The following is a 124942-nucleotide window of genomic DNA, read 5'->3' as shown; positions in this document are numbered from 1 at the left end:
TGGGGGGCGAGGGAGGAGAGAGCGGGGGGGGGCGAGGGAGGAGAGAGCGGGGGGGGGCGAGGGAGGAGAGAGCGGGGGGGGCGAGGGAGGAGAGAGCGGGGGGGGCGAGGGAGGAGAGAGCGGGGGGGGCGAGGGAGGAGAGAGCGGGGGGGGGCGAGGGAGGAGAGAGCGGGGGGGGGCGAGGGAGGAGAGAGCGGGGGGGGGGCGAGATCAGAGTGTGAGGACAGGACAGTCCAGTCCAGGAAGGGGCTGGAATCATCCAAATGCTCTGTGTTGGGCCTTGTCTGTGCCGACAACAAACCTTTAAACTGGGAGGGGGGGAAAGGGGAAGATGTGGTGAGGGGGGAAATCAAGGAAAATTAAAAGGAAACCAGCTCACCCTGAACTGGAACACAGAACGAGCACTCAGAGAGCGAGGGAACTTTTCGGGACCTGTCAAAATCCAGCCCCAGGCCCGAGGCCTACAGCTGATTCATTTGATCTTTGCTGATCGGGAAGATGAAGATCGCACCGTGTCGGACTCCCGGCCCGACATACTTACAGGCAGTTCAACCAGCAAAACTTCAATTTTACTCTTTTATTTCTGTTCATTCTCGGAATGTGGGCATCGCTGGCACGACCGGCATTCACTGTCTGTCCCTGGTTGCCCCGAGAAGGTGGTTGAGGAAGGCTGGTCCGGCCTTCCTCAACCACTGGTCGCAATTTGAAAAAAGACTTGCATTTATATAGCGCCAATGAAGTACTTTTCGAGGTGTAGTCACTGTTGGAATGCAGGAAACGCAGCAGCCAATTTGAGTACAGCAAGATCCCACAAACAGCAACGTGATAATCGTCAGATAATCTGTTTTTAGTGATGTTGGTTGAGGGATAAATATTGGCCCAGGACACCGGGGAGAACTCACCCTGCTCTTCTTCGAATAGTGGCCATGGGATCGTCAACATCCACCTGAGAGGGCAGACTGGGCCTGGGTTTAAAGTCCCATCCGAAAGACGGCACCTCCAACAGTGCAGCACTCCCTCAGTACTGACCCTCCGACAGTGCGGCGCTCCCTCAGTACTGACCCTCCGACAGTGCAGCGCTCCCTCAGTACTGACCCTCCGACAGTGCGGCGCTCCCTCAGTACTGACCCTCCGACAGTGCGGCACTCCCTCAGTACTGACCCTCCAACAGTGCAGCGCTCCCTCAGTACTGACCCTCCAACAGTGCAGCGCTCCCTCAGTACTGACCCTCCGACAGTGCGGCGCTCCCTCAGTACCGCCCCTCCGACAGTGCGGCGCTCCCTCAGTACTGACCCTCCAACAGTGCAGCGCTCCCTCAGTACTGACCCTCCCACAGTGCGGCGCTCCCTCAGTACCGACCCTCCGACAGTGCGGCGCTCCCTCAGTACTGCCCCTCCGACAGTGCGGCACTCCCTCAGTACTGACCCTCCGACAGTGCGGCGCTCCCTCAGTACTGACCCTCCGACAGTGCAGCGCTCCCTCAGTACTGACCCTCCGACAGTGCGGCGCTCCCTCAGTACCGCCCCTCCGACAGTGCGGCACTCCCTCAGTACTGACCCTCCCACAGTGCGCCGCTCCCTCAGTACTGACCCTCCAACAGTGCGGCGCTCCCTCAGTACTGACCCTCCAACAGTGCGGCACTCCCTCAGTACTGACCCTCCCACAGTGCGGCGCTCCCTCAGTACTGACCCTCCGACAGTGCGGCGCTCCCTCAGTACCGACCCTCCGACAGTGCGGCGCTCCCTCAGTACTGACCCTCCGACAGTGCGGCACTCCCTCAGTACTGACCCTCCCACAGTGCGGCGCTCCCTCAGTACCGACCCTCCGACAGTGCGGGCTCCCTCAGTACCGACCCTCCGACAGTGCGGCACTCCCTCAGTACTGACCCTCCGACAGTGCGGCGCTCCCTCAGTACTGACCCTCCGACAGTGCGGCGCTCCCTCAGTACTGACCCTCCGACAGTGCGGCGCTCCCTCAGTACTGACCCTCCGACAGTGCGGCGCTCCCTCAGTACCGACCCTCCAACAGTGCAGTCCTCCCTCAGTACCGACCCTCCGACAGTGCGGCGCTCCCTCAGTACTGACCCTCCAACAGTGCGGCGCTCCCTCAGTACTGACCCTCCGACAGTGCGGCGCTCCCTCAGTACTGACCCTCCGACAGTGCGGCGCTCCCTCAGTACTGACCCTCCGACAGTGCGGCGCTCCCTCAGTACTGACCCTCCGACAGTGCGGCGCTCCCTCAGTACTGACCCTCCGACAGTGCGGCGCTCCCTCAGTACTGACCCTCCGACAGCGCGGCGCTCCCTCAGTACCGACCCTCCGACAGTGCGGCGCTCCCTCAGTACCGACCCTCCGACAGTGCGGCGCTCCCTCAGTACTGACCCTCCGACAGTGCAGCGCTCCCTCAGTACTGACCCTCCGACAGTGCGGCGCTCCCTCAGTACCGACCCTCCGACAGTGCGGCGCTCCCTCAGTACTGGCAGCGGGAGTATCGGCCTGGATTTTGTGCTCGAGCACTCTGGAGTGGGATTCGAACCCACAACCTTCTAACTCAGAAGTGAGAGTGCTGCCCACTGAGCCACAGCTACGTGACTGCCCTACCTCCCCATGGCCATTGACAGACCCCACCCCACATCAACAGCGTCCCCTCCTCTAATCAAAATGAGGGACTTCAGTTATGTGGAGAGACTGGAGAAGCTGGGATTGTTCTCCTTAGAACAGAGAAGGTTAAGAGGAGATTTGATCGAGGTGTTCAAAATCATGAAGGGTTTTGATAGAGTAAATAAGGAGAAACTGTTTCCAGTGGCAGAAGGGTCAGTAACCAGAGGACACAGATTTAAGGTGATCGGCAAAAGAACCAGAGGGGGAGATGAGGAGAAATTTTTTACGCAGCGAGTTGTGATGATCTGGAATGCGCTGCCTGAAAGGGCGGTGGAAGCAGATTCAATAATAACTTTCAAAAGGGAATTGGATAAATATTTGAAGGGGAAAAATATGCAGGGCTACGGGGAAAGAGCAGGGGGAGTGGGACTAATTGGACAGCTCTTTCAAAGAGCCGGCACAGGCACGATGGGCCGATTGGCCTCCTCCTGCGCTGTATGATTGTGTGACATGACATAGGTTATTAAAGTCAGTGAGAGCCCTGGGGAACGAGCTGCAGCTGTGACTGGGGCTTTGGTTCAGTTTGTTGGAACAGTGTCGAAGGATAATATTATTCCTCGGTCTGTTTCTTTCTCTCCCTTTCTCCTCTATTTAAATAACTGCTCATCTTACATTTTTCTAAACTGACCAAGGGCACAGTACGATTCAGTGAGCTGCCAGTGCTCTCCGCAGACACTTACTGACCTGCTGTGCCTCTGCTTTTTCTGCTTTTGTTGCCGATTTCATTCGCCTTCAGCAAAAGCTGGCAGAGGACATCCAATCCACTGCCAGTCAGCCCGAGCTCTCTCCATCTCCAGCCCGCTGACCATTTATATCCTTTGGGTTGTGGGGGGGGGGGTCAGGAGACTGGACTCACGACCTGAACAAATGACTTTCACTCCTCAATCCCGAGCCAAAAACTACCCAGGAAACATTTCCTCTTTGTATTTCGGACTCAGCTCGATTCTTCCTAGATACAGAGTAAAGCTCCCTCTACACTGCCCCATCAAACACTCCCAGGGTCAGGTACAGCACGGGTTAGATACAGAGTAAAGCTCCCTCTACACTGTCCCATCAAACACTCCCAGGGCAGGTACAGCACGGGTTAGATACAGAGTAAAGCTCCCTCTACACTGTCCCATCAAACACTCCCAGGGCAGGTACAGCACGGGTTAGATACAGAGTAAAGCTCCCTCTACACTGTCCCATCAAACACTCCCAGGGCAGGTACAGCACGGGTTAGATACAGAGTAAAGCTCCCTCTACACTGTCCCATCAAACACTCCCAGGGCAGGTACAGCATGGGTTAGATACAGAGTAAAGCTCCCTCTACACTGTCCCATCAAACACTCCCAGGGCAGGTACAGCACGGGTCAGATACAGAGTAAAGCTCCCTCTACACTGTCCCATCAAACATTCCCAGGGCAGGTACAGCACGGGTTAGATACAGAGTAAAGCTCCCTCTACACTGTCCCATCAAACACTCCCAGGGTCAGGTACAGCACGGGTTAGATACAGAGTAAAGCTCCCTCTACACTGTCCCATCAAACACTCCCAGGGCAGGTACAGCACGGGTTAGATACAGAGTAAAGCTCCCTCTACACTGTCCCATCAAACACTCCCAGGGCAGGTACAGCACGGGTTAGATACAGAGTAAAGCTCCTTCTACACTGTCCCATCAAACACTCCCAGGGTCAGGTGCAGCACGGGTTAGATACAGAGTAAAGCTCCCTCTACACTGTCCCATCAAACACTCCCAGGGTCAGGTACAGCACGGATTAGATACAGAGTAAAGCTCCCTCTACACTGTCCCATCAAACACTCCCAGGGTCAGGTGCAGCACGGGTTAGATACAGAGTAAAGCTCCCTCTACACTGTCCCATCAAACACTCCCAGGGTCAGGTACAGCACGGATTAGATACAGAGTAAAGCTCCCTCTACACTGTCCCATCAAACACTCCCAGGGCAGGTACAGCACGGGTTAGATACAGAGTAAAGCTCCCTCTACACTGTCCCATCAAACACTCCCAGGGTCAGGTACAGCACGGATTAGATACAGAGTAAAGCTCCCTCTACACTGTCCCATCAAACACTCCCAGGGTCAGGTACAGCACGGATTAGATACAGAGTAAAGCTCCCTCTACACTGTTCCATCAAACACTCCCAGGGCAGGTACAGCACGGATTAGATACAGAGTAAAGCTCCCTCTACACTGTCCCATCAAACACTCCCAGGGCAGGTACAGCACGGGGTTAGATACAGAGTAAAGCTCCCTCTACACTGTCCCATCAAACACTCCCAGGGCAGGTACAGCACGGGTTAGATACAGAGTAAAGCTCCCTCTACACTGTTCCATCAAACACTCCCAGGGTCAGGTACAGCACGGATTAGATACAGAGTAAAGCTCCCTCTACACTGTTCCATCAAACACTCCCAGGGCAGGTACAGCACGGGTTAGATACAGAGTAAAGCTCCCTCTACACTGTCCCATCAAACACTCCCAGGGTCAGGTACAGCACGGATTAGATACAGAGTAAAGCTCCCTCTACACTGTCCCATCAAACACTCCAGGGTCAGGTACAGCACGGGGTTAGATACAGCGTAAAGCTCCCTCTACACTGTCCCATCAAACACTCCCAGGGCAGGTACAGCACGGGTTAGATACAGAGTAAAGCTCCCGCTACACTGTCCCATCAAACACTCCCAGGGCAGGTACAGCACGGGTTAGATACAGAGTAAAGCTCCCTCTACACTGTCCCATCAAACACTCCCAGGGCAGGTACAGCACGGGTTAGATACAGAGTAAAGCTCCCTCTACACTGTCCCATCAAACACTCCCAGGGCAGGTACAGCACGGGTTAGATACAGAGTAAAGCTCCCTCTACACTGTCCCATCAAACACTCCCAGGGCAGGTACAGCACGGGTTAGATACAGAGTAAAGCTCCCTCTACACTGTCCCATCAAACACTCCCAGGGCAGGTACAGCACAGGTTAGATACAGAGTAAAGCTCCCTCTACACTGTCCCATCAAACACTCCCAGGGTCAGGTACAGCATGGGTTAGATACAGAGTAAAGCTCCCTCTACACTGTCCCATCAAACACTCCCAGGACAGGTACAGCACGGGTTAGATACAGAGTAAAGCTCCCTCTACACTGTCCCATCAAACACTCCCTCTCTCCCTCGCACAGAGAGTTCATTTAATCCTTAATGAACCTCCAAGTGTTTGACTCTGTTTCCAACTCACTATTTTCATAGACAGGCCTGCAGCCTGTGTCTAAATCTTATACCAATAATACATTGCTGACGGTGATAGTGGTACAGTGCCTGCAGAACCAGAACCCCAGCAAGAGGCAGCTCCGTGGAGAGAGGAATGGTGGGGGGGGGGGGGGGGGAAAGAGGGAAGAGAATGGGGAGGGCAGGATGTCCCACGTGGGGGGGCTGAGGAGAGTTGGGGGGGGGGGATGGCGGAGACTGCCGCGTCTCCACTCACAGCCCACTTGCAAGTTGCGTCAACTGATCTGTACTTATGAACACGGCCTGGTGTCCTTCACCCTGAGCTGTGAAGCGCAGTGTGGCAGCGCCCATGGCCCTCGATACACGAGCTCGTGCCTCGGCAGCTCCCCCGGCACCGAGCCCGACACCCCGAGGTGAGCAGGCCGCCTGCTCCTCCCGGCCCCCTGGGCCATGTCCCATCGAAAGCTGGTGCCTCCGAGCCCAGCCCAGCTCCACACCGTTCACCTGAGGAAGGGGGAAGCCTCCGAAAGCTTGTGGAATTTAAAATAAAATTGTTGGACTATAACTTGGTGTTGTAAAATTGTTTACAATTGTCAACCCCGGTCCATCACCGGCATCTCCACATCATCTCTCCCTCATGTGTTTATCGAGCTTCCCCTTAAATGTATCTATACTATTCACCTCAACTACTCCTTGTGGTAGTGAGTTCCACATTCTCGGAGTAAGGAAGTTTCTACTAGAATCATAGAAAGGTCACAGCATGGAAGGAGGCCATTTGGCCCGTCGAGTCTGTGCCGGCTCTCTGCAAGAGCAATCCAGTTAGTTCCACTTCCCTGCCCTTTCCCTGCACATTTTTTCCTTTCAAGTACCTGAATTCCCTATTGGATTTATTAGTGACTATCTTATATTTATGACCCCTAGTTCTGTTCAAGTGGAAACATTTTCTCTACATCTACCCTATTAAACCCTTTCATTATCTGAAAGACCTCGATCAGGTCACCCCTCAGTCTTCTCTTTTCTAGAGAAAAGAGCCCCAGCCTGTTCAGCCTTTCCTGATAGGTATAACCTCTCAGTTCTGGTATCATCCCAGTAAATCTTCAGCTCCCCATAGACACCGGCTCAGCGAGGACCCTCTTTCGGCCGCGCTGTTCCTGATCTGAGCAGAGGCACCATCGCTCCTGGTTTTCTCTGTGCTTAACCTTATGATTGTGTTACCACAGATGTTGATTGAGCAAACCAGTGTTAGTAGACTGATCATTGCGTCCGGCTTCAGCTGGCATGCCTCAACTCTGTACCTCATGCCGGTTGTGATCGGTTTAGGCTTGTGTAACATGGCCGTCGCTGGCGAGGCCGGCATTTATTGCCCATCCCTAATTGCCCTCGAGAAGGTGGTGGTGAGCCGCCTTCTTGAACCGCTGCAGTCCGTGTGGTGAAGGTTCTCCCACAGTGCTGTTAGGAAGGGAGTTCCAGGATTTTGACCCAGCGACGATGAAGGAACGGCGATATATTTCCAAGTCGGGATGGTGTGTGACTTGGAGGGGAACGTGCAGGTGGTGTTGTTCCCATGTGCCTGCTGCTCTTGTCCTTCTAGGTGGTAGAGGTCGTGGGTTTGGGAGGTGCTGTCGAAGAAGCCTTGGCGAGTTGCTGCAGTGCATCCTGTGGATGGTACACACTGCAGCCACAGTGCGCCGGTGGTGAAGGGAGTGAACGTTTAGGGTGGTGGATGGGGTGCCAATCAAGCGGGCTGCTTTATCTTGGATGGTGTCGAGCTTCTTGAGTGTTGTTGGAGCTGCACTCATCCAGGCAAGTGGAGAGTATTCCATCACACTCCTGACTTGTGCCTTGTAGATGGTGGAAAGGCTTTGGGGAGTCAGGAGGTGAGTCACTCGCTGCAGAATACCCAGCCTCTGACCTGCTCTTGTAGCCACAGTATTTATATGGCTGGTCAAGTTAAGTTTCTGGTCAATGGTGACCCCCAGGATGTTGATGGTGGGGGATTCGGTGATGGTGGGGGACTCGGTGACGGTCGTACCGCTGAAGGTCAGGGGGAGGTGGCTCGACTTTCTCTTCTTTGAGACGGTCATTGCCTGGCACTTGTGCGGCGTGGATGTTACCTGCCACTGGTCAGCCCAAGCCTGGGTGTTATCCAGACCTTGCTGTCGGCTGGCACGGACTGCTTCATGAGGTGAGAAGTTGACTGGAGCTGAACACCGTAGGAATCGTCAGTGAACAGCCTGACCTTATGATGAAGGGAAGGTCGTTGGTGAAGCAGCTGAAGGTGTTTGGGCCGAGGACTCTGCCCTGCAGCGATGTCCTGGAGCTGAGCTGCTTGGACGATATATCGTCCAATTATTTCTCTTATCTTTGAATTACTTTTCAATTCTTTGGGTGGTTTGCTCTTCTTGTTCGGTGACAAGAGTGACAGACAGTGCGGGCCTGGACTAGACTGGCGAAGGGCAGCAGCTTCCCTTCCCTCAAGGGCAGTGGGCACCAGTTGGGTTTCGATGACAATCCGGCAGCTTTCAATGGTTATTTTTTGTCTGGTGCCAGCTCACAAACGTCCCGATTTACTGAATCCCACAACTAGCCGCGTTAGTGTTTGATTTCCTCCCCTCTGGGTCACTGCTCCAGAACCAATAGCCAACCGTAGCTGCAGGCCAGATAATACCAGAGGGCTCCGACCCAAGCTTTGCTCAGGGACAGACAATACTCAGTGAAACGGGGGGAAAAGATTCAGTAAAACCCTCAGTAAATATCCAACACATTTAAACTCAGTCCCTAGAGCCTGTGTCCCAACATTAATCTCCATTCCATTCTTATCTATCCAGTCGTAGCCAGGGAATCTCCTGCAATGGCTTCTCTTCCCGCTCCCGCACCGTAATCTCTGGAGTTCCCCGAGGATCTATCCTTGTCCCCCTCCTATTTCTCATCTACAGGCTGCCCCTCGGTGACATCATCCGAAAACACACCGTCAGATTCCACATGTACACTGACGACACCCAGCTCTACCTCACCACCACCTCCCTCGCCCCCTCCACTGTCTCTCATTTGTCACACTGCTTGTTCGACATCCAGTACTGGATGAGCGAAATTTCCTCCAACTAAATATTGGGAAGACCGATGCCATTGTCTTTGGTCCCCGCCACAAACTCCGTTTCCTCACCACCGACTCCATCCCTCTCCCTCTCACTGTCTGAGGCTGAACCAGACCATTCGCAACCTTGGCCTCCTATTTGACCCTGAGATGAGCTTCTGACCCCATATCCGCTCCATCACCAAGACCGCCTACTTCCACCTCCGTAACATCGCCCGTCTCCGCCCCTACCTCAGCTCATCTGCTGCCGAAACCCTCATCCCCATGCCTTTATTACCTCTAGACTGGACTATTCCAATGCTCTCCTGGCCGGTCTCCCATCTTCCACCCTCCATAAACTTGAGCTCATCCAAAACTCTGCTGCCCGTATCTAACTCGCACCAAGTCCCGTTCACCCATCACCCCCCTGTGCTCAGTGACCCACATTGGCTCAATTTTAAAATTCTCATCCTTGTTTTCAAATCCCTCCGTGGCCTCACCCCTCCCTATCTCTGTAACCTCCTCCAGCCCTACAACCCTCCGAGATCTCTGCGCTCCTCCAATTCTGGCCTCTTATGCATCCCCGATTTTAATCGCTCCACCATTGGCGGCCGTGCCTTCAGCTGCCTGGACGCTAAGCTCTGGAATTCCCTCCCTAAACCTCTCCGCCTCTCCCCTCCTCCTTTAAGACGCTCCTTAAAACCGACATCTTTGAGCAAACTTTTGATCCTGTCCTAATATCTCCTTTATGTGGCCCAGCGTCAAATTTTGTTTGATAATCGTTCCTGTGAAGCGCCTTGGGGTGTTTTACTACATTAAAGGTGCTATATAAATGCAGGTTGTCCCTGTTGTTCAACCATATTCCAGTGCTGCCGCTCTCCGTCGCGGCGCTGTCTCTGGAGACTCGGTGCCGCTCTCCGCCTCTCCACGGGCGGCGCTGTCTCTGGAGGACTCGGCGCCGCTCTCCGCCTCTCCACGGGCGGCGCCTGTCTCTGGAGGACTCGGTGCCGCTCTCCGCCTCTCCACGGGCGGCGCTGTCTCTGGAGGACTCGGTGCCGCTCTCCGCCTCTCCACGGGCGGCGCTGTCTCTGGAGGACTCGGCGCCGCTCTCCGCCTCTCCACGGGCGGCGCTGTCTCTGGAGGTCTCGGCCTCCGGCTCTCAGTTCCCTCCCCGCTGTCCCAGGCCGGCTGTCGGTGCTTATTCCTGCCCAGAGCCTGGCCCTGGGCCCCGGGCGGCAGGATGTGGTTCCTCTACCTCCTCAGCTGGCTCTCGCTGCTGCTGCAGGTTGCTTTCGTCACGCTGGGAATCGGTGAGTACCGGGCCGGGCGATCGAGGCGGGACCGACTAACTCCCACCCCCAGGCTCGGGGCCGGGGCCTCGGCGTCTCGCAGGCCCGGCTCCGGTTCAGTATGCACGGCGGGCCGGCGGGCGGAGCTCCCCTCCCCGGGGGGTCATTTTACCCCCGATTGGGGCAACTGGGGGGAGGGGGTTTCGGTAACGTTAGCAGCGGGAACCGAGCCAATCACAGAGCTGGATACTTCGGGTAGGGGGCATCCCAGCCAATCAGCATCGTCTATGCATCAGGCAGGATTCAGAGCCAATCAGGAGTCCAACAGGACCTTAGGGATAGGCCAATTGGACAGGACTATGGGGGGGGGGAATAGAGCAGCTCAGCCAATCAGACAGGCTGTGACAGGGCGCTAACTTTGGAATGCTCCCCCCTCCCCCACCCCCATCCCATCTCTACCCCTCACTCCCTCTTCCTTCATCCTCCACCCCCCCTCACCTCCTCCCCCCCCTCACTCCCCCCCTCACTCACTCCCCCCCTCACTCACTCACTCCCCCCTCCCCCCCCCTCACTCACTCCCCCTCCCCCCCCCCTCACTCACTCCCCCTCCCCCCCCCTCACTCACTCCCCCTCCCCCCCCCTCACTCACTCCCCCTCCCCCCCCCTCACTCACTCCCCCTCCCCCCCTCACTCACTCCCCCTCCCCCCCCCTCACTCACTCCCCCTCCCCCCCCCTCACTCACTCCCCCCTCCCCCCCCCTCACTCACTTCCCCATCCCCCCCCCTCACTCACTCCCCCATCCCCTCACCCCCCCTCACTCCCCCCTCCCCACCCCCCCTCACTCCCCCCTCCCCACCCCCCCTCACTCCCCCCTCCCCACCCCCCCCTCACTCCCCCCTCCTCACTCCCCCTCCCCATCCCTCCCCCCCCCATCAACACAAGGGAGGGGGGGGGAAATACTTAAACTACTTGCATTACATTGTGAAGAGTTTTACTAGAGTGAATGGGGACAGACTGTTTCCTCTGGTTGGGGAGTCAGTGATGAGGAGTCACTGATTTTAAATTAGCAAGCAAGGAGAGAGGATCGGAGGCATTTCTTTACACAGAGGTTTGTTGGAGCATGAAATGGTTTTCCATAGGTTGAGGCAGAGACCATTGCACCTTTCAGAAAAAAATTTATAAATATTTGAAGCAGAGAGAAAGATATGTAGAGAGAGCGGGGCAGTGGGATTAGTTTTGGATTGATACTGGGCTATGGGGAGAGAGTGGGGGCAGTGGGATTAGTTTGGGATTGATACAGGGCTATGGGGAGAGAGTGGGGCAGTGGGATTAGTTTGGGATTGATGCAGGGCTATGGAGAGAGAGCGGGCAGTGGGATTAGTTTTGGATTGATACAGGGCGATGGGGAGAGAGTGGGGCAGTGGGATTAGTTTGGGATTGATACAGGGCTATGGGGAGAGAGTGGGGCAGTGGGATTAGTTTGGGATTGATACAGGGCTATGGGAGAGAGTGGGGGCAGTGGGATTAGTTTGGGATTGATACAGGGCTATGGGGGCAGAGTGGGGCAGTGGGATTAGTTTGGGATTGATACAGGGCTATGGGGGCAGAGTGGGGCAGTGGGATTAGTTTGGGATTGATACAGGGCTATGGGGAGAGAGTGGGGCAGTGGGATTAGTTTGGGATTGATACAGGGCTATGGGGAGAGAGTGGGGCAGTGGGATTAATTTGGGATTGATACAGGGCTATGGGGAGAGAGCGGGCAGTGGGATTAGTTTTGGATTGATACAGGGCTATGGGGAGAGAGTGGGGCAGTGGGATTAGTTTGGGATTGATACAGGGCTATGGGAGAGAGTGGGGCAGTGGGATTAGTTTGGGATTGATACTGGGCTATGGGAGAGAGTGGGGCAGTGGGATTAGTTTGGGATTGATACAGGCTATGGGGAGAGAGTGGGGCAGTGGGATTAGTTTGGGATTGATACAGGGCTATGGGGAGAGAGTGGGGCAGTGGGATTAATTTGGGATTGATACAGGGCTATGGGGAGAGAGCGGGGCAGTGGGATTAGTTTTGGATTGATACAGGGCTATGGGGAGAGAGTGGGGCAGTGGGATTAGTTTGGGATTGATACAGGGCTATGGGGAGAGAGTGGGGCAGTGGGATTAGTTTGGATTTGATACAGGGCTATGGGGAGAGAGTGGGGCAGTGGGATTAGTTTGGGATTGGTACAGGGCTATGGGGAGAGAGTGGGGCAGTGGGATTAGTTTGCGATTGATACAGGGCTAGAAAGAAAGAAATGAAAGTACCTTTTGACGTCTCTGACACAGTTTCCCAGAATGCTTCAGCCAAATTACAGGCAATAAAAACATAGAAAATAGGAGCAGGAGTAGGCCATTCGGCCCTTTGAGCCTGCTCCCCCATTCAGTATGATCATGGCTGATCCTCTATCTCAATACCATATTCCCGCTCTCTCCCCATACCCCTTGATGCCTTTTGTGTCCAGAAATCTGTCTCGCTCCTTCTTAATATCTTCAGTGACAATAGATGCAATCAGCTTAATTTAAAAAAATAATTAATCTGGGTTTTAGTTTGCTACGCGCACTTAATCAGCTGGTCTTATTATTAACTCCTAATCTGCTGGGTGCAGTGATAGTTACGGGATTAATGCTCCGGTATTCAAGGGAAACCACCGGCCAGCACTCTTCACCATTGGAAAAGAGCTCGAGGCTCGGGCCATCTCGCTGTGGTTAGTGGGACCTGGCTGCTCCCCTGGCCCGGGAGACTGCAGTCGTTCAGGGAGCAGGCCCCCCCACCTCCGTCTCAGGGTGACTGGGAATGGGGCATTCGATGGCAGCGTCACCCCACAGCCCCAGAATTAATTATTTTAGGAAGTCATTCAAAATGGATTCACTGTATGTAAAGCACCTCGAGAAATTTCTGAGACGCAAGGCATTGGATCAATGAAAATCTTTTAATTTTATTAAGACCACTGCCTTTGGCGTTCCACAAGCACGTGTCAGGAGCTGAGCTGCCTGCCAGCCCCATTTATTTGAACTTCTCTCTCCTTTTGCCCCTTACTCTGTCCCCCTTTCTCCCCCCTTTCAGAGGACAGCATTCCCAGTATGTAATTGTGTGTGTCTCCTTTATTGACAGCTGCTGGCTTGTACTATTTGGCGGAACTAATAGAAGAATACACAGTGGTTACCAGTCGAATAATCAAGTATATGATCTGGGTGAGTTGCTCTGATGTGACGGGGGGGGCGGGGGTGGAGCAGTGTGCAGGAAGAGGGCCCTGGTCATCTTTAAACTGGGACTGTGGACCCAGAGCAGACAGGGTAACTGGGGTTCCCACTCCTGACCACTGTCCGGGGATTCCTTGACAGGTGGGCACGGTAGTGCAGTGACTATGATACCAGAGGCCTGGACTAATAACCCGGACAGTGTGAGACTAATAAACCATGGCAGCTTGAGAATTCAAACAAAATCTGGTCTCAGTAATAGTGACCATGAAGATGTCGGATTGCAGTAAAAACCCAACTGGTTCACTATAAGAACATAAGAAATAGGAGCAGGAGTAGGCAATCGGCCCCTCGAGCCTGCTCCGCCATTCAATAAGATCATGGCTGATCTGGTCCTAACCTCAAATCTAAAATCATGTCCAATTTCCTGCCCACTCCCCGTAACCCCTAATTCCCTTTACTTCTAGGAAACTGTCTATTTCTGTTTTAAATTTATTTAATGATGTAGCTTCCACAGCTTCTGGGGCAGCAAATTCCACAGACCTACTACCCTCTGAGTGAAGAAGTTTCTCCTCATCTCAGTTTTGAAAGAGCAGCCCCTTATTCTAAGATTATGCCCCCTCGTTCTAGTTTCACCCATCCTTGGAACATCCTTACCGCATCCACCCGATCAAGCCCCTTCACAATCTTATATGTTTCAATAAGATCGCCTCTCATTCTTCTGAACTCCAATGAGTAGAGTCCCAATCTACTCAACCTCTCCTCATATGTCCGCCCCCCTCATCCCCGGGATTAACCGAGTGAACCTTCTTTGTACTGCCTCGAGAGCAAGAATGTCTTTTCTAAGTATGGACACCAAAACTGTATGCAGTATTCCAGGTGCGGTCTCACCAATACCTTATATAACTGCAGCAATACCTCCCTGTTTTTATATTCTATCCCCCTAGCAATAAAAGCCAACATTCCGTTGGCCTTCTTGATCACCTGCTGCACCTGCATACTAACCTTTTGATTTTCTTGCACTAGGACCCCCAGATCCCTTTGTACTGCAGTACTTTCCAGTTTCTCGCCATTGAGATAATAACTTGCTCTCCGATTTTTCCTGCCAAAGTGCATAACCCTCACATTTTCCAATATTGTATTGCATCTGCCAAATCTCCGCCCACTCACCCAGCCTGTCTATATCCCCTTGTAGGTTTTTTATGTCCTCCTCACTCTCTACTTTCCCTCCCATCTTTGTATCATCTGCAAACTTTGATATATTACACTTGGTCCCCTCCTCCAAATCGTTAATATAGATTGTAAAGAGTTGGGGACCCAGCACCGACCCCTGCGGAACACCACTGGCTACTGGTTGCCAGTCCGAGAATGTACCATTTATCCCAACTCTCTGCTTCCTGTTAGATAACCAATCCTCCACCCATGCCAGAATATTACCCCCAATCCAGTGATTCTTTATCTTGAGCAATAATCTTTTATGTGGCACCTTGTCGAATGCCTTCTGGAAGTCTAAATACACTACGTCCACTGGTTCCCCTTTATCCACTCTGTATGTTATATCCTCAAAGAACTCAAGCAAATTTGTCAGACATGACTTCCCCTTCGTAAAGCCATGCTGACTTTGTCCTATTAAATTATGTTTATCCAAATGTTCTTCTACTGTCTCCTTAATAATAGACTCCAAAATTTTACCCACCACAGATGTTAAGCTAACTGGTCTATAATTTCCAGCTTTCTGCCTACTACCCTTTTTAAATAACGGTGTTACATTAGCCGTTTTCCAATCTGCCGGGACCTTTGCTGAGTCCAGAGAATTTTGGAAAATTATTACCAAAGCATCCACAATCCCTACTGCCACTTCCCTCAAGACCCTAGGATGGAAGCCATCAGGTCCAGGGGATTTATCCGCCTTGAGTCCCATTAATTTACTGAGTACCATCTCCTGAGTGATTTTAATCGTATTTAGCTCCTCCCCCCCGAGAGTCCCCTGTTTGTCCAGTGTTGGGATATTCTTAGTGTCCTCTACCGTAAAGACTGAAACAAAATATTTGTTCAGCATTTTTGCCATCTCCATGTTTCCCACCATTAATTTCCCGGTCTCATCCTCTAAGGGACCTACGTTTGCCTTAGCCACCCTTTTTCTTTTTATATAACTGTAGAAACTCTTGCTATCTGTTTTTATATTTTTTGCTAATTTATTTTCATAATCTAACTTCCCTTTCTTAATCAATCCTTTTGTTACTTTTTGCTGTCTTTTGAAGACTTCCCAATCTTCTATCCTCCCACTAAGTTTGGCTACCTTATATGTCCTTGTTTTTAGTCGGATACTATCCTTAATTTCTTTACTTAGCCACGGATGGCTGTCATTTCTTTTACACCCTTTTTTCCTCAGTGGAATATATTTTTTTTGAAAGTTGTAGAATAACTCCTTAAATGAACACCACTGTTCATGTACCGTCTTACCCTTGAATCTATTTTCCCAGTCCACTTTAATCAATTCCGCTCTCATACCATCATAGTCTCCTTTATTCAAGCTCAGTACGCTTGTTTGAGAACCAACCTTCTCACCCTCTAATTGGATATGGAATGTAACCATGTTATGGTCACTCATTCCAAGGGGATCCTGGCTCATTACACAGGACCAGGTCCAAGGTTACTTGCCCCCTTGTAGGATCAGTTACATACTGCTCAAGAAATCCATCCCTCATTCACTCAATAAACTCTTCCTCAAGGCTGCCCTGCCCAATTTGATTTGTCCAGTTAATATGATAGTTAAAATCCCCCATAATTATAGCTGTTCCCTTATTACATGCCCCGACTATCTCCTGATTAATACTTCTTCCAGCAGGTTTCCTTCCCTTACCCACTCTGTGACTCCAGTCCCACACCAACGTGATTGCCTCTTAACTGCTCTCTGAAGTGGTCTTGCAAGATACCCAGTCGTATGAAACTCACGACCAGCGGTTCAAGAAGAAGGCCCACCACCACCTTCTCAGGGCAACTCGGGATGGGCAGTAAATGCTGGCCTCGCCAGCAGTTCATGTTTGATGGGACAGTGTAGAGGGAGCTTTACTCTGTATCTAACCTGTGCTGTACCTGCCCTGGGAGTGTTTGATGGGACAGTGTAGAGGGAGCTTTACTCTGTATCTAACCCGTGCTGTACCTGACCCTGGGAGTGTTTGATGGGACAGTGTAGAGGGAGCTTTACTCTGTATCTAACCTGTGCTGTACCTGACCCTGGGAGTGTTTGATGGGACAGTGTAGAGGGAGCTTTACTCTGTATCTAACCCGTGCTGTACCTGCCCTGGGAGTGTTTGATGGGACAGTGTAGAGGGAGCTTTACTCTGTATCTAACCCGTGCTGGACCTGACCCTGGGAGTGTTTGATGGGACAGTGTAGAGGGAGCTTTACTCTGTATCTAACCCGTGCTGTACCTGCCCTGGGAGTGTTTGTGCGCATGAGGAAGAAAGGAAAAGAAGGATATGCTGATGGGGTTAGTAAACACTGGCATAAAACTGTTGGGCCGAATGGCTTACTTCTGTGCTGTAAATTTGATGAGTTTCTATGTTAAAGGTGCTTTATAAATGCAAGTTGTTGATCTTCAAATCTCTTTTTTGACTCCTCAGTTCTCCACGGGAGTGCTGGTCGGTCTCTACCTCTTCGAGAATTTCCCCGGATTCATGATTGGAGTGGGACTTTTCACAAACCTTGTCTACTTTGGACTCTTGCAGACGTTTCCATACATACTGCTCACCTCACCCAATTTTATACTGTCGTGCGGTATGTAGCTGTCCCATTGGGAGTGGGACCGTCTGTTCTTCATTGCCAATTATCACATCAAGGGGTGACTCTGGCTGGGGTATGGGCACCATCTCCGGGTCCCGCTCCCTTCACCGCGCGCCCCCACCCCCCCCCCCGGGGCACCCTCCTCTTCCTCGCCGCCCCCCGGGGCACCCTCCTCTTCCTCCCCCGCCCCCCGGGGCACCCTTCTCTTCCTCCCCCCGCCCCCCGAGGCACCCTCCTCTTCCTCCCCCCCCCCCCCCCCCGCCTCCCCCAGGGCATGCCCTCTCCACTCCTCCCCTTCTCTTTCCCCCCCCCCCCCCCACCCTGGCATGCCCTCATCCCCCCCACCCTGGCATGCCCTCATCCCCACCTGTGTGCCCTTCTCCCACCCCCGACCCCCCCCCAGCGTGCCCTGCTTCCCTCCCCTCCCCCCGCCCCCCCCCCAAACAACCCGGTGACGGCACTGCACCCCCGCGCTGTCCAGTGAACGACTGACTTTGGGCGATGTGTGTTTATTAATCTATGGCGTGTGCTGCAAGTGGTGATTGATGATGGTTTTACTTGTTTCCCACAGCACTAGTTGTCTATAACCATTACCTGGCATTTCAACACTTTGCAGAAGAGTACTACCCCTTCACTGAGGTAAGGGTGGCGGCCACTGTACTGTGGGTGGCAGTGTCTGTCTGAGCTGTGTTTAGCCGGTCTGAGTGAAGAGGCTGAAATGAGTGACCATAGTTTCCCCTGGGGGGTCCCTCCGTTCGAATGGGGACCGTCGAATGAGTTGGGTGGTGGGGAAGAGGACACTGCTTCTCTGGCAGTTTGTTGAGGGGGGGAGTGCTGGGGCTCACAGACACCCCACTTCTCTCAGCAACTCACTGCGGTCAGTGGCTTTCTTTAACTGTGTCCAGACGACAAGACCTAATTTTTTTAAAATTATTCGTTCATGGGATGTAGGCGTCGCTGGCGAGGCCGGCATTTATTGCCCATCCCTAATTGCCCTCGAGAAGGTGGTGGTGAGCCGCCTTCTTGAACCGCTGCAGTCCGTGTGGTGAAGGTTCTCCCACAGTGCTGTTAGGAAGGGAGTTCCAGGATTTTGACCCAGCGACGATGAAGGAACGGCGATATATTTCCAAGTCGGGATGGTGTGTGACTTGGAGGGGAACGTGCAGGTGGTGTTGTTCCCATGTGCCTGCTGCTCTTGTCCTTCTAGGTGGTAGAGGTCGCGGGTTTGGGAGGTGCTGTTGAAGAAGCCTTGGCGAGTTGCTGCAGTGCATCCTGTGGATGGTACACACTGCAGCCACAGTGCACCGGTGGTGAAGGGAGTGAATGTTTAGGGTGGTGGATGGGGTGCCAATCAAGCGGGCTGCTTTGACCTGGATGATGTCGAGCTTCTTGAGTATTGTTGGAGCTGCACTCATCCAGGCAAGTGGAGAGTATTCCATCGCACTCCTGACTTGTGCCTTGTCGATGGTGGAAAGGCTTTGGGGAGTCAGGAGGTGAGTCACTCGCTGCAGAATACCCAGCCTCTGACCTGCTCTTGTAGCCACAGTATTTATATGGCTGGTCAAGTTAAGTTTCTGGTCAATGGTGACCCCCAGGATGTTGATGGTGGGGGATTCGGCGATGGTAATGCCGTTGAATGTCAAGGGGAGGTGGTTGGACTCTCTCTTGTTGGAGATGGTCATTGCCTGGCACTTGTCTGGCGCGAATGTTACTTGCTACTTATGAGCCCAAGCTTGGATGTTGTCCAGGTCTTGCTGCATGCAGGCTTGGACTGCTTCATTATTTGAGGGGTTGCGAATGGAACTGAACACTGCAATCATCAGCAAACATCCCCATTTCTGACCTAATGATGGAGGGAAGGTCATTGATGAAGCAGCTGAAGATGGTTGGGCCTAGGACACTGCCCTGAGGAACTCCTACAGCAATATCCTGGGGCTGAGATGATTGGCCTCCAACAACCACTACCATCTTCCTTTGTGCTAAGTATGACTCCAGCCACTGGAGAGTTTTCCCCCTGATTCCCATTGACTTCAATTTTACTAGGGCTCCTTGGTGCCACACTCGGTCAAATGCTGCCTTGATGTCAAAGGCAGTCACTCTCCCCTCACCTCTGGAATTCAGCTCTTTTGTCCATGTTTGGACCAAGGCTGTAATGAGGTCTGGAGCCGAGTGGTCCTGGCGGAACCCAAACTGAGCATTGGTGAGTAAGTGCCGCTTGATAGCATTGTCGACGACACCTTCCATCACTTTGCTGATGATTGAGAGTAGACTGATGGGGTGGTAATTGGCCGGATTGGATTTGTCCTGCTTTTTCTGGACAGGACGTACCTGGGCAATTTTCCACATTGTTGGGTAGATGCCAGTGTTGTAGCTGTACTGGAACAGCTTGGCTGGAGGCGCGGCTAGTTCTGGAGCACAAGTCTTCAGCACTACAGCTGGGATGTTGTCGGGGCCCATAGCCTTTGCTGTATCCAGTGCACTCAGCCGTTTCTTGATATCATGTGGAGTGAATCGAATTGGCTTAAGACTGGCTTCTGTGATGTTGGGGATATTGGGAGGAGGCCGAGATGGATCATCCACTCGGCATTTCTGGCTGAAGATGGTTGCAAACGCTTCAGCCTTGTCTTTTGCACTCACGTGCTGGACTCCACCATCATTGAGGATGGGGATGTTTGCAGAGCCTCCTCCTCCCATTAGTTGTTTAATTGTCCACCACCATTCACGACTGGATGTGGCAGGACTGCAGAGCTTTGATCTGATCCGTTGGTTGTGGAATCGCTTAGCTCTGTCTATAGCATGTTGCTTCCGATGTTTAGCATGCATGTAGTCCTGAGTTGTAGCTTCACCAGGTTGGCACCTCATTTTTAGGTACGCCTGGTGCTGCTCCTGGCATGCTCTTCTACACTCCTCATTGAACCAGGGCTGATCCCCTGGCTTGTTGGTAATGGTGGAGTGAGGAATATGCCGGGCCATGAGGTTACAGATTGTGCTGGAATACAATTCTGCTGCTGCTGATGGCCCACAGCGCCTCATGGGTGCCCAGTTTTGAGCTGCTAGATCTGTTCTGAATCTATCCCATTTAGCACGGTGGTAGTGCCACACAACACGTTGGATGGTGTCCTCAGTGCGAAGACGGGACTTCGTCTCCACGAGGACTGTGTGGTGGTCACTCCTACCAATACTGTCATGGACAGATGCATTTGCGACAGCTAGATTGGAGAGGACGAGGTCAAGTAAGTTTTTCCCTCATGTTGGTTCGCTCACCACCTGCTGCAGGTCCAGTCTGGCAGCTATGTCCTTCAGGACTCGGCCAGCTCGGTCAGTGGTGGTGCTACCGAGCCACTCTTGGTGATGGACATTGAAGTCCCCCACCCAGAGGACATTCTGTGCCCTTGCTACCCTCAGTGCTTCCTCCAAGTGGTGCTCAACATGGAGGAGGACTGATTCATCAGCTGAGGGAGGACGATAGGTGGTAATCAGCAGGAGGTTTCCTTGCCCATGTTTGACCTGATGCCATGAGATTTCATGGGGTCCAGAGTCAATGTTGAGGACTCCCAGGGCACTCCCTCCTGACTGTATATCACTGTACCGCCACCTCTGGTGGGTCTGTCCTGCCGGTGGGACAGGACATACCCAGGGATGGTGATGGAAGAGTCTGGGACGTTGGCTGAACATAAGAACATAAGAACATAAGAAATTGGAGCAGGAGTAGGCCAATCGGCCCCTCGAGCCTGCTCCGCCATTCAATAAGATCATGGCTGATCTGATCCCAACCACAAATCTAAAGAACACAAGAAGTCGGAGCAGGACCCGGCCACATCGCCCCTGGGCTATGTGAGTATGGCTATGTCAGGCTGTTGCTTGACTAGTTTGTGGGACAGCTCTCCCAATTTTGGCACAAGTCCCCAGATGTTAGTGAGGAGGACTTTGCAGGGTCGACTGGGCTTGGTTTGGTTTGCCTTTGTCGTGTCCGGTGCCTAGTGGTCCGATGCCGGGTGGTCCGTCCGGTTTTATTGTTATTGTGACTTTTTTTGGCGAGATTTTACAACTGAGTGACTTGCTCGGCCATTTCAGAGGGCAATTAAGAATCAACCACATTGCTGTGGGTCTGGAATTACATATAGGCCAGACCGGGTAAGGACGGCAGGTTTCCTTCCCTAAAGGAAGGACATTAGTGAACCAGATGGGTTTTTACGACAATCTGGTAGTTTCATGGCCATCATTACTGATACTAGTATTTTAATTCCAGATTTTATTTAATTAATTGAATTTAAATTCGCCAGCTGCCGTGGTGGGATTTGAACTCATGACTCCGGATTATTAGTCCAGGCCTCTGGATTACTGGTCCAGTAATACTAATTGAAGCTTCTCAGAGCTGAAGGGAATCGAGAAAAGTTTCCCTGGGTAAATAGGGTTCAAATGCCACAAGTTAAAAATGAGGAATTTGGGGGTAAGTTGAGGGGAAATATTTCGCCCAACAAGTAATCAAGAGGATTAAAAAATAATCCTCGAGGTGCGGGCGTCGCTGGCGAGGCCGGCATTTATTGCCCATTCCTAGTTGCCCTTGAGAAGGTGGTGGTGAGCCGCCTTCTTGAACCGCTGCAGTCCGTGTGGTGAAGGTTCTCCCACAGTGCTGTTAGGAAGGGAGTTCCAGGATTTGGACTCAGCGACGATGTATGTATGTTTTGTCCAATGCCAGTTGGTGTTGGGGCAGTTTCCGGAGGTCCATCTGTTGTCGTTTGCCTCTGTCAGGAGGTTGGACGATTGAGGGAAGTCCATGCCAAGGGATTGCCGTACGAGTATGTGGAGCGAATGGGCCGGGGGCTTTTTTCTGGCTCCAGTTTGCTTCCGATCATCCTGGCGTTGGAAAGGCTACGACAAGGTGCTTATACATTGATACCTTGGATTGGGAACCTCTCTCTCGTTTGGTTATTCAGTCACTCATTTGGTTACTGGGTCAGTTGTTTGTTTACTCGGTCACTTGCTTGGTTATTCAGTGCCTCGTTCTCCTGTCTTCTGTCCAGGTATTGGCTTACTTCACACTGTGCCTTTGGATAACCCCTTTCTCCTTCTTTGTGTCACTGTCTGCCGGAGAGAATGTCCTTCCGTCCACGGTTCAGCACGGAGGTGAGTGGCCAGGACCCACGTCAGTAAATACTCTCACACCACTTATAGGATGATGGCAGGATTTGTTTGGACTGTGGTCTGATGGATTGGTTGGTCGGTTTATGGTTCGGTGGATTGGTTCGCGGGGCCGAGCGGGGGGGGGCTCGCGGGGCTGAGCGGGGGAGCTCAAGGGGGCGAACGGGGGGCTCGCGGGGGCTGAGCGGGGGGGGGGGGGGGGGGGCTCGCAGCGCCGAGCGGGGGAGCTCGAGGGGGCGAACGGGGGGCGAGCGGGGGGGCCGAGCGGGGGGGGGGGGGGGGGGGGCTGAGCGGGGGAGCTCAAGGGGGCTCGCGGGGCTGAGCGGGGGGGGGGGGCTCGCGGGGGCCGAGCGGCGGGTTTATGATTTCTTTGATCTTCCACAGATGATGTCGTGTCAAACTACTTCACGAAGGGTAAGAGGAGTAAGAGATCGGGAATCCTGGTGATCTTCACCTTTATCAAAGAGGCAATCTTGCCCAGTCGACAGAAAATGTACTGACACGCACCATGTGTACACATTCACTAGCAGTAAATGTACTGACACGCACCATGTGTACACATTCGCTCGCAGTAACAGAACTATTGGAGAGGGAGGAGGAGGAGGGGAGCAGAGAGAACAAGAAACGGAATAAAATGGAGGATGAAGAGCTCCTGCCTTGGACTTTAATTTGGAATTAATTTTTAATTTTTTTCTTTAAATGCTGCCTCCTCCCTGCAGGGATTTCGGTTGAAGGTGATTTAAAACGCATTATTTTTGCACAGAGTTTGGAATTTAGAAGGACTTCAAACCAACAACAAATCTTGTTCCATTTGGAGGGGTCTCGATCGGGGTTCCCCACACGATGTATTAAATGTAAACGTTGCCATTTTCTAATGGAGTGGATGATTGCTGTACATGGTCATTGATGCTTCCAGTAAACTGCTCAGTTTAATGCAAGTTTCACTTCAGTTCTATTTAAAAGGCAGTGTCACTCCACCTCAGCTCCTGTCAAAAAACTTCTGCACTTCCCTTCTGTTTAATTTTTGTTTTCCACTCGGCGGAACTTGCTTTGTGTTGTGCTGAGGCTGACACCAGAGGAGTGGGATTAACATCAGTAGAGATACAGTCAGTAACACGGGGCACTGGGGGAGAGGGGTTACTGAGTGACAGTGTGAGGGAGAGGGATTAACATCAGTAGAGATACAGTCAGTAACACAGGGCACTGGGGGAGAGGGGTTACTGAGTGACAGTGTGAGGGAGAGGGATTAACATCAGTAGAGATACAGTCAGTAACACAGGGCACTGGGGGGAGAGGGGTTACTGAGTGACAGTGTGAGGGAGCTGGATTAACATCAGTAGAGATACAGTCAGTAACACAGGGCACTGGGGGGAGAGGGGTTACTGAGTGACAGTGTGAGGGAGAGGGATTAACATCAGTAGAGATACAGTCAGTAACACGGCACTGGGGGGAGAGGGGTTACTGAGTGACAGTGTGAGGGAGAGGGATTAACATCAGTAGAGATACAGTCAGTAACACAGGGCACTGGGGGGAGGGGTTACTGAGTGACAGTGTGAGGGAGAGGGATTAACATCAGTAGAGATACAGTCAGTAACACAGGGCACTGGGGGGAGAGGGGTTACTGAGTGACAGTGTGAGGGAGCTGGATTAACATCAGTAGAGATACAGTCAGTAACACAGGGCACTGGGGGGAGAGGGGTTACTGAGTGACAGTGTGAGGGAGAGGGATTAACATCAGTAGAGATACAGTCAGTAACACGGCACTGGGGGGAGAGGGGTTACTGAGTGACAGTGTGAGGGAGAGGGATTAACATCAGTTGAGATACAGTCAGTAACACAGGGCACTGGGGGGAGAGGGGTTACTGAGTGACAGTGTGAGGGAGAGGGATTAACATCAGTAGAGATACAGTCAGTAACACAGGGCGCTGGGGGGAGAGGGGTTACTGAGTGACAGTGTGAGGGAGAGGGATTAACATCAGTAGAGATACAGTCAGTAACACGGGCAGAGTTACTGAAACTGCCTGTATTTAGACTGTTAAACTCTCAGTTGGATTGAGACTCTCACAAACACCTAACATGATTACTTGTGTAAGGAGTCGTACAACACCAGGTTATAGTCCAACAGCTTTATTTGGAATCTCAAGCTTTCGGAGCTTTGCTCCTTCGTCAGGTGACGAAGGAGGAAAGGTGCAAAGCTTGTGATTTCAAATAAAGCTGTTGGACTATAACCTGGAGTTGTACGACTCCTTACATTTGTCCACCCCAGTCCATCACCGGCATCTCCACATCATGATTACTTGTGGATTTAATGTTTGTGCTGATACTGCGGGCTCGATTTCCTTCGGTGTTTCAGGGCTGACACCTCTGGAGAACTTTCTCCCACTGCTCTCCTGCAGTGCCCGACTTTCTCCCTCTCCCCTGCTCTCCTGCAGTGCCCGACTCTCTCTCTCTCTCCTCTCCTGCAGTGCCCGACTCTCTCCCTCTCCCCTGCTCTCCTGCAGTGCCCGACTCTCTCCCCCTCTCTCTCTCTCCTCTCCTGCAGTGCCCGACTCTCTCCCTCTCCTCTGCTCTCCTGCAGTGCCCGACTCTCTCCCCCTCTCCTCTGCTCTCCTGCAGTGCCCGACTCTCTCCATCCTCTGCTCTCCTGCAGTGCCCGACTCTCTCCCTCTCCTCTCCTGCAGTGCCCGACTCTCTCCCTCTCCCCTGCTCTCCTGCAGTGCCTGACTCTCTCCCTCTCCTGCAGTGCCCGACTCTCTCCCTCTCCCCTGCTCTCCTGCAGTGCCTGACTCTCTCCCTCTCCTGCAGTGCCCGACTCTCTTTTTTTAATATTCGTTCACGGGATGTGGGCGTCGCTGGCAAAGCCGGCATTTATTGCCCATCCCTAATTGCCCTTGAGAAGGTGGTGGTGAGCCGCCTTCTTGAACCGCTGCAGTCTGTGTGGTGAAGGTTCTCCCACAGTGCTGTTAGGAAGGGAGTTCCAGGATTTTGACCCAGCGACGATGAAGGAACGGCCGATATATTTCCAAGTCGGGATGGTGTGTGACTTGGAGGGGAACGTGCAGGTGGTGTTGTTCCCATGCGCCTGCTGCCCTTGTCCTTCTAGGTGGTAGAGGTCGCGGGTTTGGGAGGTGCTGTTGAAGAAACCTTGGCGAGTTGCTGCAGTGCATCCTGTGGATGGTACACACTGCAGCCACTGTGCGCCGGTGGTGAAGGGAGTGAATGTTTAGGGTGGTGGGTGGGGTGCCAATCAAGCGGGCTGCTTTATCTTGGATGGTGTCGAGCTTCTTGAGTGTTGTTGGAGCTGCACTCATCCAGGCAAGTGGAGAGTATTCCATCACACTCCTGACTTGTGCCTTGTGGATGGTGGAAAGGCTTTGGGGAGTCAGGAGGTGAGTCACTCACCGCAGAATACCCAGCCTCTGACCTGCTCTCGTAGCCACAGTATTTATATGGCTGGTCCAGTTAAGTTTCTGGTCAATGGTGACCCCCAGGATGTTGATGGTGGGGGATTCGGTGATGGTAATGCCATTGAATGTCAAGGGGAGGTGGTTAGACACTCTCTTGTTGGAGATGGTCATTGCCTGGCACTTATCTGGCAGTGATCTCCTGCAGTGCCCGACTCTCTCCCTCTCCCCTGCTCTCCTGCAGTGCCTGACTCTCTCTTTCCCTCTCATGCAGTGCCCGACTCTCTCTCCCTCTTCTGCTCTCCTGCAGTGCCCGACTCTGTCTCTCTCTCTCTCCCCTGCTCTCCTGCAGTGCCTGACTCTCTCTCCCTTTCCCCTGCTCTCCTGCAGTGCCTGACTCTCTCTCCCTTTCCCCTGCTCTCCTGCAGTGCCCGACTCTCTCTCTCCCTTTCCCCTGCTCTCCTGCAGTGCCCGACTCTCTCCCTTTCCCCTGCTCTCCTGCAGTGCCCGACTCTCTCTCTCTCTCTCCCCTGCAGTGCCCGTCTCTCTCTCTCTCCTCTGCTCTCCTGCAGTGCCCGACTCTCTCTCTCTCTCTCCCCTGCTCTCCTGCAGTGCCCGACTCTCTCTCTCCCTCTCCCCTGCTCTCCTGCAGTGCCCGACTCTCTCTCCCTTTCCCCTGCTCTCCTGCAGTGCCCGACTCTCTCTCTCCCTTTCCCCTGCTCTCCTGCAGTGCCCGACTCTCTCTCTCCCTTTCCCCTGCTCTCCTGCAGTGCCCGTCTCTCTCTCTCTCTCCCCTGCAGTGCCCGACTCTCTCTCTCCCCTGCTCTCCTGCAGTGCCCGTCTCTCTCTCTCTCCCCTGCAGTGCCCGACTCTCTCTCTCCCTCTCCCCTGCTCTCCTGCAGTGCCCGACTCTCTCTCCCTCTCTCCTCTGCTCTCCTGCAGTGCCCGACTCTCTCTCTCCCTCTCTCCTCTGCTCTCCTGCAGTGCCCGACTCTCTCTCTCCCTCTCTCCTCTGCTCTCCTGCAGTGCCCGACTCTCTCCCTCTCTCCTCTGCTCTCCTGCAGTGCCCGACTCTCTCTCTCCCTCTCCTCTGCTCTCCTGCAGTGCCCGACTCTCTCTCTCCCTCTCCTCTGCTCTCCTGCAGTGCCCGACTCTCTCTCTCTCCCTCTGCTCTCCTGCAGTGCCCGAATCTCTCTCTCTCTCTATCCCTCTCTCCTGCAGTGCCCGACTCTCTCTCTCTCTCTCTCTCTCTCTCCCCTGCAGTGCCCGACTCTCTCTCTCTCTCTCTCCCCTGCTCTCCTGCAGTGCCCGGCGCGCTCTCTCTCTCTCCCCTGCAGTGCCCGATTCTCTCTCTCTCTCCCCTGCAGTGCCCGACTCTCTCTCTCTCTCTCTCTCCCCTGCTCTCCTGCAGTGCCCGGCGCGCTCTCTCTCTCTCCCCTGCAGTGCCCGACTCTCTCTCTCTCTCTCCCCTGCAGTGCCCGACTCTCTCTCTCTCTCTCCCCTGCTCTCCTGCAGTGCCCAGCGCTCTCCCTCAGGTTTCCCAGGGCGGCCCATTCTTCATTTGTTATCCCGGAAAGTGAGTGTTGGAAGACTGTTCCACTGTGGGATGCATCACCAGGTGGCATTCTGAGAAGCGCTCTCATTCCCTCATGAAAGTTTACTGGGCAGTGATCAGGAACAAGAACCCTGACACTGACTTTGTCTTCCTTCTACTGAGTACATGGGCTGTGGGAGGGGGTTCAATGGGTGGGGAGAGTCCATGATAGGGGAGAGTGTACATGGGCTGTGGGAGGGGGTTCAATGGGTGGGGAGAGTCCATGATAGGGGAGAGTGTACATGGGCTGTGGGAGGGGGTTCAATGGGTGGGGAGAGTCTATGATAGGGGAGAGTGTACATGGGCTGTGGGAGGAGATTAAATGGGTGGGGAGAGTCCATGATAGGGGAGAGTGTCCATGGGCTGTGGGAGGAGATTCAATGGGTGGGGAGAGTCTATGATAGGGGAGAGTGTCCATGGGCTGTGGGAGGAGATTCAATAGGCAGAAATCCACAGCAACGTCCCACAAACAGCAATGATATAAATGACCAGATAATCTGTTTAATGATGTTGGTTGAGGGATTAGTATTGGCCATGACACCGGGGAGAACTCCCCTGCTCTTCTTCGAATAGTGGCCGTGGGATCTTTTACGTCCACCTGAGAGGACAGACGGGGCCTCGGTTTAACGCCTCATTCGAAAGACGGCACCTCCGGCAGTGCGGCGCTCCCTCAGTACTGCACTGGGAGTGTCGGACTGGATTATGTGCTCTCTGGAGTGGGGCTTGAACCCACGACCTCCTGAACCCAGCCTGACACTTTGATTCCTTGTTCTACTTGGAAATAAATACTTGTCATGCAGAGGCTGGAGTCTGGTGTCGATACTCGAAGTGCCGGTGGTCGATGCCTCCATGCGTGAGGACCATGAGCTGGAAGGGGTGAGGCTGGCCTTAGGTAGCTCCACCCACTCACTCAAGTGGCCCTCGACCTCGGGCTTGGCTTTGTCCTGGCGTCGCTTCCTGGGGAGGTCGAACACATGCACTGCCTTGAACTCCTGAGGCATCCTGATTCTGTGGAAGCCAGAATCCGGGAACAATTCCTTCCTGATGACGTCCAGGGGCAGCCTGGGCAGGGGGCCTGCGCTGGACCCCAGCTTGGCCCGCAGTTCAGGATGGCCTGCCCGGTCCAGCCCCAGCTCATAGAACGGCCCGAAGTTGTGATACTTGACCATTGTCTCCAGGTCGATGTCCGGTTCAGCCAGTACCGGGGTGGAGATATCAGTCACCGGGAAGGAGGCTGGGTTGGTGCTGACGTTCCAGATTGGCTTCACCGCGCAGGTGGAGGCCATGCCCGCACGAGGCGCGGCACAGGTCGCGGTTACTGAACCCGGGACGGCGGGCCCCCGTCCCTCCATCCGACTGCCGCCCCCCCCGATCCCAGCCGTTACGTCTCCCGGACCCCACCTCGGTCTGCAGGGCCCCTTGGCCTTTCTGAACTGCTCGACTTCCAGCGTCCTGCGCCCGCTGCTCTCGTCGACCCTCACCGAGTCCCTCAGTTCCTCCAGCATCAGCTCCCACGCGATGCGGCGCGGCTGGTACAAGGTGGAGGAGGTATTCAGTATATTGGGCAGGTACTTCTTTTCCAGCCACAGTGAATAGGACTCATTGGCTAAGTGGTCCTCCTCCTTCTGGATTAACACAAAGCACAGGACACTTTAATACATTGAAAGCTGCAGTTTGAAGATTTCCAGCATTTTAGTGGATTGTTGTTGTTTTCGTATCTACTCCCTCTTCCCTTGGACAGCAGTGTGAAGTAGTGGAAGGATCCGCAGGCTGATTAACAGTCTGACAGGCCGTGAAGTGAATGCTCCTTCCATTGGCCATAACCAACTCTACACCAGCCTATAGGGGGGTTACTCTTATGCGGCAGGAGGGTTTTATGGGCTCCCACAACCCATATGATGACGGGGGGGGGCGCCCACACCCACCGGACTCGAGTATCCCGCGGGATATCAACCCAGAATTCAGAGCCGGAGCTCCGGTCTCCGCTCCCCGGGACCGTCCGGAGTGGGGATTGAATCTTGCACCTTATGAAAAGTCAACCATGTTGGTGTGGGGACTGGAGCCACCTGGAGCCCAGACCGGGTAAGGACGGCAGGTTTCCTTCCCTAAAGGACATTAGTGAACCAGTTGGGTTTTTACGACAATCTGACAGCTTCAGGGTCACTTTTACTGAGACCAGTCTTTTCCCACACTACGTCCTACTCTCCCATGACCCTGTCCTCACTGCCCTCCAAATGTATTACATTTAATCCCCTAAATATATATATTCGAATTCCTTTATGGCCTCGCCCTCACCTCTGCCGTCTCCTCCAGCCTTTCAGCCCCTCTTGTACCCCTCAGTGTTACACCTCTGGCCTTTTGTTCACCCCCCCCCCCTCATTTAGCTCCGACCATTGGTACCAGCACCATCAACTATCTCCATCCCATTTTCTAAATGATGAGAGACTAGGAATCGTGGATGAGCAGAGAGGTTTCTGGGTCCACGTACAGAAATCAATAAAAGCTAATGGACTATTAACCTCTATCTCGAGGGGGCTGGAATATAAAGGGGTGGAAGTTATATTCCAGCTGTACGGAGCTCTGGTCAGGCCACATCTGGAGATACTGAGTTCAGTTCTGGGCACCGCCCCTCAGGAAAGACACATTGACCTTGGAGGGGGTGCAGGGCAGATTCACCAGAATGATACCGGGGCTTAAAGGGTTAAATTATGAGGACAGTTTGCAAAGACTAAGCTTATAGAATCATAGAAAATAGGAGGAAGAGTAGGCCATTCGGCCCTTCGGGCCTGCTCCGCCATTCAATATGATCATGGCTGATCGTCCAACTCAGTACCCTGCTCCTGCTTTTTCCCCATATCCCTTGATCCCTTTAGCATTAAGAAATATATCTATCTCCTTCTTGAATACATCTAATGACTTGGCCTCCACTGCCTTCTGTGGTAGAGAATTCCACAGGTTCACCACCCTCTGAGTGAAGAAATTTCTCCTCATCTCGGTTCTAAATGGCATACCCCGTATCCTGAGACTGTGACCCCTGGTTCTGGACTCCCCATCCATCGGGAACATCCTCCCTGCATCTAATCTGTCTAGTCCTGTTAGAATTTTATATGTTTCGATGAGATCACCTCTCATTCTTCTAAACTCTAGTGAATATAGGCCTAGTCGACCCAATCTCTCCTCATACGTCAGTCCTGCCATCTCAGGATTAAACTGCATTTATTTCAATGCAAGAAGTCTGATGGGCAAGGCAGATGAACTCAGGGCACGGATGGGTACATGGGACTGGGATGTTATAGCTATTACTGAAACATGGCTAAGGGAGGGGCAGGACTGGCAGCTCAATGTTCCAGGGTACAGATGCTATAGGAAAGATAGAGCAGGAGGTAAGAGAGGAGGGGGAGTTGCATTCTTGATTAGGGAGAACATCACGGCAGTAGTGAGAGGGGATATATCCGAGGGTTCGCCCACTGAGTCTATATGGGTGGAACTGAAAAATAAGAAGGGAGAGATCACTTTGATAGGATTGTACTACAGACCCCCAAATAGTCAACGGGAAATTGAGGAGCAAATATGTAAGGAGATTACAGACAGCTGCAAGAAAAATAGGGTGGTAATAGTAGGGGACTTTAACTTTCCCAACATTGACTGGGACAGCCATAGCATTAGGGGCTTGGATGGAGAGAAATTTGTTGAGTGTATTCAGGAGGAATTTCTCATTCAGTATGTGGATGGCCCGACTGGAGAGGGGGCAAAACTTGACCTCCTCTTGGGAAATAAGGAAGGGCAGGTGACAGAAGTGTTAGTGAGGGATCACTTTGGGACCAGTGATCATAATTCCATTAGTTTTAAGATAGCTATGGAGAGGGATAGGTCTGGCCCAAAAGTTAAAATTCTAAATTGGGGAAAGGCCAATTTTGATGGTATTAGACAGGAACTTTCAGAAGTTGATTGGGAGAGTCTGTTGGCAGGCAAAGGGACGTCTGGTAAGTGGGAGGCTTTCAAAAGTGTGTTAACCAGGGTTCAGGGTAAGCACATTCCTTATAAAGTGAAGGGCAAGGCTGGTAGAAGTAGGGAACCTTGGATGACTCGGGAGATTGAGGCCCTAGTCAAAAAGAAGAAGGAGGCATATGACATGCATAGGCAGCTGGGATCAAGTGGATCCCTTGAAGAGTATAGAGATTGCCGGAGTAGAGTTAAGAGAGAAATCAGGAGGGCAAAAAGGGGACATGAGATTGCTTTGGCAGATAAGGCAAAGGAGAATCCAAAGAGCTTCTACAAGTACATAAAGGGCAAAAGAGTAACTAGGGAGAGAGTAGGGCCTCTTAAGGATCAACAAGGTCATCTATGTGCAGAACCACAAGAGATGGGTGAGATCCTGAATGAATATTTCACATCGGTATTTACGGTTGAGAAAGGCATGGATGTTAGGGAACTTGGGGAAATAAATAGTGATGTCTTGAGGAGTGTACATATTATAGAGAGGGAGGTGCTGGAAGTCTTAACGCGCATCAAGGTAGATAAATCTCCGGGACCTGATGAAATGTATCCCAGGACGTTATGGGAAGTTAGGGAGGAAATTGCGGGTCCCCTAGCAGAGATATTTGAATCATCGACAGCTACAGGTGAGGTGCCTGAAGATTGGAGGGTAGCAAATGTTGTGCCTTTGTTTAAGAAGGGCGGCAGGGAAAAGCCTGGGAACTACAGACCGGTGAGCCTGACATCTGTAGTGGGTAAGTTGTTAGAGGGTATTCTGAGAGACAGGATCTACAGGCATTTGGAGAGGCAGGGACTGATTAGGAACAGTCAGCATGGTTTTGTGAGAGGAAAATCATGTCTCACAAATTTGATTGAGTTTTTTGAAGGGGCAACCTAGAAGATAGATGAGGGCTGTGCAGTAGACGTGGTCTACATGGACTTTAGCAAAGCCTTTGACAAGGTACCGCATGGTAGGCTGTTACGTAAGGTTAAATCTCACGGGATCCAAGGTGAGGTAGCCAATTGGATACAAAATTGGCTTGACGACAGAAGACAGAGGGTGGTTGTAGAGGGTTGTTTTTCAGACTGGAGGCCTGTGACCAGCGGTGTGCCTCAGGGATCGGTGCTGGGTCCGCTGTTATTTGTTATTTATATTAATGATTTGGATGAGAATTTAGGAGGAATGCTTTTTAAAAGACAAATTAGTAGGTTTGCAGATGACACCAAGATTGGTGGCATTGTGGACAGTGAAGAAGGTTATCTAGGATTGCAACGGGATCTTGATAAATTGGGCCAGTGGGCCGATGAATGGCAGATGGAGTTTAATTTAGATAAATGTGAGGTGATGCATTTTGGTAGATCGAATCAGACCAGGACCTACTCCGTTAATGGTAGGGCGTTGGGGAGAGTTATAGAACAAAGAGATCTAGGAGTACAGGTTCATAGCTCCTTGAAAGTGGAGTCACAGGTGGATAGGGTGGTGAAGAAGGCATTCGGCATGCTTGGTTTCATTGGTCAGAACATTGAATACAGGAGTTGGGATGTCTTGTTGAAGTTGTACAAGACATTAGTAAGGCCACACTTGGAATACTGTGTACAGTTCTGGTCACCCTACTATAGAAAGGATATTATTAAACTAGAAAGAGTGCAGAAAAGATTTACTAGGATGCTACCGGGACTTGATGGTTTGACTTATAGGGAGAGGTTGGATAGACTGGGACTTTTTTCCCTGGAGAGTAGGAGGTTAAGGGGTGATCTTATAGAAGTCTATAAAACAATGAGGGGCATAGATAAGGTAGATAGTCAAAATCTTTTCCCAAAGGTAGGGGAGTCTATAACGAGGGGGCATAGATTTAAGATGAGAGGGGAGAGATACAAAAGGGTCCAGAGGGGCAATTTTTTCCCTCAAAGGGTGGTGAGTGTCTGGAACGAGCTGCCAGAGGCAGTAGTAGAGGCGGGTACAATTTTGTCTTTTTAAAAGCATTTGGACAGTTACATGGGTAAGATGGGTATAGAGGGATATGGGCCAAGTGCAGGCAATTGGGACTAGCTTAGTGGTATAAACTGGGCGACATGGACATGTTGGGCCAAAGGGCCTGTTTCCATGTTGTAAACTTCTATGATTCTATGAATCAGTCTGGTAAACCTTCGTTGCACTCCCTCCATGGCAAGGACATCCTTCCTCAGATAAGGAGACCAAAACTGCACACAATACTCCAGATGTGGTCTCACCAAGGCCCTGTACAACTGCAGTAAGACATTCCTGCTCTTGTGCTCAAATCCTCCAATCTGTAGGAACTGTTCCAGAGTCTATAGAATTTTGGAAGATGATCACCAATGCATCCACTATTTCCAGGGCCACTTCCTTTAGTACTCTGGGATGTAGATTATCAGGCCCTGGGGATTTGTCAGCCTTTAGCCCCATTAATTTCCCTGGCACTATTTTTTTACTAATACTGGTTTCCTTCAGTTCCTCCCTCTCACTGGACCCTTGGTTCCCTAACATTTCTGGCAGGTTATTTGTGTCCTCCTTTGTGAAGACAGAACCAAAGTATGTGTTTAATATTTCTGCATTTCTTTGTTCCCCATTATAATTTCCCCCATTTCTGACTGTAAGGGACCTACATTTGTCTTCACTAATCTTTTTCTCTTGACATATTTATAGAAGCTTTTACAGTCAGTTTTTATGTTCCCTACTTGGGACCTTTTACTACATTAAAGGTGCTTTATAAATGCAAGTTGTTGTTATTGTATCCCCTCGAGTGTAGAAGATTAAGGGGTGATCTAATTGAGGTGTTTAAGATGATTAAAGGATTTGATAGGGTCGATAGAGAGAAACTATTTCCTCTGGTGGGGGGAGTCCAGAACAAGGGGGCAGAACCTTAAAATTAGAGCTCGGCCGTTCAGGGGTGATGTCAGGAAACACTTATTCACACAGAGGGGAGTGGGAATCTGGAACTCTCTCCCCCAAAAAAGCTGTTGAGGCTGGGGGTCAATTGAAAATTTAAAAACTGAGACTGATCGATTTCTGTTGGGAAGGGTATTAAGGGTTACAGAACCAAGGAGGGTAAATGGAGTTAGATCAGCCATGATCAGATTGAATGGTGGAAGAGGCTCGAGGGGCTGAATGGCCTCCTGTTCCTTTGTTCCATAATCCTCTCCTTCCTCTCTCCACCTGTGAATACCTCAGAACCCATCTTTCTGGCCAAGGTTTCGTTCAACCCTTCTAATCTCTCCCTCCTCCACCCACCCACCCACCCCACAAAGTCTCGGCTCTCCCTTTTATCTATTTCTATCATCTTTCCCCACTCCCCTTGGGATGTTTTTCTCCACTAAAGATGCTTTATAAAATGCAAGTTGTGTTGCGTTGTTACATTCAATGCCGTTCTGTGAAATCTTGATCCAGGAGGAGACTCCACTCTGACTAACAATGCTGCTATATCTTTGTCACTCTAAGGATATTGCCCGGTCGTTACTTTACCAGTTGGATTTCGGACAGATACTTTTCACCCTCCAGTAATGCCAGCTTCAGTTTCTGTAGCTTCTCCACCTCCTTGGAAAATTCTTTCCTGTTCGCCTCCCACGTGACATTGGCCAAATATCTGGGAACACAAAAACTGTTTCTAGGCCGTGTAGCAGAGACAATCCAGTGTTAAACAACGAGGACCGAACCACATAGCGTCCTTGTACAAGACCCTGGTTAGGCCTCATCAAGAGTCCAGTCTCGGTCCCCTCACACACCCTGGAAAAGGATCAAAGGGCCAATGACAATGACCACTAGTTTAAAGGCCCTTTTGGTCACAGTTTGTCTGATAATCGCTCCTGTGAAACGCCTTGGGGATGTTTTACTATGTTAAAGGCGAGATATAAATGCAAGTTGTTATCACAGTAGGCTTAGAGAGCCAACTCGCCAAGGCTTCTTCGACAGCACCTCCCAAACCCGCGACCTCTACCACCTAGAAGGACAAGAGCAGCAGGCACATGGGAACAACACCACCTGCAAGTTCCCCTCCAAATCACACACCATCCCGACTTGGAAATATATCGCCGTTCCTTCGTTGTCACTGGGTCAAAATCCTGGAACTCCCTTCCTAACAGCACTGTGGGAGAACCTTCACCACACGGACTGCAGCGGTTCAAGAAGACGGCTCACTTTTGATCTTTTACCAATCACCTTAAATCTGTGTCCTCTGGTTCTTGACCCTTCCGCCAATGGGAACAGTTTCTCTCTATCTACTCTGTCTAGACCCTTCATGACTTTGAACACCTCTATCAAATCTCCTCTCAACCGTCTCTGTTCCAAGGAGAACAATCCCAGCTTCTCCAGTCTATCCACGTAACTAAAGTCCCTCATCCCTGGAACCATTCTAGTAAATCTCTTCTGCACCCTCTCTAAGGCCTTCACATCTTTCCTAAAGTGCGGTGCCCAGAACTGGACACAATACTCCAGTTGTGGCCGAACCAGAGTTTTATAAAGGTTCATCATGACTTCCTTGCTTTTGTACTAGAATAGAATCATAGAAGTTTACAACATGGAAACAGGCCCTTCGGCCCAACATGTCCATGTCGCCCAGTTTATACCACTAAGCTAGTCCCAAATAGAATCATACACCTCTATTTATAAAACCCAGGATCCCGTATGCTTTTTTAACCACTTTCTCAACCAGACCTGCCACCTTCAATGATTTGTGCACATATACCCCCAGATCTCTCTGTTCCTGTACCCCTTTTAGAGTTGTGCCCTCTAGTTTATTTTGCCTCTCCTCATTCTTCCTACAGAAATGTACCACTTCACATTTTTCTGCATTAAATTTCATCTGCCACGTGTCCGCCCATGCCACCAGCCTGTCTATATCCTCTTGAAGTCTATCACTATCCTCCTCATTGTTTACTACACTTCCAAGTTTCGTGCCATCTGCAAATTTTGAAAATTGAATAAGTCCAAGTCATTAATATATATCAAGAAAAGCAGTGGTCCCAGCACTGACCCCTGGGGAACACCCTGTACACCTCCCTCCAGTCCAAAAAAAATCGTTCACCACTACTCTCTGTTTCCTGTCACTTAGCCAATTTTGTATCTATGCTGCCATGCCTCTTTTATTCCAAGTACAGCTAGCCTTTCTACTACCTCTTCTTTATCAATTTTTTACCCATCCAGTATCTCAGCTACATCTTCCTTTACTGAGGCTCTGGAAGCATCATCTTTCTTGGTAAAGACAGATGCAAAGTAATCATTTAGTACCTCGGCAATGCCCTCTGCCTTCATGAGTAGATCTCTTTTATGGTCCCTAATCAGCCCCACCCCTCCTCTTACTACCCGTTTACTGTTTACATGCCGATAGAAGACTTTTGGATTCCCTTTTATGTTGGTCGCCAGTCTATTCTCAGACTCTCTCTTTGCCCCTCTTATTTCCTTTTTCACTTCCCCTCTGAACTTTCTATATTCTGCCTGGTTCTCACTTGTATTATCAACCTGACATCTGTCATACGCCCCTTTTTTCCATTTCATCTTACTCACTATCTCTTTTGTCATCCAAGAAACTCTGGCTTTAGTTGCCCTACTTTTCCCCCGCGTGGGAATGTACCTAGACTGTACCCGAACCATCTCCTCTTTAAAGGCCGCCCACTGTTCAATTATAGTTTTGCCTGCCAATCTTTGATTCCAATTTACCCGGGCCAGATCAGTTCTCGTCCCATTGAAATTGGCCCTCCTCCAATTGAGTATTTTTACTTTAGAGTGGTCTGTTCCCTAAATGCTCCCCCACTGACACTTGCTCCACTTGGCCCACCTCATTCCCTAGAACCAAGTCCAGCAATGCCTCCTTCCTCATTGGGCCAGAAACGCACTGGTCAAGAGAGTTCTCCTGAACGCCCTTCAAAAATTCCTCCCCCTCTTTGCCCCTTATATTATTACTATTCCAGTCTGGCAATATCCTATATTACCTCCATATAGGGACAATAGGGATACATGGCAATATCGTATATGTAAACCTGACAAGTCGGTGAAGCTCTTTTCTCCGCAGAGGAATAGGTCACCAGTGCTGTACTAACCGTGCACATGAACGGTGACCCCAGATTTTGGCCAGGTCAATCGGTCTATGTCCTCTTATGTCTTTGACATTCACATCAGCTCTCGCTTCTACTAAAGTGGTGAGGCAGTCCAGTAAACCCACTTCAGCTGCCTGATGAAGCGGGGACATGCCTTCCATAGTCTTGCTGAAAAATAAGAAAGGGCCGTCAATATTTGAGCTCGGAAAGAGTTTACAAAAAGAACACGAGAAACCAGGAATTAGAAGAGGCCAATTCATCCCTCGAACCCTCTCCTACATGTGCACCCTCCCCGATCATGGACTCGACCCACCCATTTAATCTCATCCCACAGCCCAAGCAGCACTCTCCCCTCTGAGGCTAAAGGTTGTGGGTTTAAGTACTGAGGGAGTGTCAGGGGAGATTTTGTGCTCAAGTCTCTGGAGTTGGACTTGAACCCATGACCTTCTGACATTCGCATGAGACGTTAAACCAAGGCTCCGACTGCCCTCTCAGGTGGACGTACAGGGTCTCACGGCACTATTTTGAAGAAGAGCAAAGGAGTTCTCCCCGGTTTATCCCTCACTCAACATCACTAAAAACAGATTATCTGCTCATTATCTCATTGCTGTTTGTGGGATCTTGCTGTGTGTAAATTGACTGCCGCGTTGCCGACATTACAACAGTGACTACACCTCAAAAAGTACTTCATTGGCTGTAAAGCACTTTGGGACGTCCTGAGGTTGTGAAAGGCGCTATATAAATGGAAATTGCTTCTTTATAGCTTGCTCTCAAAGCGAGCGCCCCTGGGAACTTTCCTTGCCTGATGTGAGATTGATCACCATAACTAGCCATTATCTTCGGGTCATGCTGTAAGGAAACGTTCATTCTTAACTTTTAGCTTTCGCCTGATAAGTAAGTTTCTGTTAGAAGGGCGGTTTAAATTAAAAGGAATTCCAGTCAGAGAGCTTCAGCTGACAACAGGGTAATTCACAGACACAGAACAAGGACAGTCTTTACTGATAACAGGGTAATGCACAGACACAGAACAAGGACAGTCTTTACTGATAACAGGGTACTGTACAGACAGGGAACAAGGACAGTCTTTACTGATAACAGGGTAATGCACAGACACAGAACAGGGACAGTCTTTACTGATAACAGGGTACTGCACAGACACAGAACAAGGACAGTCTTTACTGATAACAGGGTACTGTACAGACACAGAACAAGGACAGTCTTTACTGATAACAGGGTACTGCACAGACAGGGAACAAGGACAGTCTTTACTGATAACAGGGTACTGCACAGACAGGGAACAAGGACAGTCTTTACTGATAACAGGGTAATGCACAGACACAGAACAGGGACAGTCTTTACTGATAACAGGTTACTGCACAGACAGGGAACAAGGACAGTCTTTACTGATAACAGGGTAATGCACAGACACAGAACAGGGACAGTCTTTACTGATAACAGGGTACTGTACAGACACAGAACAAGGACAGTCTTTACTGATAACAGGGTACTGTACAGACAGGGAACAAGGACAGTCTTTACTGATAACAGGGTAATGCACAGACACAGAACAAGGACAGTCTTTACTGATAACAGGGTACTGCACAGACACAGAACAGGGACAGACTTTACTGATAACAGGGCACTGCACAGACAGGGAACAGGGACAGTCTTTACTGATAACAGGGTACTGTACAGACACAGAACAAGGACAGTCTTTACTGATAACAGGGTACTGCACAGACAGGGAACAAGGACAGTCTTTACTGATAACAGGGTACTGTACAGACACAGAACAGGGACAGTCTTGACTGATAACAGGGTACTGCACAGACAGGGAACAAGGACAGTCTTTACTGATAACAGGGTACTGCACAGACAGGGAACAAGGACAGTCTTTACTGATAACAGGGTACTGTACAGACAGGGAACAAGGACAGTCTTTACTGATAACAGGGTACTGTACAGACACAGAACAGGGACAGTCTTTACTGATAACAGGGTACTGCACAGACACAGAACAAGGACAGTCTTCACTGATAACAGGGTACTGTACAGACAGGGAACAAGGACAGTCTTTACTGATAACAGGGTACTGTACAGTCACAGAACAAGGACAGTCTTTACTGCTAACAGGGTACTGCACAGACACAGAACAAGGACAGACTTTACTGATAACAGGGTACTGTACAGACAGGGAACAGGGACAGACTTTACTGATAACAGGGTACTGTACAGACAGGGAACAGGGACAGACTTTACTGATAACAGGGTACTGTACAGAGAGGGAACAGGGACAGACTTTACTGATAACAGGGTACTGTACAGACACAGAACAAGGACAGACTTTACTGATAACAGGGTACTGCACAGACACAGAACAGGGACAGACTTTACTGATAACAGGGTACTGTACAGAGAGGGAACAGGGACAGACTTTACTGATAACAGGGTACTGTACAGACACAGAACAAGGACAGACTTTACTGATAACAGGGTACTGCACAGACACAGAACAGGGACAGACTTTACTGATAACAGGGTACTGTACAGACACAGAACAAGGACAGACTTTACTGATAACAGGGTACTGTACAGACACAGAACAGGGACAGACTTTACTGATAACAGGGTACTGTACAGACACAGAACAGGGACAGACTTTACTGATAACAGGGTACTGTACAGACACAGAACAGGGACAGACCTTACTGATAACAGGGTACTGCACAGACAGGGAACAGGGACAGTCTTTACTGATAACAGGGTAATGTACAGACACAGAACAGGGACAGTCTTTACTGATAACAGGGTACTGTACAGACACAGAACAGGGACAGACTTTACTGATAACAGGGTACTGTACAGACACAGAACAGGGACAGACTTTACTGATAACAGGGTACTGTACAGACAGGGAACAGGGACAGTCTTTACTGATAACAGGGTACTGTACAGACACAGAACAGGGACAGTCTTTACTGATAACAGGGTACTGTACAGACAGGGAACAAGGACAGTCTTTACTGATAACAGGGTACTGTACAGACAGGGAACAAGGACAGTCTTTACTGATAACAGGGTACTGCACAGACAGGGAACAAGGACAGACTTTACTGATAACAGGGGACTGCACAGACACAGAACAAGGACAGTCTTCACTGATAACAGGGTACTGTACAGACACAGAACAGGGACAGTCTTTACTGATAACAGGGTACTGTACAGACAGGGAACAGGGACAGTCTTTACTGATAACAGGTTACTGCACAGACACAGAACTGGGACAGTCTTTACTGATAACAGGGTACTGCACAGACACAGAACAAGCAAGGACAGTCTTTACTGATAACAGGGTAATGCACAGACAGGGAACAGGGACAGTCTTTACTGATAACAGGGTAATGCACAGACACAGAACAAGGACAGTCTTTACTGATAACAGGGTACTGTACAGACAGGGAACAAGGACAGTCTTTACTGATAACAGGGTACTGCACAGACACAGAACAAGGACAGTCTTTACTGATAACAGGGTACTGCACAGACACAGAACAAGGACAGTCTTCACTGATAACAGGGTAATGCACAGACACAGAACAAGGACAGTCTTTACTGATAACAGGGTACTGCACAGACACAGAACAAGGACAGTCTTCACTGATAACAGGGTAATGCACAGACACAGAACAAGGACAGTCTTCACTGATAACAGGGGACTGCACAGACACAGAACAAGCAAGGACAGTCTTTACTGATAACAGGGTACTGCACAGACAGGGAACAGGGACAGTCTTTACTGATAACAGGGTACTGTACAGACAGGGAACAGGGACAGTCTTTACTGATAACAGGGTACTGCACAGACACAGAACAAGGACAGACGTTACTGATAACAGGGTACTGTACAGACAGGGAACAAGGACAGTCTTTAATGATAACAGGGTAATACACAGACACAGAACAGGGACAGTCTTTACTGATAACAGGGTACTGCACAGACACAGAACAAGGACAGTCTTTACTGATAACAGGGTACTGTACAGACACAGAACAAGGACAGTCTTTACTGATAACAGGGTACTGTACAGACAGGGAACAAGGACAGTCTTTACTGATAACAGGGTAATGCACAGACACAGAACAGGGACAGTCTTTACTGATAACAGGGTACTGCACAGACACAGAACAGGGACAGACTTTACTGATAACAGGGTACTGCACAGACAGGGAACAGGGACAGTCTTTACTGATAACAGGGTACTGTACAGACACAGAACAGGGACAGTCTTTACTGATAACAGGGTACTGTACAGACACAGAACAAGGACAGTCTTTACTGATAACAGGGTACTGCACAGACAGGGAACAAGGACAGTCTTTACTGATAACAGGGTACTGTACAGACACAGAACAGGGACAGTCTTTACTGATAACAGGGTACTGTACAGACAGGGAACAAGGACAGTCTTTACTGATAACAGGGTAATGCACAGACACAGAACAGGGACAGTCTTTACTGATAACAGGGTACTGCACAGACACAGAACAGGGACAGACTTTACTGATAACAGGGTACTGCACAGACAGGGAACAGGGACAGTCTTTACTGATAATAGGGTACTGCACAGACAGGGAACAAGGACAGTCTTTACTGATAACAGGGTACTGTACAGACAGGGAACAAGGACAGTCTTTACTGATAACAGGGTACTGTACAGACACAGAACAGGGACAGTCTTTACTGATAACAGGGTACTGCACAGACACAGAACAAGGACAGTCTTCACTGATAACAGGGTACTGTACAGACAGGGAACAAGGACAGTCTTTACTGATAACAGGGTACTGTACAGACACAGAACAAGGACAGTCTTTACTGATAACAGGGTACTGCACAGACACAGAACAAGGACAGACTTTACTGATAACGGTACTGCACAGACACAGAACAAGGACAGACTTTACTGATAACAGGGTACTGCACAGACACAAAACAAGGACAGTCTTCACTGATAACAGGGTACTGCACAGACACAGAACAGGGACAGACTTTACTGATAACAGGGTACTGCACAGACACAGAACAAGGACAGTCTTTACTGATAACAGGGTACTGTACAGACACAGAACAAGGACAGTCTTTACTGATAACAGGGTACTGTACAGACACAGAACAAGGACAGACTTTACTGATAACAGGGTACTGCACAGACACAGAACAAGGACAGTCTTTACTGATAACAGGGTACTGTACAGACACAGAACAGGGACAGACTTTACTGATAACAGGGTACTGTACAGACACAGAACAGGGACAGACTTTACTGATAACAGGGTACTGTACAGACACAGAACAGGGACAGACTTTACTGATAACAGGGTACTGCACAGACACAGAACAGGGACAGACTTTACTGATAACAGGGTACTGTACTGACACAGAACAGGGACAGACTTTACTGATAGCAGGGTACTGTACAGACACAGAACAGGGACAGACTTTACTGATAACAGGGTACTGTACAGACAGGGAACAGGGACAGACTTTACTGATAACAGGGGACTGTACAGACACAGAACAAGGACAGAATTTACTGATAACAGGGTACTGCACAGACACAGAACAGGGACAGACTTTACTGATAACAGGGTACTGTACAGACAGGGAACAAGGACAGTCTTTACTGATAACAGGGTACTGTACAGACAGGGAACAAGGACAGTCTTTACTGATAACAGGGTACTGCACAGACAGGGAACAAGGACAGACTTTACTGATAACAGGGTACTGCACAGACACAGAACAAGGACAGTCTTCACTGATAACAGGGTACTGTACAGACACAGAACAGGGACAGTCTTTACTGATAACAGGGTACTGCACAGACAGGGAACAAGGACAGTCTTTACTGATAACAGGGTACTGCACAGACAGGGAACAAGGACAGTCTTTACTGATAACAGGGTACTGTACAGACAGGGAACAGGGACAGTCTTTACTGATAACAGGTTACTGCACAGACACAGAACTGGGACAGTCTTTACTGATAACAGGGTACTGCACAGACACAGAACAAGGACAGTCTTTACTGATAACAGGGTACTGTACAGACAGGGAACAAGGACAGTCTTTACTGATAACAGGGTACTGTACAGACAGGGAACAGTGACAGTCTTTACTGATAACAGGTTACTGCACAGACACAGAACTGGGACAGTCTTTACTGATAACAGGGTACTGCACAGACACAGAACAAGCAAGGACAGTCTTTACTGATAACAGGGTAATGCACAGACAGGGAACAGGGACAGTCTTTACTGATAACAGGGTAATATGCACAGACACAGAACAAGGACAGTCTTTACTGATAACAGGGTACTGTACAGACAGGGAACAAGGACAGTCTTTACTGATAACAGGGTACTGCACAGACACAGAACAAGGACAGTCTTTACTGATAACAGGGTACTGCACAGACACAGAACAAGGACAGTCTTCACTGATAACAGGGTAATGCACAGACACAGAACAAGGACAGTCTTTACTGATAACAGGGTACTGCACAGACACAGAACAAGGACAGTCTTCACTGATAACAGGGTAATGCACAGACACAGAACAAGGACAGTCTTCACTGATAACAGGGGACTGCACAGACACAGAACAAGCAAGGACAGTCTTTACTGATAACAGGGTACTGCACAGACAGGGAACAGGGACAGTCTTTACTGATAACAGGGTACTGTGCAGACAGGGAACAGGGACAGTCTTTACTGATAACAGGGTACTGCACAGACACAGAACAAGGACAGACGTTACTGATAACAGGGTACTGTACAGACAGGGAACAAGGACAGTCTTTAATGATAACAGGGTAATGCACAGACACAGAACAGGGACAGTCTTTACTGATAACAGGGTACTGCACAGACACAGAACAAGGACAGTCTTTACTGATAACAGGGTACTGTACAGACACAGAACAAGGACAGTCTTTACTGATAACAGGGTACTGTACAGACAGGGAACAAGGACAGTCTTTACTGATAACAGGGTAATGCACAGACACAGAACAGGGACAGTCTTTACTGATAACAGGGTACTGCACAGACACAGAACAGGGACAGACTTTACTGATAACATGGTACTGCACAGACAGGGAACAGGGACAGTCTTTACTGATAACAGGGTACTGAACAGACACAGAACAGGGACAGTCTTTACTGATAACAGGGTACTGTACAGACACAGAACAAGGACAGTCTTTACTGATAACAGGGTAGTGCACAGACAGGGAACAAGGACAGACTTTACTGATAACAGGGTACTGTACAGACACAGAACAGGGACAGACTTTACTGATAACAGGGTACTGCACAGACACAGAACAGGGACAGACTTCACTGATAACAGGGTACTGTACAGACACAGAACAGGGACAGACTTTACTGATAACAGGGTACTGTACAGACACAGAACAGGGACAGACTTTACTGATAACAGGGTACTGTACAGACACAGAACAGGGACAGACTTTACTGATAACAGGGTACTGTACAGACACAGAACAGGGACAGTCTTTACTGATAACAGGGTACTGTACAGACACAGAACAGGGACAGACTTTACTGATAACAGGGTACTGTACAGACACAGAACAGGGACAGACTTTACTGATAACAGGGTACTGTACAGACAGGGAACAGGGACAGTCTTTACTGATAACAGGGTACTGTACAGACACAGAACAGGGACAGTCTTTACTGATAACAGGGTACTGTACAGACAGGGAACAAGGACAGTCTTTACTGATAACAGGGTACTGCACAGACAGGGAACAAGGAAAGACTTTACTGATAAAAGGGTACTGCACAGACACAGAACTGGTACAGTCTTTACTGATAACAGGGTACTGCACAGACACAGAACAAGGACAGTCTTTACTGTTAACAGGGTACTGTACAGACAGGGAACAAGGACAGTCTTTACTGATAACAGGGTACTGCACAGACACAGAACAAGGACAGTCTTTACTGATAACAGGGTAATGCACAGACAGGGAACAGGGACAGTCTTTACTGATAACAGGGTAATGCACAGACACAGAACAAGGACAGTCTTTACTGATAACAGGGTACTGTACAGACAGGGAACAAGGACAGTCTTTACTGATAACAGGGTACTGCACAGACACAGAACAAGGACAGTCTTTACTGATAACAGGGTACTGCACAGACACAGAACAACGACAGTCTTCACTGATAACAGGGTAATGCACAGACAGGGAACAAGGACAGTCTTTACTGATAACAGGGTACTGTACAGACAGGGAACAAGGACAGTCTTTACTGATAACAGGGTACTGTACAGACAGGGAACAAGGACAGTCTTTACTGATAACAGGTTACTGCACAGACAGGGAACAAGGACAGTCTTTACTGATAACAGGGTAATGCACAGACAGGGAACAGGGACAGTCTTTACTGATAACAGGGTAATGCACAGACAGGGAACAAGGACAGTCTTTACTGATAACAGGGTAATGCACAGACAGGGAACAGGGACAGTCTTTACTGATAACAGGGTAATGCACAGACAGGGAACAAGGACAGTCTTTACTGATAACAGGGTACTGTACAGACAGGGAACAAGGACAGTCTTTACTGATAACAGGGTACTGCACAGACACAGAACAAGGACAGACTTTACTGATAACAGGGTACTGCACAGACACAGAACAAGGACAGACTTTACTGATAACAGGTTACTGCACAGACGCAGAACAAGGACAGACTTTACTGATAACAGGGTACAGACACAGAACAAGGACAGTCTTTACTGATAACAGGGTACTGCACAGACACAGAACAAGGGCAGACTTTACTGATAACAGGGTACTGCACAGACACAGAACAAGGACAGACTTTACTGATAACAGGGTACTGCACAGACACAGAACAAGGACAGTCTTCACTGATAACAGGGTACTGCACAGACACAGAACAGGGACAGACTTTACTGATAACAGGGTACTGTACAGACACAGAACAGGGACAGACTTTACTGATAAGAGGGTACTGTACAGACACAGAACAAGGACAGACTTTACTGATAACAGGGTACTGTACAGACAGGGAACAGGGACAGACTTTACTGATAACAGGGTACTGTACAGACACAGAACAAGGACAGACTTTACTGATAACAGGGTACTGCACAGACACAGAACAGGGACAGACTTTACTGATAACAGGGTACTGTACAGACACAGAACAAGGACAGACTTTACTGATAACAGGGTACTGTACAGACACAGAACAGGGACAGACTTTACTGATAACAGGGTACTGTGCAGACACAGAACAGGGACAGACTTTACTGATAACAGGGTACTGTACAGACACAGAACAGGGACAGACCTTACTGATAACAGGCTACTGTACAGACACAGAACAGGGACAGACTTTACTGATAACAGGGTACTGTACAGACAGGGAACAAGGACAGTCTTTACTGATAACAGGGTACTGCACAGACAGGGAACAGCGACAGTCTTTACTGATAACAGGGTACTGTACAGACACAGAACAGGGACAGTCTTTACTGATAACAGGGTACTGTACAGACACAGAACAGGGACAGACTTTACTGATAACAGGGTACTGTACAGACACAGAACAGGGACAGACTTTACTGATAACAGGGTACTGTACAGACAGGGAACAGGGACAGTCTTTACTGATAACAGGGTACTGTACAGACACAGAACAGGGACAGTCTTTACTGATAACAGGGTACTGTACAGACAGGGAACAAGGACAGTCTTTACTGATAACAGGGTACTGCACAGACAGGGAACAAGGAAAGACTTTACTGATAACAGGGTACTGCACAGACACAGAACAAGGACAGTCTTCACTGATAACAGGGTACTGTACAGACAGGGAACAAGGACAGTCTTTACTGATAACAGGGTACTGCACAGACAGGGAACAGCGACAGTCTTTACTGATAACAGGGTACTGTACAGACACAGAACAGGGACAGTCTTTACTGATAACAGGGTACTGTACAGACACAGAACAGGGACAGACTTTACTGATAACAGGGTACTGTACAGACACAGAACAGGGACAGACTTTACTGATAACAGGGGACTGTACAGACACAGAACAAGGACAGAATTTACTGATAACAGGGTACTGCACAGACACAGAACAGGGACAGACTTTACTGATAACAGGGTACTGTACAGACAGGGAACAAGGACAGTCTTTACTGATAACAGGGTACTGTACAGACAGGGAACAAGGACAGTCTTTACTGATAACAGGGTACTGCACAGACAGGGAACAAGGACAGACTTTACTGATAACAGGGTACTGCACAGACACAGAACAAGTACAGTCTTCACTGATAACAGGGTACTGTACAGACACAGAACAGGGACAGTCTTTACTGATAACAGGGTACTGCACAGACAGGGAACAAGGACAGTCTTTACTGATAACAGGGTACTGCACAGACAGGGAACAAGGACAGTCTTTACTGATAACAGGGTACTGTACAGACAGGGAACAGGGACAGTCTTTACTGATAACAGGTTACTGCACAGACACAGAACTGGGACAGTCTTTACTGATAACAGGGTACTGCACAGACACAGAACAAGGACAGTCTTTACTGATAACAGGGTACTGTACAGACAGGGAACAAGGACAGTCTTTACTGATAACAGGGTACTGTACAGACAGGGAACAGGGACAGTCTTTACTGATAACAGGTTACTGCACAGACACAGAACTGGGACAGTCTTTACTGATAACAGGGTACTGCACAGACACAGAACAAGCAAGGACAGTCTTTACTGATAACAGGGTAATGCACAGACAGGGAACAGGGACAGTCTTTACTGATAACAGGGTAATATGCACAGACACAGAACAAGGACAGTCTTTACTGATAACAGGGTACTGTACAGACAGGGAACAAGGACAGTCTTTACTGATAACAGGGTACTGCACAGACACAGAACAAGGACAGTCTTTACTGATAACAGGGTACTGCACAGACACAGAACAAGGACAGTCTTCACTGATAACAGGGTAATGCACAGACACAGAACAAGGACAGTCTTTACTGATAACAGGGTACTGCACAGACACAGAACAAGGACAGTCTTCACTGATAACAGGGTAATGCACAGACACAGAACAAGGACAGTCTTCACTGATAACAGGGGACTGCACAGACACAGAACAAGCAAGGACAGTCTTTACTGATAACAGGGTACTGCACAGACAGGGAACAGGGACAGTCTTTACTGATAACAGGGTACTGTGCAGACAGGGAACAGGGACAGTCTTTACTGATAACAGGGTACTGCACAGACACAGAACAAGGACAGACGTTACTGATAACAGGGTACTGTACAGACAGGGAACAAGGACAGTCTTTAATGATAACAGGGTAATGCACAGACACAGAACAGGGACAGTCTTTACTGATAACAGGGTACTGCACAGACACAGAACAAGGACAGTCTTTACTGATAACAGGGTACTGTACAGACACAGAACAAGGACAGTCTTTACTGATAACAGGGTACTGTACAGACAGGGAACAAGGACAGTCTTTACTGATAACAGGGTAATGCACAGACACAGAACAGGGACAGTCTTTACTGATAACAGGGTACTGCACAGACACAGAACAGGGACAGACTTTACTGATAACATGGTACTGCACCGACAGGGAACAGGGACAGTCTTTACTGATAACAGGGTACTGAACAGACACAGAACAGGGACAGTCTTTACTGATAACAGGGTACTGTACAGACACAGAACAAGGACAGTCTTTACTGATAACAGGGTAGTGCACAGACAGGGAACAAGGACAGACTTTACTGATAACAGGGTACTGTACAGACACAGAACAGGGACAGACTTTACTGATAACAGGGTACTGCACAGACACAGAACAGGGACAGACTTCACTGATAACAGGGTACTGTACAGACACAGAACAGGGACAGACTTTACTGATAACAGGGTACTGTACAGACACAGAACAGGGACAGACTTTACTGATAACAGGGTACTGTACAGACACAGAACAGGGACAGACTTTACTGATAACAGGGTACTGTACAGACACAGAACAGGGACAGTCTTTACTGATAACAGGGTACTGTACAGACACAGAACAGGGACAGACTTTACTGATAACAGGGTACTGTACAGACACAGAACAGGGACAGACTTTACTGATAACAGGGTACTGTACAGACAGGGAACAGGGACAGTCTTTACTGATAACAGGGTACTGTACAGACACAGAACAGGGACAGTCTTTACTGATAACAGGGTACTGTACAGACAGGGAACAAGGACAGTCTTTACTGATAACAGGGTACTGCACAGACAGGGAACAAGGAAAGACTTTACTGATAAAAGGGTACTGCACAGACACAGAACTGGTACAGTCTTTACTGATAACAGGGTACTGCACAGACACAGAACAAGGACAGTCTTTACTGTTAACAGGGTACTGTACAGACAGGGAACAAGGACAGTCTTTACTGATAACAGGGTACTGCACAGACACAGAACAAGGACAGTCTTTACTGATAACAGGGTAATGCACAGACAGGGAACAGGGACAGTCTTTACTGATAACAGGGTAATGCACAGACACAGAACAAGGACAGTCTTTACTGATAACAGGGTACTGTACAGACAGGGAACAAGGACAGTCTTTACTGATAACAGGGTACTGCACAGACACAGAACAAGGACAGTCTTTACTGATAACAGGGTACTGCACAGACACAGAACAACGACAGTCTTCACTGATAACAGGGTAATGCACAGACAGGGAACAAGGACAGTCTTTACTGATAACAGGGTACTGTACAGACAGGGAACAAGGACAGTCTTTACTGATAACAGGTTACTGCACAGACAGGGAACAAGGACAGTCTTTACTGATAACAGGGTAATGCACAGACAGGGAACAGGGACAGTCTTTACTGATAACAGGGTAATGCACAGACAGGGAACAAGGACAGTCTTTACTGATAACAGGGTAATGCACAGACAGGGAACAGGGACAGTCTTTACTGATAACAGGGTAATGCACAGACAGGGAACAAGGACAGTCTTTACTGATAACAGGGTACTGTACAGACAGGGAACAAGGACAGTCTTTACTGATAACAGGGTACTGCACAGACACAGAACAAGGACAGACTTTACTGATAACAGGGTACTGCACAGACACAGAACAAGGACAGACTTTACTGATAACAGGTTACTGCACAGACGCAGAACAAGGACAGACTTTACTGATAACAGGGTACAGACACAGAACAAGGACAGTCTTTACTGATAACAGGGTACTGCACAGACACAGAACAAGGGCAGACTTTACTGATAACAGGGTACTGCACAGACACAGAACAAGGACAGACTTTACTGATAACAGGGTACTGCACAGACACAGAACAAGGACAGTCTTCACTGATAACAGGGTACTGCACAGACACAGAACAGGGACAGACTTTACTGATAACAGGGTACTGTACAGACACAGAACAGGGACAGACTTTACTGATAAGAGGGTACTGTACAGACACAGAACAAGGACAGACTTTACTGATAACAGGGTACTGTGCAGACAGGGAACAGGGACAGACTTTACTGATAACAGGGGACTGTGCAGACACAGAACAGGGACAGACTTTACTGATAACAGGGTACTGTACAGACAGGGAACAGGGACAGACTTTACTGATAACAGGGTACTGTACAGACACAGAACAAGGACAGACTTTACTGATAACAGGGTACTGCACAGACACAGAACAGGGACAGACTTTACTGATAACAGGGTACTGTACAGACACAGAACAAGGACAGACTTTACTGATAACAGGGTACTGTACAGACACAGAACAGGGACAGACTTTACTGATAACAGGGTACTGTGCAGACACAGAACAGGGACAGACTTTACTGATAACAGGGTACTGTACAGACACAGAACAGGGACAGACCTTACTGATAACAGGCTACTGTACAGACACAGAACAGGGACAGACTTTACTGATAACAGGGTACTGTACAGACAGGGAACAAGGACAGTCTTTACTGATAACAGGGTACTGCACAGACAGGGAACAGCGACAGTCTTTACTGATAACAGGGTACTGTACAGACACAGAACAGGGACAGACTTTACTGATAACAGGGTACTGTACAGACACAGAACAGGGACAGACTTTACTGATAACAGGGTACTGTACAGACAGGGAACAGGGACAGTCTTTACTGATAACAGGGTACTGTACAGACACAGAACAGGGACAGTCTTTACTGATAACAGGGTACTGTACAGACAGGGAACAAGGACAGTCTTTACTGATAACAGGGTACTGCACAGACAGGGAACAAGGAAAGACTTTACTGATAACAGGGTACTGCACAGACACAGAACAAGGACAGTCTTCACTGATAACAGGGTACTGTACAGACAGGGAACAAGGACAGTCTTTACTGATAACAGGGTACTGCACAGACAGGGAACAGCGACAGTCTTTACTGATAACAGGGTACTGTACAGACACAGAACAGGGACAGTCTTTACTGATAACAGGGTACTGTACAGACACAGAACAGGGACAGACTTTACTGATAACAGGGTACTGTACAGACACAGAACAGGGACAGACTTTACTGATAACAGGGTACTGTACAGACAGGGAACAGGGACAGTCTTTACTGATAACAGGGTACTGTACAGACACAGAACAGGGACAGTCTTTACTGATAACAGGGTACTGTACAGACAGGGAACAAGGACAGTCTTTACTGATAACAGGGTACTGCACAGACAGGGAACAAGGAAAGACTTTACTGATAAAAGGGTACTGCACAGACACAGAACTGGTACAGTCTTTACTGATAACAGGGTACTGCACAGACACAGAACAAGGACAGTCTTTACTGTTAACAGGGTACTGTACAGACAGGGAACAAGGACAGTCTTTACTGATAACAGGGTACTGCACAGACACAGAACAAGGACAGTCTTTACTGATAACAGGGTAATGCACAGACAGGGAACAGGGACAGTCTTTACTGATAACAGGGTAATGCACAGACACAGAACAAGGACAGTCTTTACTGATAACAGGGTACTGTACAGACAGGGAACAAGGACAGTCTTTACTGATAACAGGGTACTGCACAGACACAGAACAAGGACAGTCTTTACTGATAACAGGGTACTGCACAGACACAGAACAACGACAGTCTTCACTGATAACAGGGTAATGCACAGACAGGGAACAAGGACAGTCTTTACTGATAACAGGGTACTGTACAGACAGGGAACAAGGACAGTCTTTACTGATAACAGGGTACTGTACAGACAGGGAACAAGGACAGTCTTTACTGATAACAGGTTACTGCACAGACAGGGAACAAGGACAGTCTTTACTGATAACAGGGTAATGCACAGACAGGGAACAGGGACAGTCTTTACTGATAACAGGGTAATGCACAGACAGGGAACAAGGACAGTCTTTACTGATAACAGGGTAATGCACAGACAGGGAACAGGGACAGTCTTTACTGATAACAGGGTAATGCACAGACAGGGAACAAGGACAGTCTTTACTGATAACAGGGTACTGTACAGACAGGGAACAAGGACAGTCTTTACTGATAACAGGGTACTGCACAGACACAGAACAAGGACAGACTTTACTGATAACAGGGTACTGCACAGACACAGAACAAGGACAGACTTTACTGATAACAGGTTACTGCACAGACGCAGAACAAGGACAGACTTTACTGATAACAGGGTACAGACACAGAACAAGGACAGTCTTTACTGATAACAGGGTACTGCACAGACACAGAACAAGGGCAGACTTTACTGATAACAGGGTACTGCACAGACACAGAACAAGGACAGACTTTACTGATAACAGGGTACTGCACAGACACAGAACAAGGACAGTCTTCACTGATAACAGGGTACTGCACAGACACAGAACAGGGACAGACTTTACTGATAACAGGGTACTGTACAGACACAGAACAGGGACAGACTTTACTGATAACAGGGTACTGTACAGACACAGAACAAGGACAGACTTTACTGATAACAGGGTACTGTACAGACAGGGAACAGGGACAGACTTTACTGATAACAGGGTACTGTACAGACACAGAACAGGGACAGACTTTACTGATAACAGGGTACTGTACAGACAGGGAACAGGGACAGACTTTACTGATAACAGGGTACTGTACAGACACAGAACAAGGACAGACTTTACTGATAACAGGGTACTGCACAGACACAGAACAGGGACAGACTTTACTGATAACAGGGTACTGTACAGACACAGAACAAGGACAGACTTTACTGATAACAGTGTACAGTACAGACACAGAACAGGGACAGACTTTACTGATAACAGGGTACTGTGCAGACACAGAACAGGGACAGACTTTACTGATAACAGGGTACTGTACAGACACAGAACAGGGACAGACTTTACTGATAACAGGGTACTGTACAGACACAGAACAGGGACAGACTTTACTGATAACAGGGTACTGTACAGACAGGGAACAGGGACAGTCTTTACTGATAACAGGGTACTGTACAGACACAGAACAGGGACAGTCTTTACTGATAACAGGGTACTGTACAGACAGGGAACAAGGACAGTCTTTACTGACAACAGGGTACTGCACAGACAGGGAACAAGGAAAGACTTTACTGATAAAAGGGTACTGCACAGACACAGAACTGGTACAGTCTTTACTGATAACAGGGTACTGCACAGACACAGAACAAGGACAGTCTTTACTGTTAACAGGGTACTGTACAGACAGGGAACAAGGACAGTCTTTACTGATAACAGGGTACTGCACAGACACAGAACAAGGACAGTCTTTACTGATAACAGGGTAATGCACAGACAGGGAACAGGGACAGTCTTTACTGATAACAGGGTAATGCACAGACACAGAACAAGGACAGTCTTTACTGATAACAGGGTACTGTACAGACAGGGAACAAGGACAGTCTTTACTGATAACAGGGTACTGCACAGACAGGGAACAAGGACAGTCTTCACTGATAACAGGGTACTGTACAGACAGGGAACAAGGACAGTCTTTACTGATAACAGGGTACTGTACAGACAGGGAACAAGGACAGTCTTTACTGATAACAGGTTACTGCACAGACAGGGAACAAGGACAGTCTTTACTGATAACAGGGTAATGCACAGACAGGGAACAGGGACAGTCTTTACTGATAACAGGGTAATGCACAGACAGGGAACAAGGACAGTCTTTACTGATAACAGGGTAATGCACAGACAGGGAACAGGGACAGTCTTTACTGATAACAGGGTAATGCACAGACAGGGAACAAGGACAGTCTTTACTGATAACAGGGTACTGTACAGACAGGGAACAAGGACAGTCTTTACTGATAACAGGGTACTGCACAGACACAGAACAAGGACAGACTTTACTGATAACAGGGTACTGCACAGACACAGAACAAGGACAGACTTTACTGATAACAGGTTACTGCACAGACGCAGAACAAGGACAGACTTTACTGATAACAGGGTACAGACACAGAACAAGGACAGTCTTTACTGATAACAGGGTACTGCACAGACACAGAACAAGGGCAGACTTTACTGATAACAGGGTACTGCACAGACACAGAACAAGGACAGTCTTTACTGTTAACAGGGTACTGTACAGACAGGGAACAAGGACAGTCTTTACTGATAACAGGGTACTGCACAGACACAGAACAAGGACAGTCTTTACTGATAACAGGGTAATGCACAGACAGGGAACAGGGACAGTCTTTACTGATAACAGGGTAATGCACAGACACAGAACAAGGACAGTCTTTACTGATAACAGGGTACTGTACAGACAGGGAACAAGGACAGTCTTTACTGATAACAGGGTACTGCACAGACACAGAACAAGGACAGTCTTTACTGATAACAGGGTACTGCACAGACACAGAACAACGACAGTCTTCACTGATAACAGGGTAATGCACAGACAGGGAACAAGGACAGTCTTTACTGATAACAGGGTACTGTACAGACAGGGAACAAGGACAGTCTTTACTGATAACAGGGTACTGTACAGACAGGGAACAAGGACAGTCTTTACTGATAACAGGTTACTGCACAGACAGGGAACAAGGACAGTCTTTACTGATAACAGGGTAATGCACAGACAGGGAACAGGGACAGTCTTTACTGATAACAGGGTAATGCACAGACAGGGAACAAGGACAGTCTTTACTGATAACAGGGTAATGCACAGACAGGGAACAGGGACAGTCTTTACTGATAACAGGGTAATGCACAGACAGGGAACAAGGACAGTCTTTACTGATAACAGGGTAATGCACAGACAGGGAACAAGGACAGTCTTTACTGATAACAGGGTACTGTACAGACAGGGAACAAGGACAGTCTTTACTGATAACAGGGTACTGCACAGACACAGAACAAGGACAGACTTTACTGATAACAGGGTACTGCACAGACACAGAACAAGGACAGACTTTACTGATAACAGGTTACTGCACAGACGCAGAACAAGGACAGACTTTACTGATAACAGGGTACAGACACAGAACAAGGACAGTCTTTACTGATAACAGGGTACTGCACAGACACAGAACAAGGGCAGACTTTACTGATAACAGGGTACTGCACAGACACAGAACAAGGACAGACTTTACTGATAACAGGGTACTGCACAGACACAGAACAAGGACAGTCTTCACTGATAACAGGGTACTGCACAGACACAGAACAGGGACAGACTTTACTGATAACAGGGTACTGTACAGACACAGAACAGGGACAGACTTTACTGATAACAGGGTACTGTACAGACACAGAACAAGGACAGACTTTACTGATAACAGGGTACTGCACAGACACAGAACAGGGACAGACTTTACTGATAACAGGGTACTGTACAGACACAGAACAAGGACAGACTTTACTGATAACAGGGTACTGTACAGACACAGAACAGGGACAGACTTTACTGATAACAGGGTACTGTGCAGACACAGAACAGGGACAGACTTTACTGATAACAGGGTACTGTACAGACACAGAACAGGGACAGACCTTACTGATAACAGGCTACTGTACAGACACAGAACAGGGACAGACTTTACTGATAACAGGGTACTGTACAGACAGGGAACAAGGACAGTCTTTACTGATAACAGGGTACTGCACAGACAGGGAACAGCGACAGTCTTTACTGATAACAGGGTACTGTACAGACACAGAACAGGGACAGTCTTTACTGATAACAGGGTACTGTACAGACACAGAACAGGGACAGACTTTACTGATAACAGGGTACTGTACAGACACAGAACAGGGACAGACTTTACTGATAACAGGGTACTGTACAGACAGGGAACAGGGACAGTCTTTACTCATAACAGGGTACTGTACAGACACAGAACAGGGACAGTCTTTACTGATAACAGGGTACTGTACAGACAGGGAACAAGGACAGTCTTTACTGATAACAGGGTACTGCACAGACAGGGAACAAGGAAAGACTTTCCTGATAACAGGGTACTGCACAGACACAGAACAAGGACAGTCTTCACTGATAACAGGGTACTGCACAGACAGGGAACAAGGACAGTCTTTACTGATAACAGGGTACTGCACAGACAGGGAACAAGGACAGTCTTTAATGATAACAGGGTACTGCACAGACAGGGAACAAGGACAGTCTTTACTGATAACAGGTTACTGCACAGACAGGGAACAAGGACAGTCTTTACTGATAACAGGGTACTGCACAGACACAGAACAAGGACAGTCTTTACTGATAACAGGGTACTGTACAGACAGGGAACAAGGACAGTCTTTACTGATAACAGGGTACTGCACAGACACAGAACAAGGACAGTCTTTACTGATAACAGGGTAATGCACAGACAGGGAACAGGGACAGTCTTTACTGATAACAGGGTAATGCACAGACACAGAACAAGGACAGTCTTTACTGATAACAGGGTACTGTACAGACAGGGAACAAGGACAGTCTTTACTGATAACAGGGTACTGTACAGACACAGAACAAGGACAGACTTTACTGATAACAGGGTACTGCACAGACATAGAACAGGGACAGACTTTACTGATAACAGGGTACTGTACAGACACAGAACAAGGACAGACTTTACTGATAACAGGGTACTGTACAGACACAGAACAGGGACAGACTTTACTGATAACAGGGTACTGTGCAGACACAGAACAGGGACAGACTTTACTGATAACAGGGTACTGTACAGACACAGAACAGGGACAGACCTTACTGATAACAGGCTACTGTACAGACACAGAACAGGGACAGACTTTACTGATAACAGGGTACTGTACAGACAGGGAACAAGGACAGTCTTTACTGATAACAGGGTACTGCACAGACAGGGAACAGCGACAGTCTTTACTGATAACAGGGTACTGTACAGACACAGAACAGGGACAGTCTTTACTGATAACAGGGTACTGTACAGACACAGAACAGGGACAGACTTTACTGATAACAGGGTACTGTACAGACACAGAACAGGGACAGACTTTACTGATAACAGGGTACTGTACAGACAGGGAACAGGGACAGTCTTTACTGATAACAGGGTACTGTACAGACACAGAACAGGGACAGTCTTTACTGATAACAGGGTACTGTACAGACAGGGAACAAGGACAGTCTTTACTGATAACAGGGTACTGCACAGACAGGGAACAAGGAAAGACTTTACTGATAACAGGGTACTGCACAGACACAGAACAAGGACAGTCTTCACTGATAACAGGGTACTGTACAGACAGGGAACAAGGACAGTCTTTACTGATAACAGGGTACTGCACAGACAGGGAACAAGGACAGTCTTTAATGATAACAGGGTACTGCACAGACAGGGAACAAGGACAGTCTTTACTGATAACAGGTTACTGCACAGACAGGGAACAAGGACAGTCTTTACTGATAACAGGGTACTGCACAGACACAGAACAAGGACAGTCTTTACTGATAACAGGGTACTGTACAGACAGGGAACAAGGACAGTCTTTACTGATAACAGGGTACTGCACAGACACAGAACAAGGACAGTCTTTACTGATAACAGGGTAATGCACAGACAGGGAACAGGGACAGTCTTTACTGATAACAGGGTAATGCACAGACACAGAACAAGGACAGTCTTTACTGATAACAGGGTACTGTACAGACAGGGAACAAGGACAGTCTTTACTGATAACAGGGTACTGTACAGACACAGAACAAGGACAGACTTTACTGATAACAGGGTACTGCACAGACATAGAACAGGGACAGACTTTACTGATAACAGGGTACTGTACAGACACAGAACAAGGACAGACTTTACTGATAACAGGGTACTGTACAGACACAGAACAGGGACAGACTTTACTGATAACAGGGTACTGTGCAGACACAGAACAGGGACAGACTTTACTGATAACAGGGTACTGTACAGACACAGAACAGGGACAGACCTTACTGATAACAGGCTACTGTACAGACACAGAACAGGGACAGACTTTACTGATAACAGGGTACTGTACAGACAGGGAACAAGGACAGTCTTTACTGATAACAGGGTACTGCACAGACAGGGAACAGCGACAGTCTTTACTGATAACAGGGTACTGTACAGACACAGAACAGGGACAGTCTTTACTGATAACAGGGTACTGTACAGACACAGAACAGGGACAGACTTTACTGATAACAGGGTACTGTACAGACACAGAACAGGGACAGACTTTACTGATAACAGGGTACTGTACAGACAGGGAACAGGGACAGTCTTTACTGATAACAGGGTACTGTACAGACACAGAACAGGGACAGTCTTTACTGATAACAGGGTACTGTACAGACAGGGAACAAGGACAGTCTTTACTGATAACAGGGTACTGCACAGACAGGGAACAAGGAAAGACTTTACTGATAACAGGGTACTGCACAGACACAGAACAAGGACAGTCTTCACTGATAACAGGGTACTGTACAGACAGGGAACAAGGACAGTCTTTACTGATAACAGGGTAATGCACAGACACAGAACAGGGACAGAATTTACTGATAACAGGGTACTGCACAGACAGGGAACAAGGACAGTCTTTACTGATAACAGGGTAATGCACAGACACAGAACAGGGACAGACTTTACTGATAACAGGGTACTGCACAGACACAGAACAAGGACAGAATTTACTGATAACAGGGTACTGTACAGACAGGGAACAAGGACAGTCTTTACTGATAACAGGGTACTGCACAGACACAGAACAAGGACAGACTTTACTGATAACAGGATACTGTACAGACAGGGAACAAGGACAGTCTTTACTGATAACAGGGTACTGCACAGACACAGAACAAGGACAGACTTTACTGATAACAGGGTACTGCACAGACACAGAACAAGGACAGACTTTACTGATAACAGGGTACTGCACAGACGCAGAACAAGGACAGACTTTACTGATAACAGGGTACAGACAGGGAACAGGGACAGTCTTTACTGATAACAGGGTACTGTACAGACAGGGAACAGGGACAGGCTTTACTGATAACAGGGTACTGTACAGACAGGGAACAAGGACAGTCTTTACTGATAACAGGGTACTGTACAGACAGGGAACAAGGACAGTCTTTACTGATAACAGGTTACTGCACAGACAGGGAACAAGGACAGTCTTTACTGATAACAGGGTACTGTACAGACAGGGAACAAGGACAGTCTTTACTGATAACAGGGTACTGTACAGACAGGGAACAAGGACAGTCTTTACTGATAACAGGGTAATGCACAGACAGGGAACAAGGACAGTCTTTACTGATAACAGGGTACTGCACAGACACAGAACAAGGACAGACTTTACTGATAACAGGGTACTGCACAGACACAGAACAGGGACAGAATTTACTGATAACAGGGTACTGCACAGACAGGGAACAAGGACAGTCTTTACTGATAACAGGGTAATGCACAGACACAGAACAGGGACAGACTTTACTGATAACAGGGTACTGCACAGACACAGAACAAGGACAGAATTTACTGATAACAGGGTACTGTACAGACAGGGAACAAGGACAGTCTTTACTGATAACAGGGTACTGCACAGACACAGAACAAGGACAGACTTTACTGATAACAGGATACTGTACAGACAGGGAACAAGGACAGTCTTTACTGATAACAGGGTACTGCACAGACACAGAACAAGGACAGACTTTACTGATAACAGGGTACTGCACAGACACAGAACAAGGACAGACTTTACTGATAACAGGGTACTGCACAGACGCAGAACAAGGACAGACTTTACTGATAACAGGGTACAGACAGGGAACAGGGACAGTCTTTACTGATAACAGGGTACTGTACAGACAGGGAACAGGGACAGGCTTTACTGATAACAGGGTACTGTACAGACAGGGAACAAGGACAGTCTTTACTGATAACAGGGTACTGTACAGACAGGGAACAAGGACAGTCTTTACTGATAACAGGTTACTGCACAGACAGGGAACAAGGACAGTCTTTACTGATAACAGGGTACTGTACAGACAGGGAACAAGGACAGTCTTTACTGATAACAGGGTACTGTACAGACAGGGAACAAGGACAGTCTTTACTGATAACAGGTTACTGCACAGACAGGGAACAAGGACAGTCTTTACTGATAACAGGGTAATGCACAGACAGGGAACAGGGACAGTCTTTACTGATAACAGGGTAATGCACAGACAGGGAACAAGGACAGTCTTTACTGATAACAGGGTAATGCACAGACAGGGAACAGGGACAGTCTTTACTGATAACAGGGTAATGCACAGACAGGGAACAAGGACAGTCTTTACTGATAACAGGGTACTGCACAGACACAGAACAAGGACAGACTTTACTGATAACAGGGTACTGCACAGACACAGAACAAGGACAGACTTTACTGATAACAGGTTACTGCACAGACGCAGAACAAGGACAGACTTTACTGATAACAGGGTACAGACACAGAACAAGGACAGTCTTTACTGATAACAGGGTACTGCACAGACACAGAACAAGGGCAGACTTTACTGATAAAAGGGTACTGCACAGACACAGAACAAGGACAGACTTTACTGATAACAGGGTACTGCACAGACACAGAACAAGGACAGTCTTCACTGATAACAGGGTACTGCATAGACACAGAACAGGGACAGACTTTACTGATAACAGGGTACTGTACAGACACAGAACAGGGACAGACTTTACTGATAACAGGGTACTGTACAGACACAGATCAAGGCTAGACTTTACTGATAACAGGGTACTGTACAGACAGGGAACAGGGACAGACTTTACTGATAACAGGGTACTGTACAGACACAGAACAGGGACAGACTTTACTGATAACAGGGTACTGTACAGACAGGGAACAGGGACAGACTTTACTGATAACAGGGTACTGTACAGACACAGAACAAGGACAGACTTTACTGATAACAGGGTACTGCACAGACACAGAACAGGGACAGACTTTACTGATAACAGGGTACTGTACAGACACAGAACAAGGACAGACTTTACTGATAACAGGGTACTGTACAGACACAGAACAGGGACAGACTTTACTGATAACAGGGTACTGTGCAGACACAGAACAGGGACAGACTTTACTGATAACAGGGTACTGTGCAGACACAGAACAGGGACAGACCTTACTGATAACAGGCTACTGTACAGACACAGAACAGGGACAGACTTTACTGATAACAGGGTACTGTACAGACAGGGAACAAGGACAGTCTTTACTGATAACAGGGTACTGCACAGACAGGGAACAGCGACAGTCTTTACTGATAACAGGGTACTGTACAGACACAGAACAGGGACAGTCTTTACTGATAACAGGGTACTGTACAGACACAGAACAGGGACAGACTTTACTGATAACAGGGTACTGTACAGACACAGAACAGGGACAGACTTTACTGATAACAGGGTACTGTACAGACAGGGAACAGGGACAGACTTTACTGATAACAGGGTACTGCACAGACACAGAACAAGGACAGACTTTACTGATAACAGGGTACTGCACAGACGCAGAACAAGGACAGACTTTACTGATAACAGGGTACAGACAGGGAACAGGGACAGTCTTTACTGATAACAGGGTACTGTACAGACAGGGAACAGGGACAGGCTTTACTGATAACAGGGTACTGTGCAGACAGGGAACAAGGACAGTCTTTACTGATAACAGGGTACTGTACAGACAGGGAACAAGGACAGTCTTTACTGATAACAGGTTACTGCACAGACAGGGAACAAGGACAGTCTTTACTGATAACAGGGTACTGTACAGACAGGGAACAAGGACAGTCTTTACTGATAACAGGGTACTGTACAGACAGGGAACAAGGACAGTCTTTACTGATAACAGGTTATTGCACAGACAGGGAACAAGGACAGTCTTTACTGATAACAGGGTAATGCACAGACAGGGAACAGGGACAGTCTTTACTGATAACAGGGTAATGCACAGACAGGGAACAAGGACAGTCTTTACTGATAACAGGGTAATGCACAGACAGGGAACAGGGACAGTCTTTACTGATAACAGGGTAATGCACAGACAGGGAACAAGGACAGTCTTTACTGATAACAGGGTACTGCACAGACACAGAACAAGGACAGACTTTACTGATAACAGGGTACTGCACAGACACAGAACAAGGACAGACTTTACTGATAACAGGTTACTGCACAGACGCAGAACAAGGACAGACTTTACTGATAACAGGGTACAGACACAGAACAAGGACAGTCTTTACTGATAACAGGGTACTGCACAGACACAGAACAAGGGCAGACTTTACTGATAAAAGGGTACTGCACAGACACAGAACAAGGACAGACTTTACTGATAACAGGGTACTGCACAGACACAGAACAGGGACAGACTTTACTGATAACAGGGTACTGTACAGACACAGAACAGGGACAGACTTTACTGATAACAGGGTACTGTACAGACACAGATCAAGGCTAGACTTTACTGATAACAGGGTACTGTACAGACAGGGAACAGGGACAGACTTTACTGATAACAGGGTACTGTACAGACACAGAACAGGGACAGACTTTACTGATAACAGGGTACTGTACAGACAGGGAACAGGGACAGACTTTACTGATAACAGGGTACTGTACAGACACAGAACAAGGACAGACTTTACTGATAACAGGGTACTGCACAGACACAGAACAGGGACAGACTTTACTGATAACAGGGTACTGTACAGACACAGAACAAGGACAGACTTTACTGATAACAGGGTACTGTACAGACACAGAACAGGGACAGACTTTACTGATAACAGGGTACTGTGCAGACACAGAACAGGGACAGACTTTACTGATAACAGGGTACTGTACAGACACAGAACAGGGACAGACCTTACTGATAACAGGCTACTGTACAGACACAGAACAGGGACAGACTTTACTGATAACAGGGTACTGTACAGACAGGGAACAAGGACAGACTTTACTGATAACAGGGTACTGCACAGACACAGAACAAGGACAGTCTTTACTGATAACAGGGTACTGTACAGACACAGAACAGGGACAGTCTTTACTGATAACAGGGTACTGTACAGACACAGAACAGGGACAGACTTTACTGATAACAGGGTACTGTACAGACACAGAACAGGGACAGACTTTACTGATAACAGGGTACTGTACAGACAGGGAACAGGGACAGTCTTTACTGATAACAGGGTACTGTTCAGACACAGAACAGGGACAGTCTTTACTGATAACAGGGTACTGTACAGACAGGGAACAAGGACAGTCTTTACTGATAACAGGGTACTGCACAGACAGGGAACAAGGAAAGACTTTACTGATAAAAGGGTACTGCACAGACACAGAACTGGGACAGTCTTTACTGATAACAGGGTACTGCACAGACACAGAACAAGGACAGTCTTTACTGATAACAGGGTACTGTACAGACAGGGAACAAGGACAGTCTTTACTGATAACAGGGTACTGCACAGACACAGAACAAGGACAGTCTTTACTGATAACAGGGTAATGCACAGACAGGGAACAGGGACAGTCTTTACTGATAACAGGGTAATGCACAGACACAGAACAAGGACAGTCTTTACTGATAACAGGGTACTGTACAGACAGGGAACAAGGACAGTCTTTACTGATAACAGGGTACTGCACAGACACAGAACAAGGACAGTCTTTACTGATAACAGGGTACTGCACAGACACAGAACAACGACAGTCTTCACTGATAACAGGGTAATGCACAGACAGGGAACAAGGACAGTCTTTACTGATAACAGGGTACTGTACAGACAGGGAACAAGGACAGTCTTTACTGATAACAGGGTACTGTACAGACAGGGAACAAGGACAGTCTTTACTGATAACAGGTTACTGCACAGACAGGGAACAAGGACAGTCTTTACTGATAACAGGGTAATGCACAGACAGGGAACAGGGACAGTCTTTACTGATAACAGGGTCATGCACAGACAGGGAACAAGGACAGTCTTTACTGATAACAGGGTAATGCACAGACAGGGAACAGGGACAGTCTTTACTGATAACAGGGTAATGCACAGACAGGGAACAAGGACAGTCTTTACTGATAACAGGGTACTGTACAGACAGGGAACAAGGACAGTCTTTACTGATAACAGGGTACTGCACAGACACAGAACAAGGACAGACTTTACTGATAACAGGGTACTGCACAGACACAGAACAAGGACAGACTTTACTGATAACAGGTTACTGCACAGACGCAGAACAAGGACAGATTTTACTGATAACAGGGTACAGACACAGAACAAGGACAGTCTTTACTGATAACAGGGTACTGCACAGACACAGAACAAGGGCAGACTTTACTGATAACAGGGTACTGCACAGACACAGAACAAGGACAGACTTTACTGATAACAGGGTACTGCACAGACACAGAACAAGGACAGTCTTCACTGATAACAGGGTACTGCACAGACACAGAACAGGGACAGACTTTACTGATAACAGGGTACTGTACAGACACAGAACAGGGACAGACTTTCCTGATAACAGGGTACTGTACAGACACAGAACAAGGACAGACTTTACTGATAACAGGGTACTGTACAGACAGGGAACAGGGACAGACTTTACTGATAACAGGGTACTGTACAGACACAGAACAGGGACAGACTTTACTGATAACAGGGTACTGCACAGACACAGAACAGGGACAGACTTTACTGATAACAGGGTACTGTACAGACACAGAACAAGGACAGACTTTACTGATAACAGGGTACTGTACAGACACAGAACAGGGACAGACTTTACTGATAACAGGGTACTGTACAGACAGGGAACAAGGACAGTCTTTACTGATAACAGGGTACTGTACAGACAGGGAACAAGGACAGTCTTTACTGATAACAGGGTACTGCACAGACAGGGAACAAGGAAAGACTTTACTGATAAAAGGGTACTGCACAGACACAGAACTGGGACAGTCTTTACTGATAACAGGGTACTGCACAGACACAGAACAAGGACAGTCTTTACTGATAACAGGGTACTGTACAGACAGGGAACAAGGACAGTCTTTACTGATAACAGGGTACTGCACAGACACAGAACAAGGACAGTCTTTACTGATAACAGGGTAATGCACAGACAGGGAACAGGGACAGTCTTTACTGATAACAGGGTAATGCACAGACACAGAACAAGGACAGTCTTTACTGATAACAGGGTACTGTACAGACAGGGAACAAGGACAGTCTTTACTGATAACAGGGTACTGCACAGACACAGAACAAGGACAGTCTTTACTGATAACAGGGTACTGCACAGACACAGAACAACGACAGTCTTCACTGATAACAGGGTAATGCACAGACAGGGAACAAGGACAGTCTTTACTGATAACAGGGTACTGTACAGACAGGGAACAAGGACAGTCTTTACTGATAACAGGGTACTGTACAGACAGGGAACAAGGACAGTCTTTACTGATAACAGGTTACTGCACAGACAGGGAACAAGGACAGTCTTTACTGATAACAGGGTAATGCACAGACAGGGAACAGGGACAGTCTTTACTGATAACAGGGTCATGCACAGACAGGGAACAAGGACAGTCTTTACTGATAACAGGGTAATGCACAGACAGGGAACAGGGACAGTCTTTACTGATAACAGGGTAATGCACAGACAGGGAACAAGGACAGTCTTTACTGATAACAGGGTACTGTACAGACAGGGAACAAGGACAGTCTTTACTGATAACAGGGTACTGCACAGACACAGAACAAGGACAGACTTTACTGATAACAGGGTACTGCACAGACACAGAACAAGGACAGACTTTACTGATAACAGGTTACTGCACAGACGCAGAACAAGGACAGATTTTACTGATAACAGGGTACAGACACAGAACAAGGACAGTCTTTACTGATAACAGGGTACTGCACAGACACAGAACAAGGGCAGACTTTACTGATAACAGGGTACTGCACAGACACAGAACAAGGACAGACTTTACTGATAACAGGGTACTGCACAGACACAGAACAAGGACAGTCTTCACTGATAACAGGGTACTGCACAGACACAGAACAGGGACAGACTTTACTGATAACAGGGTACTGTACAGACACAGAACAGGGACAGACTTTCCTGATAACAGGGTACTGTACAGACACAGAACAAGGACAGACTTTACTGATAACAGGGTACTGTACAGACAGGGAACAGGGACAGACTTTACTGATAACAGGGTACTGTACAGACACAGAACAGGGACAGACTTTACTGATAACAGGGTACTGCACAGACACAGAACAGGGACAGACTTTACTGATAACAGGGTACTGTACAGACACAGAACAAGGACAGACTTTACTGATAACAGGGTACTGTACAGACACAGAACAGGGACAGACTTTACTGATAACAGGGTACTGTACAGACAGGGAACAAGGACAGTCTTTACTGATAACAGGGTACTGTACAGACAGGGAACAAGGACAGTCTTTACTGATAACAGGGTACTGCACAGACACAGAACAAGGACAGTCTTTACTGATAACAGGGTAATGCACAGACAGGGAACAGGGACAGTCGTTACTGATAACAGGGTAATGCACAGACACAGAACAAGGACAGTCTTTACTGATAACAGGGTACTGTACAGACAGGGAACAAGGACAGTCTTTACTGATAACAGGGTACTGCACAGACACAGAACAAGGACAGTCTTTACTGATAACAGGGTACTGCACAGACACAGAACAACGACAGTCTTCACTGATAACAGGGTAATGCACAGACAGGGAACAAGGACAGTCTTTACTGATAACAGGGTACTGTACAGACAGTGAACAAGGACAGTCTTTACTGATAACAGGGTACTGTACAGACAGGGAACAAGGACAGTCTTTACTGATAACAGGTTACTGCACAGACAGGGAACAAGGACAGTCTTTACTGATAACAGGGTAATGCACAGACAGGGAACAGGGACAGTCTTTACTGATAACAGGGTCATGCACAGACAGGGAACAAGGACAGTCTTTACTGATAACAGGGTAATGCACAGACAGGGAACAGGGACAGTCTTTACTGATAACAGGGTAATGCACAGACAGGGAACAAGGACAGTCTTTACTGATAACAGGGTACTGTACAGACAGGGAACAAGGACAGTCTTTACTGATAACAGGGTACTGCACAGACACAGAACAAGGACAGACTTTACTGATAACAGGGTACTGCACAGACACAGAACAAGGACAGACTTTACTGATAACAGGTTACTGCACAGACGCAGAACAAGGACAGATTTTACTGATAACAGGGTACAGACACAGAACAAGGACAGTCTTTACTGATAACAGGGTACTGCACAGACACAGAACAAGGGCAGACTTTACTGATAACAGGGTACTGCACAGACACAGAACAAGGACAGACTTTACTGATAACAGGGTACTGCACAGACACAGAACAAGGACAGTCTTCACTGATAACAGGGTACTGCACAGACACAGAACAGGGACAGACTTTACTGATAACAGGGTACTGTACAGACACAGAACAGGGACAGACTTTCCTGATAACAGGGTACTGTACAGACACAGAACAAGGACAGACTTTACTGATAACAGGGTACTGTACAGACAGGGAACAGGGACAGACTTTACTGATAACAGGGTACTGTACAGACACAGAACAGGGACAGACTTTACTGATAACAGGGTACTGCACAGACACAGAACAGGGACAGACTTTACTGATAACAGGGTACTGTACAGACACAGAACAAGGACAGACTTTACTGATAACAGGGTACTGTACAGACACAGAACAGGGACAGACTTTACTGATAACAGGGTACTGTACAGACAGGGAACAAGGACAGTCTTTACTGATAACAGGGTACTGCACAGACAGGGAACAGCGACAGTCTTTACTGATAACAGGGTACTGTACAGACACAGAACAGGGACAGTCTTTACTGATAACAGGGTACTGTACAGACACAGAACAGGGACAGACTTTACTGATAACAGGGTACTGTACAGACACAGAACAGGGACAGACTTTACTGATAACAGGGTACTGTACAGACAGGGAACAGGGACAGTCTTTACTGATAACAGGGTACTGTACAGACACAGAACAGGGACAGTCTTTACTGATAACAGGGTACTGTACAGACAGGGAACAAGGACAGTCTTTACTGATAACAGGGTACTGCACAGACAGGGAACAAGGAAAGACTTTACTGATAACAGGGTACTGCACAGACACAGAACAAGGACAGTCTTCACTGATAACAGGGTACTGTACAGACAGGGAACAAGGACAGTCTTTACTGATAACAGGGTACTGCACAGACAGGGAACAAGGACAGTCTTTAATGATAACAGGGTACTGCACAGACAGGGAACAAGGACAGTCTTTACTGATAACAGGTTACTGCACAGACAGGGAACAAGGACAGTCTTTACTGATAACAGGGTACTGCACAGACACAGAACAAGGACAGTCTTTACTGATAACAGGGTACTGTACAGACAGGGAACAAGGACAGTCTTTACTGATAACAGGATACTGCACAGACACAGAACAAGGACAGTCTTTACTGATAACAGGGTAATGCACAGACAGGGAACAGGGACAGTCTTTACTGATAACAGGGTAATGCACAGACACAGAACAAGGACAGTCTTTACTGATAACAGGGTACTGTACAGACAGGGAACAAGGACAGTCTTTACTGATAACAGGGTACTGTACAGACACAGAACAAGGACAGACTTTACTGATAACAGGGTACTGCACAGACACAGAACAGGGACAGACTTTACTGATAACAGGGTACTGTACAGACACAGAACAAGGACAGACTTTACTGATAACAGGGTACTGTACAGACACAGAACAGGGACAGACTTTACTGATAACAGGGTACTGTGCAGACACAGAACAGGGACAGACTTTACTGATAACAGGGTACTGTACAGACACAGAACAGGGACAGACCTTACTGATAACAGGCTACTGTACAGACACAGAACAGGGACAGACTTTACTGATAACAGGGTACTGTACAGACAGGGAACAAGGACAGTCTTTACTGATAACAGGGTACTGCACAGACAGGGAACAGCGACAGTCTTTACTGATAACAGGGTACTGTACAGACACAGAACAGGGACAGTCTTTACTGATAACAGGGTACTGCACAGACACAGAACAAGGACAGACTTTACTGATAACAGGGTACTGCACAGACACAGAACAAGGACAGACTTTACTGATAACAGGTTACTGCACAGACGCAGAACAAGGACAGATTTTACTGATAACAGGGTACAGACACAGAACAAGGACAGTCTTTACTGATAACAGGGTACTGCACAGACACAGAACAAGGGCAGACTTTACTGATAACAGGGTACTGCACAGACACAGAACAAGGACAGACTTTACTGATAACAGGGTACTGCACAGACACAGAACAAGGACAGTCTTCACTGATAACAGGGTACTGCACAGACACAGAACAGGGACAGACTTTACTGATAACAGGGTACTGTACAGACACAGAACAGGGACAGACTTTCCTGATAACAGGGTACTGTACAGACACAGAACAAGGACAGACTTTACTGATAACAGGGTACTGTACAGACAGGGAACAGGGACAGACTTTACTGATAACAGGGTACTGTACAGACACAGAACAGGGACAGACTTTACTGATAACAGGGTACTGCACAGACACAGAACAGGGACAGACTTTACTGATAACAGGGTACTGTACAGACACAGAACAAGGACAGACTTTACTGATAACAGGGTACTGTACAGACACAGAACAGGGACAGACTTTACTGATAACAGGGTACTGTACAGACAGGGAACAAGGACAGTCTTTACTGATAACAGGGTACTGTACAGACAGGGAACAAGGACAGTCTTTACTGATAACAGGGTACTGCACAGACACAGAACAAGGACAGTCTTTACTGATAACAGGGTAATGCACAGACAGGGAACAGGGACAGTCGTTACTGATAACAGGGTAATGCACAGACACAGAACAAGGACAGTCTTTACTGATAACAGGGTACTGTACAGACAGGGAACAAGGACAGTCTTTACTGATAACAGGGTACTGCACAGACACAGAACAAGGACAGTCTTTACTGATAACAGGGTACTGCACAGACACAGAACAACGACAGTCTTCACTGATAACAGGGTAATGCACAGACAGGGAACAAGGACAGTCTTTACTGATAACAGGGTACTGTACAGACAGTGAACAAGGACAGTCTTTACTGATAACAGGGTACTGTACAGACAGGGAACAAGGACAGTCTTTACTGATAACAGGTTACTGCACAGACAGGGAACAAGGACAGTCTTTACTGATAACAGGGTAATGCACAGACAGGGAACAGGGACAGTCTTTACTGATAACAGGGTCATGCACAGACAGGGAACAAGGACAGTCTTTACTGATAACAGGGTAATGCACAGACAGGGAACAGGGACAGTCTTTACTGATAACAGGGTAATGCACAGACAGGGAACAAGGACAGTCTTTACTGATAACAGGGTACTGTACAGACAGGGAACAAGGACAGTCTTTACTGATAACAGGGTACTGCACAGACACAGAACAAGGACAGACTTTACTGATAACAGGGTACTGCACAGACACAGAACAAGGACAGACTTTACTGATAACAGGTTACTGCACAGACGCAGAACAAGGACAGATTTTACTGATAACAGGGTACAGACACAGAACAAGGACAGTCTTTACTGATAACAGGGTACTGCACAGACACAGAACAAGGGCAGACTTTACTGATAACAGGGTACTGCACAGACACAGAACAAGGACAGACTTTACTGATAACAGGGTACTGCACAGACACAGAACAAGGACAGTCTTCACTGATAACAGGGTACTGCACAGACACAGAACAGGGACAGACTTTACTGATAACAGGGTACTGTACAGACACAGAACAGGGACAGACTTTCCTGATAACAGGGTACTGTACAGACACAGAACAAGGACAGACTTTACTGATAACAGGGTACTGTACAGACAGGGAACAGGGACAGACTTTACTGATAACAGGGTACTGTACAGACACAGAACAGGGACAGACTTTACTGATAACAGGGTACTGCACAGACACAGAACAGGGACAGACTTTACTGATAACAGGGTACTGTACAGACACAGAACAAGGACAGACTTTACTGATAACAGGGTACTGTACAGACACAGAACAGGGACAGACTTTACTGATAACAGGGTACTGTACAGACAGGGAACAAGGACAGTCTTTACTGATAACAGGGTACTGCACAGACAGGGAACAGCGACAGTCTTTACTGATAACAGGGTACTGTACAGACACAGAACAGGGACAGTCTTTACTGATAACAGGGTACTGTACAGACACAGAACAGGGACAGACTTTACTGATAACAGGGTACTGTACAGACACAGAACAGGGACAGACTTTACTGATAACAGGGTACTGTACAGACAGGGAACAGGGACAGTCTTTACTGATAACAGGGTACTGTACAGACACAGAACAGGGACAGTCTTTACTGATAACAGGGTACTGTACAGACAGGGAACAAGGACAGTCTTTACTGATAACAGGGTACTGCACAGACAGGGAACAAGGAAAGACTTTACTGATAACAGGGTACTGCACAGACACAGAACAAGGACAGTCTTCACTGATAACAGGGTACTGTACAGACAGGGAACAAGGACAGTCTTTACTGATAACAGGGTACTGCACAGACAGGGAACAAGGACAGTCTTTAATGATAACAGGGTACTGCACAGACAGGGAACAAGGACAGTCTTTACTGATAACAGGTTACTGCACAGACAGGGAACAAGGACAGTCTTTACTGATAACAGGGTACTGCACAGACACAGAACAAGGACAGTCTTTACTGATAACAGGGTACTGTACAGACAGGGAACAAGGACAGTCTTTACTGATAACAGGGTACTGCACAGACACAGAACAAGGACAGTCTTTACTGATAACAGGGTAATGCACAGACAGGGAACAGGGACAGTCTTTACTGATAACAGGGTAATGCACAGACACAGAACAAGGACAGTCTTTACTGATAACAGGGTACTGTACAGACAGGGAACAAGGACAGTCTTTACTGATAACAGGGTACTGTACAGACACAGAACAAGGACAGACTTTACTGATAACAGGGTACTGCACAGACACAGAACAGGGACAGACTTTACTGATAACAGGGTACTGTACAGACACAGAACAAGGACAGACTTTACTGATAACAGGGTACTGTACAGACACAGAACAGGGACAGACTTTACTGATAACAGGGTACTGTGCAGACACAGAACAGGGACAGACTTTACTGATAACAGGGTACTGTACAGACACAGAACAGGGACAGACCTTACTGATAACAGGCTACTGTACAGACACAGAACAGGGACAGACTTTACTGATAACAGGGTACTGTACAGACAGGGAACAAGGACAGTCTTTACTGATAACAGGGTACTGCACAGACAGGGAACAGCGACAGTCTTTACTGATAACAGGGTACTGTACAGACACAGAACAGGGACAGTCTTTACTGATAACAGGGTACTGTACAGACACAGAACAGGGACAGACTTTACTGATAACAGGGTACTGTACAGACACAGAACAGGGACAGACTTTACTGATAACAGGGTACTGTACAGACAGGGAACAGGGACAGTCTTTACTGATAACAGGGTACTGTACAGACACAGAACAGGGACAGTCTTTACTGATAACAGGGTACTGTACAGACAGGGAACAAGGACAGTCTTTACTGATAACAGGGTACTGCACAGACAGGGAACAAGGAAAGACTTTACTGATAACAGGGTACTGCACAGACACAGAACAAGGACAGTCTTCACTGATAACAGGGTACTGTACAGACAGGGAACAAGGACAGTCTTTACTGATAACAGGGTACTGCACAGACAGGGAACAAGGACAGTCTTTAATGATAACAGGGTACTGCACAGACAGGGAACAAGGACAGTCTTTACTGATAACAGGTTACTGCACAGACAGGGAACAAGGACAGTCTTTACTGATAACAGGGTACTGCACAGACACAGAACAAGGACAGTCTTTACTGATAACAGGGTACTGTACAGACAGGGAACAAGGACAGTCTTTACTGATAACAGGGTACTGCACAGACACAGAACAAGGACAGTCTTTACTGATAACAGGGTAATGCACAGACAGGGAACAGGGACAGTCTTTACTGATAACAGGGTAATGCACAGACACAGAACAAGGACAGTCTTTACTGATAACAGGGTACTGCACAGACACAGAACAAGGACAGTCTTTACTGATAACAGGGTACTGCACAGACACAGAACAACGACAGTCTTCACTGATAACAGGGTAATGCACAGACACAGAACAAGGACAGTCTTTACTGATAACAGGGTACTGCACAGACACAGAACAAGGACAGTCTTCACTGATAACAGGGTAATGCACAGACACAGAACAAGGACAGTCTTCACTGATAACAGGGTAATGCACAGACAGGGAACAGGGACAGTCTTTACTGATAACAGGGTACTGTACAGACAGGGAACAGGGACAGTCTTTACTCATAACAGGGTACTGTACAGACAGGGAACAGGGACAGTCTTTAATGATAACAGGGTACTGTACAGACAGGGAACAAGGACAGTCTTTACTGATAACAGGGTACTGCACAGACAGGGAACAGGGACAGTCTTTACTGATGACAGGGTACTGTACAGACAGGGAACAGGGACAGTCTTTACTGATAACAGGGTACTGCACAGACACAGAACAAGGACAGACGTTACTGATAACAGGGTACTGTACAGACAGGGAACAAGGACAGTCTTTAATGATAACAGGGTACTGTGCAGACAGGGAACAAGGACAGTCTTTACTGATAACAGGGTAATGCACAGACAGGGAACAGGGACAGACTTTACTGATAACAGGGTACTGCACAGACACAGAACAAGGACAGACTTTACTGATAACAGGGTACTGCACAGACAGGGAACAAGGACAGTCTTTACTGATAACAGGGTGCTGCACAGACACAGAACAACGACAGTCTTTACTGATAACAGGGTACTGTACAGACAGGGAACAAGGACAGTCTTTACTGATAACAGGGTAATGCACAGACACAGAACAGGGACAGACTTTACTGATAACAGGGTACTGCACAGACACAGAACAAGGACAGACTTTACTGATAACAGGGTACTGCACAGACACAGAACAAGGACAGACTTTACTGATAACAGGGTACTGCACAGACACAGAACAAGGACAGACTTTACTGATAACAGGGTACTGCACAGACACAGAACAGGGACAGACTTTACTGATAACAGGGTACTGTACAGACAGGGAACAGGGACAGTCTTTACTGATAACAGGGTACTGTTCAGACACAGAACAGGGACAGTCTTTACTGATAACAGGGTACTGTACAGACAGGGAACAAGGACAGTCTTTACTGATAACAGGGTACTGCACAGACAGGGAACAAGGAAAGACTTTACTGATAAAAGGGTACTGCACAGACACAGAACTGGGACAGTCTTTACTGATAACAGGGTACTGCACAGACACAGAACAAGGACAGTCTTTACTGATAACAGGGTACTGTACAGACAGGGAACAAGGACAGTCTTTACTGATAACAGGGTACTGCACAGACACAGAACAAGGACAGTCTTTACTGATAACAGGGTAATGCACAGACAGGGAACAGGGACAGTCTTTACTGATAACAGGGTAATGCACAGACACAGAACAAGGACAGTCTTTACTGATAACAGGGTACTGTACAGACAGGGAACAAGGACAGTCTTTACTGATAACAGGGTACTGCACAGACACAGAACAAGGACAGTCTTTACTGATAACAGGGTACTGCACAGACACAGAACAACGACAGTCTTCACTGATAACAGGGTAATGCACAGACAGGGAACAAGGACAGTCTTTACTGATAACAGGGTACTGTACAGACAGGGAACAAGGACAGTCTTTACTGATAACAGGGTACTGTACAGACAGGGAACAAGGACAGTCTTTACTGATAACAGGTTACTGCACAGACAGGGAACAAGGACAGTCTTTACTGATAACAGGGTAATGCACAGACAGGGAACAGGGACAGTCTTTACTGATAACAGGGTCATGCACAGACAGGGAACAAGGACAGTCTTTACTGATAACAGGGTAATGCACAGACAGGGAACAGGGACAGTCTTTACTGATAACAGGGTAATGCACAGACAGGGAACAAGGACAGTCTTTACTGATAACAGGGTACTGTACAGACAGGGAACAAGGACAGTCTTTACTGATAACAGGGTACTGCACAGACACAGAACAAGGACAGACTTTACTGATAACAGGGTACTGCACAGACACAGAACAAGGACAGACTTTACTGATAACAGGTGACTGCACAGACGCAGAACAAGGACAGATTTTACTGATAACAGGGTACAGACACAGAACAAGGACAGTCTTTACTGATAACAGGGTACTGCACAGACACAGAACAAGGGCAGACTTTACTGATAACAGGGTACTGCACAGACACAGAACAAGGACAGACTTTACTGATAACAGGGTACTGCACAGACACAGAACAAGGACAGTCTTCACTGATAACAGGGTACTGCACAGACACAGAACAGGGACAGTCTTTACTGATAACAGGGTACTGTACAGACACAGAACAGGGACAGACTTTCCTGATAACAGGGTACTGTACAGACACAGAACAAGGACAGACTTTACTGATAACAGGGTACTGTACAGACAGGGAACAGGGACAGACTTTACTGATAACAGGGTACTGTACAGACACAGAACAGGGACAGACTTTACTGATAACAGGGTACTGCACAGACACAGAACAGGGACAGACTTTACTGATAACAGGGTACTGTACAGACACAGAACAAGGACAGACTTTACTGATAACAGGGTACTGTACAGACACAGAACAGGGACAGACTTTACTGATAACAGGGTACTGTACAGACAGGGAACAAGGACAGTCTTTACTGATAACAGGGTACTGCACAGACAGGGAACAGCGACAGTCTTTACTGATAACAGGGTACTGTACAGACACAGAACAGGGACAGTCTTTACTGATAACAGGGTACTGTACAGACACAGAACAGGGACAGACTTTACTGATAACAGGGTACTGTACAGACACAGAACAGGGACAGACTTTACTGATAACAGGGTACTGTACAGACAGGGAACAGGGACAGTCTTTACTGATAACAGGGTACTGTACAGACACAGAACAGGGACAGTCTTTACTGATAACAGGGTACTGTACAGACAGGGAACAAGGACAGTCTTTACTGATAACAGGGTACTGCACAGACAGGGAACAAGGAAAGACTTTACTGATAACAGGGTACTGCACAGACACAGAACAAGGACAGTCTTCACTGATAACAGGGTACTGTACAGACAGGGAACAAGGACAGTCTTTACTGATAACAGGGTACTGCACAGACAGGGAACAAGGACAGTCTTTAATGATAACAGGGTACTGCACAGACAGGGAACAAGGACAGTCTTTACTGATAACAGGTTACTGCACAGACAGGGAACAAGGACAGTCTTTACTGATAACAGGGTACTGCACAGACACAGAACAAGGACAGTCTTTACTGATAACAGGGTACTGTACAGACAGGGAACAAGGACAGTCTTTACTGATAACAGGGTACTGCACAGACACAGAACAAGGACAGTCTTTACTGATAACAGGGTAATGCACAGACAGGGAACAGGGACAGTCTTTACTGATAACAGGGTAATGCACAGACACAGAACAAGGACAGTCTTTACTGATAACAGGGTACTGTACAGACAGGGAACAAGGACAGTCTTTACTGATAACAGGGTACTGTACAGACACAGAACAAGGACAGACTTTACTGATAACAGGGTACTGCACAGACACAGAACAGGGACAGACTTTACTGATAACAGGGTACTGTACAGACACAGAACAAGGACAGACTTTACTGATAACAGGGTACTGTACAGACACAGAACAGGGACAGACTTTACTGATAACAGGGTACTGTGCAGACACAGAACAGGGACAGACTTTACTGATAACAGGGTACTGTACAGACACAGAACAGGGACAGACCTTACTGATAACAGGCTACTGTACAGACACAGAACAGGGACAGACTTTACTGATAACAGGGTACTGTACAGACAGGGAACAAGGACAGTCTTTACTGATAACAGGGTACTGCACAGACAGGGAACAGCGACAGTCTTTACTGATAACAGGGTACTGTACAGACACAGAACAGGGACAGTCTTTACTGATAACAGGGTACTGTACAGACACAGAACAGGGACAGACTTTACTGATAACAGGGTACTGTACAGACACAGAACAGGGACAGACTTTACTGATAACAGGGTACTGTACAGACAGGGAACAGGGACAGTCTTTACTGATAACAGGGTACTGTACAGACACAGAACAGGGACAGTCTTTACTGATAACAGGGTACTGTACAGACAGGGAACAAGGACAGTCTTTACTGATAACAGAGTACTGCACAGACAGGGAACAAGGAAAGACTTTACTGATAACAGGGTACTGCACAGACACAGAACAAGGACAGTCTTCACTGATAACAGGGTACTGTACAGACAGGGAACAAGGACAGTCTTTACTGATAACAGGGTACTGCACAGACAGGGAACAAGGACAGTCTTTAATGATAACAGGGTACTGCACAGACAGGGAACAAGGACAGTCTTTACTGATAACAGGTTACTGCACAGACAGGGAACAAGGACAGTCTTTACTGATAACAGGGTACTGCACAGACACAGAACAAGGACAGTCTTTACTGATAACAGGGTACTGTACAGACAGGGAACAAGGACAGTCTTTACTGATAACAGGGTACTGCACAGACACAGAACAAGGACAGTCTTTACTGATAACAGGGTAATGCACAGACAGGGAACAGGGACAGTCTTTACTGATAACAGGGTAATGCACAGACACAGAACAAGGACAGTCTTTACTGATAACAGGGTACTGTACAGACAGGGAACAAGGACAGTCTTTACTGATAACAGGGTACTGCACAGACACAGAACAAGGACAGTCTTTACTGATAACAGGGTACTGCACAGACACAGAACAACGACAGTCTTCACTGATAACAGGGTAATGCACAGACACAGAACAAGGACAGTCTTTACTGATAACAGGGTACTGCACAGACACAGAACAAGGACAGTCTTCACTGATAACAGGGTAATGCACAGACACAGAACAAGGACAGTCTTCACTGATAACAGGGTAATGCACAGACAGGGAACAGGGACAGTCTTTACTGATAACAGGGTACTGTACAGACAGGGAACAGGGACAGTCTTTACTCATAACAGGGTACTGTACAGACAGGGAACAGGGACAGTCTTTAATGATAACAGGGTACTGTACAGACAGGGAACAAGGACAGTCTTTACTGATAACAGGGTACTGCACAGACAGGGAACAGGGACAGTCTTTACTGATGACAGGGTACTGTACAGACAGGGAACAGGGACAGTCTTTACTGATAACAGGGTACTGCACAGACACAGAACAAGGACAGACGTTACTGATAACAGGGTACTGTACAGACAGGGAACAAGGACAGTCTTTAATGATAACAGGGTACTGTGCAGACAGGGAACAAGGACAGTCTTTACTGATAACAGGGTAATGCACAGACACAGAACAGGGACAGACTTTACTGATAACAGGGTACTGCACAGACACAGAACAAGGACAGACTTTACTGATAACAGGGTACTGCACAGACAGGGAACAAGGACAGTCTTTACTGATAACAGGGTGCTGCACAGACACAGAACAACGACAGTCTTTACTGATAACAGGGTACTGTACAGACAGGGAACAAGGACAGTCTTTACTGATAACAGGGTAATGCACAGACACAGAACAGGGACAGACTTTACTGATAACAGGGTACTGCACAGACACAGAACAAGGACAGACTTTACTGATAACAGGGTACTGCACAGACACAGAACAAGGACAGACTTTACTGATAACAGGGTACTGCACAGACACAGAACAAGGACAGACTTTACTGATAACAGGGTACTGCACAGACACAGAACAAGGACAGACTTTACTGATAACAGGGTACTGCACAGACACAGAACAAGGACAGACTTTACTGATAACAGGGTACTGCACAGACGCAGAACAAGGACAGACTTTACTGATAACAGGGTACAGACAGGGAACAGGGACAGACTTTACTGATAACAGGGTACTGTACAGACAGGGAACAGGGACAGGCTTTACTGATAACAGGGTACTGTACAGACAGGGAACAAGGACAGTCTTTACTGATAACAGGGTACTGTACAGACAGGGAACAAGGACAGTCTTTACTGATAACAGGGTACTGTACAGACAGGGAACAAGGACAGTCTTTACTGATAACAGGGTAATGCACAGACAGGGAACAAGGACAGTCTTTACTGATAACAGGGTACTGTACAGACAGGGAACAAGGACAGTCTTTACTGATAACAGGTTACTGCACAGACAGGGAACAAGGACAGTCTTTCCTGATAACAGGGTAATGCACAGACAGGGAACAGGGACAGTCTTTACTGATAACAGGGTAATGCACAGACAGGGAACAAGGACAGTCTTTACTGATAACAGGGTAATGCACAGACACAGAACAGGGACAGACTTTACTGATAACAGGGTACTGCACAGACACAGAACAAGGACAGACTTTACTGATAACAGGGTACTGCACAGACACAGAACAAGGACAGACTTTACTGATAACAGGGTACTGCACAGACACAGAACAAGGACAGACTTTACTGATAACAGGGTACTGCACAGACACAGAACAAGGACAGACTTTACTGATAACAGGGTACTGCACAGACACAGAACAAGGACAGACTTTACTGATAACAGGGTACTGCACAGACGCAGAACAAGGACAGACTTTACTGATAACAGGGTACAGACAGGGAACAGGGACAGACTTTACTGATAACAGGGTACTGTACAGACACAGAACAGGGACAGTCTTTACTGATAACAGGGTACTGTACAGACAGGGAACAAGGACAGTCTTTACTGATAACAGGGTAATGCACAGACAGGGAACAGGGACAGTCTTTACTGATAACAGGGTAATGCACAGACACAGAACAAGGACAGTCTTTACTGATAACAGGGTACTGTACAGACAGGGAACAAGGACAGTCTTTACTGATAACAGGGTACTGTACAGACACAGAACAAGGACAGACTTTACTGATAACAGGGTACTGCACAGACACAGAACAGGGACAGACTTTACTGATAACAGGGTACTGTACAGACACAGAACAAGGACAGACTTTACTGATAACAGGGTACTGTACAGACACAGAACAGGGACAGACTTTACTGATAACAGGGTACTGTGCAGACACAGAACAGGGACAGACTTTACTGATAACAGGGTACTGTACAGACACAGAACAGGGACAGACCTTACTGATAACAGGCTACTGTACAGACACAGAACAGGGACAGACTTTACTGATAACAGGGTACTGTACAGACAGGGAACAAGGACAGTCTTTACTGATAACAGGGTACTGCACAGACAGGGAACAGCGACAGTCTTTACTGATAACAGGGTACTGTACAGACACAGAACAGGGACAGTCTTTACTGATAACAGGGTACTGTACAGACACAGAACAGGGACAGACTTTACTGATAACAGGGTACTGTACAGACACAGAACAGGGACAGACTTTACTGATAACAGGGTACTGTACAGACAGGGAACAGGGACAGTCTTTACTGATAACAGGGTACTGTACAGACACAGAACAGGGACAGTCTTTACTGATAACAGGGTACTGTACAGACAGGGAACAAGGACAGTCTTTACTGATAACAGGGTACTGCACAGACAGGGAACAAGGAAAGACTTTACTGATAACAGGGTACTGCACAGACACAGAACAAGGACAGTCTTCACTGATAACAGGGTACTGTACAGACAGGGAACAAGGACAGTCTTTACTGATAACAGGGTACTGCACAGACAGGGAACAAGGACAGTCTTTAATGATAACAGGGTACTGCACAGACAGGGAACAAGGACAGTCTTTACTGATAACAGGTTACTGCACAGACAGGGAACAAGGACAGTCTTTACTGATAACAGGGTACTGCACAGACACAGAACAAGGACAGTCTTTACTGATAACAGGGTACTGTACAGACAGGGAACAAGGACAGTCTTTACTGATAACAGGGTACTGCACAGACACAGAACAAGGACAGTCTTTACTGATAACAGGGTAATGCACAGACAGGGAACAGGGACAGTCTTTACTGATAACAGGGTAATGCACAGACACAGAACAAGGACAGTCTTTACTGATAACAGGGTACTGTACAGACAGGGAACAAGGACAGTCTTTACTGATAACAGGGTACTGCACAGACACAGAACAAGGACAGTCTTTACTGATAACAGGGTACTGCACAGACACAGAACAACGACAGTCTTCACTGATAACAGGGTAATGCACAGACACAGAACAAGGACAGTCTTTACTGATAACAGGGTACTGCACAGACACAGAACAAGGACAGTCTTCACTGATAACAGGGTAATGCACAGACACAGAACAAGGACAGTCTTCACTGATAACAGGGTAATGCACAGACAGGGAACAGGGACAGTCTTTACTGATAACAGGGTACTGTACAGACAGGGAACAGGGACAGTCTTTACTCATAACAGGGTACTGTACAGACAGGGAACAGGGACAGTCTTTAATGATAACAGGGTACTGTACAGACAGGGAACAAGGACAGTCTTTACTGATAACAGGGTACTGCACAGACAGGGAACAGGGACAGTCTTTACTGATGACAGGGTACTGTACAGACAGGGAACAGGGACAGTCTTTACTGATAACAGGGTACTGCACAGACACAGAACAAGGACAGACGTTACTGATAACAGGGTACTGTACAGACAGGGAACAAGGACAGTCTTTAATGATAACAGGGTACTGTGCAGACAGGGAACAAGGACAGTCTTTACTGATAACAGGGTAATGCACAGACACAGAACAGGGACAGACTTGACTGATAACAGGGTACTGCACAGACACAGAACAAGGACAGACTTTACTGATAACAGGGTACTGCACAGACAGGGAACAAGGACAGTCTTTACTGATAACAGGGTGCTGCACAGACACAGAACAACGACAGTCTTTACTGATAACAGGGTACTGTACAGACAGGGAACAAGGACAGTCTTTACTGATAACAGGGTAATGCACAGACACAGAACAGGGACAGACTTTACTGATAACAGGGTACTGCACAGACACAGAACAAGGACAGACTTTACTGATAACAGGGTACTGCACAGACACAGAACAAGGACAGACTTTACTGATAACAGGGTACTGCACAGACACAGAACAAGGACAGACTTTACTGATAACAGGGTACTGCACAGACACAGAACAAGGACAGACTTTACTGATAACAGGGTACTGCACAGACACAGAACAAGGACAGACTTTACTGATAACAGGGTACTGCACAGACGCAGAACAAGGACAGACTTTACTGATAACAGGGTACAGACAGGGAACAGGGACAGACTTTACTGATAACAGGGTACTGTACAGACAGGGAACAGGGACAGGCTTTACTGATAACAGGGTACTGTACAGACAGGGAACAAGGACAGTCTTTACTGATAACAGGGTACTGTACAGACAGGGAACAAGGACAGTCTTTACTGATAACAGGGTACTGTACAGACAGGGAACAAGGACAGTCTTTACTGATAACAGGGTACTGTACAGACAGGGAACAAGGACAGTCTTTACTGATAACAGGTTACTGCACAGACAGGGAACAAGGACAGTCTTTCCTGATAACAGGGTAATGCACAGACAGGGAACAGGGACAGTCTTTACTGATAACAGGGTAATGCACAGACAGGGAACAAGGACAGTCTTTACTGATAACAGGGTAATGCACAGACAGGGAACAGGGACAGTCTTTACTGATAACAGGGTAATGCACAGACAGGGAACAAGGACAGTCTTTACTGATAACAGGGTACTGTACAGACAGGGAACAAGGACAGTCTTCACTGATAACAGGGTACTGTACAGACACAGAACAACGACAGACTTTACCGATAACAGGGTACTGCACAGACACAGAACAAGGACAGACTTTACTGATAACAGGTTACTGCACAGACGCAGAACAAGGACAGACTTTACTGATAACAGGGTACAGACAGGGAACAGGGACAGTCTTTACTGATAACAGGTTACTGCACAGACAGGGAACTGGGACAGTCTTTACTGATAACAGGTTACTGCACAGACAGGGAACAAGGACAGTCTTTACTGATAACAGGGTACTGTACAGACAGGGAACAGGGACAGTCTTTACTGATAACAGGGTACTGTACAGACACAGAACAAGGACAGTCTTTACTGATAACAGGGTATTGTACAGACAGGGAACAAGGACAGTCTTTACTGATAACAGGGTACTGTACAGACAGGGAACAAGGACAGTCTTTACTGATAACAGGGTACTGTACAGACAGGGAACAAGGACAGTCTTTACTGATAACAGGGTACTGTACAGACACAGAACAAGGACAGTCTACTGATAACAGGGTACTGTACAGACAGGGAACAAGGACAGTCTTTACTGATAACAGGTTACTGCACAGACAGGGAACAGGGACAGTCTTTACTGATAACAGGTTACTGCACAGGCACAGAACAAGGACAGTCTTTACTGATAACAGGTTACTGCACAGACAGGGAACAAGGACAGTCTTTACTGATAACAGGTTACTGCACAGGCACAGAACAGGGACAGTCTTTACTGATAACAGGTTACTGTACAGACAGGGAACAGGGACAGTCTTTACTGATAACAGGTTACTGCACAGACAGGGAACTGGGACAGTCTTTACTGATAACAGGTTACTGCACAGACAGGGAACAAGGACAGTCTTTACTGATAACAGGGTACTGTACAGACAGGGAACAGGGACAGTCTTTACTGATAACAGGGTACTGTACAGACACAGAACAAGGACAGTCTTTACTGATAACAGGGTATTGTACAGACAGGGAACAAGGACAGTCTTTACTGATAACAGGGTACTGTACAGACAGGGAACAAGGACAGTCTTTACTGATAACAGGGTACTGTACAGACACAGAACAGGGACAGTCTTTACTGATAACAGGGTACTGTACAGACACAGAACAGGGACAGACTTTACTGATAACAGGGTACTGTGCAGACAGGGAACAAGGACAGTCTTTACTGATAACAGGGTAATGCACAGACAGGGAACAAGGACAGTCTTTGCTGATAACAGGGTACTGTACAGACACAGAACAGGGACAGACTTTACTGATAACAGGGTACTGTACAGACACAGAACAGGGACAGACTTTACTGATAACAGGGTACTGTACAGACACAGAACAGGGACAGTCTTTCCTGATAACAGGGTCCTGTACAGACAGGGAACAAGGACAGTCTTTACTGATAACAGGGTACTGTACAGACACAGAACAGGGACAGACTTTACTGATAACAGGGTACTGCACAGACACAGAACAGGGACAGTCTTTACTGATAACAGGGTACTGCACAGACAGGGAACAAGGACAGTCTTTACTGATAACAGGGTACTGCACAGACACAGAACAAGGACAGTCTTTACTGATAACAGGGTACTGTACAGACACAGAACAAGGACAGACTTTACTGATAAGCCTTCAGCTGCAAACTATCTTTGCTCGAGCCTCATAGATATCACAGCTGTTCCCCTTGGGATTAACTCCTCCGAGGACAGATCTGCACAAGGCAAGTGATAACTCGCCTGATGGAGAGTCTTGGGTCCCTGAAACTGTCTCCAGTTGAATGATTTCAGTCAAGGTGAAGGCTTGGGAAGTTATTCTTGTTAAAACTGAAGTCCAGCTATTTGGATGAGGAAATACTTTGAAAAATGCGGATTCTCGCATCGCTAGAGTGAAAGGAAGGTCTGGGAAGAGGGGTGTTGGAAAAGATACTTCAGAATTCGACAAGGCCTGGCCAGCCCATCCCCTTGAGCTCGAAACCTGTGACCCAGTGAATTCTCCAGTAATTCATTTTACCGTATCTCAAGTTTACGTGTAATTATCGTTACTAACATTGTACATGTGTAATGAGAGGGTTCATAGAAGTTACAACATGGAAACAGGCCCTTCGGCCCAACATGTCCATGTCGCCCAGTTTATACCACTAAGCTAGTCCCAATTGCCTGCACTTGGCCCATATCCCTCTATACCCATCTTACCCATGTAACTGTCCAAATGCTTTTTAAAAGACAAAATTGTACCCGCCTCTACTACTGCCTCTGGCAGCTCGTTCCAGACACTCACCACCCTTTGAGTGAAAAAATTGCCCCTCTGGACCCTTTTGTATCTCTCCCCTCTCACCTTAAATCGATGCCCCCTCGTTATAGACTCCCCTACCTTTGGGAAAAGATTTTGACTATCGACCTTATCTATGCCCCTCATTATTTTATAGACTTCTATAAGATCACCCCTTAACCTCCTACTCTCCAGGGAAAAAAGTCCCAGTCTGTCTAACCTCTCCCTGTAAGTCAAACCATCAAGTCCCGGTAGCATCCTAGTAAATCTTTTCTGCACTCTTTCTAGTTTAATAATATCCTTTCTATAATAGGGTGACCAGAACTGTACACAGTATTCCAAGTGTGGCCTCACCAATGCCCTGTACAACTTCAACAAGACATCCCAACTCCTGTATTCAATGTTCTGACCAATGAAACCAAGCATGCTGAATGCCTTCTTCACCACCCTATCCACCTGTGACTCAACTTTCAAGGAGCTATGAACCTGTACTCCTAGATCTCTTTGTTCTATAACTCTCCCCAACACCCTACCATTGACGGAGTAGGTCCTGGCCCGATTCGATCTACCAAAATGCATCACCTCACATTTATCTAAATTAAACTCCATCTGCCATTCATCGGCCCACTGGCCCAATTGATCAAGATCCCGTTGCAATCCCAGATAACCTTCTTCACTGTCCACAATGCCACCAATCTTGGTGTCATCTGCAAACTTACTAATCATGCCTCCTAAATTCTCATCCAAATCATTAATATAAATAACAAATAACAGCGGACCCAGCACCGATCCCTGAGGCACACTGCTGGACACAGGCATCCAGTTTGAAAAACAACCCTCTACAACCACCCTCTGTCTTCTGTCGTCAAGCCAATTTTGTATCCAATTGGCTACCTCACCTTGGATCCCATGAGATTTAACCTTATGTAACAACCTACCATGCGGTACCTTGTCAAATGCTTTGCTGAAGTCCATGTAGACCACGTCTACTGCACAGCCCTCATCTATCTTCTTGGTTACCCCTTCAAAAAACTCAATCAAATTCGTGAGACATGATTTTCCTCTCACAAAACCATGCTGACTGTTCCTAATTAGTCCCTGCCTCTCCAAATGCCTGTAGATCCTGTCCCTCAGAATACCCTCTAACAACTTACCCACTACAGATGTCAGGCTCACCGGTCTGTAGTTCCCAGGCTTTTCCCTGCCGCCCTTCTTAAACAAAGGCACAACATTTGCTACCCTCCAATCTTCAGGCACCTCACCTGTAGCGGTGGATGATTCAAATATCTCTGCTAGGGGACCCGCAATTTCCTCCCTAACCTCCCATAACGTCCTGGGATACATTTCATCAGGTCCCGGAGATTTATCTACCTTGATGCGCGTTAAGACTTCCAGCACCTCCCTCTCTGTAATATGTACACTCCTCAAGACATCACTATTTATTTCCCCAAGTTCCCTAACATCCATGCCTTTCTCAACCGTTCTATGAGGAGAGATTGGAGTTTAGACGAATGAGAGGTGATCTCATTGAAACATATAAGATTCTGAGGGGGCTTGACAGGTTAGATGCTGAGAGGCTGTTTCCCCTGGCTGGAGAGTCTAGAACGAGGGGGCATAGTCTCAGGGTAAGGGGTCGGCCATTTAAGACTGAGATGAGGAGGAATTTCTTCACTCAGAGGGTTGTGAATCTTTGGAATTCTCTACCCCAGAGGGCTGTGGATGCTGAGTCATTGAATATATTCAAGGCTGAGATGGACAGCCTGGACTCTTGGGGAATCAAGGGATATGGGGATTGGGCGGGAAAGTGGAGTTGAGGTCGAAGATCAGCCACGATCTGATTGAATGGCGGAGCAGGCCCGAGGGGCCGAATGGCCTACTCCTGCTCCTGTTTCTTATGTTCTTATGTTACTAATATTTATCACTGTATATGTGTAATTACTGTTACGAATGGTTATCATTGTATACTTATTTTGTGTGAAAGCCAATAAATGCCTTTGAAACATATTATCTTGTGGAATAAATTATAAGGTTAGAAGTAAGAACATTAATTCCTCAACAATGCGATTACCAGGCTGGTAGAAGGCAAACTAGATGGACCCTGGTCTTTTTCCGTCTAGCAATTGCTGTGTTCCTATCAGCTAACTCCGGACCACGCCAGGCAGCATGTTTGTCCACCAGGACTCCCTATTTAATGAAGTGATTGTTGTCACGTACACGTTCGGTTCGGCCCCAATACTGAGGAGGTACGTCAGACACTGGTGTGCTCGGAATTTGCATTCTTTGTTGAGGATCAGGTGGATGGGGCTCCAGCCCTTCGGGTTGGCCAAGTTCACATCCACATGGTAATCTTCCACCAGCACCTTCAGACAATCCAGCCTCCCGTGTAAGGCAGCCAAATGGACAGCAGTGTAACCCTAATACAGGGAGGGGAGGGGAAGGCCAGACAGAGGGACAACACACAGTCAGTACCATCAGAGCATGTCGAAAACCAAATACACAGAATGGCCGACTGTAGTATATCTCACGCCGGCTGAGACATATATCACACACCCGACTGCAGCACATATCACACACACCCGACTGCAGTACATATCACACACACCCGACTGCAGTACATATATCACACACCGACTGCAGTACATATCACACACCGACTGTAGTATATCTCACGCCGGCTGAGACATATATCACACACCCGAGTGCAGCATATATCACACACACCCGACTGCAGCACATATCACACACCGACTGCAGTACATATCACACACCGACTGCAGTACATATCACACACCGACTGCAGTACATGTCACACACACCCGACTGCAGTACATATCACACACCCGACTGCAGTACATATCACACACACCCGACTGCAGTACATATCACACACCGACTGCAGTACATATCACACACACCCGACTGCAGTACATATCACACACCCGACTGCAGTACATATCACACACACCCGACTGCAGTACATATCACACACCCGACTGCAGTACATATCACACACACCCGACTGCAGTACATATCACACACCGACTGCAGTACATATCACACACCGACTGCAGTACATATCACACACCCGACTGCAGCACATATCACACACCGACTGCAGTACATATCTCACACACCCGACTGCAGCACATATCACACACCGACTGCAGTACATATCACACACACCCGACTGCAGTACATATCACACACCCGAGTGCAGCATATATCACACACCGACTGCAGTACATATCACACACCGACTGCAGTACATATCACACACCCGACTGCAGTACATATCACACACCCGAGTGCAGCATATATCACACACCCGGCTGCTGTACATATCACACACCCGACTGCAGCACATATCACACACCCGACTGCTGTACATATCACACACACCCGACTGCAGGACATATCACACACACCCGACTGCAGCACATATCACACACCCGACTGCAGTACATATCACACACCCAACTGCTGTACATATCTCACACCCGACTGCTGGACATATCTCACACCCGACTGCTGTACATATCTCACACCCGACTGCAGCACATATCACACACCCGACTGCAGCACATATCACACACCCGACTGCAGTACATATCACACACCGACTGCAGTACATATCGCACACCCGACTGCAGAACATATCGCACACCCGACTGCAGAACATATCGCACACCCGACTGCAGAACATATCGCACACCCGACTGCAGAACATATCGCACACCCGACTGCAGCACATATCACACACCCGACTGCAGCACATATCACACACACCCGACTGCAGCACATATCACACACCCGACTGCAGTACATATCGCACACCCGACTGCAGAACATATCGCACACCCGACTGCAGAACATATCGCACACCCGACTGCAGAACATATCACACACCCGACTGCAGCACATATCACACACCCGAGTGCAGCACATATCACACACACCCGACTGCAGCACATATCACACACCCGACTGCAGAATATATCACACACCCGACTGCAGCACATATCACACACCCGACTGCAGCACATATCACACACACCCGACTGCAGCACATATCACACACCCGACTGCAGTACATATCGCACACCCGACTGCAGAACATATCGCACACCCGACTGCAGAACATATCACACACCCGACTGCAGAACATATCACACACCCGACTGCAGCACATATCACACACACCCGACTGCAGTACATATCATACACACCCGACTGCAGCACATATCGCACACCCGACTGCAGTACATATCACACACCCGAGTGCAGCATATATCACACACACCCGACTGCAGTACATATCTCACACACACGACTGCAGTACATATCTCACACCGACTGCAGTACATATCACACACCGACTGCAGTACATATCTCACACAACCGACTGCAGTACATATCACACACTGACTGCAGTACATATCTCACACACCCGACTGCAGTACATATCACACACCGACTGCAGTACATATCACACGCGACTGCAGTACATATCTCACACCGACTGCAGTACATATCACACACTGACTGCAGTACATATCTCACTCACCCGACTGCAGTACATATCACACACACCCGACTGCAGCACATATCACACACCGACTGCAGTACATATCTCACACACCCGACTGCAGTACATATCACACACCGACTGCAGTACATATCACACACCGACTGCAGTACATATCACACACCAACTGCAGTACATATCTCACACACCCGACTGCAGTACATATCACACACCCGACTGCAGTACATATCACATACACCCGACTGCAGCACATATCACACACCGACTGCAGTACATATCTCACACACCCAACTGCAGTACATATCACACACCGACTGCAGTACATATCTCACACACCCGACTGCAGCACATATCACACACCGACTGCAGTTCATATCTCACACACCCGACTGCAGTACATATCACACACCGACTGCAGTACATATCTCACACACCCGACTGCAGTACATATCACACACCCGAGTGCAGCATATATCACACACCGACTGCAGTACATATCTCACACACCCGACTGCAGTACATATCACACACCGACTGCAGTACATATCTCACACACCCGACTGCAGTACATATCACACACCGACTGCAGCACATATCACACACCTGACTGCAGCACATATCACACACCTGACTGCAGCACATATCACACACCCGACTGCAGTACATATCGCACACCCGACTGCAGCACATATCACACACACCGACTGCAGTACATATCACACACACCGACTGCAGTACATATCTCACACACCCGACTGCAGCACATATCACACACCCGACTGCAGTACATATCGCACACCCGACTGCAGAACATATCGCACACCCGACTGCAGCACATATCACACACACCGACTGCAGTACATATCTCACACACCCGACTGCAGTACATATCACACACCCGAGTGCAGCATATATCACACACCGACTGCAGTACATATCTCACACACCCGACTGCAGTACATATCACACACCGACTGCAGTACATATCTCACACACCCGACTGCAGTACATATCACACACCGACTGCAGCACATATCACACACCTGACTGCAGCACATATCACACACCTGACTGCAGCACATATCACACACCCGACTGCAGTACATATCGCACACCCGACTGCAGCACATATCACACACACCGACTGCAGTACATATCACACACACCGACTGCAGTACATATCACACACACCGACTGCAGTACATATCTCACACACCCGACTGCAGCACATATCACACACCCGACTGCAGTACATATCGCACACCCGACTGCAGAACATATCGCACACCCGACTGCAGCACATATCACACACACCGACTGCAGTACATATCACACACCTGACTGCAGCACATATCACACACCTGACTGCAGCACATATCACACACCCGACTGCAGTACATATCGCACACCCGACTGCAGCACATATCACACACACCGACTGCAGTACATATCACACACACCGACTGCAGTACATATCTCACACACCCGACTGCAGCACATATCACACACACCGACTGCAGTACATATCTCACACACCCGACTGCAGTACATATCGCACACCCGACTGCAGCACATATCACACACACCGACTGCAGTACATATCACACACACCGACTGCAGTACATATCTCACACACCCGACTGCAGCACATATCACACACACCGACTGCAGTACATATCTCACACACCCGACTGCAGCACATATCACACACCCGACTGCAGCACATATCACACACACCGACTGCAGCACATATCACACACACCGACTGCAGTACATATCTCACACACCCGACTGCAGCACATATCACACACCCGACTGCAGCACATATCACACACACCGACTGCAGTACATATCACACACACCGACTGCAGTACATATCACACACACCGACTGCAGTGCATATCACACACCCGACTGCAGCACATATCACACATCCGACTGCAGTGCATATCACACACCGACTGCGGCACATATCACGCACCCGACTGCAGCACATATCACACACCGACTGCAGCACATATCACACACCCGATTGCAGTACATATCACACACCCGACTGCAGTACATATCACACACACCGACTGCAGTACATATCACACACCGACTGCAGTACATATCACACACCCGACTGCAGTACATATCACACACACCGACTGCAGTACATATCACACACCCGACTGCAGTACATATCACACACACCGACTGCAGTACATATCACACACCCGACTGCAGTACATATCACACACACGACTGCAGCACATATCACACACACCGACTGCAGTACATATCACACACCCGACTGCAGTACATATCACACACACCGACTGCAGTACATATCACACACCCGACTGCAGTACATATCACACACCCGACTGCAGCACATATCACACACCCGACTGCAGCACATATCACACACACCGACTGCAGTACATATCACACACCCGACTGCAGTACATATCACACACACCGACTGCAGTACATATCACACACCCGACTGCAGCACATATCACACACCCGACTGCAGTACATATCACACACACCGACTGCAGTACATATCACACACCGACTGCAGTACATATCACACACCCGACTGCAGCACATATCACACACCCGACTGCAGTACATATCACACACACCGACTGCAGTACATATCACACACCGACTGCAGTACATATCACACACCCGACTGCAGTACATATCACACACCCGACTGCAGTACATATCACACACACCGACTGCAGTACATATCACACACCGACTGCAGTACATATCACACACCCGACTGCAGTACATATCACACACCTGACTGCAGTACATATCACACACCCGACTGCAGTACATATCACACACACCGACTGCAGTACATATCACACACCCGACTGCAGTACATATCACACACCCGACTGCAGCACATATCACACACACCGACTGCAGTACATATCACACCACCGACTGCAGTACATATCACACACACCGACTGCAGTACATATCACACACCCGACTGCAGTACATATCACACACCGACTGCAGTACATATCACACACCCGACTGCAGTACATATCACACACACCGACTGCAGCACATATCACACACCGACTGCAGTACATATCACACACCCGACTGCAGTACATATCACACACCCGACTGCAGTACATATCACACACCGACTGCAGTACATATCACACAACCGACTGCAGTACATATCACACACCTGACTGCAGTACATATCACACACCCGACTGCAGTACATATCACACACACCGACTGCAGTACATATCACACACCCGACTGCAGTACATATCACACACCCGACTGCAGCACATATCACACACACCGACTGCAGTACATATCACACCACCGACTGCAGTACATATCACACACACCGACTGCAGTACATATCACACACCCGACTGCAGTACATATCACACACCGACTGCAGTACATATCACACACCCGACTGCAGTACATATCACACACACCGACTGCAGCACATATCACACACCGACTGCAGTACATATCACACACCCGACTGCAGTACATATCACACACCCGACTGCAGTACATATCACACACCGACTGCAGTACATATCACACACCCGACTGCAGTACATATCACACACCTGACTGCAGTACATATCACACACCCGACTGCAGTACATATCACACACACCGACTGCAGTACATATCACACACACCCGACTGCAGTACATATCACACACCCGACTGCAGTGCATATCACACACCCGACTGCAGTACATATCACACACACCGACTGCAGTACATATCACACACCCGACTGCAGTACATATCACACACCCGACTGCAGTACATATCACACACCCGACTGCAGTACATATCACACACACACCGACTGCAGTACATATCACACACCCGACTGCAGTACATATCACACACCCGACTGCAGTACATATCACACACCCGACTGCAGCACATATCACACACCCGACTGCAGTACATATCACACACACCGACTGCAGTACATATCACACACCCGACTGCAGTACATATCACACACACCGACTGCAGTACATATCACACACCCGACTGCAGTACATATCACACACCCGACTGCAGTACATATCACACACCCGACTGCAGTACATATCACACACACCCGACTGCAGTACATATCACACACCCGACTGCAGTGCATATCACACACCCGACTGCAGTACATATCACACACACCGACTGCAGTACATATCACACACCCGACTGCAGTACATATCACTCACCCGACTGCAGTACATATCACACACCGACTGCAGTACATATCACACACCCGACTGCAGTACATATCACACACACCGACTGCAGTACATATCACACACCCGACTGCAGTACATATCACACACACACCGACTGCAGTACATATCACACACCCGACTGCAGTACATATCACACACCCGACTGCAGCACATATCACACACCCGACTGCAGTACATATCACACACACCGACTGCAGTACATATCACACACCCGACTGCAGCACATATCACACACCAGCCTTCTCGTGTTCCTATGAATCAACAACCTTCCAACTGAACGGTGAGTGTACAAAACTGAGATGAGGAGAAACTTCTTCACTCAGAGGGTGGTGGGTCTGTGGAATTTGCTGCCCCAGGAAGCTGTGGAAGCTACATCATTAGATAAATTTAAAACAGAAATAGACAGTTTCCTAGAAGTAAAGGGAATTAGGGGTTATGGGGAGCGGGCAGGAAATTGGACATGAAGCTGAGTTCGGATCGGTCAATGCCCTGTGGGTGGCGGAGAGGGCCCAAGGGCTATGTGGCCGGGTCCTGCTCCGACTTCTTGTGTTCTTTAGATTTGTGGTTGGGATCAGATCAGCCATGATCTTATTGAATGGCGGAGCAGGCTCGAGGGGCCGATTGGCCTACTCCTGCTCCAATTTCTTATGTTCTTATGTTCTTATGTTCATCCACTGAGCCAAGGCTGACACTAAGGAATTGATCCTGATTGTGCCATGATCTGTTTGAAGAGGTTCCTGATTGCTGACTCTCTTTTGAAGGGGGTCAATGCAGGAACCCTTGTTTTGAAGGGATTCCCAACAGTACCGGCCTTGGCAGCGATGCCCACATCCCATGAACGCATAAAAAAAAAAGTAAAACACGCCAGCCCACAAAGTTCCTGGGAAAAGCGTGGGAGAGGATGTTGGGCTGAGATCCTCCGCCTTGTCCACTGCCGATCTCCCTGACACTGGTCAAAGTTTCGGGATCAGGACATTCTGAATCGTCTGTGTGATTGACTGAACCATTTCCATGTCTCACATTGACTGCACAGTCTTCAGTACTAAGAACATAAGAAATAGGAGCAGGAGTAGGCCATCCGGCCCCTCGAGCCTGCTCCGCCATTCAATAAGATCATGGCTCATCTTCTACCTCAACACCATTTTCCTGCACGATCCCCATATCCCTTGATGCCTTTAATATCTAGAAATCTATCGATCTCTGTTTTGAATGCTCTCAATGACTGAGCCTCCACAGCCCTCTGGGGTAGAGAATTCCAAAGATTCACCACCCTCTGAGTGAAGAAATTTCTCCTCATCTCAGTCCTAAATGGCCGACCCCTTATTCTGAGACTGTGACCCCTCGTTCTAGACTCCCCAGCCAGGGGAAACATCCTCCCTGCATCTACCCTGTCGAGCCCTGTAAGAATTTTGTATGTTTCAATGAGATCAACTCTCATTCTTCTAAACTCTAGAGAATACAGGCCTAGTCTACTTCATCTCCCCTCATACGACAATCCCGCCATCCGGCAATCGGTCTGGTGAACCTTCGTTGCACTCCCTCTATGGCAAGTATATCCTTTCTTAGGTAAGGAGTCCAAAATTGTACACAATACTCCAGGTGCAGTCTCACCAAGGCCCTATATAATTGCAGTAAGACATCTTTACTCCTGTACTCAAATCCTCTTGTAATAAAGGCCAACATACCATTTGCCTTCCTAATTGCTTGCTGCACCTGCATGTTAGCTTTCAAAAGTGACTCATGTACAAGGACACCCAGGTCCCTTTGAACATCAACATTTCACAATCTCTCACCATTTAAAAAATACTCTGCATTTCTGTTTTTCCTACCAAAGTGGATAACTTCACATTTTTCCACATTATATTCCATCTGCCATGTTCTTGCCCACTCACTTAGCCTGTCGATATCCCCTTGAAGCCTCTTTGCATCCTCCTCACAACTCACATTCCCACCTAGTTTTGTGTCGTCAGCAAACTTGGAAATATTACATTTGGTTCCCTCATCCAAATCATTGATATATATTGTGAATAGCTGGGGCCCAAGCACTGATCCCTGCGGTACCCCACTAGTCACAGTCTGCCAACCTGAAAAAGACCCGTTTATCCCTACTCTCTGTTTTCTGTCTGTTAACCAATTCTCAATCCATGCCAATATATTACCCCCAATTCCATGTGCTCTAACTTTGTTCACCAACCTCCTGTGTGGGACCTTATTGAAAGCCTTCTGAAAATCCAAATAAACCACATCCACTGGTTCCCCCTTATCTATTCTACCAGTTACATCCTCAAAGAACTCCAATAGGTTTGTCAAACATGATTTCCCTTTCATAAATCCATGTTGACTCTGCCAAATCCTATTATTATTTTCTAAGTGTCCTGTTATCACATCCTTTATAATAGATTCTAGCATTTTCCCTATTACTGATGTCAGGCTAACCGGTCTGTAGTTCCCTGTTTTCTCTCTCCCTCCTTTCTTAAGCTCTTGAGGGTCTCAGTAAAAGGAAGATACAGTTGAGATACTGAAGAGGTACTAGAAAGGCTAGCTGTACTTAAAGTAGATAAATCACCCGGTCCGGATGGGATGTATCCTAGGTTGCTGAGGGAAGTAAGGGTGGAAATTGCGGAGGTACTGGCCATAATCATCCAAACATCCTTAGATATGGGGGTGGTGCCAGAGGACTGGAGAATTGCAAATGTTACACCCTTGTTCAAAAAAGGGTGTAAGGATAAACCCAGCAACTACAGGCCAGTCAGTTTAACCTCAGTGGTGGGGAAACTTTTAGAAACGATAATCTGGGACAGAATTAACAGTCACTTGGACGAGGGTGGATTGATTAGGGAAAGCCAGCACGGATTTGTTAAAGGCAAATCGTGTTTAACTAACCTGATCGGGTTTTTTGATGAGGTAACAGAGAGGGTAGATGAGGGCAATGCAGTTGATGTGGTGTATATGGACTTTCAAAAGGCGTTTGATAAAGTGCTGCACGGTAGGCTTATCATCAAGATTGCGGCCCATGGAATAAAGGGGGCAGTAGCAACATGGATACAGAATTGGCCAAGGGACAGGAAACAGAGTAGAAGTGAACGGTTGTTTTTTGGACTGGAGGGAGGTGTACAGTGGTGTTCCCCAGGGGTCAGTGCTGGGACCACTGCTTTTCTTGATATATATTAATGACTTGGACTTGGGTGTACAGGGCACAATTTCAAAATATGCAGATGACACAAAACTTGGAAGTGTGGTGAACAGTGAGGAGGATAGTGATAGACTTCAAGAGGATATAGACAGGCTGGTGGAATGGACAGACACGTGGCAGATGGAATTTAATGCAGAAAAATGCAAAGTGATACATTTTGGTAGGAAGAACGAGAAGAAACTATAACCTAGAGGGCACAACTCTAAAAGGGGTACATGAACAGAGAGATCTGGGGGTATATGTGCACAAATCGTTGAAGGTGGCAGGGCAGGTTGAGAAAGCGGTTAAAAAAGCATACGGGATCCTGGGCTTTATAAATAGAGGCACAGAGTACAAAAGTGTGGAAGTCATGATGAACTTTTATAAAACACTGGTTCGACCACAACTGGAGTATTGTGTCCAGTTCTGGGCACCGTACTTTAGGAAGGATGTGAAGGCCTTAGAGAGGGTGCAGAAGAGATTTACTAGACTGATTCCAGGGATGAGGGGCTTTAGTTACGTGGATAGACTGGAGAATCTGGGGTTGTTCTCCTTGGAACAGAGAAGGTTGCGAGGAGATTTGATCGAGGTATTCAAAATCATGAAGGGTCTAGATAGAGTAGATAGAGAGAAACTGTTCCCATTGGCAGAAGGGTCAAGAACCAGAGGACATAGATTTAAGGTGATTGGCAAAAGCACCAAAGGTGACATGAGGAAAAACTTTTTTACACAGTGAGTGATTATGATCTGGAATGCACTGCCCGAGGGGGTGGTGGAGGCAGATTCAATCATGGCCTTCAAAAGGGAACTGGATAAGTACTTGAAAGGAAAAAATGTGAGGGTTACGGGGATAGGGCGGGGGAGTGGGACTAGCTGGATTGCTCTTGAATGGCCTCCTTCCGTGCTGAAACCTTTCAATGATTCTATATATCACATTATGTGACACATATTACATACTGACTAGTATATATCACATGCTTGCTGTAATATATATTATACACTGACCAATATATGACCCACACTGATTTATAACACGCACTGATTGCATCTGACATTAAGAAATGATTTCATGCTACATCACATACTGACGACATCTTCCATTAAGCACGTCTGCATCCGATATTAAATAGGGACCGTATACTACACCATGAACTAATGGCCTCCTAAATCACATACTCTAAGTAACCCGTGCTGTACCTGACCCTGGGAGTGTTTGATGGGACAGTGTAGAGGGAGCTTTACTCTGTATCTAACCCGTGCTGTACCTGCCCTGGGAGTGTTTGATGGGACAGTGTAGAGGGAGCTTTACTCTGTATCTAACCCATGCTGTACCTGACCCTGGGAGTGTTTGATGGGACAGTGTAGAGGGAGCTTTACTCTGTATCTAACCCGTGCTGTACCTGCCCTGGGAGTGTTTGATGGGACAGTGTAGAGGGAGCTTTACTCTGTATCTAACCCGTGCTGTACCTGCCCTGGGAGTGTTTGATGGGACAGTGTAGAGGGAGCTTTACTCTGTATCTAACCCATGCTGTACCTGACCCTGGGAGTGTTTGATGGGACAGTGTCGAGGGAGCTTTACTCTGTATCTAACCCGTGCTGTACCTGCCCTGGGAGTGTTTGATGGGACAGTGTAGAGGGAGCTTTACTCTGTATCTAACCCATGCTGTACCTGCCCTGGGAGTGTTTGATGGGACAGTGTAGAGGGAGCTTGACTCTGTATCTAACCCGTGCTGTACCTGCCCTGGGAGTGTTTGATGGGACAGTGTAGAGGGAGCTTTACTCTGTATCTAACCCATGCTGTACCTGACCCTGGGAGTGTTTGATGGGACAGTGTAGAGGGAGCTTTACTCTGTATGTAGCCCATGAGGGTTTCAGCAGCAGATGACAGGGGCGGAGACGGGCGATGTTACGGAGGTGGAAGTTGGCGGTCTTGGTGATGGAGCGGATATGGGGTCAGAAGCTCATCTCAGGGTCAAATAGGACACCGAGGTTGTGAACGGTCTGGTTCAGCCTCAGACAGTGAGAGGGAGAGGGATGGAGTCAGTGGCGAGGGAACGGAGTTTGTGGCGGGGACCAAAGACAATGGCATCGGTCTTCCCAATATTTAACTGGAGGAAATTTCTGCTCATCCAGTACTGGATGTCGGAGAAGCAGTGTGACAGATGGGAGACAGTGGAGGGGGCGAGGGAGGTGGTGGTGAGGTAGAGCTGGGTGTCGTCAGTGTACATGTGGAATCTGACGTTGTGTTTTCGGATGATGTCACCGAGGGGCAGCCTGTAGATGAGAAATAGGAGGGGGACAAGGATAGATCCTCGGGGAACTCCAGAGATTACGGTGCGGGAGTGGGAAGAGAAGCCATTGCAGGAGATTCTCTGGCTACGACTGGATAGATAAGAATGGAACCAGACGAGGGCAGTCCCACCCAGCTGGACAACGGAGGAGAGGCGATGGAGGAGGATGGTGTGGTCAACGTGTCAAAGGCTGCGGACAGGTGGAGGAGGATGGAACCAGGTGAGGGACACTTACATTTCTGTCCACTGCAATCTTGCCTTTTGCTTTCTTTAGACTGAGTCGCAGCCACTCGACGTCACCAACAGTCGCTGCCATCAACTCGTCACTCATCATCTCCCCACGATTCCATTTCTTGACTCGACCCATCTTCAAGGTGATTCCTTTCACTAATCGTTTCAGGTACGTCCCCAGAGTCACCACGCTGAAAACAAAAGTGCGGGAAGTGTGTCGCGCTGGTACGGTGCTGCCCGCCACAAATGGGTCCCCGCTCCCCCCGAGCCCCACCTGAGAAACATCCACCCAATCTCAGTGCCCGTCTGCTTAACCCACTGCTTGGACCTTCCATTTAACCAGTGGGAAAGGATCAGAAGGTGAAGAGGGAGATAGGAGAAGGGAAAGATTCCAGATGGAAGGAGAGGCACTGAAAGATTCAAAGTCGTGGTATAGACCCTGACAAACTGCAGATGGAGGGATAGGAACAGGAGGAGGCCATTCAGCCCCTTGAGCCTGTTATCCCATTCAATTAGATCATTGCCTGATCTGTACCTCAACTCCATTTCCCCACCTTTGCTCCGTATCCCTCGATACCCAACAAAAATCTATCGATCTCAGTCTTGAAAGCTCCAATTGACCCCCAGTATCCGCAGCCTGTGGAGGGAGGGAGTTCCAGATTTCCACTCCCCTTTGTCTGAAGAAGTGCTTCCTGATTTCACTCCTCAGTGGGGCCTAGCTCTAACTTTAATAATATGTCCCCTTGTTCTAGATTCCCTCACAAATCCATTTATTATTTTAAACACCTCTATTCGGTCATCCCTCAACCGTTTAAACTCAAGGGAATACAAGCCTAGTCTATGCAACCTGTCCTCAAAAATTAACCCTTTATCCCCGGTATCATTCTGGTGAATCTGCACTGCACCCCCTCCAAGGTCAATGTGTCCCTCCTGAGGTGCAGAGCCCAGAACTGAACCCAATCCTCCAGATGGGGTCTAACCAGAGATCTGTACAACGGAGGGAGAGACACACTGAGGGATTGGACGGAGGGAGAGACACGCTGAGGGATTGGACGGAGGGAGAGACACGCTGAGGGATTGGACGGAGGGAGAGACACACTGAGGGATTGGACGGAGGGAGAGACACGCTGAGGGATTGGACGGAGGGAGAGACACGCTGACGGATTGGACGGAGGGACAGACACGCTGAGGGATTGGACGGAGGGAGAGACACACTGAGGGATTGGACGGAGGGAGAGACACACTGAGGGATTGGATGGAGGGAGAGACACACTGAGGGATTGGACGGAGGGAGAGACACACTGAGGGATTGGACGGAGGGAGAGACACACTGAGGGATTGGACGGAGGGAGAGACACACTGAGGGATTGGACGGAGGGAGAGACACACTGAGGGATTGGACGGAGGGACAGACACGCTGAGGGATTGGACGGAGGGACAGACATGCTGAGGGATTGGACGGAGGGAGACACACACTGAGGGATTGGACGGAGGGAGAGACACACTGAGGGATTGGACGGAGGGAGAGACTAATCGTTTCGATTTAGACATTCAACAAACAGGGTCAAAGGTGTCACTGAGCGGCTGCAGAATATTCTCGGGTGGGAGGGTGAACAGCCAGGGGTCGTGGTCCATATCGGTACCATCAACATAGGTAGAAAGAGGGATGAGGTCCTGCAGGCAGAGTTTAAGGAGTTAGGAAAGATAGTAAAGTGCAGGACCTCAAAGGTAGTAATCTCCGGATTACTCCCAGTGCCATGCGCGAGTGAGTATAGAAATAGGAGGATAGAGCAGATGAATGTGTGCCTGGAGAGATGGTGCAGGAGGGAGGGCTTTAGATTCCTGGGGCATTGGGACCAGTTCTGGGGGAGGTGGGACCTGTACAGGCCGGACGAGTTGAACTCAACAGGGCCGGGACCAATAACATCGCGGGGAGGTTTGCTAGTGCTGTTGGGGAGAGTTTAAACTAGCTTGGCAGGGGGATGGGAACCTGAGTGTAGATTCAGAAGGGAGAGAAGCAGAGCTGGAAATGGAAGGCAGAAAATTAGTGAGTGAGTCTGGAAGGCAGAGGAAAAAAAGGTTGGAAAATAAACAGCAAGGGAGTTTGGCAGTGCTTAATGATATATACCTCAATGCAAGGAGTCTAGTGGATAAGGTGGATGAGGTGAGGGCACAGATAGACACGGGGAAGTATGATATCATAGCTATTACTGAAACATGGCTTAATCAGGGGCTGGAATGGCAGCTCAACACTCCTGGTTACAGTGTTTTCAGACAAGTTACAGAGGGGGATAAAAAAGGAGGGAGGGGTCGCAATATTGGTTAAAGAAACAATTACAGCTGTGAGGAGGGAATGATATGTTGGAAGGATCATTAAATGAGGCCATATGGGTTGAGCTGAAGATCAAAAAAGGGGCAGTCACACTGCTGGGAGTGTACTATAGACCCCCAAACAGTCAGAGGGAGATAGAGGAGTAAATATGTAGGCAAATTTCTGAGAAGTGCAAAAACAATAAGGCAGTAATAGTAGGGGATTTCAACTACCCTAATATTAACTGGGATAGAATCAGTGTAAAAGTTATAGAGGGCACAGAATTCTTAAATTGCATTCAGGAGAACTTTTTTAGCCTGTACATAGCAAGCTCAACAAGAGAGGGGGGCAGTTCTGGATTTAGTTTTAGGAAATGAAGCTGGGCAGGTGGAAGGAGTATCAGTGGGAGAGCATTTTGGTGGTAGTGATCATAATTCAGTTAGATTTAGAAAAGTTATGGAAAAGGACAAAGATTGAATGGGAGTTAATGTTCTAAATTGGGGAAAGGCCAATTTTACTGAGCTGAGAAGTGATTTAGCAAAAGTGGACTGGAAACAGCTACTTGAGGGTAAATCAATGTCAGAGCAGTGGGAGGTATTCAAGGGGAAGATTCAAGGGGTGCAGAGTAAACATGTTCCCACAAAGAAAAAGGGTGGGACTGACAAATCTAGAGCCCCCTGGATGTCAAGGAGCATACAGGGTAAGATAAGGCAAAAAAGGGAAGCTTATGTCAGACACCGAGAGCTCAATACTGCAGAAAGCCTAGAGGAGTATAGAAAGTGCAGGGGTGAAATTAAAAAGGAAATTAGGAAACAAAGAGAGGGCATGAAAAAATATTGGCAAATAGAATTAAGAAAAATCCAAAAATGTTTTATAAATACATTAAGAGCAAGAGGATAACTAAAGAAAGAGTAGGGCCTATTAGAGATCAAAAAGGTAAACTATGTGTGGAGGCGGAAGATGTGGGTATGGTTCTTAATGAATACTTTGTATCTATCTTCACAGAAGAGAGGGACAATGCAGAGATTGTAGTTAAGGAGGAGGAGTGTGAAACATTGGATGGGATAAACATAGTGAGAGATGAAGTATTAAGGGGATTAGCATCTTTGAAAGTGGATAAATCGCCAGGCCCGGATGAAACGTATCCCAGGCTGTTAAAAGAAGCAAGGGAGGAAATAGCGGAGGCTCTGACCATCATTTTCCAATCCTCCCTGGCTACAGGCGTGGTGCCGGAGGATTGGAGGACTGCTAATGTTGTACTGTTGTTTACAAAGGGAGAAAGGGATAGACCGAGTAATTCCAGGCCAGTCAGCCTAAATTCGGTGGTGGGCAAATTATTGGAATCAATTCTGAGGGACAGGATAAACCGTCACTTAGAAAATCACAAGCTTTCAGAGGCTTTCTCCTTCGTCAGGTGAGTGTGGGATTCCATGGAAGGTTACCGCATTTATAGTCAGAGAACAATACCTGGTGATTACAGATAATCTTTCCAACTGCCCGTTGTCAAGGCAAGCAAAGTGTTCAGACAGAGTGATGTTACCTGCAGGACCACCGAATATACAAACGGCCAGAACAAAAGACAGAGAGAGAGAGAGAGAAACATCCGAAAGGAAGAGAAAGACAGAGAATGACCCGTTGTATTAAAAACAGATAACTTTTTATCGTAACCCCACCAGCGAAAAAAAGTTATCTGTTTTTAATACAATGGGTCATTCTCTGTCTTTCTCTTCCTTTCGGATGTTTCTCTCTCTCTCTCTCTCTGTTTTGTGTTCTGGCCGTTTATATATTCGGTGGTCCTGTAGGTAACACCTCTCTGTCTGAACACTTTGATTGCCTTGACAACGGGCAGTTGGAAAGATTATCTGTAATCACCAGGTATTGTTCTCTGACTATAAATGCGGTAACCTTCCATGGAATCCCACACTCACCTGACGGAGGAGAAAGCCTCCGAAAGCTTGTGATTTTCAAATAAAACAGTTGGACTATAACCTGGTGTTGTAAGATTCCTTACATTTGTCAACCCCAGTCCATCACCGGCATCTCCACATCGTGTCACTTAGAAAGGCACGGACTAATCAAGGACAGTCAGCACGGATTTGTTAAGGGGAGGTCGTGTCTGACTAACTTGATTGAATTTTTCGAGGGGGTGACAATGAGGGTCGATGAGGGTAGTGCATTTGATGTAGTCTACATGGAGTTTAGCAAGGCTTTGACAAGGTCCCATGTGGCAGACTGGTCAAAAAAGTAAAAGCCCATGGGATCCAAGGGAATGTGGCAAATTGGATCCAAAATTGGCTCAGTGGCAGGAAGCAAAGGGTAATGGTCGACGGGTGTTTTTGTGACTGGAAGGCTGTTTCCAGTGGGGTTCCGCAGGGCTCAGTACTAGACCCTTGCTTTTTGTGATATATATTAATGATTTAGACTGAAATGTAGGGGGCATGATTAAGAAGTTTGCAGATGATCAAAAATTGGCCGTGTGATTGATAGTGAGGAGGAAAGCTGTAGACTGCAGGAAGATATCAATGGACTGGTCAGGTGGGCAGAAAAGTGGCAAATGGAATTCAATCTGGAGAAGTGTGAGGTAATGCATTTGGGGAGGGCAAACAAGGCAAGGGAATACACAATAAATGGGAGGATACTGAGAGGTGTAGAGGAAGTGAGGGACCTTGGAGTGCATGTCCACAGATCCCTGAAGGTAGCAGGACAGGTAGATAAGGTGGTTCAGAAGGCATGTGGGATACTTTCCTTTATTAGCCAAGGCATAGAATATAAGAGCAGGGAGGTTATGATGGAACTGCATAAAACACTAGTTAGGCCACAGCTTGAGTACTGTGTACAGTTCTGGTCACCACATTACAGGAAGGATGTAATTGCACTAGAGAGGGTGCAGAGGAGATTTACGAGGATGTTGCCAGGACTGGAGAATTTTAGCTATGATGACAGATTGGATAGGCTGGGGTTGATTTCTTTGGAACAAAGGAGGCTGAGGGGTGATTTGATTGAGGTGTATAAAATTATGAGGGGCCTGGATAGAGTGGATAGGGAGGACCTATTTCCCTTAGCAGAGAGGTCAATAACCAGGGGGCATAGATTTAAAGTGATTGGTAGAAGGATTAGAGGGGAGCTGAGGAGAAATGTTTTCACCCAGAGGGTGGTGGGGTCTGGAACTCACTGCCTGAGAGGGTGAGAGAGGCAGAAACCCTGGGGTTGTATTCTCTAGATTTTAGAAGGTTAAGGGGTGATCTGATTGAAGTTTATAAGATATTAAGGGGAACGGATAGGGTGGATAGAGAGAAACTATTTCCGCTGGTTGGGGATTCTAGGAGTAGGGGGCACAGTCTAAAAATTAGAGCCAGACCTTTCAGGAGCGAGATTAGAAAACATTTCTCCACACAAAGGGTGGTCGAAGTTTGGAACTCTCTTCCGCAAACGGCAATTGATACTAGCTCAATTGCTAAATTTAAATCTGAGATAGATAGCTTTTTGGCAACCAAAGGTATTAAGGGATATGGGCCAAAGACAGGTATATGGAGTTAGATCACAGATCAGCCATGATCTTATCAAATGGCGGAGCAGGCACGAGGGGCTGAATGGCCTTCTCCTGTTCCTATGTTCCTATGTTCCCTCAACTCATTTAAAAAGTACCTGGATGTGCACCTGAAGTGCTGTAACCCACAGGGCTACGGACCTAGTGCTGGAAAGTGGGATTAAGCTCGATAGTTCTTTCTCAGCAGGCACGGACACGATGGGCCGAATGGTCTCCTTCCGTGCCGTAACTTTCTATGAAACTTTTATGGATAATAAGAGATCATTTTATGCCTCAACTAAAGAAAGAATAAAATAGATTGGGAATAACGTTTGCAGAAAGGGGACTTTACACAAATGTATGAAACTGTGAGATGTTTACACAATGACCTGATCTCCAACAGAATGTTAAAGCCTTTAAACAGTGTGTGTTTTCACAGTGTGTGTGGTGATCCCATCGATGACCGGCACTTACTAATGCTTGGGTCACCCAACTGATAAACTACATTTACATTGAATCTATATTTACATCTATTCCTTCTTAGGATGTGGGTGACACTGGTCAGTATTTATTGTCCATCCCTCACTACCCTAAAGGCAGGTGGGACTGGAGTCAGGTATGGCCCAGACCAGGGTAGGGGGTCCCAGGATCCCTTCCCTGTCGCCCCCTCCACCTCACCCTGTCATCCCCCATCTCCCTCATCCTGTTTGCCCCCCCTCTCTCTCTCTGTGTTTGCCCCCGCTCTCTCTCTCTGTGTTTGCCCACCCTCTCTCTCTCTGTGTTTCCCCCCCCTCTCTCTGTGTGTTTGCCCCCCTCTCTCTCTCTCTCTGTTTGCCCCTCTCTCTCTCTCTGTTTGCACCCCTCTCTCTCTCTGTTTGCACCCCTCTCTCTCTCTGTTTGCCCCCCTCTCTCTCTCTCTCTCTGTTTGCCCCCCCTCTCTCTCTCTGTGTTTGCCCCCGCTCTCTCTCTCTGTGTTTGCCCACCCTCTCTCTCTCTGTGTTTCCCCCCCCTCTCTCTGTGTGTTTGCCCCCCTCTCTCTCTCTCTCTGTTTGCCCCTCTCTCTCTCTCTGTTTGCACCCCTCTCTCTCTCTGTTTGCACCCCTCTCTCTCTCTGTTTGCCCCCCTCTCTCTCTCTCTCTCTGTTTGCCGCCTCTCTCTCTCTCTGTTTGCCCCCCTCTCTCTGTCTCTCTGTTTGCCCCCTCTCTCTCTCTGTGTTTGCCCCCCCTCTCTCTCTCTGTTTGCCCCCTCTCTCTCTCTCTCTGTTTGCCCCCCTCTCTCTCTCTGTTTGCCCCCCTCTCTCTCTCTCTGTTTGCCCCCTCTCTCTCTCTCTGTGTTTGCCACCCCCTCTCTCTCTGTTTGCCCCTTTCTCTCTCTGTTTGCACCCCTCTCTCTCTCTCTGTGTTTGCCACCCCCTCTCTCTCTCTGTTTGCCCCTCTCTCTCTCTCTGTTTGCACCCCTCTCTCTCTCTGTTTGCCCCCCTCTCTCTCTCTGTTTGCCCCCCTCTCTCTCTCTGTTTGCCCCCCTCTCTCTCTCTGTTTGCCCCCCTCTCTCTCTCTGTTTGCCCCCCTCTCTCTCTCTGTTTGCCCCCCTCTCTCTCTCTGTTTGCCCCCCTCTCTCTCTCTGTTTGCCCCCCTCTCTCTCTCTGTTTGCCCCCCTCTCTCTCTCTGTTTGCCCCCCCCTCTCTCTCTGTTTGCCCCCCTCTCTCTCTCTCTCTCTCTGTTTGCCGCCTCTCTCTCTCTCTGTTTGCCCCCCTCTCTCTCTCTCTCTGTTTGCCGCCTCTCTCTCTCTCTGTTTGCCCCCCTCTCTCTCTCTCTCTCTGTTTGCCCCCTCTCTCTCTCTCTCTCTCTGTTTGCCCCCCTCTCTCTCTCTCTCTGTTTGCCCCCTCTCTCTCTCTCTCTCTCTGTGTTTGCCCCCCCTCTCTCTCTCTCTGTTTGCCCCCTCTCTCTCTCTCTGTGTTCGCCACCCCCTCTCTCTCTGTGTTTGCCCCCTCTATCTCTCTCTGTTCGCCCCCCCTGTCTCTCTGTTTGCCCCCTCTCTCTCTCTCTGTTTGCCCCCCCATTTGCCCCCCTCTCTCTGTGTTTGCCCCCCTCTCTCTCTGTGTTCGCCCCCCCCTCTGTGTGTTTGCCCCCCCCTCTCTCTCTGTTTGCCCCCCTCTCTCTCTCTGTGTTTGCCCCCCCACTCTCTCTGTGTTTGCCCCCCTCTCTCTCTCTGTGTTTGCCCCCCTCTCTCTCTCTTTGTGTTTGCCCCCCTCTCTCTCTCTGTGTTTGCCCCCTCTCTCCCTCTGTGTTTGCCCCTCTCTCTCTCTGTGTTTGCCCCTCTCTCTCTCTGTGTTTGCCCCCTCTCTCTCTTTGTGTTTGCCCCTCTCTCTCTCTGTGTTTGCCCCCTCTCTCTCTTTGTGTTTGCCCCCCCACTCTCTCTGTGTCTGCCCCTCTCTCTCTCTCTCTGTTTGCCCCCCTCTCTCTCTATGTGTTTGCCCCCTCTCTCTCTTTGTGTTTGCCCCCCCACTCTCTCTCTGTTTGCCCCTCTCTCTCTCTCTGTTTGCCCCCCCTCTCTCTCTCTGTGTTTGCCCCCTCTCTCTCTTTGTGTTTGCCCCTCTCTCTCTCTGTGTTTGCCCCTCTCTCTCTCTCTGTGTTTGCCCCCCCTCTCCCTCTGTGTTTGCCCCCCTCTCTCTCTGTGTTTGCCCCCCTCTCTCTCTCTGTTTGCCCCTCTCTCTCTCTGTGTTTGCCCCTCTCTCTCTCTGTGTTTGCCCCTCTCTCTCTCTCTGTTTGCCCCTCTCTCTCTCTCTGTTTGCCCCTCTCTCTCTCTCTGTTTGCCCCTCTCTCTCTCTCTGTTTGCCCCTCTCTCTCTCTCTGTTTGCACCCCTCTCTCTCTCTGTTTGCACCCCTCTCTCTCTCTGTTTGCCCCCCTCTCTCTCTCTCTCTCTGTTTGCCCCCCCTCTCTCTCTGTGTTTGCCCCCCTCTCTCTCTCTGTTTGCCCCCCCTCTCTCTCTGTGTTTGCCCCCCCTCTCTCTCTGTGTTTGCCCCCCCTCTCTCTCTCTCTGTGTTTGCCCCCCCTCTCTCTCTCTCTGTGTTTGTCCCCCTCTCTCTGTGTTTGCCCCCCCTCTCTCTGTGTTTGCCCCCCCTCTCTCTCTGTGTTTGCCCCCCCTCTCTCTCTCTCTGTGTTTGCCCCCCCCTCTCTCTCTATCTGTGTTTGCCCCCCCTCTCTCTCTGTGTTTGCCCCCCTCTCTCTCTCTCTGTGTTTGCCCCCCCCTCTCTCTCTATCTGTGTTTGCCCCCCCTCTCTCTCTGTGTTTGCCCCCCCTCTCTCTGTGTTTGCCCCCCCTCTCTCTCTGTGTTTGCCCCCCCTCTCTCTCTCTGTGTTTGCCCCCCCCTCTCTCTCTATCTGTGTTTGCCCCCCCTCTCTCTCTCTCTCTGTGTTTGCCCCCTCTCTCTCTCTGTGTTTGCCCCCCCTCTCTCTCTCTCTCTCTGTTTGCCCCCCCTCTCTCTCTCTCTCTCTCTGTGTTTGCCCCCTCTCTCTCTCTGTGTTTGCCTCCCCCTCTCTCTTTCGGTTTGCCCCCCCCTCTCTCTCTCTCTGTGTGTTTGCCCTCCCCTCTCTCTCTATCTGTGTTTGCCCCCCCTCTCTCTCTCTGTTTGCCCCCCCTCTCTCTCTCTCTCTGTGTTTGCCCCCTCTCTCTCTCTCTGTGTTTGCCTCCCCCTCTCTCTTTCGGTTTGCCCCCCCTCTCTCTCTCTCTCTGTTTGCCCCCCCTCTCTCTCTCTCTCTGTTTGCCCCCCTCTCTCTCTCTCTCTCTCTGTTTGCCGCCTCTCTCTCTCTCTGTTTGCCCCCCTCTCTCTCTCTCTCTGTTTGCCGCCTCTCTCTCTCTCTCTGTGTTTGCCCCCTCTCTCTCTGTTTGCCCCCCTCTCTCTCTCTCTCTCTGTTTGCCCCCTCTCTCTCTCTCTCTGTTTGCCCCCTCTCTCTCTGTGTTTGCACCCCCTCTCACTCTCTCTGTTTGCCCCCTCTCTCTCTCTCTCTCTGTTTGCCCCCCTCTCTCTCTCTCTCTGTTTGCCCCCCTCTCTCTCTCTGTGTTCGCCACCCCCTCTCTCTCTGTGTTTGCCCCCTCTCTCTCTCTCTGTTCGCCCCCCCTGTCTCTCTGTTTGCCCCCTCTCTCTCTCTCTGTTTGCCCCCCCATTTGCCCCCTCTCTCTGTGTTTGCCCCCCTCTCTCTCTGTTTGCCCCCCTCTCTCTCTCTCTGTTTGCCCCCCCACTCTCTCTGTGTTTGCCCCCCTCTCTCTCTCTGTGTTTGCCCCCCTCTCTCTCTCTTTGTGTTTGCCCCCCTCTCTCTCTCTTTGTGTTTGCCCCCCTCTCTCCCTCTGTGTTTGCCCCTCTCTCCCTCTGTGTTTGCCCCCCCACTCTCTCTGTGTTTGCCCCTCTCTCTCTCTCTGTTTGCCCCCCTCTCTCTCTGTGTTTGCCCCCTCTCTCTCTTTGTGTTTGCCCCCCCACTCTCTCTCTGTTTGCCCCTCTCTCTCTCTCTGTTTGCCCCCCTCTCTCTCTCTGTGTTTGCCCCCTCTCTCTCTTTGTGTTTGCCCCTCTCTCTCTCTCTGTGTTTGCCCCTCTCTCTCTCTCTCTGTTTGCCCCTCTCTCTCTCTCTGTTTGCCCCTCTCTCTCTCTCTGTTTGCCCCCTCTCTCTCTGTGTTTGCCCCCCCTCTCCCTCTGTGTTTGCCCCCTCTCTCTCTCTGTGTTTGCCCCCCCCTCTCCCTCTGTGTTTGCCCCCCTCTCTCTCTGTGTTTGCCCCCTCTCTCTCTCTGTTTGCCCCTCTCTCTCTCTGTGTTTGCCCCTCTCTCTCTCTCTCTGTGTTTGCCCCCCCTCTCTCTCTCTGTGTTTGCCCCCCCTCTCCCTCTGTGTTTGCCCCCCTCTCTCTCTGTGTTTGCCCCCTCTCTCTCTCTGTGTTTGCCCCACTCTCTCTCTGTGTTTGCCCCTCTCTCTCTCTCTCTGTGTTTGCCCCCCCTCTCTCTCTCTCTGTTTGCCCCCCCTCTCCCTCTGTGTTTGCCCCCCTCTCTCTCTGTGTTTGCCCCCTCTCTCTCTCTGTGTTTGCCCCACTCTCTCTCTGTGTTTGCCCCTCTCTCTCTCTCTCTGTGTTTGCCCCCTCTCTCTCTCTGTTTGCCTCTCTCTCTCTGTGTTTGCCCCTCTCTCTCTCTCTCTGTGTTTGCCCCCCCTCCCTCTCTCTCTCTCTGTGTTTGCCCCCCCCTCTCTCTTTCTCTGTTTGCCCCCTCTCTCTCTCTGTTTGCCCCCCCTCTCTCTGTTTGCCCCTCTCTCCCTCTCTCTGTTTGCCCCCCTCTCTCTCTCTCTCTGTGTTTGCCCCCCCTCTCTCTCTCTCTCTCTCTCTGTGTTTGCCCCCCCTCTCTCTCTGTGTTTGCCCCCCCTCTCTCTCTCTCTGTTTGCCCCTCCTCGCGATCTGTGTTTGCCCCCCCTCTCTCTGTGTTCGTCCCCCTTCTCTCTCTGTGTGTTTGCCCCCCCCTCTCTCTCTCTCTGTTTTTGCCCCTCTCTCTCTCTCTCTCTCTGTTTGCCCCCCCTCGCGATCTGTGTTTGCCCCCCCTCTCTCTGTGTTCGCCCCCCTTCTCTCTCTGTGTGTTTGCCTCCCCCTCTCTCTCTCTCTCTGTGTTCGCCCCCCTCTCTCTCTCTCTGTGTTTGCCCCTCTCTCTCTCTCCCTCTCTCTGTTTGCCCCCCCTCTCTCTCTCTCTCTCTGTGTTTGCCCCCCCTCCCTCTCTCTCTCTCTGTGTTTGCCCCCCCCCTCTCTCTGTGTTTGCCCCTCTCTCTCTCTCTCTCTCTCTCTCTCTGTTTGCCCCCCCTCTCTCTCTCTCTGTTTGCCCCCCCCTCTCTCTCTCTCTCTCTGTTTGCCGCCCCTCTCTCTCTCTCTCTGTTTGCCCCTCTCTCTCTCTCTCTGTTTGCCCCTCTCTCTCTCTCTCTCTGTTTGCCCCCCCTCTCTCTCTCTCTCTCTCTGTTTGCCCCTCTCTCTCTCTCTCTCTGTTTGCCCCCCTCTCTCTCTCTCTCTCTGTTTGCCCCCCCTCTCTCTCCCTCTCTAGGTTTGCCCCCCCTCTCTCTCTGTGTTTGCCCCCCCTCTCTCTCTGTGTTTGCCCCCCCTCTCTCTCTGTGTTTGCCCCCCTCTCTCTCTGTGTTTGCCCCCCCTCTCTCTCTGTGTTTGCCCCCCTCTCTCTCTCTGTTTGCCCCCCCTCTCTCTCTCTGTTTGCCCCCCCTCTCTCTCTCTCTCTGTTTGCCCCTCTCTCTCCCTCTCTAGGTTTGCCCCCCCTCTCTCTCTGTGTTTGCCCCCCCTCTCTCTCTGTGTTTGCCCCCCCTCTCTCTCTGTGTTTGCCCCCCCTCTCTCTCTGTGTTTGCCCCCCCTCTCTCTCTCTCTGTGTTTGCCCCCCCTCTCTCTCTCTCAGTGTTTGCCCCCCCTCTCTCTCTCTCTCATTGTTTGCCCTCTCTCTCTCTCAGTGTTTGCCCCCCTCTCTCTGTGTTTGCCCCCCTCTCTCTCTGTGTTTGCCCCCCCTCTCTCTCTCTCTGTGTTTGCCCCCCCCTCTCTCTCTATCTGTGTTTGCCCCCCCTCTCTCTCTGTGTTTGCCCCCCCTCTCTCTCTCTCTGTGTTTGCCCCCCCTCTCTCTCTATCTGTGTTTGCCCCCCCTCTCTCTCTCTGTTTGCCCCCCCTCTCTCTCTCTGTTTGCCCCCCCTCTCTCTGTGTTTGCCCCCCCTCTCTCTGTGTTTGCCCCCCCTCTCTCTCTGTGTTTGGCCCCCCTCTCTCTCTCTCTGTGTTTGCCCCCCCCTCTCTCTCTATCTGTGTTTGCCCCCCCTCTCTCTCTCGGTTTGCCCCCCCTCTCTCTTTCTCTCTGTGTTTGCCCCCTCTCTCTCTCTGTGTTTGCCCCCCCTCTCTCTCTCTCTCTGTTTGCCCCCCCTCTCTCTCTCTCTCTGTGTTTGCCCCCTCTCTCTCTCTGTGTTTGCCTCCCCCTCTCTCTTTCGGTTTGCCCTCCCTCTCTCTCTCTCTCTGTGTTTGCCCCCTCTCTCTCTCTGTGTTTGCCCCCCCTCTCTCTCTATCTGTGTTTGCCCCCCCTCTCTCTCTCTGTTTGCCCCCCCTCTCTCTCTCTCTCTCTGTGTTGGCCCCCCCACTCTCTCTGTGTTTGCCCCCCCTCTCTCTCTCTCTCTGTGTTTGCCCCCTCTCTCTCTCTGTGTTTGCCTCCCCCTCTCTCTTTCGGTTTGCCCCCCCTCTCTCTCTCTCTCTGTTTGCCCCCCCTCTCTCTCTCTCTGTTTGCCCCCCTCTCTCTCTCTCTCTGTTTGCCCCCCCTCTCTCTCTCTCTGTGTTGGCCCCCCCACTCTCTCTGTGTTTGCCCCCTCTCTCTCTCTGTGTTTGCCCCTCTCTCTCTCTCTCTGTGTTTGCCCCCCCTCCCTCTCTCTCTCTCTCTCTGTTTGCCCCCCCTCTCTCTTTCTCTGTTTGCCCCCCTCTCTCTCTGTTTGCCCCTCTCTCTCTCTCTCTGTGTTTGCCCCCCCTCTCTCTCTCTCTGTGTTTGCCCCCCCTCCCTCTCTCTCTCTCTCTGTGTTTGCCCCCCCCCTCTCTCTCTATCTGTGTTTGCCCCCCCTCTCTCTCTCTGTTTGCCCCCCTCTCTCTCTCTCTCTGTGTTGGCCCCCCCACTCTCTCTGTGTTTGCCCCCCCTCTCTCTCTCTCTGTGTTTGCCCCCTCTCTCTCTCTCTGTTTGCCCCCCTCTCTCTCTCTGTTTGCCCCCCTCTCTCTCTCTCTCTGTGTTTGCCCCCCTCTCTCTCTCTCTGTTTGCCCCCCCTCTCTCTCTCTCTCTCTCTCTCTGTTTGCCCCCTCTCTCTCTCTGTGTTTGCCTCCCCCTCTCTCTTTCGGTTTGCCCCCCCTCTCTCTCTCTCTCTGTGTTGGCCCCCCCACTCTCTCTGTGTTTGCCCCCTCTCTCTCTCTGTTTGCCTCTCTCTCTCTCTGTTTGCCCCTCTCTCTATCTCTCTGTGTTTGCCCGCCCTCCCTCTCTCTCTCTATGTTTGCCCCCCCTCTCCCTCTGTGTTTGCCCCCCTCTCTCTCTGTGTTTGACCCCTCTCTCTCTGTGTTTGCCTCTCTCTCTCTGTGTTTGCCCCTCTCTCTCTCTCTCTCTCTCTCTGTGTTTGCCCCCCCTCCCTCTCTCTCTCTGTGTTTGCCCCCCCTCTCTCTGTGTTTGCCCCTCTCTCTCTCTCTCTCTCTGTTTGCCCCCCCTCTCTCTCTCTCTGTTTGCCCCCCCCTCTCTCTCTCTCTCTCTGTTTGCCCCCCCTCTCTCTCTCTCTCTGTTTGCCCCTCTCTCTCTCTCTCTCTGTTTGCCCCCCCTCTCTCTCTCTCTGTTTGCCCCTCTCTCTCTCTCTCTCTGTTTGCCCCTCTCTCTCTCTCTCTCTGTTTGCCCCCCCCTCTCTCTCTCTCTGTTTGCCCCTCTCTCTCTCTCTCTGTTTGCCCCCCCTCTCCCTCTCTCTGTTTGCCCCCTCTCTCTCTCTCTCTGTTTTCCCCTCTCTCTCTCTCTCTCTGTTTGCCCCCCCTCTCTCTCTCTCTCTGTTTGCCCCTCTCTCTCTCTCTCTCTGTTTGCCCCCCCTCTCCCTCTCTCTGTTTGCCCCCCCTCTCTCTCTCTCTGTTTGCCCCCCTCTCTCTCTCTCTCTGTTTGCCCCCACTCTCTCTCCCTCTCTAGGTTTGCCCCCCCTCTCTCTCTGTGTTTGCCCCCCTCTCTCTCTGTGTTTGCCCCCCTCTCTCTCTGTGTTTGCCCCCCCCTCTCTCTCTGTGTTTGCCCCCCCTCTCTCTCTGTGTTTGCCCCCCTCTCTCTCTCTCTCTCTCTCTCTCTGTTTGCCCCCCCCTCTCTCTCTCTGTTTGCCCCCCTCTCTCTCTCTCTCTCTGTTTGCCCCCCCTCTCTCTCTCTCTCTGTTTGCCCCTCTCTCTCTCTCTCTGTTTGCCCCTCTCTCTCTCTCTCTCTGTTTGCCCCCCCTCTCTCTCTCTCTCTGTTTGCCCCTCTCTCTCTCTCTCTCTGTTTGCCCCCCTCTCTCTCTCTCTCTCTGTTTGCCCCCCCTCTCTCTCCCTCTCTAGGTTTGCCCCCCCTCTCTCTCTGTGTTTGCCCCCCTCTCTCTCTGTGTTTGCCCCCCCTCTCTCTCTGTGTTTGCTCCCCCTCTCTCTCTGTGTTTGCTCCCCCTCTCTCTCTGTGTTTGCCCCCCCTCTCTCTCTCTGTTTGCCCCCCCTCTCTCTCTCTGTTTGCCCCCCCTCTCTCTCTCTCTCTGTTTGCCCCTCTCTCTCCCTCTCTAGGTTTGCCCCCCCTCTCTCTCTGTGTTTGCCCCCCCTCTCTCTCTCTGTTTGCCCCCCCTCTCTCTCTGTGTTTGCCCCCCCTCTCTCTCTGTGTTTGCCCCCCCTCTCTCTCTCTCTGTGTTTGCCCCCCCTCTCTCTCTCTCAGTGTTTGCCCCCCCTCTCTCTCTCAGTGTTTGCCCCCCCTCTCTCTGTGTTTGCCCCCCCTCTCTCTGTGTTTGCCCCCCTCTCTCTCTGTGTTTGCCCCCCCTCTCTCTCTCTCTGTGTTCCCCCCCCCCTCTCTCTCTATCTGTGTTTGCCCCCCCTCTCTCTCTGTGTTTGCCCCCCCTCTCTCTCTCTGTGTTTGCCCCCCCTCTCTCTCTATCTGTGTTTGCCCCCCCTCTCTCTCTGTGTTTGCCCCCCCTCTCTCTCTATCTGTGTTTGCCCCCCCTCTCTCACTATCTGTGTTTGCCCCCCCTCTCTCTCTCTGTTTGCCCCCCCTCTCTCTCTCTGTTTGCCCCCCCTCTCTCTGTGTTTGCCCCCCCCTCTCTCTCTGTGTTTGCCCCCCCTCTCTCTCTCTCTGTGTTTGCCCCCCCCTCTCTCTCTATCTGTGTTTGCCCCCCCTCTCTCTCTCTGTTTGCCCCCCCTCTCTCTCTCTCTCTGTGTTTGCCCCCTCTCTCTCTCTGTGTTTGCCCCCCCTCTCTCTCTCTCTCTGTTTGCCCCCCCCTCTCTCTCTCTCTGTGTTTGCCCCCTCTCTCTCTGTGTTTGCCTCCCCCTCTCTCTTTCGGTTTGCCCCCCCTCTCTCTCTCTCTGTGTTTGCCCCCTCTCTCTCTCTGTGTTTGCCCCCCCCTCTCTCTCTATCTGTGTTTGCCCCCCCTCTCTCTCTCTGTTTGCCCCCCCTCTCTCTCTCTCTCTGTGTTGGCCCCCCCACTCTCTCTGTGTTTGCCCCCCCTCTCTCTCTCTCTCTGTGTTTGCCCCCTCTCTCTCTGTATTTGCCTCCCCCTCTCTCTTTCGGTTTGCCCCCCCCTCTCTCTCTCTCTCTGTTTGCCCCCCTCTCTCTCTCTGTTTGCCCCCCCCTCTCTCTCTCTCTGTTTGCCCCCCCTCTCTCTCTCTCTCTGTGTTGGCCCCCCCACTCTCTCTGTGTTTGCCCCCTCTCTCTCTCTGTGTTTGCCCCCTCTCTCTCTCTCTCTGTGTTTGCCCCCCTCCCTCTCTCTCTCTCTCTCTGTTTGCCCCCCTCTCTCTCTGTTTGCCCCTCTCTCTCTCTCTCTGTGTTTGCCCCCCCTCCCTCTCTCTCTCTCTCTCTCTCTGTTTGCCCCCCCTCTCTCTTTCTCTGTTTGCCCCCCTCTCTCTCTGTTTGCCCCTCTCTCTCTCTCTCTGTGTTTGCCCCCTCTCTCTCTCTCTCTCTGTGTTTGCCCCCCTCCCTCTCTCTCTCTCTCTCTGTTTGCCCCCCCTCTCTCTTTCTCTGTTTGCCCCCCTCTCTCTCTGTTTGCCCCTCTCTCTCTCTCTCTGTGTTTGCCCCCCCCCTCTCTCTCTATCTGTGTTTGCCCCCCCTCTCTCTCTCTGTTTGCCCCCCCCTCTCTCTCTCTGTGTTTGCCCCCTCTCTCTCTTTCGGTTTGCCCCCCCTCTCTCTCTCTCTCTGTTTGCCCCCCTCTCTCTCTCTGTTTGCCCCCCCTCTCTCTCTCTGTCTCTGTTTGCCCCCCTCTCTCTCTCTGTTTGCCCCCCCTCTCTCTCTCTCTCTGTGTTTGCCCCCCTCTCTCTCTCTCTGTTTGCCCCCCCTCTCTCTCTCTCTCTCTGTGTTTGCCCCCCTCTCTCTCTCTGTTTGCCCCCCCTCTCTCTCTCTCTGTGTTTGCCCCCCTCTCTCTCTCTCTGTTTGCCCCCCCCCTCTCTCTCTCTCTCTCTCTGTGTTTGCCTCCCCCTCTCTCTTTCGGTTTGCCCCCCCCTCTCTCTCTCTCTCTGTGTTGGCCCCCCCACTCTCTCTGTGTTTGCCCCCTCTCTCTCTCTGTTTGCCTCTCTCTCTCTGTGTTTGCCCCTCTCTCTCTCTCTCTGTGTTTGCCCCCTCTCTCTCTCTGTTTGCCTCTCTCTCTCTCTGTTTGCCCCTCTCTCTCTCTCTCTGTGTTTGCCCTCTCTCCCTCTCTCTCTCTGTGTTTGCCCCCCCTCTCTCTGTGTTTGCCCCTCTCTCTCTCTCTCTCTCTCTCTCTGTTTGCCCCCCCTCTCTCTCTCTCTGTTTGCCCCCCCCTCTCTCTCTCTCTGTTTGCCCCCCCTCTCTCTCTCTCTCTGTTTGCCCCTCTCTCTCTCTCTCTGTTTGCCCCTCTCTCTCTCTCTCTCTGTTTGCCCCCCCTCTCTCTCTCTCTCTGTTTGCCCCTCTCTCTCTCTCTCTCTGTTTGCCCCCCCCCTCTCTCTCTCTGTTTGCCCCCCCTCTCCCTCTCTCTGTTTGCCCCCTCTCTCTCTCTCTCTGTGTTTGCCCCCCCCTCTCTCTCTGTGTTTGCCCCCCCTCTCTCTCTGTGTTTGCCCCCCTCTCTCTCTCTGTTTGCCCCCCCTCTCTCTCTCTGTTTGCCCCCCCTCTCTCTCTCTGTTTGCCCCCCCTCTCTCTCTCTCTCTTTTTGCCCCTCTCTCTCCCTCTCTCTTTTTGCCCCCCCTCTCTCTCTGTGTTTGCCCCCCCTCTCTCTCTGTGTTTGCCCCCCCTCTCTCTCTGTGTTTGCCCCCCCTCTCTCTCTGTGTTTGCCCCCCCTCTCTCTCTGTGTTTGCCCCCCCTCTCTCTCTCTCTGTGTTTGCCCCCCCTCTCTCTCTCTCTGTGTTTGCCCCCCCTCTCTCTGTGTTTGCCCCCCCTCTCTCTCTCTCTGTGTTTGCCCCCCCTCTCTCTCTGTGTTTGCCCCCCCTCTCTCTCTCTCTCTGTGTTTGCCCCCCTCTCTCTCTATCTGTGTTTGCCCCCCCTCTCTCTCTGTGTTTGCCCCCCCTCTCTCTCTCTCTCTCTCTCTGTGTTTGCCCCCTCTCTCTCTCTCTGTTTGCGCCCCCTCTCTCTCTCTCTCTGTTTGCCCCCCCTCTCTCTCTCTCTCTGTGTTTGCCCCCTCTCTCTCTCTGTGTTTGCCTCCCCCTCTCTCTTTCGGTTTGCCCCCCCTCTCTCTCTCTCTCTGTTTGCCCCCCCTCTCTCTCTCTCTCTCTGTGTTTGCCCCCTCTCTCTCTCTGTGTTTGCCCCCCTCTCTCTCTCTCTCTGTTTGCCCCCCCTCTCTCTCTCTCTCTGTGTTTGCCCCCCCCCTCTCTCTCTATCTGTGTTTGCCCCCCCTCTCTCTCTCTGTTTGCCCCCCCCTCTCTCTCTCTGTGTTTGCCCCCTCTCTCTCTTTCGGTTTGCCCCCCCTCTCTCTCTCTCTCTGTTTGCCCCCCTCTCTCTCTCTGTTTGCCCCCCCTCTCTCTCTCTGTCTCTGTTTGCCCCCCTCTCTCTCTCTGTTTGCCCCCCCTCTCTCTCTCTCTGTGTTTGCCCCCCCTCTCTCTCTCTCTGTTTGCCCCCCCTCTCTCTCTCTCTCTCTGTGTTTGCCCCCCTCTCTCTCTCTCTCTCTGTGTTTGCCCCCCTCTCTCTCTCTGTTTGCCCCCCCTCTCTCTCTCTCTGTGTTTGCCCCCCCTCTCTCTCTCTCTGTTTGCCCCCCCCTCTCTCTCTCTCTCTCTCTGTGTTTGCCTCCCCCTCTCTCTTTCGGTTTGCCCCCCTCTCTCTCTCTCTCTGTGTTGGCCCCCCCACTCTCTCTGTGTTTGCCCCCTCTCTCTCTCTGTTTGCCTCTCTCTCTCTGTGTTTGCCCCTCTCTCTATCTCTCTGTGTTTGCCCCCCCTCCCTCTCTCTCTCTATGTTTGCCCCCCCTCTCCCTCTGTGTTTGCCCCCCTCTCTCTCTGTGTTTGCCCCCTCTCTCTCTCTGTTTGCCTCTCTCTCTCTCTGTTTGCCCATCTCTCTCTCTCTGTGTTTGCCCTCTCTCCCTCTCTCTCTCTGTGTTTGCCCCCCCTCTCTCTGTGTTTGCCCCTCTCTCTCTCTCTCTCTCTCTCTCTGTTTGCCCCCCCTCTCTCTCTCTCTGTTTGCCCCCCCCCCCTCTCTCTCTCTGTTTGCCCCCCCTCTCTCTCTCTCTCTGTTTGCCCCTCTCTCTCTCTCTCTGTTTGCCCCTCTCTCTCTCTCTCTCTGTTTGCCCCCCCTCTCTCTCTCTCTCTGTTTGCCCCTCTCTCTCTCTCTCTCTGTTTGCCCCCCCCCTCTCTCTCTCTGTTTGCCCCCCCTCTCCCTCTCTCTGTTTGCCCCCTCTCTCTCTCTCTCTGTGTTTGCCCCCCCCTCTCTCTCTGTGTTTGCCCCCCCTCTCTCTCTGTGTTTGCCCCCCCTCTCTCTCTCTGTTTGCCCCCCCTCTCTCTCTCTGTTTGCCCCCCCTCTCTCTCTCTGCTTGCCCCCCCTCTCTCTCTCTCTCTTTTTGCCCCTCTCTCTCCCTCTCTCTTTTTGCCCCCCCTCTCTCTCTGTGTTTGCCCCCCCTCTCTCTCTGTGTTTGCCCCCCCCTCTCTCTCTGTGTTTGCCCCCCCTCTCTCTCTGTGTTTGCCCCCCCTCTCTCTCTGTGTTTGCCCCCCCTCTCTCTCTCTCTGTGTTTGCCCCCCCTCTCTCTCTCTCTGTGTTTGCCCCCCCTCTCTCTGTGTTTGCCCCCCCTCTCTCTCTCTCTGTGTTTGCCCCCCCTCTCTCTCTGTGTTTGCCCCCCCTCTCTCTCTCTCTGTGTTTGCCCCCCTCTCTCTCTATCTGTGTTTGCCCCCCCTCTCTCTCTGTGTTTGCCCCCCCCTCTCTCTCTCTCTCTCTCTCTGTTTGCCCCCCTCTCTCTCTCTCTGTGTTTGCCCCCTCTCTCTCTCTCTGTTTGCGCCCCCTCTCTCTCTCTCTCTGTTTGCCCCCCCTCTCTCTCTCTCTCTGTGTTTGCCCCCTCTCTCTCTCTGTGTTTGCCTCCCCCTCTCTCTTTCGGTTTGCCCCCCCTCTCTCTCTCTCTCTGTTTGCCCCCCCCTCTCTCTCTCTCTCTCTGTGTTTGCCCCCTCTCTCTCTCTGTGTTTGCCCCCCTCTCTCTCTCTCTCTGTTTGCCCCCCCTCTCTCTCTCTCTCTCTGTGTTTGCCCCCTCTCTCTCTCTCTGTTTGCCCCCCTCTCTCTCTCTCTCTGTTTGCCCCCCCCTCTCTCTCTCTCTCTGTGTTAGCCCCCTCTCTCTCTCTCTGTTTGCCCCCCTCTCTCTCTCTCTGTTTGCCCCCCCTCTCTCTCTCTCTCTGTGTTTGCCCCCTCTCTCTCTCTCTCTCTGTGTTTGCCCCCTCTCTCTCTCTCTGTTTGCCTCCCCCCTCTCTTTCGGATTGCCCCCCCTCTCTCTCTCTCTCTGTTTGCCCCCCCTCTCTCTCTCTCTGTGTTGGCCCCCCCACTCTCTCTGTGTTTGCCCCCCTCTCTCTCTCTCTGTTTGCCACCCTCTCTCTCTCTCTGTTTGCCCCCTCTCTCTCTCTGTGTTTGCCCCCCTCTCTCTCTCTCTGTTTGCCCCCTCTCTCTCTCTCTCTGTGTTTTCCCCCTCTCTCTCTCTGTTTGCCCCCCCTCTCTCTGTTTACCCCCCTCTCTCTCTCTCAGTGTTTGCCCCCTCTCTCTCTCTCTCTCTCTCTCTGTGTTGGCCCCCCCACTCTCTCTCTGTTTGCCCCCCCTCTCTCTCTCTGTTTGCCCCCTCTCTCTCTCTCTCTCTCTCTGTTTGCCCCCCCTCTCTCTGTTACTCTGTTTACCCCCCCTCTCTCTCTCTCTGTTTGCCCCCTCTCTCTCTCTCTCTCTGTTTGCCCCCCCCCTCTCTCTCTCTGTTTTGCCACCCCCCCACTCTCTCTCTGTTTGCCCCCCCTCTCTCTCTGTGTTTGCCCCCCTCTCTCTCTCTGTGTTTGCCCCCCTCTCTCACCCTGTTGCCCCCTCACCCCTGTTGTACTCTCCCTCTCACTCTCTGTTTCTCCCTCACCATGTTGCCCCTTCTCTCTGTTTCCCCCTCTCTCTCTCACTCTCTGTTTCCCTCCCTCACCCTGTTGCCTGTCCCTCTCACCCTGTCTTCCCCCACTCTCTCTCACCCCTGTTGCCCCCCACTCTCTCTCACCCTGTTGCCCCCCCCAACTCTCTCTCACCCTGTTGCCCCCCCCAACTCTCTCTCACCCTGTTGCCCCCCAACTCTCTCTCACCCTGTTGCCCCTCCCCTCTCTCTCTGTTTGCCCCCTCTCTCTCTCTCTGTTTGCCCCCTCTCTCTCTCTGTGTTTGCCCCCCCCTCTCTCTCTCTGTTTGCCCCCCTCTCTCTCTCTGTTTGCCCCCTCTCTCTCTCTGTTTGCCCCCTCTCTCTCTCTCTGTTTGCCCCCTCTCTCTCTCTCTGTTTGCCCCCTCTCTCTCTCTCTCTGTGTTTGCCCCCCCTCTCTCTCTCTCTGTTTGCCCCCCTCTCTCTCTCTCTCTGTTTGCCCCCCCCCTCTCTCTCTCTGTTTGCCCCCCTCTCTCTCTCTCTGTTTGCCCCCCCCTCTCTCTCTCTCTGTTTGCCCCCCTCTCTCTCTCTCTGTTTGCCCCCTCTCTCTCTCTCTGTTTGCCCCCCCTCTCTCTCTCTCTGTTTGCCCCCCTCTCTCTCTCTCTGTTTGCCCCCCCCTCTCTCTCTGTTTGCCCCCCCCCTCTCTCTCTCTGTTTGCCCCCCCTCTCTCACTCTCTGTTTCTCCCTCACCATGTTGCCCCTTCTCTCTGTTTCCCCCTCTCTGTTTCCCCCTCTCTCTCTCACTCTCAGTTTCCCTCCCTCACTCTGTTGCCTGTCCCTCTCTCTCACTGTTTCCCCCTCGTCCGGCTGCCTGTCCCTCTCACCCTGTCTTCCCCCACTCTCTCTCACCCTGTCTTCCCCCACTCTCTCTCACCCTGTTGCCCCCCACTCTCTCTCACCCTGTTGCTCCCCACTCTCTCTCACCCTGTCTTCCCCCACTCTCTCTCACCCTGTTGCCGCCCCACTCTCTCACCCTGTTGCCCCCACTCTCTCTCACCCTGTTTGCCCCCCTCTCTCTCTCTGTTTGCCCTTCTCTCTCTCTCTCTCTCTGTTTGCCCCCCCCCTCTCTCTCTGTTTGCCCCCCCTCTCTCTCTCTCTCTGTGTTTGCCCCCTCTCTCTCTCTGTGTTTGCCTCCCCCCTCTCTTTCGGATTGCCCCCCCTCTCTCTCTCTCTCTGTGTTTGCCCCCTCTCTCTCTCTGTGTTTGCCCCCCTCTCTCTCTCTGTGTTTGCCCCCTCTCTCTCTCTCTCTGTGTTTGCCCCCCTCTCTCCCTCTCTCTCTGTTTGCCCCCCCTCTCTCTGTTTACCCCCCCTCTCTCTCTCTCAGTGTTTGCCCCCTCTCTCTCTCTCTCTCTCTCTCTGTTTGCCCCCCTCTCTCTCTCTCTGTTTACCCCCCTCTCTCTCTCTCAGTGTTTGCCCCCTCTCTCTCTCTCTCTCTCTCTCTGTTTGCCCCCCCCTCTCTCTGTTTACCCCCCTCTCTCTCTCTCTGTTTGCCCCCCCTCTCTCTCTCTCTCTGTTTGCCCCCCCCTCTCTCTCTCTCTCTGTTTGCCCCCCCCCCACTCTCTCTCTGTTTGCCCCTCTCTCTCTCTGTGTTTGCCCCCCTCTCTCTCTCTGTGTTTGCCCCCCTCTCTCACCCTGTTGCCCCCTCACCCTGTTGTACTCTCCCCTCTCACTCTCTGTTTCTCCCTCACCATGTTGCCCCTTCTCTCTGTTTCCCCCTCTCTCTCTCACTCTCTGTTTCCCTCCCTCACCCTGTTGCCTGTCCCTCTCACCCTGTCTTCCCCCACTCTCTCTCACCCTGTTGCCCCCCACTCTCTCTCACCCTGTTGCCCCCCACTCTCTCTCACCCTGTTGCCCCCCAACTCTCTCTCACCCTGTTGCCCCCCCAACTCTCTCTCACCCTGTTGCCCCCCCAACTCTCTCTCACCCCTGTTGCCCCTCCCCTCTCTTTCTGTTTGCCGCCTCTCTCTCTCTCTGTTTGCCCCCTCTCTCTCTCTGTGTTTGCCCCCCCTCTCTCTCTGTTTGCCCCCTCTCTCTCTCTCTGTTTGCCCCCTCTCTCTCTCTCTGTTTCCCCCTCTCTCTCTCTCTGTGTTTGCCCCCCTCTCTCTCTCTCTGTGTTTGCCCCCCTCTCTCTCTCTCTGTTTGCCCCCCCCTCTCTCTCTCTGTTTGCCCCCCCTCTCTCTCTCTCTGTTTGCCCCCCTCTCTCTCTCTCTGTTTGCCCCCTCACCCTGTTGTACTCTCCCTCTCACTCTCTGTTTCTCCCTCACCATGTTGCCCCTTCTCTCTGTTTCCCCCTCTCTGTTTCCCCCTCTCTCTCTCACTCTCAGTTTCCCTCCCTCACTCTGTTGCCTGTCCCTCTCTCTCACTGTTTCCCCCCTCGTCCGGCTGCCTGTCCCTCTCACCCTGTCTTCCCCCACTCTCTCTCACCCTGTCTTCCCCCACTCTCTCTCACCCTGTTGCCCCCCACTCTCTCTCACCCTGTTGCTCCCCACTCTCA

At 49.3% G+C, this 124942-nt stretch overlaps 2 protein-coding genes across 2 annotated transcripts; one reads left to right on the top strand and one right to left on the bottom strand.

Moving 5' to 3' along the window:
- The first annotated feature begins 10084 nt into the window (after window positions 1-10084).
- Window positions 10085-23334, top strand: tex261 (testis expressed 261). Its single transcript, XM_067978852.1, has 6 exons — window positions 10085-10259; window positions 13388-13467; window positions 17100-17253; window positions 17831-17898; window positions 22284-22386; window positions 22786-23334. The coding sequence occupies exons 1-6, from the start codon at window positions 10190-10192 to the stop codon at window positions 22899-22901; spliced, it is 591 nt and encodes a 196-aa protein (XP_067834953.1). The 5' UTR covers window positions 10085-10189; the 3' UTR covers window positions 22902-23334.
- Window positions 23335-27232: 3898 nt separating this feature from the next.
- Window positions 27233-101542, bottom strand: ankrd53 (ankyrin repeat domain 53). Its single transcript, XM_067985411.1, has 5 exons — window positions 101360-101542; window positions 89041-89240; window positions 37426-37590; window positions 34856-34976; window positions 27233-29024 (listed from the first exon to the last, which is right to left on the bottom strand). The coding sequence occupies exons 1-5, from the start codon at window positions 101489-101491 to the stop codon at window positions 28023-28025; spliced, it is 1620 nt and encodes a 539-aa protein (XP_067841512.1). The 5' UTR covers window positions 101492-101542; the 3' UTR covers window positions 27233-28022.
- Between the last annotated feature and the right edge of the window lie 23400 nt (window positions 101543-124942).

This window comes from Heptranchias perlo, chromosome 1 (assembly GCF_035084215.1).
Source record: "Heptranchias perlo isolate sHepPer1 chromosome 1, sHepPer1.hap1, whole genome shotgun sequence".
Classification (NCBI taxonomy): Eukaryota; Metazoa; Chordata; class Chondrichthyes; order Hexanchiformes; family Hexanchidae; genus Heptranchias; species Heptranchias perlo.
This window is presented reverse-complemented; position numbering and strand designations above follow the sequence as displayed.

What these genes read in the sequence shown, in the direction of transcription:
- tex261 (XM_067978852.1), top strand. Translation starts at nt 10,190, where the DNA reads ATGTGGTTCCTCTACCTCCTCAGCTGGCTCTCGCTGCTGCTGCAGGTT. An exon ending in TAATCAAGTATATGATCTGG is followed by an intron (nt 13,468 to 17,099) that starts GTGAGTTGCTCT and finishes TTGACTCCTCAG; the next exon opens with TTCTCCACGGGAGTGCTGGT. An exon ending in CAATTTTATACTGTCGTGCG is followed by an intron (nt 17,254 to 17,830) that starts GTATGTAGCTGT and finishes TGTTTCCCACAG; the next exon opens with CACTAGTTGTCTATAACCAT.
- ankrd53 (XM_067985411.1), bottom strand. Translation starts at nt 101,491, where the DNA reads ATGGGTCGAGTCAAGAAATGGAATCGTGGGGAGATGATGAGTGACGAG. An exon ending in AGATTGCAGTGGACAGAAAT is followed by an intron (nt 89,241 to 101,359) that starts GTAAGTGTCCCT and finishes TCCCTGTATTAG; the next exon opens with GGTTACACTGCTGTCCATTT. An exon ending in ATTGGGGCCGAACCGAACGT is followed by an intron (nt 37,591 to 89,040) that starts GTACGTGACAAC and finishes CTTATTTTTCAG; the next exon opens with CAAGACTATGGAAGGCATGT.